Source organism: Ammospiza nelsoni, chromosome Z (assembly GCF_027579445.1).
Source record: "Ammospiza nelsoni isolate bAmmNel1 chromosome Z, bAmmNel1.pri, whole genome shotgun sequence".
NCBI lineage: Eukaryota > Metazoa > Chordata > Aves > Passeriformes > Passerellidae > Ammospiza > Ammospiza nelsoni.
The window spans coordinates 75424136-75548440 of record NC_080669.1 but is presented as its reverse complement, the minus strand read 5'-3'; the positions used below and the strand labels follow the sequence as shown (position 1 = coordinate 75548440).

At 39.1% G+C, this 124305-nt stretch overlaps 3 protein-coding genes across 10 annotated transcripts; all 3 read right to left on the bottom strand.

Moving 5' to 3' along the window:
• Window positions 1-10395: 10395 nt before the first annotated feature.
• FYB1 (FYN binding protein 1) lies at window positions 10396-69808 on the bottom strand. 3 transcript variants are annotated; one of them, XM_059492629.1, is made up of 19 exons: window positions 68953-69808; window positions 48189-49317; window positions 35733-35907; window positions 34044-34093; window positions 32880-32899; window positions 32028-32074; window positions 30575-30692; window positions 28177-28333; window positions 25204-25348; window positions 22869-22897; window positions 21628-21697; window positions 20975-21115; window positions 20267-20298; window positions 19176-19242; window positions 17756-17867; window positions 17276-17438; window positions 14183-14216; window positions 13013-13044; window positions 10396-12897 (listed from the first exon to the last, which is right to left on the bottom strand). In XM_059492629.1, the coding sequence occupies exons 1-19, from the start codon at window positions 68953-68955 to the stop codon at window positions 12857-12859; spliced, it is 2565 nt and encodes an 854-aa protein (XP_059348612.1). In that variant the 5' UTR covers window positions 68956-69808; the 3' UTR covers window positions 10396-12856. The 3 variants fall into 3 exon arrangements, with proteins under 3 accessions (XP_059348612.1, XP_059348613.1, XP_059348615.1); XM_059492630.1 differs by lacking the exon at window positions 68953-69808 and adding an exon at window positions 54820-54958; XM_059492632.1 differs by lacking the exon at window positions 20975-21115 and having other exon boundaries at window positions 68953-69807.
• A 2825-nt stretch (window positions 69809-72633) lies between these two features.
• Window positions 72634-96339, bottom strand: C9 (complement C9). The gene is made up of 12 exons (XM_059492510.1): window positions 96245-96339; window positions 90753-90870; window positions 89838-89985; window positions 88398-88545; window positions 86601-86739; window positions 84829-85047; window positions 81558-81798; window positions 80063-80191; window positions 76792-76970; window positions 76354-76582; window positions 75464-75643; window positions 72634-72805 (listed from the first exon to the last, which is right to left on the bottom strand). The coding sequence occupies exons 1-11, from the start codon at window positions 96328-96330 to the stop codon at window positions 75483-75485; spliced, it is 1797 nt and encodes a 598-aa protein (XP_059348493.1). The 5' UTR covers window positions 96331-96339; the 3' UTR covers window positions 72634-72805; window positions 75464-75482.
• Window positions 96340-98249: 1910 nt separating this feature from the next.
• Window positions 98250-123287, bottom strand: DAB2 (DAB adaptor protein 2). 6 transcript variants are annotated; one of them, XM_059491890.1, is made up of 15 exons: window positions 123080-123109; window positions 119172-119312; window positions 110651-110777; window positions 109308-109447; window positions 108578-108676; window positions 108133-108264; window positions 106203-106286; window positions 105630-105677; window positions 105377-105439; window positions 103963-104592; window positions 102981-103128; window positions 101881-102384; window positions 101339-101430; window positions 100424-100491; window positions 98250-99690 (listed from the first exon to the last, which is right to left on the bottom strand). In XM_059491890.1, exons 3-14 carry the CDS (start codon window positions 110742-110744, stop codon window positions 100429-100431), a joined length of 2097 nt encoding a protein of 698 aa, XP_059347873.1. In that variant the 5' UTR covers window positions 110745-110777; window positions 119172-119312; window positions 123080-123109; the 3' UTR covers window positions 98250-99690; window positions 100424-100428. The 6 variants fall into 6 exon arrangements, with proteins under 6 accessions (XP_059347873.1, XP_059347874.1, XP_059347872.1 ...); XM_059491891.1 differs by lacking the exons at window positions 119172-119312; window positions 123080-123109 and adding exons at window positions 114353-114430; window positions 115983-116043; XM_059491889.1 differs by lacking the exon at window positions 119172-119312 and having other exon boundaries at window positions 123080-123287.
• Between the last annotated feature and the right edge of the window lie 1018 nt (window positions 123288-124305).

The following is a 124305-nucleotide window of genomic DNA, read 5'->3' as shown; positions in this document are numbered from 1 at the left end:
CACTTTAGGCTCAAGTGCTGATCTGCTTACTGCTTTTACAGTTGTGAAACTTAGTTAATAAAATAAATGCAATTAAAAAAATACAGAAAAACAAACAAAAAACCCCAGTGTGGTAAAGAAGTTCCATGGCCAGAAACCCTTCACTGACGGACTGGCTCCTCTTCAGGGAGAAGTTTAAATTAGCTAATAGCACCCCACATCACGCCGTTATGTTATGGACTGCCACGGACAAATCCTTGCACTCTGACATCCCAAATTCTCTAAACCAAATCCACCAAATAATTATAAAGTTGAAATGTGTTAATAGCCAGCTGTGTAAAACTACCTTCAGAAGCTTAGGTAACTTTTTTCCTGTTTTCTAGTCAATTATTTTCTACTCTGAATTTTCCCTCCTCTCTTGCGGTCTTTCAATTCAGATCCAGCATTACTTATAAAAATCTGGGGGTTTTGAGTGTTCATGAATGTTAAGTTTCATCCCAAAATTTGAACACTTACTGGTGCACTTCTAAAATAATACTGATTTAGGAGAGTAAAATAATTGTTTGCTAAGACAGAGTGAAAAAGCTTTTTGGCATATCAATTAATGCCAGACATAGAAGAATCTTGTTATAATATAATTATATCAAGTATACTTAATTTAAAATATGATTTTCAAAAACTTCTGCATGATGATTTTAAAATATGTTAAATATGAAACTAATGTTTTGGAGGAACCAAAGATTCTGAAAATTAGGAGCTCTAAACAGTAAAATCTCATCTGTTATAACACAGGAACAGGTCAAACCTCTTTGAGCAGGTTCATCAATGTGCCTCAGGGCTGTCCTTTAGGGTTTCATGTTCAGCTTGACCTCCTGAAAATGCCAAATTAACTGCTGCTGGTGGTAGTATTTACTACAAATTCTGCTGTTGTGTAATTATTTTCACATAACTTTGACTCATCACTAAATATTGGTCCAGTCTGTATTTGACTGGGACTTGTAATCTCTATCCCCCTGAGTGCTTTGGACACTCATGCTAAATGCTGCTGCCATTCACCACTTGCTTCTTTCCTAAGAGATACAGACTGGAAGACATGAGGTACTTCAAGAGAGCCCAAACATTATATTTCAACAAGGGAGAACAAGAAAGGAGTAGTTTTTAAATCCCAGAGTACTCTTTTGTGGATCTTTTCCAGCAGATAGCCTTTAATAATCAAAATATTACATTTATTTTGGGGGGCTTGAGTTTCCTGTGTCTTTTTCCCACTAATTATATTTGGATTCTGCAGGCAAAATTGAGGTTGTCTCTGATAATGACACATAAAAGAATGTTATAATGTCAGTTATAAGAGCTAATCCACAAGGCTGTGTTAAAAGAAATTTGAGGTAAAATTAATATTTGCCACAATTGTAAAAAAAAAAGGAAAAAGAACATTAGGGTTTTAATTTTTCATTATGGAGAAATGGAAAAGAGTGAGAATGCATTAACCTTAACTACCACTTAGATCCCCACAAAAATAACAAACAAACAAACAAAAAAACCCCAACAGCCCCATACATAACGCTGCAAGGAAAGTCAGGGCCTTAAAATGTTGTGGTCAGCAGTAGCATGAGGAGTTCTCACTCTACAAGAGCAGAGGACATTTTTGGATCTGTTTTGGAGCTTTTCCTAAGTTCTAGTCTTCACTCAACTGTGGGGAAAGAATCACAAAAGTTTATTTTAAATTATAAAGTTTCTTTACCTGTCAAATTGTCTACACACTTTCATCAGCGCTGTTGCTCCTGAGTGTGCAGAAGGGGAGAAATATGGAGGGGAAAAAAATCTCTTTGTCCCTTTTGGAGGGCGAAAATTAATACCAAGGAGAAAATTAACTTTTTCACTTGGCTTGTGTGTCACAAATTACAGCTGACCCAGTGTATGGCAGCCTCTTATGTTTATTTTTTTGTTGTTCATTTATTGTCTAAAACACAATACATCAAATCACTATAAATCAAATCAAAGAAAAGATATATTAGTGGCCAAATGGGGAATCAGAATGCTTCAATTTAATTCTTCCTTTATAACTTTATGTGAAAGTATGCAGTTTAGTTCTCTATGTAGTTCAGTAACTCTCCAAAAGGAGTCACAGGGACACACTGTGAATTTCCTGTGAGCTGCTGGTGTATTTCCTTTCCCAACTGCAAAGCATGACATATGAGACCATAACAATCCTCTAGTGTCACCTGGAGGTGCGCAGAGGCAGGTTGGTGTTGAAACCAGGTTAAAACATTTCTACATGTTCAAGGACTGGAAAGGGGCTTCTAAAACTTGAGTCTCATTTCTGTGCATGCATGCAAAGGACTCACAAAGAAACTGCTTTTTTCTTTCCTTTCCCAGTCACAAAATTTTTGCTTTTGCCCCCTTGTGTGGGGCAGCCTTTTTACACAATGAACAGGGATATGCCTTACAATGTAGAAGATACTACGATGTGAGCTATAGATCTTCAAGAATTAAAATCTAAAATAAAGATCAAAAAGGAAAGCTTTTGACTTGTTTGGGCACAATTAAAGAAAGCTAGTGCCAGAACCTTAACTGTCTTGAATAATTTAAACTCTATGGAAATGAATATGGATGTGCCATGTACACCAGCTCCAGCCTGTCCATTGTATAAATGTAGAATAAAATCCATAAACTTGAATCAAACTATGCAGACAAGAAGTTAACTTACTGAATTTAATTGAGCTTCTGTGATTTGTAGCTGAAGAGCATTTTATCTTATGAAAATGTACTTGCAATACTCTTCCTTAATTTGCAATATCATAAAATTAGCTATAAATAAATGATAAATACTGAATGACAATGGGACAAACAGAAAGAGAAGAAAATCTAGTGAGCAGGATCAAAAGGTTAAAACAATCATCCCTTTTTTGCTGTTTCTATACTGTTAGCAAGAGTTTTTGTAATCACTCTATTTGTTTAGTCTTACTCTTGACATGAAGCCCATCAAACTGCACAGGACTTGATGAAACATGAGCTCTGTTCTCTGCAGCTAAGAGTATGCAGGTATAAAAAAGAAAAGTATAAAGAAACCATCACTGAATGAAGTATCTCAGAAGCTTATCTGATATTGGTTTGTCCATATAATATTACAAAAATAATTTGACCTGATTTTTCTTATGTAGAATAAAAAAAAACAAAAACTCAGGCTGTGAAAATGTCTGTCTGAGCAGCAGCTCAGAATCAGGTCAAGACAGACACTGAGGTACTTGAGTGAGTCCAGAGAAGGGCAATGGGCTAGGGAAGGGTCTGGAGTCCTATGAGGAGCAGCTGAGGGAGCTGAGGATGTTAATTTGGAGAAAAGGAGGCTCAGGAGAGACTTTATAGGTCTCTACAGGTGCCTGACAGGGATTGTATATAGCAAGGTGGGGGTCAGTCTCTTCTCCCAAGCAATAGGACAAGAGGAAATGGCCTCAAGTTTCAGCAGGGGAAGTTTAGACTGGATAATAGGAAAGATTTTTTCACTGGAAAGTTGGTCAAGCATTATTTATTATTTATTATCAACAGGCTGCCCAGGGAATCACCATTCCTGGAGGTGTTTAAGAGCTGTATAGATGTGGTGTTTAGGGGCTGCTCTAGTGGTGGACTTGGCAATGCTGGGTTAACAGTTGGACTCAATGATCTTAGATGTCTTTTCCAACCTAAACAGTTCTGTCTAAGAATGGGTCCTGGTAGATTTTTGGTTTAGAAGTTCCACTGTTTCAGTCAAATCAAATCCAGCTCATCAGCACTTTTTTAGCAGCCGGACAAATGTACAGTATCAAATTAAATTATTGGCAGCTCTGAAGAACCAGTGGTCATTCTGAAGCGAAACACAGGTGCTGGAGCAGACCTGCACAATGCCCGACCCCTGGGCAGCCATGCACTGGAATTCTCAGACCTCCCTGTGCTTCACAGGTGGCATAAAGTGGTACAAGTGTGACAATGAATGACATCTCCAACCAGATACAGAGCAGTGTGTGGGAGGATGCACCTGCAGCTCTGGGCTTGTGTGCCTGTTGTGCAACAGAATGACGTGCTTGGGAGAGGACTGTGCTGCAAGATTGAAAAGGTATCCTCTTTAGAGGATGTGAGGAAGGAAACAAGGGGAAAAAGGTGACCCCATTAGCTGCAGCTTAATCTACATAAATCAAAGTCCTTTAATGTTCTATTCTTGAGAATTGGTTCTATGTCCCCGTAATACAGGAACAAGCAGAAACAGGGAAGGTCCTTTCTCCTGCATGTAAATTCACCTGATTCCTGGGAACAGAGTCTTTTTGCTGTGAGTTCTACTAGAGGATCTGAGAAAAATTCAGTGTGGCCAGAACTGGGTTGAAACCCTAGCAGAATCTGGGGTATTGGGAAGGGCAGAGGTCATTAAACAGAATTGCAATGTGAAAGCAGGGATGTTGCATTTTACATGCATCTGCTCCCTTGGGAATCCATCTTGCTCATGGGGTCACCTGGGGAGGGAAGTAGTGGCATGGATATCCTGAAAAGATGAGCTGGGAGTTCTTTGGACAGCCTTGCACTGGTCTTGAGCCAAAACTGTCTGATTCAGGCAATCTGACAGCAAAGGCCATCAAGGTCCAGGGCCCAGGGATGTTTCCTGGCAGAGTTTTGAATGATGTATGGGTGTAGTATGGATGCAGCTATGGGCTGCATCTGGTTACAGACAAGGTGTGGGTTGCCAAACTGCCCAGACTGGCACAGTGCAGAGAGTAAGTCAAGCCAGGAAGACCTTAGTGGTAAATACTGCATTTAAGTGGATGCGAATAACTTTTTTTGCTGAACTTTTGATCCATATGTTAGATGTTTTTGATTTGACCATTTTGGTCTCACGTTCGCCAAAAAGCTTGGAGAAAAATAAATAGGCAATTTGCAGTTGCTACTGGGCTTGCTTTTTGGGATGTGAGTGCTCTTCTGGCTTGCATGCTGTATTCTTAATATATTCCTATGCTAACCTTTTCAAATACAATTAACTAGGTGTTGTTCTACTTATATTGCTATGGAAAATGAGTTCTGTAGGCTCTATTTTTAGTACCAGTAATGTAGTTGGCAAAAGTAATGTGATTTGCTATAAACAGCCCTCCAATACCTGACAAATTTTTTAGCTCAGGAAATTTCTTTTTTTTTTTCTAAAATTGCTCTGATTTTGGAAACCATCATAATCTAAATTAATTCACAAAGATAGTGCCCTTGAATAAAGAAAGAAATAAAATCTATTAACAAAAATCAGAATTGATTGCAGTTGTTTCTAGTGTTAATATTTCCTCAGTACCCCATAATGGAAAATATTTAAAAAATGAATATACTGTGCATAGCAGAAAATTAAGAAAGAGCAGCAGTAAGTATTGTACTAAAGCAGTAACAATCAGTGGCAAAATAACAGAAGGTCAAGTGCTGCAACAAATCTTCCTGATTAACAGGGCAGGTTGCTAACTAGATTGTTAATTAGTACAGCCTTACACTTAGGCACCCGTTCATGTGAGATTTTTCCCAGCATTCCACAGTGTATAATCCTATTGAAGCTGTGAAAAGCAGCAGGTGTTTAGTTTGTGTATGGTTGGCATAATAATTACACCTGAGGAAAAAATTTAACAAAACACAGCTGCTGTTTCTGTCCAAATAAACTCCAGTAACAGTGCTGAAACTCAATGTAAGGATAATTTATCATCCATTGATACAAAATCTATGTGGCAGCAGAATCTATTTTTGTTACTCATAGTCTTTTCTTAAAAAGTGAAGAAGTCCATTAATATTTTCTTTGGGCGCTGGCTGACAAACACTGGCTAACCTTTCAACAGCAATGCTGACATACATCTTGGTATGAATACTAAAATATTTGGATATTGGAGATTCTCAGCAACCAGTGGCTGCCATTAGAGCATGCTTCAGTCTCTTACATGGCCAGTAGCAAGTATCTTAATATGAATACAGATGCAGAAAAAAAAAGATAGGAGAGAAAAGAATTTTTTTAAAGTTTAAGCTGTCAGCTGTAAGATTTAGTTATATATAGCATCCCAACTTGAGTACTAAAGAAAACTCACATAACTATTGAGGGCAGAGGAAGTTATGTTTGATCTGATTTTAAATGCTGGGATAAACAGCCTAGAACTCAAAATACAATAATTATAAGTCTCCTTAGTGCCTGTTGAGTCATTAAACCTCTACTGGTGTCACCCACAGAGTTAGGAATCTTGCACAAAAAAAAAAGGCATTTAAACAGAGCAGCTTTTAAAAATGGAATAAAAATGAAAGTGCCAGGGGCAGGAATGAAGAAGTAGGGGAACAGTTTATGAGGATGAAAAGAGAAAGGAACAAGGAAGCAGCAAAGCAAAGAACAGATTGCCATGGTCAGACGTTCAAGGAAAAGAGGAATAATTATGGGGAACAGGAAGTAATTGAGTAAAAAAATGTACAGAGAGCATGTCAGGCATTGAAAGGAGGTAATGAAAATCAAATATACATTTTCTTTGGATCAATACAAAAGAAGAAACTGGGCTTACCTGCGTGAGCTGGAAGGTGTGTGACAACATTGTCCAAGGCAGGAGAACATGGAAGAAGCTGAGACTCAGGAGAAGGGAAGGGAGCTTGGCAGTATGTCCCTTCTGTCAGCAGCAAAAATGGATGAGAGCCTCGTATTGTGTGTCTGTGTTTTGTGTACATTTTCCACCTGAAGCACACCCACACGTAAATGAAGGATCAGGCAGCTTTTTCTGTTAAGAACTTGAAAATCAGGAATCAGGCCAAAGGAAAAAAAGTTTTAAAAAGCAGGGAAAAAAGCCAATGCTAAATTTTCCTTTCTTTGCCTGTCTCATGATTCCTGAGCAGTAGGATTTTGTGCTATTACAGAAGTAATGCAAATCGTATAATATTTCTTAATACCCTTGGTATCCATCTAATTAGCATTTCATTCATGTTTGTGTTGACATTTTGCATACTTACTTTCTGCCTAGGAGTGAGTATTTTAAATTCAAGCAATATTTACAGGTCTGTGTGTTAAGGGAAAAGATACACAGTGTCCCATTTTCTTTATAGCAAGGCCCACAATATAAAAAGCCTCCAGCAATAAACTTTATACATTTATTAACATCTTAAATTTCTCTCTCAAAGTGCTTTCAAAGGAGGCAAATAAAAATGACTTACCAAATTCTATGTATCTTCAGGAGTCATGAATGTAGAATGAAAAACAGAGAAAGAAAACTGTGAGATCATTGTACTTTGCTGCACCCAGGGGACTAGGGACTACCACACTGCTGCTCAGCACAAGGTTAGAACGAGTTAGGGGATGTTCTGCAGGACCATGGCTAATCAGAGTGGCACTGAACTTGTTCCCAAGTGGTTGGGGTTCTGGAAATTCCTTAAGATGACCCTTCATCTGCACAACAGCCTTATTTCTTATCCAGGCTAGGCAGTCAAGGTGGAGGATTTGTAGGGTTGTGCTGCTATCCTGAGTGAGTTGCTTCTTATAGATAAGTTGGCTCTTTCAGAACTGGTTTAGATGTGTCAGCCTTGGGACCAGGCTATACCATATACACATAAAGGTTTAATTCTGGCGAGAGCCATAGACATCACTCAAAACCATACCAACAAACTGCCTGTCAACATGGGAGCTGCAAGATATCAACTGATATAAAGTGTAATAATGTGCCCCCCTAAATTATGCTATTCATCCTCACTTTTTATTAAGTTTCTCAATATTATTTACATTAAATTTTAATTACTATTCCAAATTTACTCACCTTTGTATTACTGTAAACAGTTCAAATCTGATTTTCTTTTATGACAAGGTAACTCACCTTGTTAATCAAGAGAAGCCAGTTGATATAATCTTTTTCAATTTCAGCAAAGCTTATGATCACAGGAGCCTTCTGGACAAAATTTACAGCCCACAGCTGCTGTGATGGGTGAGCAGCTGGCTCATGGGCGGGGCACAAAGGGTTACAGTAACTGGGGTGAAATCAGGTTACAGTGGCAGGTGAGATCAGACATGTCACTAGTGACATGGTGATCTGTCACGAGTGGGGTTCTACAGGGCTCCATCCTCAGCCCTGTGCTCTTCAACATCTTCAGAAATTACTTGGACACAGGACTGGGTGGATAGTAAGCAAGTCTGCAGACAATACAAAACTGGGAGGAGCTGTTGACTCCCTCTAAAGCAGAGAGGATTCTGTATCTGCGATGGGGCAACCCTGAATGTACGGACAAACTGGGAATGAGGTGCTGCAAAGCAGCACTGCAGAAAGGTGTCCTGGTCAGTGGGGAGCTGAACAGGAGCCAGCAGTGCCCTGGCAGCCAGGAGGGCCGGCCCTGCCCTGGGGGCATCAGGCACAGCATCACCAGCCGGGCAAGGGAGGGGATTGTCCTGCTCTGCTCTGAGCTGGGGCGGCCTCACCTCGGGTGCTGGGGCACCTTTGGGTGCCACAGAGTAAGAAAGACGTGAAACCATTAGAGAGTGTCCCAAGGAGGGCAGTGAGGGTGGTGAAGGGTCTGGAGGAGAAGCCATGTGAGAAGTTGCTGACGTCACTTGGTCTGTTCAGCCAGGACAAGAGGAGACTGAGGGGGCACCTCACTGCAGTTACAGTTTCCTCATGAATGGAAGCAAAGGGGCAGACACAGATCTCTTCTCTGTGGTGACCAGTGACAGAACCTGAGGGAACCTAAAGATGGGTCAGGGGAGATGTAAGTGTTAGGAAAAGGTTCTACACACAGAGATTGGTTGAGCACTGGAACAGGCTCCCCAGGGAAGTGGTCACAGCAGCAAGCCTGCCAGAATTCAAGAAGCTTTTGGAAAGTCTGTAATTCTGTAGTCTATTTACAGTATAAATTTTGCATGTTAATACTTTTTAAACAAAAGATGGCGTCTCTCTTATCTTTCTATTTAACCATAAGCAGAGGCAAAGAACAGGAAGATAAAATAGTGGGAATCCTAATCTAGAAAAGTACAAAAATTTAATTTATCTTCAGTGGTTTGGTTTTATATCAGGATTAATGGATATGTGCCACAAATTGTTCTCGGTTTGTGCCTTCCTTTAATACCTTAAAATGGGGATAAAATGTTTCCCTCTCTCATAAGATAAATCCATTCCTATTCAAGGGAACATGAGATATCATTGTGATGAATGCCATGAGAAACTAATAATTCTGGGTGCAGCATAAGCTTGGGAAGATTTGCACTAAATGAAGGAGTGGCCAGAAACTGAATGAGCAGGGCTGAACAACTGCCCTTTCTATTAGTTCGCATCCAGCCCATGCACTAAATGAGGTGGGGATCCTGTGGAAAAAAATACTGAGCCATCGTGTAATTACAGACTGGGCACAGAGTTAACGAGGCATCCACACGAGGAGTTGGAACAGAGGCTGTGCAAATACAAGCACATCTATTGACTCTCCTAGCTCTTCAGTTCTTTTCACTACATGCAAAAGCTTTTTGTGCAGGGTGGTCTGGGGCTGCTGTACAGAAATCATAAAGGTGCCCTTTCATAGGTCCATTAGTTTTCTCAGAATTTGCCTCAATATATGCATGAAGTATAATCACACAGGACAGATGCACGTGTTCCTATGCACACATGTGCTTACAGCAGTGTCTGCTGTAGAGTAATGTAGTGGTCAGGGGTGTTATAATTCACACAGAGACTCTACATTCCACCCCTGAATTTCCATGCTCTTACTAAGGTACTGATCTTTCCACTTGAGAATGGATTATGCAAAGGGATCACACATAGAAGAAATTCTGTTATGACTGTTGGAAGAGGAGCCAGGGGATCTGCAATTATGTGGATTGAGAGTATAAACCTCTTACACAGGAATGTGCAGGAGATCAGCTGCATTCCTTCAGTCGAGAGCCTGTGGTAACAGCAGAGAAATGTTATAAAGCTACTGAATTAGAGAAGTCTTTTTTGCCCTCCCAGTTTTGGTTTTGCTTAGCCTGTTTACTGGGACAGCACAGAGGTACAACACAGATGGAAACCAGCTCTGTTTACCCTAACTAGGATGTTCATGCTGAAACTTAATTTTTATGTCAATATTTTGATGTTTTCACTGCTGACTGTTTTAGCAGACACAGTCAAATACTGCAGGATTATAGACCGAATTCAGAGGTGGAAAAAAATCAAGTGAAGAGCTTTCCTTTTCTTTCTTTATGTCTTTTAAAAGATACTAGAATAAATTACAGGTGAGAATCCCTTAGAATATAGACTGCCTAAGTATAGATTTTCCTGTCTGGAATATTTTCTGCTTACATTTCACTTTCTGGGTAGCAATTACTACCAAATGCCACGTAAGCCTTTGCAACAATAATAAAGTTGATTTTCACTCTGTTAGCTGCTCAGTGATAATTTTCAGAAGTTACTGTTCAGCCACTGTTGCTCTATTTTGACAGAAGACAGTGTACCCATATTTCTAGTTAAGCAAATGTTTATTTAGAAGAAATACTTTTATTCAGAAGAAATACTTTTATTCAGAAGAAATACATTGCTAAATTTAAAAGATACAATGCCAGTAATTTTTCGATGAGTAATACTTTAAAAGTTCATTTTAACACCCTGCAGCAATCACATTATATTTGATTTGAACAAGCAATGAATAGAGTTTTAGCCATAAATATGTTTATTTCTTTTCATTATTTAATGTATCGTATGACCAATTTAGTCAGTCTTATTGATACAGAATTGCAGTGCCTATACAAATTAACACTAAGAACATGGAAGAACTATGTAGTTGTGTAGGTATCTGCATGCCCACTCAGTTCTCTGGCATATCACTAATTTAATGCAGACAGCCTCTTGAATGCCACTGAAAAATAAATAATCCATTAGCATTGACAGTCAAATAGTCACACATATTCATTGCACTTAATATGCATGGTCATGTTTTATATTTGGGTGCTGCAGCTGATGTTTACATATAAAATTGTTATTTGATGCCTGGATGCTGGTTGAATAGCAAATAGGTAAGAGAAATAGCAAATAGAAATAGCAAGCCAAGTTGCATATAGCTTTTCAGTATACTATCAGTGATTTTACATACAGTACAAAATAGCTTATAGCCAGTATCTCTTAATTTTATGTTTGATATCCCCATTGCATTATGCCTCCTTTGAGATTTACTGTATTTTGAAGGAGTAATAAAAGACACTTTTAGAAGACAGAATCTCAGCTTCACTGAAGGTGAGACCAAAAGTCACTGACTTAACAGAGACATTTTTTATGTTTATAAACTAAACTGGCTCTGTTGCACAATGTACCTGACTTCCCTTTAGCATTGTACAAGACTTGTTCATCAAAAGGAGCTGCTTCCACTGATCCAGCCACATTGGTCATTACAGGTTTTTGATTAATTTGCACTACAGCAAAAGCAATGGATGTTCTATTTTTTGCACACACTCACCCTCTTTATTGGGAGCTTGCTGTAAATGTCTTTTGATTTCCAGTGACTTCTGATACATAAGGGTAAAGTGATATTTATTGTTATGAGTTAACTGTTGACTTTGCTTTTATTTGCAACTTGGTCATTCAGACAACAGCATCAAAAATGAACTTTAGGAATAAAAGTTATTTCTACAATGGATAAGCATGGAAATACTTGAGTTCTGTACTCTTTCTTAGCCAAATCTAGTAGTAAACTACAATACTTTGAAAAAAAGGGCATTATCAAAATAGAGTGATAAATATACCTACATATTTAATCTAGAAGTAATTTCCAAACTGTTTATCATCAGTTTATAGCTTATAATATCTATACTACTATAGTGAAAATTTATCTTCAAACTAAACAGAAATTAAATCTTAACCTAAATGTTCTGAATATATTTTGAGCAACACTGCAGCATAAAGTAGAACACTACACTCTAAAGTAGACTTCAGATAAATCTTAGAGAATGATATTCTATCATTAGTACAACATGGAAAAATAGACTTTTGAAATAATGGAACGTGGCTGCATATGTCAGTGTGAAACCCTGGAAAAAGTTAAAGATAGAATCTAAAATGCTAGGCTTTGTGCTTTCCCAGATCAACTGCACCTGTGTAAGCATTATGATAAATTATATAATTGTTAGATGTGATGATTGTTTAGTAATTAAATGTAATTATTATATAACGATAAGAAGAATAGTGAGAAACTATGTTGGAAATTCAGAGAGGGGCTAAATTTATGTATACAATAGAACAATATAAGTTTAATAATTAACATGAAGGTTATGTAATGATAAAGTATAAAACATGATCATTTGGGATGTATGGTCGGAGTCAGATTTGGGTTGAATATACCCCGATTCCCAGAGCTCTTAATAAAAAGCACCGCATATAATCCCCTGTGATTATGTGTTTTTGAATGCTAACAAGTGTAGCTAACACTACAGCAGCTGGAACGGCAGGTCAGTGATGCATTGTCTTCTCTGATGCCCACTTTTCATTTCTTCTTTTCACAAGAGAATGTTGTCTGTCACCATTTTTTTTTCCAGAATATTGTTCTACCCAGAGTGGCTGTCTTTGGTGCTTAATAAGTAAAAGCCAGAGTAAAACCTGCTGCCAGGGACTGTTGTCCTCAAGACCCTTCACAGATGCGAACTGGCCTCTTTGGGAATAGATAATTAAAGATGTATTTCTGCATGGACTGTAAGAAATGTGGAAAGGAAGTGAAAAATTGTAACTCTAGCTTTTGCTTATATCCCCTCAATTTTAAATGCTCCGATAAATGGGAATAAAAAGCATTGAAGGACAAAAGACTGAAATCCCAAAAAATGTTAATTGTGCATTTAAAAGAGACACCAATTAACTTGCAATCAGCATTTGTGATTCTTCTTGCTTTCACAAGTGGGATTCCAAACTAGAGTTTGATCTTCAATGAAGTTTTCATTTCAAGAGAATGCAGCATCAGAGTCATTATCATAGATGCAATCTGAAATGGAAATAAAATGCAAAACTATTAATATTGTGTAGTACTTCAATACAAAGATAAAGTTATTTATTGTAATTGAATATAAATGAGGTATTGTTCCAAATGTTCAACATACCGTCACCAATGTCATCATAAATCTCTCCATCACTGTAAGTTAAAAAAGACAAATAGTGTATTTAAAAGTTGAGACATCAGAAATTAATGTATTAAAATTAATGTATTAAAAAATACAGTATGGTGCAGGCAATCTATCAAAAAATTAACTTGCTAATACAACCTTTGTGGTAACAGAACAATGGTGAGCAAGATGGTCAGGTCAAAATATTTTCAGGGAAGAGTAGACTTTGATACATTTCTTTCTAACATGAAAGGTTGCTTTATTAAAAGTTGGTTTTATTTATTGCATTTTTAGGTAGATATGCTCATAGAGTTATTTCCATAAAGAAATTAAATACTTAATTCTTCTTTAAAAAATGGTTACCAGAAAAATTGAACTAAAAAACCCAATCACTATGCCCTTAAAACTATTTTTGTTTCTTTACTCAGAAATTACATAATAGTTTTGGAGGTGCTACTTTTTAGGTAATGAATTTAGATAATATCTATTAAAAATACATGCTCCATGAATAGGAATTTTCAAATTTGTGACTTAGATACATGGACAGGCCCATGGAAGACAGCAAAACTGTTTATACATATAATTCAAATATGTGTGTGAGCATTAAATGCCTCTAAATTCTAAATGTGGCAATTCTAAAAATGACATCTGATTTGATATTTAAGGGTCTAATATGAAAAGCCTCTTGAAGGAAATGGAGAGGCTTTGTCTGACAGGAGTTTTGGATTGGAACCAAAATGCTGAGCTCCAAGCAATGACTTGGAGCAATACTGAGCCAAATCTCTATCCCACTAAGACTGAAGTACAAACAAACCTGAAGAAAATTTGGTCTATTTTAATTAAATATTTGAAAAAGGCATCAATACACCTAACCACATTAACTTGCTGTTCAGTAATAGAGTCTACTACCAATAATGCTTAATTTATGTGATTTTTTCATGGTTTAACTAGAGTTTATGGTAAAGCGATGAGGAATGAAGCTCTGGCAAATTTCCTGCATGTATGGATGTGATTAATTTTTGACAAACCCTAACTCCTTAAAAATAACTCAACTTTCAAGTTTAGGATGACAGACTAAAATAATTACATTTCACTTTTTTTACTAGACCATATAGAACAAAATTAAGTGTTACAACAAATTTTTCAAAACTATCACTTTATACTTACTTCTGAACTAAATTGCTTCTCAGAACGTAGCCATCTGTAAAAATGAAATATAGATGTATTTAAGTTAAATTGAAATACTCATTATTACCTATGTTGCTAGCAATAATGAAATGCAGTTTTTCTCTCTTTTATATACTTCAGACAGAAAGACATAATAGATGGAAAACAATGTACAATGGGCACCTAGTTGGTGAAGATTTTGCTAGGTGAAATATTTTGCTTATTCTTATTTGCCTACTTAAATAGTAATAGAGGGTATGCAAGATTAGGTTTTCATCTTCTCTTTCAGTTTCTTAGTTGCATGAGAGAGATGTGAAACAACAGTTATTAACAAAAAATATAGCACAAAAATCAGTATAGTAATAACAACATAATAATACTTGCAGTAATATTAAGAGTTTCATACAAGAAAAAAAATGTAATTCAGGATGTGTACTCCGATTAAATATCATTATGTGTAACTGTTTAAAATTTAAACTGTAACATTAATAATACCAATAATGGATATAATAATGGAAATACCTTAGCAAAGCTACTGACTACTATTCTATTAGTCTGGTGCATTACTAATGAAATCAGATTAAATTACACATACTCTTTTAATGTATATAATTTCTCTAAAAAAATTACTTCCAGTCTTTGGTGAAAGATATCTACTGAAATAATTTTGAATTGGTATAATGAATACAAAAAAAGAGAGAGCTATAACAGTAATTACATGTTTGTAGGTAAACACTAATAAGCTGGTATGAAATTAGGAGAGTTCTAAAGAATAAATGTGAGCTTCTTGTATTTAAAATTACTAAGCAAATTTCCTTCTTTTAATCATTAGCAGTGTCTGTTCAGGATATCTTAGCTCAGTTGTCTTTCCCCAGTGTTTATTTTCTGGAATAAAGACATAGAAATTGATTTTTTTTTTTAAGTCATTGTCTTTTCAAAATTCTTTATAGGACAGTCCAATATTTTCCACGACTCTTGAAGTTTCCAGAAAATAATTCAAAATCATTTGGCTAATCTAAGGTTCTCTGCTTGTTCATATAATTTTCTCAAGTGAAATACATGAAAGTAAAGTTTCTTTGCTCATAATCATGGCATACAAACACAGTGTTCTTGGGAGTCATGTGCATGTGACAGTGCTTCTACCACTGCAAAGCATTATCTAGGTTCTTCTGATGATTACTAGCCCTCAAATATGTGGGAGATGCAAGCTCTGGTGGTCTCACACTCTTTCAGATTTCCTAATCTAAATTACGTGTCCAAAGTTCCAGTTTCTAAATAATTTATTTTTTATGGTGCTTCCAAATAAGGAAGAAGCCAGCAGGTCAGCACACTCCATGTTGATTACTTAGTGAGCACTGAAAGCTATAACACATTGTGCCAGCTGCTCACTGACAATGTAAAGGGAGCTCAGAGAGGTCAAAAATCAAACTTTGGGCCACTGAAGTCTATTTATGTCCTAACGATTAGGCAAAATCTACAAAGCTGAATTGAAAGCTTTTGTGTACTTCAAAATGTGTGAGTTCAGACCAAGAAGGAATTTGAGATGTAGATGAAAATCAGTTCCTTGTTTCACTTCTGACATTTCAAATAATTTCATAACATTTAAAATAAGCCATAGCAGAGTATGTTCCTAAGATCATCAGCCCTTGCTTAAAGAGGTGAGAACACACTGAAATATAAATTGTGGTTTTGTTTAATTGTTGGCTTGAAACTATGGAAGTGCTTCATAAGTTAATGATTAGATCAAAGAATTCATGTGCAAGAAAATAACAAAACCATCTTTAGTTGTGGATTTTCAGTCTACCTGGCCTTCAGAAGGTAAAATCATAGCTTTAAGATATGAGGAACTGGAAAACTAGAGCAAATAAACAAAAATGTCATGCACTTAACTAAAGTAGGATTCAAACTTTGCTAACTAATGTGTAAATTGACTGGGATCTATTCAGAGGTTTTCAGGGAGGATATTTTTATTTGTTTTGCTCTTTTATGCATAGCAAAGCAGTAGCTCCTGTCATTATTTGAAAGGCTTTGAAGACTATGAGAGGAAAACAGCCAACATGAACTACTTTCTACTTTGTTATTAGCTTGATTCAAAAAATGTGGCTTTGAAAGCTGTTTTTTTTGGGAAGTGGTTCTACCAGTGCAATCCATATTTTGAAAAACATATGTGTTGTTATGCAAGAAATTCTTCCTCTCCCTGCAGGCCTGCCGGGAAGAAGGCTGTAATCCAGACTGTAACAGTTGAGTACAGGAGGGAAAAAATAAAAGGAAGGTGGCTGAATCCTCTTAAGAGGTTTATAGCACTGGACTGTCTTCTACATGGGTCAGAGGTAAAACGAAAGGTGAGCAGGAGGATGCTGCTACTTTGAAAGCAGGCTATTCCAGAACAAAGTGAATTTTCACTAGCAGATTTGGAAAGTGTTGTAACAGAAGCTCATTAAGAAATTGAAACCATCAGGAGATGGTTTCGGACTTCTCCAAAAATTCAAAAATTTCTGCCAGTGCAAACCCTGGCCAAGGATTTCAAAGAAACACTGAAAGGCCTCGTGCAGCTCCCAGAACAAGCAGACATGCCAGCAAGGACATATGCCTTGGATTAGCTGGGAGCTGGGGGGAAGACTCCAAAGCAACATTCCCCCCAGCCTGTTGAAAAGATTAAACTGCATCTCTTCCAAAGTAAGAATATTGTTATTGATTTTCTCTTGGCTGCAATCAATGGGTGAGTGCTATCCAGAGGTGCAGCAAGGATTTAACTTTTACTGGACTCAGTGGCCTATCATAGCTCCCCTCCTTTTGGCATAAGGGGAGAGATAGAAGCAAGAAAAACATCTGCTGATCCTAGCTGCAAAGGAAAACTTCACCACAAAAAACGGTCCTTTTTTTCTAATACTCACTATATATTGTCCATGAAAGTGGTTTGGATTTTTTTAAGTCAAGCCAGTGTTAAAATACAGTAATAAGATAACAACAATTTGCCTCTTGTCAACCACCAGGCAAGGTAAACCTCAGTAAACCAGGGAAGAGAGGTTTTACACATCCTACTCAGTCACTCTGATAATTTGATATGTACAACAGTTTTTAAACAAAACTTACATTTTCCTTCTTCATTCCTGCAGAGGACCTTGGTATCATCTGTACTTTCAATAATGTCAAGAGATTCCCCTGGTTTAATTTGCAAATCTTTATATCCCCGTCTTTTCTGTGATAAATCCTGGATGGTGGTTGTAGAGTAAAGAACTTTTATTTCACCATCAAACTGAAAAGGAGAAAAAACATCCCCAAAACATGGTTAAAACCCATTAGTGCTTTTCCATTAATATTCCCATTAATATTTATTTAGTAATAAATAAAATTCATTACGAAAGTTTTGGAAATTAACAAATATTTGTATATACTACAATATGTGTATGTGCCCATACTTGCCATTTAGACTTAGAGATACTCAGATCACTATTTATACATGTAGTAATACTTTCCCTTTCAAAGCAAGTTATGGCAAACAAAATAGAAGACACAATACAGATACTTTGTTTTTATATTTCATATAAAGAAAACACTTTGAACAAAACTTACTTTGAACTTTTTTCTGAACTCTTTCTCTTCTTTTTCCATCTTCTTGAGCTTTTGTGCATCTTTTTCATCTGACTTAGGTTTTCCAAAGCTTCCTGATTTTGATGAACTAAAGCTAGAGGTTACAGATAAAACAAAATTAGAAACACATCAGAGGCATTGGCATGCTTTCTGATAATTTTGATGAAAATGCATTTGCCTTCATGTGTCTTTATCACGTTTTTGTTGCTCCGAAAAACTAATAGTGAGAATACAATACAGACTTGACTTCAAACTAAGTAAAAGAATTGGGGCTGTCTTTCCTACTTCTCTCTGATATTTGTACAGCTATCATATAAGTGAATATCAAAAAAGAATTTTAAGATCCATCTCCTAGGACCCTTCAGAGTCTCTCAGTAAGGAGCAGTTTTTGTGAAGACTGTGCACCTTAGGGCAATAAGCTGAATGACATATCACACTCCGGCTGCAGAGGCAGCTGGAACGTCTTAGCTTTGTGTGTGCTAGCCCTATGTGCCTGCAGACTTTGCCACACCAGGGAATCTGCATGACATGGTCTGTTTCAAATTCTGTTGTTTTTTTGCACAGCCCTGATAGCACTGACTTTTGCCAAAGACCGTGGAAGGGTTTCATGCCCTAACTGCCCTTTCTGATGATGCACCTGGGAATGTAAAGTCTGACTCTACTTTTTGATCCTTGCTGATCTCGGCAGGATGACAGTTTCATTGATGATGAGTGTATGTGTGTGACCTACCCTAGATTAAGCTTAGAATGACCACATATTTTCCTTTGGATACACAGTCCAAAGAGATCTCTCTCTTTTTGTATCCCCAGACTACATTATTGTAGTGCACTGTCACTCCGCCTGAGTGGAGTAAGAGACAACAGGATGTGCCATGTCACAGCCATCCTCACAGATGCAACTGTGCCCATAGCACTGTGCTCCAGAGATGACCAAAATTTTCTGGTTCAGGATAAAAGATTTTCAAGCTGAACTTACATCTCCAAATATGTTTCATACTTTAAACAGGAGTTTAAAGTATGGGTCCTTTTCTCTTAAAATACTGCAGCAGCTGAGATAAAGTATCTATCCTAACAGTCCCCAGATTCTGATAGAAAAAGAATTTATACAATTTATAATTAAGTTCCTTTAGCCCATGCATCATTTTCTACCTCTTTTCCATGAGGGACTGACTATGTTGACATGCAAAACATGCTTCCTTTTTCTATAGTCTAATTATTATTTCAAACTGTAATGAAAGAAAGAGCATTTAACTGACATTGTCAGCAGTAGGTTTATGAGAACTAGAAAACCTGACAACACCAAATAAAGCAGATATTAATAGCACTCTGCCTGTAGTATATACTTTAAAAATATCTCTCTGTGTATTAGATTTCTAATCAGGGAAGTAATATTTTCACTTGCCTGGATTCCGGTGGCGGAGCAGGGAAGTCTGAAGAATCTACATCATCATAAACATTGTCTCCATAATCTGAAACAATAGTGTTCAAAAGAATGGAACATTATTATGTGAAAAATGAGAAGTGAATACATTGTGTTACAATGTAGTGAAATTGATAAGAAATTATGGCAAGTACTGTAGCCATTTACAGTCTATGGTAACTCTGGGTTCTGTTTTGCACAACCTGTGCAACACTACCCAACCTTTTCAGATTAAGATTCTTTATTCATAACAGATATTCACTGAAATTTTAATCTTCTGAAACTAAAGCAAGTTTTGGCACATGATATAGCCTTTAATTTTCATTTTAATTAATCAAATTCCCACTGTATTGCACTAAAATATATTTTCTGAGTTTGATTTTAATGCACATTCAATGACTTCTATAGCACTCTGGTCAATGCAACATTGCTTAGAAGTGGATATGAATCATGGGTATGTTAGTTTTTAGGCCGTCTTGCAATGCCAAAGCAGTGAAGAGAATTCTTAGCCCAGGAATACTTTTTCAATCATGTTCAGCATGTCTGTAGAGGGAAAGCAATTGTTTGACTCATCAAACCAATGGCTAGAGAAATCATCAGGATATAGAAGGTTTAGAACTCAGTTCTGGAAGCAGACTCAAAAATTTGAAGAACTTCCTTTTTATTCCATGACTGAGTTGATGCTTATATGCTCTTTTACAGAGGCACTGCAATTGATAAAAATAGAACAAATAATTTCTCCTAAATTTTGAGGAATTTCACTGAGTGTTTATTTCCAGGTGTATCTGTTCCTATTTAATGCCAAATAAAATGGACTAGAGCAAATGTCAGGTAGAAAAGTCACATTAAATACATTAAATTTTTTACCAGGGAGCTTGCCATGTATATGTATCTCCTTGTCTGCAGCTGGATCAGACAAAATATTTGAAATTTGTTTACTGGAACTGGGTAAGCAATAGGAAGTCCTGTTTCCTTCCTTGCATGTATTTTTGAGACTAGCACGATACAGAGCAATGTATACAGAAAAAGAATCAGGAATCAATATGGAGACTGAACAATAGACTATTAATTACCTTTTCCAGACTGCTTTGTTGAAGAAGGGGTGCTGGGGGGGAAAAAAAAGCTCATTAAGTATCTATATCACATTAATAGCCTTTTTTGTAACCTAAATAATTTTAAAAACTTGCAACAGAAGGGTTTAAAGTAATATCCAGACATTTTGAAGTGCCACTAACACCAGCAATACTTAGGGACTAAATAAATTTTTATCACTGATTTAAAGTAAACTGGTTCAGAACCAAATTAATGAAGAATGTGGCAGAAACACCACCTGCTGATTTATTCTATAGGTAAGATGGATAGAAGACAATCTTTGCATTTTTCTGTTTGACATATTATTCCTACAATTTTGATAATTGGGTCTAGATTTACCAGTTCATCTCAGCTGCATTGTACAGTTGAGAAAAGTAAATTTTAACTGAGTATGCAGCAAATTTACATGAACAGTGGCACAAAGATGATAGATTTTTCTGGTGCTTTTCACCAAAAAAAAAAAGAATTCAGCATATTTCGATTACCAGACTTTTGCAACAAATACAGCTTGTTAAGAGAATAATTATGCAGGTGAAAAGAAAGCTCAGTGTTTTTGCAGAAAAGTATCATCCTGAGCTGCAATTTGATGCATGATTCATTAGGCTGCTGTGAGGACATGTTAGTAGCATGTGATCAATGCTTTATTAGAATTAGTTAATGTGCACTTTGATTTCCTGGCAGACTCTTACAACAAATTTTCATTTTCTTCTGCCTCATTGACTTTGGCTGTTTTTTCTCGTACACTTTTCTTTTTGCCATCTTTGACCTTTAGTCTCTTCAAGATTCCCCAGGGCCAGATATCATTCTTATCTTCATCCTGTGATACAGACCTTTGGAGTATGCATGTGATTATCACAATGTAAAATGTAATGTTCTTCTCAAAAGGCCCAGTAAAATTCTCCATTGATGCACATAATTATCTTTAATCCTGAAGCGAAGCTACTTACCCAAATGCTAACATGCTAAACTGGAAATATTTATGTTAGGCCACTTGTAGCTACTGAGATATATTTGTAGTATAGATATTAATCTAGTGGCTTACTGTTTTCATGTTGTTACTCAGCAACCTAGGATTTTAGTCTGTTATTCTGATTTCAGACCTATTCTGTCTAGCTGGAAATTGGGAGATTTTCATGATTGCAAACTGCTTTTGCTGACATATCAAAATTACTTCTTCAAAAGACTGAAGAACCATTTTCTCTAGCTTCACATATCCATTTTGATGTATACCGACTTGCTGATCATCCTAATACATGCTAATTGTTATGCTTGATTCAAAACCACTAAAAACTGAAAACATTCTGTCAAAGAAGCAAATTATTTGAAATATATAAAAACATACCTAGCTATAGCATCTTCATCATCAATTCCATCATAAATGTCTTGATCAGAAGGAGGAGATGAGAACATGTCTTTAACAGATCAAATAGTGAGTTAGTGCAATTATTTTTCATGTTGCTGAATAAGCTATTCATTATAGGCTTCTTTACTGAATCAGATGTGTGTGCAGTTTAAACAATATCATTGAAAATTGAATCTTTCTGTAAACTGGCCCAGACCCTTTATTGATACAGAAATTTAGATTTATTCCAATTTAGAATGCCATCTGCAGCATTTAAATGTGGCACTGCCAATCACAAGAGCATGCACACTGAAAACAAATGCTTCTACAATGTAGTCAATGAAATTCTAAATGGCTGATTTTGGCCCAGATCTTATGATGAGTTTCAAGTTTTCATGTGTGACACAAGTGATGATCGAACATGTTGGACTAACACTCTCAGCAGCTGACATCTTGTTTTCATCCAAAGAAGTCAGAGACAAGAGCAATGTAAACTCCCCATTTTGGTCTCAGTTTTGACCTTTGTGGCCCCACCTCCTTTGGTGGAGGGTTACCTTGGTTTCCATGTCCAATTCTAGGCACTGGTCAGAGTAGGCACTGAAATCTGTACTTGGCTGGCAGATGCTTCCTTCAGCAGTACTTGCCAGGGGATGCTTCTGCCATGACCAGTATCTAAACTTCAAGCTGAGAAGATGAGCTGTGCTCTTGTGATTAACAGAGAATGCTACATAAATATATATGCTAACAAAGGGAAAAGTGGGTTTGAATATGTCAGCTTGACAGCGTGAAGCTGCTGCAGTTGGGCTTCCAGTGTGCTGCTGCAATTGAAGCTCCCTTTAACTCTGTCAGCAAAACGAAGCTTTAATTTATAATAGTGCTGGCTATTTCAGAACTGGATTTCTCCTGTACAAAACCTCTTCCTCATGTTAATATTTCTCCAGTTACATCTGTGCTGTTTTGTGGGATGATTTGCCTTCACACACAAGTAAAAAGTTAAAGTTTGATCATCTGGTATGCTGGTGATTCACAGTATCTGGAGACAAACATTCTGTCTCACTTAAGTTCCCATAGGTGGCAGGGAAGTTTAGTTGGTCACTATCCTTCCTAGTTTGTTGCCTGTTAGCTGACATTTAACTTGCTTATGGATAATTACTGCATTATGTGGAAGCTGCAGAAGTCAGAATATGAGGGTAAGAAATACACAGAAAAAAACTCCCCCCAAACACGTAAGTAGAACTTACTTCCACCTCCACCTTGGTCACCACTTTGACTGGAAAAGCAAACAAAAGACATTTTAGAGAAAAGCAGTCATCCTTCAGAAAAAGAAAACACCATGATCACCCATCACTTCTTCAATTATTAATTCTAAAGATTTAGGCCTTGGCAAAAAATATTTAGAATGTATTTTATATTTCTGTTGATATCTCAAAATTAAAGTACGAAATATGCCTTTCAATCATATGATAATGTGTGTTGGAGGGGATCTCAGGAGATCATGTAGTCAGACCTGATGGGAATAAAAATATAATCTGACTAAGCACTACAGAGCAGATCCAGACCCTTTAAATTCATTTCTTATGAGGTGATCTTCTTGAAATGAAATGGTAAACAAGTTAATTTATTGCTCAACTAGCTTTCACTGGGTATAAGTGTATGTTTCTAACAATGTGGAAGGAGTCCATATTAGCCCAACATTCTAACAGTAGTTGAAAAAAGCCTGAGAGGTTCATAGTAGCTGAGATTATTTCCCGGTCAAAACCTTACCTAAAATTATACATCAAAACAAGGTACTTGTTAAACTCTTGTGCCAAGAAATACTGAAATACAACACCCCTTTATTAATTTATTAATTTTGGAATATTAGCAATATTTATTTCATTTATTAATTTTGGAATATTAGCAATACTACTGATAATGAGATAATATTATTTGGTTAAGAGCTTTTTTTTGGAATGGCATTCTTCCAGTGGTTTCAAAACATATTGATATATGTCATATATATCTTGCTCATGAACTGAACTGAGAGTGCTATTAATCACTGGAGAAGAAAAAAATGTCAAAATACAGCTTAAAGGATTTAATGAATCTAAGCCAATCATTAATCCTTTGAAGCTCCTTGGAATACACTGTTATTTTAGTAAGCAAACAGTGCAATTGTTTGCTTTTGAATGCAATGCATTTTCTAAATTCCTTGCATTGAGGTGACTTATTGTAATGCTTGCCCTATTGAAAAGGAGTGGCCAAGGATACCTCAGCAATGAAGTAACTAATGCTGAGATTACCTGAAACCTAGAACAGCTAACATGGCTCTCATGGCTAGGTCACGATGCTAGGAGACCAATGTGCTGGGAGGAAAACTGATACCGAGCAACCTTGAAAAACATCACACACAAAGCTGCACTGGTTGCATGAAAAATGCCAGCCTGAAGGCAGACTTTTCCACGTGCTGCTGCTGGAGCTCATGGGGATGTTCTATGCCAGCCAGCTGCAGTCCTTTTATTCCAGGCAGGCCCCTAAGCTAAGGAGCCTCATGGGAAGCAGTAAGAGCAGGTGTAATGGCTGAGTGCTTCAAGATGGTTGTCCTACATATTGAAATCTTTACAGCCATGTGCAGATCTCTTATCTGAATCCAAGGCTCTGTTTCTGCACATCAGGACATTTAATGGAGAATAGGTTGTTAAATCACATGTAAGCAGCAAAATTTCCTGTGAGGTCTGGCAACATAATTACCACGGTCATGCTAGGCTGTGTGATAGCAATGAGTCTTGCGACAAGACCACTAGGGTATTTCCCTGCCAGCAAGTCTGCTCTGCTGCTGGATATGACACTTCTCTAGCTGCAGATCTATTTGACATGAAACAGATGACACATTGCAGTAGAGAATCTGCAGTGTAGCATTGCACTGCAAATGCATGGAGACTGTTCCATAGAGAAGAAGCTTCCAATGAAGTAAAAAAAAAAAAAAAAAAAGTATAGCTTATGCCCATCTCATGCAATTTGAGAGGCCTTGTTTTCAGGGTTAAATTCACAAGCTGCACTCTCTTCTGAAGGGTTACCCTAGACAGGATTTCAGAAGTCCCTTCTCATCAAAACGAAAGGGGTAGTAAGAGTTAAAGATGTGCTAAGGCTCATGAGGGCAACGAGGGTGATCAGGAGTTCCCTGGTGCAGTGAGTGCTCCCATTGCTTTTAGTCTTGCATCTTAGAAAAGGGAGCATGTGACTCCAAAAAGACAGAGCAAGTAAAGAGAGGGAGGGAAGAGAATTGACTTCCTGCAGATGATTTGTAATCCTCTATGGCTTGCACTTTTTTCTCCTTTGGATTTCCATGAAGTAGCTCCTATTTCAACAATGGGGTCCTCCTAAGTATGAGCGCTTACAGATGCTGGACTACAGAATTCATTTAAACTTCTCTGACCACATATGAGCTACTCTGTCTGAATAGCTACATATAATAGCTACAAACTTCTTATATAAGTGGCTGTTTTATGTCAAGAGCTCGGTTTGCTGGAAAAAAACTCCTGTCTAGACTGACCCAGGTGAATCACTTGTCTCATTTCATGCATTCCTTATACATACCTGCTAGTACTGTCCTGCTCTCCAACATCATCATATGTTTCTTGGTCACTCTCGGTATGTTTCACAGCAGCTTTTGTAGATGGTTTTTGCTTTCTTTTTAAAGAATCATAATCAATCTCCACCACGGTTGTTTTAATGTATCCATCTAAATAAATGAAAACACGCAGTTTAAGGGTCATGATAAAGGCATGATTTTAACAAGAGGTTCAGAATCAGTGCCTGAATTGTTTTGTACAATTTTTGAAAACTTTCAAAGAAATGTCTCATTCCAAGCAGCCTCATCTATCAACACAAATACAAATATCAAAATATCAGATCTATCTCAGATGCCTATGTTAAGCCCTCTTCAGCTGATGTTCAGTTCACTTGTTTCTCAGCTACAGCAGGAGAATTTTCTGTGCAGGAATCATGGGGCAGACTCCTTTTCTCAGCTGGCTTTGGGACCACTTGTGGCAGGACATCTACCTGCCCTGACCACCACAGAGAGCTGGTGCATGAAGAGAGATGACCTGGCCTGAAAGGCTCAGCAAGGGGGCATCTGGCACCAAAAGGGCTCAGGCCTCAGCTAAGAATCAACATCTTAGTCTGAAGATTTGATGTGGGAAGAGATAATAGAAATATTCTTGACTAAGAAACCCTGTTCTACAAACTATGAAAGACACACATGAGTTATCGCAGAGGCAGAAGCCCTCTACACACACACCCTGAAAGCGTGGAAGACCTTTTCCCGGAGCCTGGATACATGGTTACTTCCCTGGGGATCGAAGGAAAGGATCTCCATGTGTGCCCCACCAAAATGGCATGGTAAGATACATTGAATTCTAAATTATATTATTTCTTCACTAGCTGTAACATTAATAGGTACCTTTAACCTCATGCTGTATTTACCTACTAGAAGTCTTTTTTTGTCCTTATTCCTGTGTAGTATTAGTTTGGTTTAATTCTTATGTCTGTTAGCTTTGTCTCTCTTAAATAAATAAGCCATTCTATAATAGACCAAATCAGCCGTTTGATGGTGGGTTTTGGGGTGCTGGCCACCTCAGTAAAGTTACTGCTGAATGTCAGAGGCCTGGGCAAAAGGCAAGGATTTATCTAAATCCCCACATCCATTTGTAACACCACTGCAGTCCTGTGGCATATTTTAGGGCAGTCCATGGCATCAACGTCCTGACAGGTCATTAGGAGGATCATGTACATTGATTTTTCTTCAGGTTGGCAGACACACTGTAGCTGAATTGACCAGAGCAGTTGACCTGACACGAGGATCTCTGTCTCTCCTGAGGCTATTTTTTGACAGGTATAGTGCCTGTGCAGAAGAGTGCACAAATTGATTTCTCCAAGGTGAAAAATGCTCCTGCATTTTTTTTTGAAGATGGAAAATTCCCCACTCTCCTTCTTCTGAGTGAAGGAGAACACAGGTGAACACAGTTTTAAGTGTGTTTCCTCTGACAGAGGAAGGCATTGATCTTTCCTCTTACTTAAATGATAAGAACTGATTTTCTTCTTTTGTTTGGTCTTCACCAAACAAGACCTGGCCTGTGAACATGGAAGGCTGAAGCATTGGTGCAAAAAATTGGTCTGTATTATTGAAACTTTTCAATGAGAACCCTTGGACAGCTTCAAGTTTTGCTAATGCAAGAATTAATTAATGAAAAGTAAATTAAGTAATGGACTGCACATACACTAGAAAATATTCTTCTCCCAACCCTCACCCACAGTGTACAAAATGATTAATGTAATTGACTTATTTTCACAACTTGAAGGTTTGGTGGAAAAGCTGTTATTGGAACTTGCCTCTTGAGATCATCTTGACCAATCTCTCTAAACAAACATGATCCTCCATTGGAGCAAGTTGGCAAGGACTGTGTCCTGTCAGGTTTTGAAGATCTCCACAGATGGAGACTCCACCACCTCTCTGAGCAATATTTTCCCTTGCTTGGTCACTCCCACAGTAAAAAAAGTGTTTCCTGCTGTTCACACAGAACCCTTGTGTTTCAGTATGTGCCTGTTGCCTCTTGCAAAGTCACTAGGTAACTGGAAAGAGCCTGGCTCCATTTTCTTTACATCCTCCCACCAGGTATTTATGAACAATTATAAGATACCCCTTAATTTTCCTTTCAGCAGGCCCAGGTCTCTCAGATTCTCTTTGTATGAAAGACTCTCAGTTCCTTACTGTCTGTGTACACTGTATATATCAGTATATACAGACAGTATATATACTATATACTATACTGTATATATCTATCACTACAAGCTGCTCAGCTGTTATTATCTACAATTTTGTAGAACTCTTTTCAATGTGTGAACTATCTTACTAATTTGATTGGCATTTTACTTCCCCTAAAGATCAAGCAAATGCTTTTAATAATTCTGTTTGATTCTATGGATCAACCTTTTATAACCCAGGAGCCCGATCACCAACCTCTTTATTCTCAAAGATCCACTGATGGTACTTACACCTTAATAAGAGAAGCATTTAGGATTTCAGAGAAAACAAAACCTGGAAGTCAGTTAGAAACTTTCCATAGGAATAGGAACAAGAAAAATACTTAAAGCAGGTCCTTATATTCTCTAATTCTATTTTAAGAACACCCATGTTACGTTTAATGAAACCACACATGAAAAACCACAATTAAAAATTTAATACAAAGACATGAAGAACCACTTGTTACTTGCAGGGAGCAGAGTTCTGATGCTATTTGAAGGCTGCTGACAGGGAATTCACCCTCAGTATGTCAGTGAAGGTCCCAGCACACTGACCCTAACTTATTCCAGTGCCTCTGGGTGTTACATTATGTTGTGCAATAACTCCCTGCTATGAATTAGCTGAGGATGGAAGGGTGACTTGGGGTAATTATTTACTTTGGTGGCCAGTGACTCAGACATGTTAGGGCTAGTCCTTGGTGTAATGCTCACATGTTTGCTGTCATGTAGTGAAAATATTCAGGAGCACAGTGAAGAAAGAGAACTCACAGCATCCTTTAATCCTGCCCAGCCACTTTCCTTCTGGGTTGTCTGTGAGGCGAATGATTTCAATCTTGTCCCCCTGTTTGACAGTCAGTTCATTCCTCCCTCCCTTGTGGTCAATGCAAGCTCGTGCCTGATGAAGGACTTCAATGGGTCCTGTTAACTGAAGAAGAAACAGAAGGTATTACAGGTGGGGAAAAATTGAGTTCTTTCCCAGACATTCAGAAAAAGTAGTAAAAAGTAATGATAGTGATGGTTATTTGTTACATTGACATTTAAAATACTGCTGCCAAATAAACAGAAGGGCTTCCTCCTGCTTGAATTACATAGTTTAAATTAAAAATCAGAGATTAAAGGAGAGGGGAGAAGCATGGCAATAGAGCAATTGAAGAACTCACTGGCAAAATCACAGAAATACTAAGATTAAAATCAACAAATTAGCCTATGACACCTTTTATGAGTTCACAAAACAGATGCATTGAATTCCAATGAGTGTCTCCATTTATTTCCAACAGAACTACTAATAGAATCATACAATCTTTTAGCTTGGAAAAGACCTCTAAGGTCACTGAGCTCTACCATTAACCTAACACTGCCAAGTTCAACTAAACCATGTCCATAAGCACCACATCTACAGATGTTCTAAATACCTCTACGGAGAGTGATTCTACCACTTCACTGGGCACCTCTTCCAATCCTTTGCAACCCTTTTCATGAAGAAATTTTTCCTAATATTTAAACTAAACATTCCCTGTAACAACTTGAGGCCATTTCCTCTTTTCCTATCCCTTGTTACTTGGGAGAAGACACAGATGCCCACCTGGCTGCAACTCCCTGTCGGGCAGTTGTAGAGAGTGAGAAGCCCGCCCTGAGCCTCCTTTTCTCCAGCCTAAACACGCCCAGCTCCCTCAGCTGCTCCTCACAGGGCTCATGCTCCAGACCCTGGATCAGCTCTGTTGCCCCTCTCTGGACTCATTCCAGCATCTCAGTGTCTTTCTTGGAGTAAGGGGCCAAAACTGGACATGGGATTCGAGGTGCAGCCTCACCAGTGCCAAGTACAGGGGACAATCAGACAATCCCTGATCCTGCTAGCCACACTATTCCTAACACAAGTCGTATGAGTAAATATTCATTAACATTAATGCTAATGAATCTGCCACATAATGCTTTGTGTTTACTATTCTACTCTATAAATGATCTTGCAAGTACTCACAAGAGGTGTTTACTGATGTCCAGGATTCACTTTGTGAGGTCTTTACATTATGTTATGAAAAAGCCGTTTTATGATTTTGTATTTGTGACTTTAAGATATGTATTTTAGAGGCATAGTGCTCTTGTCAATTATAGACTAACTCTGGAATATCTATCCTGTATAAGTGGCCAATAAATGGGAAAGAAAATGTGCGTTAAAATATATTTGTTTAAGAATAATAAAATACCTTAATGGTTGCAGGAGTACCAGCTAAAAGCTTTCTGTGCACTAATGCCTACACTTCTTGTGACTGGTCTAAAAAATAGACTTGGTACCCAATAAACACCAGCTAACTCATTATTATTAACTATGTGTACCTTTAATATTTGCTCTCCACAGAGCTCCAGGCCCTCCACAGCAGGCCATGATGTGAATCACCATGGCTTTATGTGTACTGAGCATAACAGGAAGAAAAACAAAGCTGCCCACTGTGTACAGTGACACTGAAAGTAGCAGAAAGGAGAATTGTGAATGGGCATTAGTTAAGAAAAACTGACTGGCAGACTTGTAAACTGTGAGAGCGTGCTGACAACCAGCTATGCAAAAGTGATTTAAAACAGAAAGAATTGTCTCATCAATTTAGCCCCAGAGAATGACTGTAGCTCTCCTATACAAGTCTGATTTTCCTCCTCCTCATTTAGGTTGGAATTTACTGTAAGTCCCTTTCTACCAAGGCAAAGGTAATGTGTTGCAATACAATTTTGAAATCTTTAAAGGGCTAAATACTTCTGTATCTGATTACAGTGAAGCAAATAATACTATGTGTATGGGATTCAATTCTAACTTTTATTAAGTGCTTTTGATGCTATTCCAATGAAATTAGAAATAAGAAGTTCTAATAATAAATTATTAGAAACAGAAAAGTGAAAACAGATGATTTTAAGGCTTTCTTACATAGAAAAAAGGTGAGAAAGTAATTTAACGAAAATTGTAAGCAAACAGTCTTTGCCATCCATCAGTGCAGGGCTTGCATTCAAACATATGCCAAACAAAAAAGGTAGCTTAAACCCTTTTTCAGAATTTATGCAGGTGTTTGAACTACCCACCATAACAAATAGTTTCGTAGCCAGGTGAAAAGTCTATTATGAACTCTACAATGCTAAACAATGCTGCTCGCATATCTTCGTCCACATTACCAAATAAAAAGCTTACTTTGAACTTTTTCCTCAGTTCATGCTCTTTCTTTTCTTTTTCCTTTTGTTCTTTCTTCTCCTGGTCCATTCTTCTCTTATCTTCTTTGTCCCAGTTCTTCTCTTTTCCCCTTGATGATCTGAAAGGGGACAGGACAGAATGTGTGAAGAAAATCTTCCTCGGAGCTACCTTACCCAAGGCTGGCAAAGAACTGCTGGTGATGCAAAAAGACTTCTCCAAGTGAAATCAAAGGTACAGATTCTAAACCATAATGCAGCTGCAACAGATAGAGTAAGTAGCCCTTTACTACATTTGTAAGTTACAGTGTCTGCCCTCATGAGGGCAACACACTAGACAAGGTTATCTGCCTCCACATGTGTGTGTCCAGATGTCTTTGAGATATTTGTGTTGAGCAAGCCTGTGAACTGGCAGCAGTCTAGGTGCTGTACTGGATGTAGCTCTTAAATATTTACCCAGTCCACCAGTGGTTGATGGAGGCTGAACTGAAGCCTGAGATGCCACAGGACTGTGTTTTTAAAACTGATTGCAGCCTATTCCAGCAGTCTACACAATGAGTCAGTCTTCTGCACTCATTTTATCACACCAGGGTACACTACCTGCTGTGCCTTGTGTACTGGAGTTTGGGAACTTGGGATGGAATTAGGCCTACATCTCCAGCTCTGCCATTTGGCTGGAAGACCTGTTTTAGAAACCCTATGGAGTTGCTCGAGTGAAACTCCCCCCTTTTTTCCCCCAATACTTTTGCTAGACAGGTAGGCTCAAATGGCTAAAAAAATGTCTGAAATGAGGATCACTTGGGCTATAAATCAAAGGGGATTCAACAATAAATTTTTGCTGAAAATTGTTGTACATCTGAAATATTCTACATAAATTACTTATTCAGAGGGAATTAGAGTTTTTCTTTGGCTATTGTAACACCATAAATCCCATAGATTCAGACATTACCAGGGTAGAGAGAGTCATCAAAGGAAAGGTCTAAATGGAAGAAGAATCAGCAGAGCTTGTATTCTGTCTCTGTTGCTATACTAGTTGACTCAGGCAACAAAAATTGTCAATCCAGCCTCTCATAAGAGTTCTAAGAATATTTATCTGAAAAGCAATTAAAAAAACCCCACTACAAAAGACCTGTCTGGGACCATAAACCTTGGGGCTGAGCTTATTTTTCCTCCTAGGCTGTAATTCCAACCAGTCGTTGAGACATACTCCTTAGATCAGAAATCAGAGTTCTGTTACCTTGATCACAGTGACTGCATTATTTAATTGCAGGAGTTCTGCCACGCCAGAGCATGGCAGGCCTAACAGGGAAAGAGCCTGTGAAGAGACAGACTTTCTCCAGGGAAAATGAATGAAGACAGGGCCTGCAGCAGAATGGCTCTTTTATTTCAGGTGAAATACACCTATTAGAAAAGATAGTAATAAAGGTACAATAGGTCATGAAGTTTAGAATTACGACCTGATGTCATTAATGTCTTCATACATCTCTCCATCACTTTCTTGACCCTATAAAAAAGAATCAATTTTCAATGGTCTAAGTACAGTCGAATAGACATGAAGAAACTTGCTCTGCTATATAAGCTTCAGACAAACTATGTAAGAATCATTTATAGCAAAATGCAAATACCTTTATGCTTCCCCAGACAAGTTATTCCATTATTTAAACACACTATTCTTTTATTTCTGCTATTTTTTACGATATCATACCTATCAAGCCTTGGATTGTTAAAACCACCCAGGCAGATTGCTTAATCCGAAGTGGATGTTTTAATTGCAAAGTGTGTCCTGTAAAGTCTTTATCATTGCTGATGACTGGACTTCCATGATGAAGGTGTCAGGGTTAGCCCTTTTTCAACTGGAATGCTAAGGATCTACATGGTATTCAGATTAAGTTCTAAGAGATTGTCTTAGTCCTTATATAGCCAGGTATATATATACATGATAAAATATGTGATTAGCTGAAATATTAACTGAAATATTCTATTATCAGAATGGACCAGGACCATTCTTTCTATTATTTCTGGAAAATTCCAGTGAAATGAAAGGTCAATGATAATAGAAGACGTAGTTTTCCATTTTCTTTTCTTTTAATCAATTTTTGGTGTCTAGCCAGCTTTGATAATTTGTTCCAGTTTACTCTGCTTCTCTCTGATTCTATTTCTATCCTTCACAACAAATAATTGCTTCTACAGCTTACTGCGGATATACTGGATTAAATCTGCAAGTAATTGTCTAATGTGTTGAAGAGGTTTCACTAAACTTTTAAGTTTTTGCAAAAAAAGATAGGTTTATGTTGCTGGATAGTACTTACCCTCTGTGTATTTCCATGACCTAAAGGAACAAAATAAAACAAGGATATTTATTTTTTTTCTTGTGCAGAAAACAATTCATTCTAGCATTAACTATTTAAAACTGCCTATAACGTCAGTGATATTAACTAGAATCTTCTATTTTGCAGGATCTTGTTTTTAGATGAAGGTATGAATGCAAAATTCAGTTTTTTTAGATTGCTTTCATAGAACATTGCAAACTAAAAATATTTACAAACAGCATATTTCACATGTATTTTAAAATTGGAAAATTTGTTTTAAAAAATCTTTAACTATGTTAGTGAATTTACCTATGTTATTTTTTTACAAAATCACTACTTTTATGATTATCAAAAACCTAATAAATCCAAAGAGACCTCAAAGAAATTGCTTGCACCAGCCCAACAGCTGAACAAGTATGGCAAAAGCTCTTTTCCTAATCCAGCCTCTGCTCTGGGCAGCAGGAAAAGATATTCTGTGAATCTCCTGATTCCTCCTTACTCTGCAGGCAGGTAAGGAAAGCTGTGCTCCAGCTGCACGGCCTTCAGTGCTGTGAGTCTGGATGGCCAACACACAAAATGATGCACAGCGTGCCTGGCACAGCCCAAGTGCCACCAAGCAGGGGTCAGAAGGCAGATGGGCATTCTTTGTGTCACAATCTGCTTGTCTGCTGCCCCTGGTACAACTCACTGCCTCTCATACTCTCAGACCCACAAAGTGACAGTAAAAGTACAGTCAACCCATCCTTTTTTTTTTTTTTTTTTAATCAAGTATAGAACAGTGCCTCCTTCACTAGACCACACAACTCTGAAAGAGCAGCATTCATTTTCGGTCAGGTTTGAAGATCTGGTGATTTATAGTTCCAGCATATTTCTAACCAAACAAAAACAAAAAGAAAGATAAAAAGAAGAAAAAATACAAAAAGAGGATAAGGGGGTGGGAAGAAAGAAATTTAGTGCAGTTTCTGAGAGTCTATCATATTAATCACAGAACAGTAGATCCATTAGTGTTATGAGACAACCATCTCCATAAAGTGGCAGAACCAGTATAATTAGTAAACAAATCACTCTTGAATACAACAAGCTTTCCTTATCTTATAAATACAACATGCTCACAGCTTCTCACAGTAGCCATTAATTAAAATGTATAAAATGTATGCATCTTACCCTGCGAAACAAATTCAACGTCATCATAATTTTCTTCATTTTCTAGGTTTCTGTAAATATGAAAAGGTAAACATGTGAAACCTATGAAGATGGTTTTATGATTACATTTTCATTAACCATTTTTCTGGTGCTTTTTATTATCTATTTTATACAAAAGCAGAACAGTCTATTGAGCCCTCTATCCTACTTAAGTACACACAAGATTTTCTAACGTGTTCTCTCTGACTGTGACTAAGTGTTTCAGGTGGGGCTATCTTGATTTAGAGTAAAAAATATCAAAGTGAGCCAAAGGCACTCAGAGAGAGTGTGGTATGAAAAATATCATAAGCAGATGGGCTGACTGAATGGAAAGAATCTGTTGGGCTTTTTAACCATTTTTGCAGGTGCAGTCTTCTTACAGTGCAAAAGTACAATTTCAGACTTTTTTCTCAATGCTAAATATAGCTCTGAGACTTTGACTTGTTGGGCTTAAAGTCTAAACAAGGGACAAGAGAAAGGGTGTAAAGGTTAGGCCAGGTAAAATGTCACCAGAGCTCTTAGATTTAAAATGTTGTTCAAACGAGAAAAATGGGAAATTGACTTGAGAATATACCTAATAATATCAGAGACCTTTAACTTCATAATGCTTTTTAACAGCAGAAAGAAAACAAGGGCTGACAGTTATCATCAAAGAAGTGTAATCAAAAGAAGGACTTGAAAGCAGAACGGGATGTTCTAAAACAGGCTTGATGGGGAAAGCATGGAGACAGGCAAAAGCAAAGGTGTCAGCATCCAGGCACAAATTTTCAGCAGAGAGTAGAATTTACAGGGCACACAGGAATGAGAGAGCAGACAGGGCGTCGGGAGGTACATTTAAAAAGTGTCTGATATCAAACTCGGCTCCTATGCCTGGTTAAAGAGGAGGATACCCAGCCTGGCCGCTGCAGGTACTGCGGCTGTGAGGCAGGACTGATGCTGTCACACAGCGCTGAGCTGGACATGCCTCCCTCCCTGCTCCTGCCTGCTGGGTGATGCTCTTTGCAGTGCCTGCTGGCCAGGAAGGAGCTCATTATTCAGGCTCAGCTTGACTCTGGTCAGTTTTGATGCTGGACTCAAGCACTTACAACTCTGTCAGCAGAACTCCCACTTCTGTACACAGCTCTTCAAAGAAGGATAAAGAAAGGAGCCCCATAACAACAGAGGCTTCTCAGGGTTATCACACAAGGCCATGTCATGGCCTCAGTGCAGTTTCACAACCAGTGCTGAGCTCAGTTCTTCCAGCTTGCAAAGCTGCTTCCTGGGGTATTGGCTCATAGACCTGACCCTCCTTGCCCTCTTTGCCCAGAAAAATTCAGGGGAAACCTTAAGCTATTGAGGCAACTGATTTTCTATCAGTGTTTAAAGTTTTTGGATTGTTCTGGAGTCAAAAACCAGTGTGCTCCCCTCCCCTTACCCTCTCCAACAGAGGACAAAAACAAATTGTTATACACAAGACAATTCAGGGAAACAACTGAATAGATGGAGGGTACAAACTAATACAAAAAGCTAATTCTAAACAGGCCAGGTACAGGGTGGGATTAGGAAAGTAGTGTGAGACACTCCTCTCTCAGAAACCTGGAGCACATGCAGCCTTTGCCTGCTGCACCAGGAGGAAAGTGGTAGGCAGAGAAAGGCGAGAAAATAGAGATGTTGTGGCTTTTGTTCACTCACATTGTTTCAGAGCTGGGCTTGATGTTTCTGGGAGGCAGGCTGGGAGCTGCTGGCCCCTGCAGGGATGGGTGAAAGGCCGGTGGAGGAGGTGGCCCAGCGGTGTGTGATGGAGGTATTGGTGGGGCAAGTGCTGCTGAGGAAAGTGTCTTCTGTTTCAAACCTTCATTTTTACGACCTGAAATATAGCAGAACAGACTGAATTTATCAAGCAAACATCTGAGGAAGGAACTTTGCTGTGTTTGATGAAGTTTTCGGGTAAGATATCAGTACTGCAAACACCCTAGACAAAGTATATTTTGCTGAACCTGCTCTAGATATTTTTGTTGCATTATCTTATCACACTAGACAGGAGGAGACTGCATTCAAAAACGTTCTCCCTGTACAAGGACACAAAAATGTCTTTGCCAAGACATGAACTAGACACAAAAACAGCACAGTTCACCCAATACATTAATACCTGTGTTTCAAAACTAAATTATAGTTCCACAATTCTCTTAAAAGACCAGCTGCAAGGTTTCATATGAGCGCTGACATAGTAAAACATAGTAAAACATAGTAAAAAAAAACTGCTGAGTTTTTTTGCTCAAAGCGTTTTAAGGGAAGGGATAAGAGACAAAAACATATTTTGGCCTTTAGAGAGAGAGGTACAGGTCTCTGAACATCTTCAAATACATTTTTAATATAAGTTGTAGAAAGTCTGGACTTTTCTAGCAAGCTCAGATTAGAAAAGTGGCAAAGCTGCACAGAAAGCTACACCCTCAGCAGACAGGTGTAGCCCCAAAAACTGATGGTGCTCCACGCTAGGCACAGAAGCCACAATTACATGAGTGAGCTGGTATGCATGTGTGCTGTACTGAATTCATGCTCCCTGCAAAAACCACAACCAAACCATAGCAACCACTGCTTTGAGGGTTGATTTTGAGAGAAATCATTCTACACAAGCAAATTAAGTCAGAGTTTTGATGCTATGATGTTTTTGAAGTATGATTTTATTTTTCTGGAATTATTATTAGTGAATTAAAATCTAGCCAAAAAGAACTGTCCCCAGCTGCATGGAGACAAATCCAGAAAAATCCAAGGAAAAGGAGAACAGCGGGAAAAAACAAATTCAGAGTTCTGTTAAAATCAATTACAACTGAGAAGAAACTCCTTTGTCTTCTGGAGAATTTATTTAAATTCACACCTGTGACAGATTAGAATCTTGTCAAGTAAAGGAAATGGTAACCTCACTGAAAAAAAGTGGTTCAAAACACAGAGCAACAACAAATATTTACTAAAGTTTAATAGTAAAGACTGAAAATTGCAAGAATCTATTGGAAGAGCATTTTTACCTTATTGGGTGTCTGGAATTCTGTCCTTGTGATAGACAGGAAAAGGGGAGTTAGTAACTTCAGGATGGACTTTTCCTTATCTCACATGAAAATCAAAGTGAAATTATCAAACCTTGACAGTTTTTCTCTGTACTACCATACAACTCAGAAAATTATGGATAAATATTTCTTCATGGATGCTTAGACCAACTTGTCAACATATATATGAACAGTGGTGCATTTTAAACCTGTTAAGTTCCTCCATTACTTAAACGGAAAAATACTGATAGTCCCAAAACGGATGATTACACAAGTGAATTCTTTTGTGGTTTGTGCATTAAGGAACATGCATATTACAAAAGAAGATCCTTACCATTTAAGATATGTCAAGATTAAATTTGCTCCACTTATGTTTTTAGCATTTTATTCAAAAAGTATAGCCCAAAAGTTAAGTGAAATAATCCTTTCTCTTAGTATTGAGGAGGCTGCAGCAGGGCCAATGTGTGTCAGCTGGAGAGTACCCAAAGGAGAATAGTGAGAATGAGGTCTAGAAAACATAAATTCCTGAATATATTGAACAAATGGTGGTGGTTTAGGGAAATGTGCTAAGACTGGGGTAGAACAAAATTAATACCTAAGTCACTGGTAGCGAAGAAAGGGATAATTTATATTTCCCCTCCTTTTTTTCCATAGTGAAGAGGCAGTGAGTAACATGCTTAAAAGCAAGCAACATTTGTTAGAAGGCACTTTCTAACAGTGAAAGTAGAATTTTCATGCTTTGAGGTCCATGTTGAAGAAGTAGGATAAGTTTATGGCATGAGTAAGTTCTAGCTCTTACCCTGTACATTGGGATGGATATCAAAATAGTGACAAACAACTTCTTTATATCCCTTCCAATTCGATGCTGACATCCTTTTATTGCTGTCCTGTCTGTTACATCACATTTGAAATATTGAGATCAACAGCTGGAGCTATACTAAAGTAACATTTTGGCTAAAATATGTCTTTCAGTAGTTTGAGAGGTGTTGACAAGACAAAGAATACTATAGAGTTTTTGTAGTGGTACTTTAAGTTTGCTTTTTATAAAAACCTGCATCTTACTGTTTTCTAAGTTCCTCAGGCTTCAGGTTCGTTCATTTTTACCTTTGCACACAAGGTCAAAAGCATTTTATCACCACTGTTTTATACCCAAAAGGTAATGACAGCCCTGGAATTATTACATAACTCAGATGTTTTTCAGTGACTTTAAAAGACTCGGCCTTTTAAATCTCAATCAAGGGTGCTCTTTTTTTTTCTTTTTCTTCCTCGTGTTTCCCAATTATTTCATAGCTATTTCTGTTATCTCTCCAACTTTTCCAACACTGTAGAAAATCTGGCACTGGAATTCTACAGAGCATGCACTTGTCTGCCACGTGTAGTGATGAAAATTGCAAGTCATTCTTCATCTGGCCAAATCTCCACTGATTTCATCTGGGGGTTTCAGTATTTTCTCCAATTGTCATCTCTCCTCCTGTTTTGGAAGAGCAGACTCCTGACTATTAAACTAATGTCCAGGAGCAAAAATCTTTTATTCAAAAACTTTGTAACTATATAAAAATTCTTTAAGGGTAAAACTCCAAGAATCTAGAGTACAAGCTGATAACCCTTAAGCATTATGATCTTGTGTCTCATTTTAGTCCTCACCCAATTGCAGAGCTGCTTATAACTTTATTTTTTTCCTCCAAATCATTACACCACTTTGTTTCACGGGTATGGTTTAACATTTCTTCATTATATGTACAATTGTACATTATATGTACAATATATATGTACAATTGCATTTGAATAAAAGCAAACTTTGCTTAAATGAGCCAAGGTTACACCTCACTGGGCTCTTGTTGTATCTGAATACTTGCAGATTATATTTTAGCATTTAATTCTTCACAGTCTTTATTCATCCACAGACTACAATTCCTCATTGCCCTAAAACTTCTTATAAATATGAACCTATCTCCAGAATGAATATGAATGTATCTCCAGATGAATTCTAGAGTTTAATCAAATGAAACAACCAGAAAGGAGTCTGCTTTTTAGTTTGGTTGTTCTGCTTTATTATTTGTTGTTGTTGTTGTTGTTTTGTTTTGTTTTCCTGAAAGCCATGTTAATTGGTATTAATAATACTCTCAAAAATTTATTTTTGTGTTTTAATAGGGAATCCTACATCAGTTTTTCAGTGGTTGTATCCACGTTGTCCTAACAGAGTGTTGTGTATGTGCTCAACATGCATATGAACCTTTTGTCTTCACATTGTATTACTTCTTGTTATAAGTCCTTTGTAGGACTAAGGTAAAAATTCTTCCCAAGTCTCTGTGCATAATACTTCTTTCATCTGATGTCTCTTGAGAGCCAAATTCAGGCAATAGGAAAGTGAGCCAGGAAAGGATACCACATGCATTTTAGATTAAGAGCTTATTTTTAAGTATAAAGGCTGAACAACCTGTCCTTTTTAATTTTTGTAGTTTTTTATCATCCAACAGTAACATCATATTAATAGAAATACTGCTTTTTAAATTTCTAACTATTGTAACTGACTCTTCTCTGCCTTTAGAGTTTTAATTAGCTTAATTAATTACACTTATGACCAAGACTGATGCAGGTGTAAAGTACTTTAATTCTAATACTAGAAATAATGGAATGATTTAGGTAGGAAAGTGACATGCTGAAAAGTGAAAAGCTGTTTGGAAAAAAAGGTGTAACAATCAGGCCTGATGAGCCAAAGCTATGATAACATTCAATAGTAGATTTTTTTTTGCTGTTTTAATGGAGCAGGTTTTTTTTTTTGTTTGTTTGTTTGCTTGTTTTTAATCTGGGACACTTGGTACTATAAAAACATGGAAAAGCTCCATGAAGGTAGTGGAACAGCAGTCAGCAGCAGACATTCAGATCAAGAAATTAAACTGAAACTACATCCTGGCTTCACATGCACCTGAAGCACTCTCATCACAGTAGACAGTGTTAAGGGTGGTCACTGTGGGGCAGCTTTGACAGCTAACACCTCGGTTTCCAAATAGCCTCTCCTCTCAGGACTCTCAGCTTTCTCACAAGTAGTGCTGCACTGAATAAACAGAGGCAGAAACGTAAGCTCTTCAAATAGAAACAAAAGAACAGAAGAAAAGGCACTGCAGCTGTATAGAGAAAACTGCTATAAAAAATGTCCACAGAATGTCCCATTATACTGCTGCTTGTGGCATTAAACTTCTTTAATCATGCTCAGATCCTCAGCACTTACAGGACAGCTATGCACAGAACACGGCAAAAATCTATCTTGTGTTCTTGGAGAACCTTCTCAAGCAGCTTTCATATGGGCACTGGCCAAAAGTTCACTTACATTCTTGGGAATGTTTGTTTATCAGGAAGTGAAGGACACTGCAGTTGTCTTGATGCAATACTTGTGAATTTGACCCTTGCCATTCTTGGCTTGTGAAAGGGAAACACTGATACATCTTTGGTATGACATCTAGAGAAAGATCCCATCTCCCTTCATGTCCAGATATTCTGTGTTCAACAGCAGAAGAAATCAACCTGCATAAAAAAGCATGATTTCTATGCCTTTCCCATGGGAACTCAAAAGAGAAATTAGAAGTCCAGTTTTTTTGGAACTTGTGAATTCTATCCTGAAGCATTCAGGACAGAATGAGAATGAGAAAAAGCAATTCTCACCCTATTAAAACCTTCAGTGCTGTCCTGAGATACTTCATCACTCTGTCCTGAGATGCTCATTCCATAAATATGTGGCAAAATGAAGGGAAGTCCAAGCACTGCATGAAGTCTGTAATGTACTACACCCAGAACATGTATTGGTGGGATGGGAATCTTGAGGGAACTGGTCCTTTGGTCACAGATGGTTCTTTGTTTTTCAAAATGGTAAAATGAATTGGACTCATGTGCAAGGGTGATTTTGGCTCCAGTATTAATAAAACTTAACATGTCTCTATTTATTGCCTCCCTAAATACCAGGGTATCTCAGTGTTTGGGTGAGAGATTGGCACACAGAAGATGGTAAACATCCAATTACCAACCTGAGCAGAATAGAAGCTGTCAAAGAGGAAAAAAGTTCACATATTTTTTAGCACTCATACCCGCAGTTCTACATCCATCAGCTGAAGATACAAACCTGTTTGTTCAATCAAATCAGTATTGCAATAGAACATGTTTATTTGGCACAAAGCTTTTAATTGGCAACAATGAAAAATAGTAATTTTGATAATCTCCCTTGAAAGAGGCAAATATCCTGTTCTAGCAGAGGGTGGTCTGGCTTCAACTATTCATATTTTTCTCACACTTGGCAGGACTGCAGCAGCAATGTATACCTGCTCCCAAAGCCAGCAGCACTTTAGAAATCCCAGTTAGCTCAAAACAGCTGTGTTGATCTTATCTGCAATACACTCTCTAGCAAATGCATTAGTCTGGCCTCTAGTCTCCAAATAATCCAGACTTAACCACAAAGATTGAACTGTTAATGATATTTAAGGTATCAGGCTGTAGCATCCTGCCTATCCACTGCCTCAATCCAGAAATTTCTGCTCCATGCCTGCATCCTAAATAAAACTGGAACTGAACAGCAATGCATAGCACTGTGTACATTCCATTTTCAGTGGTCTGATCATACCTGCTTCACTATAAATAGACAGTATAAATACATATACATATGTAAGTAAGAAAATCCCTTCTATAACAATGCAGTCTCTTGCAACATGCAGGGCAAAAATGGATTATTGACTTCGCATTCTAAAAAAAACCCACCTTCTTTCTTTGGCCTAGAGTACGGCATTTGGTGAGATCTTATTGACTCCACCTTTTAGTAATGTTAAAAAAACCCTGACAGTGAGCAGGTGCTACAAGGAAACTTCAAATAAAATTATTAGTGAATTTTTAGAGTTTTCATCATAAAATGACTTCAGGATTTTTTAAGCAGTTACACATCAGAAAGTCTTTAAAATAATATTTTTATAAAGCAAAATGTTTTTGAGCTACTCTGCAAACCCAACATGCTTTTCAGTTTTACTGCAAAGCACCTCACCACTTCTACATGCAAGATCTGGGTAGCTTTCTGGGTTTTACAGAGGGCTTACTAAGAACCTGCAACAACATCTGCAGCAGCTGATCAGCCACTTCCTACTTCATCTGTAATGTGCAGAGAGCTGTGCTCTGCTCTGCTTCCCTAACCACATTTTCGTTTAGATACAAGCCATGGTTTCAGATTTCACTATTATGCTGCTTTGGAGCTGCTCAGAGTGAGCAGGTAAACTTACAAAAGAGTCAAAGCTCAGGGCTTTTGATTATGCTGTGGTGACACATACTGTAGCAACAAATTTCAGTTGTGATACTGCTCACACCTTGAAAACAAAGAGCATGGAAAGTTTCTGATTGTTACTCTCCTCAAGTCCCGACCTTACTTTTAAAAATGCCTAGATACAATATTTTACGAGTTTTCTTTTCTTTTACTCTTCTCACCTCTCCTGATTTTCCTCCCAGTTAGGGGATTAAGCTTTTTTTTTCTCCTCTGTGCAAACAAAATTACGTCCCAAAATGGTGGAATTTCAGACAAAGAGAAAAAGGGGGAAAATTAAGACCGAGGTCTTCATCCTTTTTCAGATCATTTTGCTCATAGTTGCTCATAACATCACGAAAAAGATGATCAAAGCGGGTAGAGAGTCTGTCCGTTTTAAAGCAAAACTTCTCATTGGTCTCAATTAAAAAATCTTTCCGCAGCAGATGCACAGACTACCTTAAGGATGTTTCATATAAGGTTTAACACTTATTCTAACACTTACACTCTCAAAAATATCATACAGTTGACATATTAAGAGTTGACATAATTCTAGGTCCATAAAAGGTTGGGGATTTTTCACCTTCCATATATATAGAGACAAACAGATGAACAATTTAGAGCACATGAAAGTCAGCATCTAAATTTACATTTAAGGTTGAGGGCTGAAAAATATTAAGCCTGTCCATAGTCTTACTCCAAAAAGAAGGCTCACAGTTACACCCAAGGTACTTCAGTATGTAAAAGTTTGCAGGACTGAGCCTTGTGGTGACTAAATATGAGGTTAGGTATTTCTAACCTCATATTTAGGGGTCCAGCACACTTCTGCTGGGCAGTGCTGACTGGCATGAGAAAAGTGATTTCCAACTGCAGATGTGTTGGAAGTTATCATAGAGAGAAGACTGTACTTATCTAAAGAGGAACACAAAATTAAATCCAAACTGAACTCCAGTTGAAACTTTCCATTTGTCTGATAAAAAGCCTTAATGACTACTTCTGGTTCTACTAAAAATATAAACCTGAGTCCATTGATTTTATGTTGTATGGTATAATTTCTTTTGCAAGAAAAAAGAATAAAAATTGAAAAATTCAGAGATGGAGGACATATAAGACAGTAATAGTTTAAAAATAGTTTTTTGTAATTAGTTTGTATTTGAAAGAGAAGGCAAAAGAAGATGCGTGCAATGATGCAAAGGCAACTTTGTAAAGAAAATGTACTGAATAATTTTCTTAAAATGTGACTATTTCCCAGGCTAAAAAAATGATGAGGGGTTTTAAAATTTTTCAATGTGAAAAATAATTACATCATACATACCATGGTATATTAAAAATCATTTTCATAAAAAAAATCCCATGCAGCAAAGTCTTGCATTTGGATAGTGGAAGTGTGCAGATTTTCTCTTCAGAATTTGCAAACAAGGAACACCATTGTTCAAAATGCACATATCTGAGAAGGGTTCAATTTCAAGAGGAAACCAATGACCTCAAGAATGTTCTTTACTAAAAGGAACCTTTTAGGATTAAAAAAAAATGTTAAGATACAATTTCAAAATCTTCCTAACAGCTTTACTATAAAAGGCATGGGGTTTTTTTGTGTCTATTAATACTGAATATTTATTGCAGCATTTAATATCAAAACTTTCAAGAATGACTGGAAGTTTACCATATATGAACTATAATGAACTATGATTTTAATATAATTTCTATAATGAAATATATTAGTTTGTGCTGTATTATTACCCATGTAAGGCCACCAAATGATGGAGATTGATTCAGAACATTTCTCCCTGTGAACCAAAACAGGTCTAGAAAATAAAAAGGTGAAAATACTTGCACCAGTAGGGCACAGATTGTTTCAAATTCAAACATTACGCATGCTGCATAGGTTTTATCTCTGTAAGCTGGTAAGGAAATATTTAAAGAGTACAGAGAAATTAGAACTTTCAGCTCAGAGAGAAATTTCAGTACATACCAAACTTCAAATACAAGAAGTATATGCTAATCATTCCTGTAATTACAAGTAAACAGACTGCAAAGCTTTATATTTTTTTGGAGCTAGACAACTTTTGGGTTCAAGATGTATTCTAAAGTAATGGTACCAGCAACATGTCCAGAACTCCATCACCACAGTGCTTCTGTGTATCAGGGAAAACAAGATATTTTCCAACTTGACCATAAAGCTGTCTGTAAAATAGTGTGATAAGCTAGATGCACTCTCTTGCTAAAAAAAGTTGTAAAGTAGGCTTTAAGCTAAATATGTGTCAACTTAAAGAATGAGAAATTTCAGCAAGTTCTTATAACTTTTTCAATCTATAAATTAAATTTAGTTATAAGCTCTGTGTTCACATTCTTTTCTGCAGTCTGAACAGATTTCAGAGCACTTGAGGTGTTGGTACAGCAGAGATGCTTTTATATTGTGACCCATATAATGCAACCACATGATGAAGGTGCATAAATAGGTGTTTCTTCTTGTGAATCAAAACAGGTGAACAAAAGAACAAGATTTCAGAAATTAAGTTAAGGGAATTTTACTAAGCAGAAGTAATTACTCAGTTCCATCAGTTCTACTTTTTTCTTTCCAGCAGCTTCCTTTCTGTCACCTTCCATGAGAAACTCACGGCTGTCGTTTTCTGCATCCATATGAACTTTCCTTTCTAACTACTCCTCTTAGCACTTTTTCTCAAAAGCTGCTCTCATACATAGTGCAATCCTCAAGGCACTATGTTAAATCCATCCAGCACTGACCCTGCTGGAAGGTGGGCAATGGTTTCAAGTAGAGCATGATACCTCATGTGCTTCATTCAGTCCTTTGCAGAGGTCCAGACCTATTGAGTGAATGTGTTATGCATATACTTTGATTCAAAACAGAAGGGGCCTCAAAGCTGTTCAAACTACATGTCAAATCTCTGACCAAAATTAACAGGTGCACTTGCATGGCTTCTCTTGCATGGCTTCTCTTCTGAGTCCTAAATTCTGCATCTTAGTTTCTCCATTCAGGAGCGGTTTTAGCTGACTCAATGGGATTTAGGGCAGTCAGCTGCAGAAACAACTGCAGAATTCATGTGCAGACTATAACAAGTGCAAACATGAGAAAAATAGTTTTCTGTGCCTCCATCCTGTGATAAAAACAACCCACATCTTACTGTTAATTTTCGAGAATCAGATAATCTCGAAGAGAACAATTGTGGCACATAAGCCATAACAAACAAAAATGTAGACACTTAGGAGAAGATCTGCCAGTTGCAGAAGCTTGCACAATTCACAATGGAGACATGTCTCCTGATGTTAAATGGATACAATTTATTCTTTTAAAAATAAAAATATACTCTAAGACATTTGGAGAATGTTGCAGAATGTTGTAGCTAAGGCAATAATCAAGCATAATGAGTTTAAATATTAATTTTCAGTGGGTTTTGTGTACTTTTCCTTCCTTATACACAACTGCAGCAAGTCGCACGCTGAGCAATTACCCACAAGGAAATACTCAATGTTGGTTTATCTGTTTTCTTAGGCAGATTGACTAACTAACTAACTAACTAACTAACTAACTGACTTAGATGTAGTGGTCTCACTCGTATTTCTCTAAGGATAGTCAAATTAATTTTTAAATTGCAGTGATTAATTTTTTTTCAATGCTCTTAACCATACTGGCAGTTTAATTTACAGTTTTGTCCACATGTTTTAGCAGAATTATGTGACAAACTCATGATCTTTTAAGGTAATGCCTCAAAAAATCCAGACTGGTAGGGTTTCCTCCACAGCCTTAATATTCTTTGTTGTGGAGGCTCTTAAAAATTCTGAGGAATTTTCTCCCTGACTGAAGCAGACTGACAGCATGTGCCCACTTTTTATTCACTGAATAAAACTGAAGCCCCGGTGTTTGTTGCTCAGGAGTCGTGCAGAGGTGTGAAGAGCACTGGGGGCTCAGCCTCTGGCTGGCTTTGTGTGTTGGCCACCTGTACCTGTATGATCCCACTGCGCTGAGTGGGGTTCTCATAAGCAACATTACAGTTGTGGCCTCACATGGAAAGCTGTCCGCAAAATGACTTTGTTTCTCTTCTTTTTTCTAAGACCTTGGGTGTTTATTGTAAAACAATGTAGTTGTTATTGTTTTCTGAGCACAGAAGGCACATGGACCTCATTAATTCTTAGCTGAGGTAAATATGATCCATCATGGAAAATTGCTGCAATGGGACATAACACAGGAATTTACTATTCTGCCATGTATTTGCAGGCCCAGACAGGAATTTCGTAAAGCCTGCCTTCACTGGAAAATAGTAGCATGTCAATAGTGAGACTTTCTTGAAAAAGACATTTGTATCTACAGAAGTTTTATCATGAAAAGTTTTCAGGACTAGATGAAAATTTCTAATCCACAGCAAGGCCAACATCAAACTAACATCCCTTAGTATTCATGCACGCATGGTGGATGATTAAAATCCTTCCCCCACCTTAACTAAGACTGTTCTGTCAAAGCTAAGTCCTTCAGCCTCTAACATTTAATGTAGTTTCATGCCCAGTGAATACTTATTTTCAAAAACCAGTAAAACAGGTTTCATGGGGAAGGACAACAACCAAAGAAAAAGGGGTGAATTGATACTTCTAAGAAAGCAGGATTCAAACTCATGTTTTAAGTCAGGCGACACAAGGTTTTCTATAGTGCAGGCACATTCCCCTAACACAAGTGTAAAAACCACTAGGTGTGGAGGTTTTCTCCCCTCAAAGAACAATGCAAAGCCTAACTTTTGCCCTATTACAGACCAAAAGCTCCAAAGGTCAGATCTCAGAAAGCTTTGTTGAATGGAAAAATTATTTTCATTTGCTTAGGCTTCTTTGTTTTCAGCACCTGAATCACAGCAGCAAATTAAGCAACTAGGGAAAGCGTCTGTTCACCAGGACACAGTAATGAACAGGAAGAATTTGTGGTGTGAGGGGTGGCGTCTTCCTGACATGACTTTGATTCTTGGAATGACAGTTAAGAAAAAAAACACAGTTCAGTTTTCTTGTTTCAAGAAACCCATTAACAATGAATAACTGTTGAGCTGAAAAGGAGTTTGTTCAGGATTCACTCTAGAACAACTTGCCTGTCCACCAGAACTGTTCTGTGTAGACTTCTGGCCACAATGAAATGGGCTGCATTAATTAAAGCCAAACAGAATATCAACGTCTACATGCTTGCTCTCTGAGTGAAGACTGAAGTTCAGGGACACTATGGACAGCTTCTCACAGATGTGGTTTCTAAATTTTTCACTCTTGACCTGCCCCTATGACTGTGAGATAGAAAAGATCATGTCTGATCCTTAATTTCTACTTAGTTGTGTATGGGTTTTGCAACATAATTGGAAACCACCTGGGCCACCATGCCGGGCAGCTCCATACTTAGCTCATGTTCCCATGACTGTCAGGGTGGTGGCTACTCTTACCCCTGCTTAGTGACAACTGGACACCCTCCTTCTAACAAAAATTCTGATATTCTTACAGCTCTGCCCACAGTGCCAATTTAAAATGCACAGGCTAAATATTTCTCATGCTCAGTTTTAAAAAGATAATGAAAATGAGAAAATACTCCCTGACGCAAGTTATAGCTGCATCTGAGTAGTTTTAAGAAACAGGTGAACCCAATACAGCAAACATTCTTTCTGAACTTTACCACTGAAATACAGAGAATATAATTTTAATTTCTGTACAGAAGAGACAGAAGACCAAGTTACAGCTTTAAAGGGTTTTCTGATGCACAAGTTATTTCTGAAGAGAAGAGGAGATTCCATCTGAAATTAACTTGGTTCTAAATGCATCAAAAAGCTAATACCCAAGGAAGCAAGAAACGAGTGGACTTACTGAATTTTTGGTGGCTCTTCAGGAACTTTTCCAGATTCACAGAGGGGGGTCTGCTGGGCTTTTTGGGGGGCTGGCCCAGATTGGCCACTGAAGGCAGGATTTTCCGCTTGGGCATTCTAGAACTCCTGTTCTCATCCTCTTGTGATTCACCTGATGGTCTTCCTGCAGCAAGCGCCGTATTCATCTTATGGAATTTACAAGAAGAACCTGATTCTTCCTCAGAGATTTTCTTGAGGAAGATGTTCTTGGCAGCACTCATTCCCTTTTCTTCAGTGTTTTCTGCCTCAGTTTTGGGGGTTCCTTTTGATAAGCTGGACCTGACGCCAGTGCGCTTCAGAGCTATTTTAGGAAAAGGACTGCCTAGAGCTTCTGCAGCAGAGTTATTATTTTCACCCATTTCCTTTGCTTCTTGGCCTGCATGTATATTTGTTCTAGGTCCAGACTGTCTTTGCAGAGAATTACTTTTATTAGAAGTGTCTTCCTTCTGAGATACCTCATTGTTTAGAGAAGGTTTCTGTGCAAGAGGTGGTTTAGAAACAGGAGGCTTGGGCTCATTTTCTTGTGTTGCAGACCTTAATTTTTCCTTAACTGCAGCTACTTTTGAGAATTCCGGTTTTGCCTCATTCTCCTGTGATGCAAAATTTAAATTAGGCTTTGATCCTAGAGGATTTTTTTCTTTATCAGGAGGAGTAAGGTGCTTGTTCCATGCAGGTTTTGGGTTCAAAGGCTTTGGGTCCTCTTTTGACGGGTCACTGGTTTTGATAGAGAGTTTACTGCATCCAGCTTTTTCATCATTTCCTCTGTTAGTGGGCTGAAGCTGAACACCAAACCTTTGTGCCACTGGGTTTAAATGTGGTGGGTTTGGATCTTTCTCTGGTTTATCATCACTTGAAGGCTTGACTGCCCGAGGAGGCTTAGGCTGAGCAGGTTTGTGAAGAGTACTGGGTCCTGGAGAAAATGCAGTACATCCTTTATTTGTAAATTTCTCAAGTGCTGCTTTCCTTGTCTGTAATCCTTTAGGGGCATCTTGTCTTGGGATTTTGAGGGGTCGACTGTTTGAAGGATCCTCTGTGCCTCTGTTAGATCTCTCAAATCTCTCCATGAGTAACTTCACCCGTGGCTTATGATTCTAAAAACATAAAGAAGAGAAAAACAAAGGGCAGAAATGGGAAAGTACTCTTGCAATGTTCACAAATACTGTACTTTAAAGAGTTTCCTGGTCTGAGGCTTTACTACTGCTGATTGGCTGAGGAGCTGCTGTAGCTCATCTTCCTGTAGAGTTAACAGAAGCTGAGCGTTTTGTTGTATCCTTGCAGCATTTATACGATATTTTGAAATTTTCATTCAGGTGTTGCCTTTCAGGTACTGCAGGTCCTTATGGGCATATTATAACTTCTTTTACTTTTGGAATTGTGAACTGAACACATAATAAATGTAAGAAATCACATATGATTTTAAAATCAACCTACCTAAAAATATTATTTTCCTGTGATAAGAAGCTCCTGTACTGGAACCTAGAGGAATCTACCAGATTCATGTTATTCCTACTAACTCTTTAGAGAACTGCAAGCTCCTTTGTGAAAACAAATTCTTCTGGTTGATGTATGTGTGTGTCAATTTTTCTTTCCTTTCTCAGCAATTTTTTTACTTTCTGCTCCCCACACCCTCACTTTGTCCTTATTTCTCTTTTCCATTTTGAATATCTGAATAAAATTGTGCATGTGTGGGCAGTAAATGAAAATATGTGAAGTAAAAATAAAATAAATGAGAATTTATTGTCAAAGTCAGATATCGTCAAAGGTACTAAATTTCTTATTAAAAAAAGGAATTTAAGTAGTTACAAGAGAATAAAATCCAGCTTCATTCAAAAATAGATGTTTTAATTTATCACCCCAATTCATAAGTTTCAGGACCTGTCTTAACTATGAACAGAACCCAAGAGTTCAATACATTTGAATTCAGGAAAAATAAAACACATCACAGTGCAGGATGGGAGCAAAAGGCAGTGAGCTGGTCCCACTGCACTGGGGAGGGGCCACCTTTGGGCTCCAGGAGCCTTCTTCCCATTTTACAGTGGCAGCAAGGGTGCAGCTATGGCAGATACATTGATACATACAATTCACAAGTAGGACCTGGATTTCCTGTGTGAGTTAAAATGTAAAGCTTATGGTACAAACTAGATAGGGTTCTGAATCATCTGTCTGTAAACAAAGAACTATTGCTACAAAACATAACAAATAAGTGTTGGAAAAAAAAATTAGAGGTTTAAGAATGAACTGTGTCTTAATATGGTTCAGCAAGTGCTCAGTGTTTTTTTGTTTTTTTTTTTTACTTCAATAATAAAAGCCCCTTAATTGGGCTTTTGCTCCTTTTGCCTTCTGTTTGATTGTATCTCATTACATAAATAGCCTGTTAAGTTGGAGTAGTTATATATATATATAGAGAGAGAGAGAGACTTTGCAACTTAAAGGTAACTATCCCAGTCTTTTGGCATTGCCAAGAAGTTAAATCTTTCCAAACTGATTTTGTTGAGCCACAAATTATTTACATTAAATGCAGCCAAAACAAGATAGACATAATGAAACCTATACCCAGCAACCACATTGTTGGGTATTTTTGTACATATAAAGAAGGGAGGAAGTACACATTTACTATGGAGATTATCAGGGTTAAGCCATATACTGCTGTTTGATGCATACACACTCACACACACACATACACACACAGACAATTACATTGCAGAGGTGTGTATATGCGTCACTAATCATTCAAGATTTGTCCCACAATACCTCACAAGGCCCTGATTTTACCCAGGTTAGACAATTCAGTGCCAGAGAGAATAATAAAGCCTTTTGTCTCTGATTTCTTTTGACTTTGTACTAATTAATGATTTTTTTTCCTAAGGTCTGTAAGAAAATCTAGACCACCAGAGATACTGTAATTATAGCTTATGTCTGAAGTCTTCACACCTTCTAAGTTAGGATTTGATCACCTGCTTGGCCAGCTCAGCTACTCATTTCTTTTGAAAGTCATAGCAATAAACTAATTTCTACTTCTTCTATTTGAAATATAAGAAAATTGCAATAGCAAGATTACACTAATTACATGAATTACATTCATACATGCTTTCAAATGCACTGAACCATTCATTCCTGCCATGCTAGGAGTGTCAGTGAATTTTTAGAAATAAATTTCTTCCCAACACTGTGAACAAACCTTGCCCTAGTCATGCATATTTACAGGCTCAGCAAGAGGAAAAGGTTCCTGGACATGGGGAAGAGTTTACAATTAACAATAAAGCCTCTTTCATTTACTTGGTAAAGGATATAGTAAGAATCAAAACAGTGAGAAACTTGGTGAAAACTTTCTGCTTCTCTTTAATGTACATCACCAGCTTCTGCCATCAAAAGCTGTGTTACAAGCCATGCAGATTTTAATGCAGAGCCGGACTGGTCAGGCAGAGGGGAACTGGAGAAAAAAGAAAATTTTTGTTTGTGGCCCTGATCATAGAGTAATCACCACAATTTCTGTGCTTCCCCTCCCAGTAGTGACAACAGTTACCTACATCATTATCACATACAGTAGGTTGTAAATCATGAAATGGGAACTTGAAAAGATTCTGAAGAGAGATGAAGTTCCCTCTACCCTTCCCCTCTAGAGTGCAAAGAGTCCGTGCAAAAGAGGACTCTCATGCGAAAGTTACTTGGATTATTTTCTGAACTTTGATCTCTATTGGAAACTCTGCAAAATATTTTGGCTTTTCAACTTTTGATTGGAACTGCAAGCAACACATAAGGAGTACAGTAAGATTTCCTTTATTACAAGATGGTTGCATTATTCAGATGTGTTTGCTCAAATCTGGATCAATACCTATGTGTTAGCTCTCATGCCATAGATACATTTTTATACACAGAGCTTTCAGAGTCTCCCACTGCCTTCAGCAGAGACTCACAGAGGTATCAAGTTAAACTTGTTCAGAATTGTTACACTACACCTTAGTTACACCTCAGTGTTAACGAATGCAATTCTCCATAATTTACAATATGGCTGCACATTTCTGTGCAGAAGTACACTAATGAGAACATAAAAGCACATAAAAAATTCAGCTGTATTCTTCCTGAGTTTAGTATGGATATTCCAGTCTCAACTGGAAGCCTAAAAAAAAAAGTTGGTTTTCTCTTTTGCCTTGGCATATATATAATTTTATTATTTACTTTCCTGTCTTGGTGAAGCCAAAATATTATTTCAGTTCAACTTCCCCTTGAGGCCAAGTTTCTTTAAAAAGCAACACAGGATCAGTGAACAGAATAGCAGATGTGTGTGCATACAATCATTAATTAGGAAAATGAAAAATATATAACTTCTGACTGTACAAAGAATTAATTCAAAATACATGCAGATTTGATTTATAAAGGATAAAATTCCCATATTTTCTCAACTGTAACTTTTACACTTCGATTCCAAATTGATGGGGTCTAAATATACCCTTTAAAACTTAAAATTAGATCTTGGTGAGTTTGTTAGAGAGTAATAAAGATTATAAAACTATCCCTTTAAGAAGAAAACGATGCTTAATTATGAATTCTTTGATAATGAAATAACCAGTGAAGTTAATAACCACTAAGGGAATTGAGCTCCAACCTATGTGCAGGATATAAGGAATAAGAAAATGGACAAAAATGGCAAGAAATTACACAGAGAACTATAGAAACTATAGAAAAATACAGATGTGAAAATTATTTTGCAACTTCATATAAGTCTGATACAACTTCTACTGAAGTTGGTCGATTTGAGGCAGTCTAGCTTTTTGTTTATGTGGCAGTGCCATTCTGAAATTGTGATAAATTATTGCTTGACTACTTTCTTTTCCAGTCACCTCAGAATTATCATTATGCAAATTTGTTGTTTCCAGAAGAGATTTCCAAACTGCTTTTCTTCCCTTCGAGTCTATCTGTAATTACTAGTTCAAGAGTCCGTCTAAGAGTAAGTGCAGCATTTGGAAAGTGAAGTTGAGAAGTTGCAATGCTCCGCACCTACAAACGTGTGTAGTAGAAGCATGAAAAGAAGACAAAGAGACACAGTTTGCTTATAAAAGATTTGCTAATAGAATGGTTGGTATGAAAGAGAAATGAGCCCTCATCAGATAATACTTAAGATGAGGAGACAGGCTATTCTTCTCTCTGGGGTGTCCTCTAGGATGGAGAAGATGGAGAGAAATCTAAGGGATTCCCCAGTGAGAGGCTGACAGCCCCTGAGTTATGGTAAGAGCATCATTTCAAATATCCCTCTAACACCAGCAAGAAAAAACCAGCACACACATGAGGACATATGGTTGTCAAAATTTGACAAGGCAATATTCCAGCCTGGTCACTGTGTAGTCTGTATCTTTTTAATTGTGCATTCCTCTACACCCTTCTTATCTCTCTTTTGCCACTTTTTCTCCCTTCTATTGAATCATAAGACGATCTATTCGTACTACAGAAAAATAAAAGGCCAGTTCCAGATGAGTTTGAGGCCAGGATGAGGGAGGGCATAGGGCTTGACCAGAACAGCCAGATTACATCCCATCTTGTTCCCAAACTGTTTCTGTCAAAGACAATGCATGAAGTCAAAGTATCAATGGAGGCACGATCATCTCTTCATTCTAGGTCCTAACAGGCTCACGACAAAGTTTCTCTCTGCATGGCTTTTTTTGGTACGTGTTTAAGTGAAAATAAGAACTATCAACCACTGGCAACTTGGTTTTCAACAACAGAAGCCTGGCTTCAATTTTTCCAGCAAGAATTTGTATCTGATATAAACAGAATACTTCATATCCCTTTCTGTAAAATGATTGCATTTTTGTAACATGCTTTTTACATAAACACAAAATTTCATTATACTGAATAATTTTTTTTGAAAAATTATTTTTCTCGTGTGCCTTCTAATACCCTGTATCAATTATTTATTTTGGATTATTGTAAGTTTTCTCATGATCTGCCCAGAAATGAAACAGATTCCTTTTCTCTCAGAACCCTATGTACGTATAGTGTATACAGTAACTGTCTTATGAATGTCTTACTTGTCTGGTTATCCCACTAAAGTGAATGCTCCAAGTCTCAAGGAAGCAAAATTTGAATTCCTGTCACTGCAAAGTTTCTACCATTATTTTGAGAATTTCAGGATCCCATATGATTTTAAAGGAAATTTTGTTTAATTTAAAGACATTGAGTAGCATTTTGACTTATACCTGGAAAAGAAAATACTTTCCATGATGAACTACTAACAAAATGCATACACTGACATCTCAATCCAGAGTACAGTATTTTATACCCTACCCATAATTCAACAAACAACAAACAAAGCAAAGGGAATAACTAAAAAACAATTGCCTTTGAGTGATACCACTTCTGCTATCATTCAAAATGCAAAGGCCACTTAAATTAGGACTACTTTTAGTAAAATTCTGGAGAACTAACTACAAAGCTCTGAGAGAGAAAACTCCATTTTGTCAACTTAGCATCTTTTCAACTCCTAAATGCAGTAAAACCTACAACTAGTTAATTAAGCTATATTCAACACCTTGTACTGATTCTATTTCTTCTGGAACTTTCCATGCTTATTTTTAAGATGAACATGTGCAACAGTTTACCTGGGTATCCCAAAGCTCTCCAGTATTTTGAAACAAGCAGTAAAACTGGCTCCCTCAATGCGGCAATCCTCGGGTGTAACAAATTAACAGCCTGGTCTATTTGCTAAAGAGGAGTTCTGCTTCTCACAGAGGAGTTCTTGCTTCTCGCAAGATACACTTGTGGGTTTCATTATCATGAACAGTAACTGCTCTCCACAGGATATTAGGCAAGAAGTGCTGGAGGAAAAGGGAACTAAAGTGTGTTCAGACTGGTTGGCTGCTTCCATCAGCAGTAAGCACCATGTGATATCCAAAAGTATTGCATTTACCCCCTGTTGCATAGCCCTGTGAGGCGTACTCGGTGCACACAAGCCTGAGCCTTTACAGAATAGCTGCTAAACAAATGTGTGAGGCAATTACAGGCATATAGGGCGGACTGGCCACAGGTCCAGAGCCCTGCTACCACTGAGAACCCTGCACACACGTCAGCTAGCATGTTCCTCGCTGCCTCACATTCACCAGTGGGATCTTGAGATTCTGCTGGCCAGTTTTTAAAAACTTCTGTTATGTGGCGATATTAAAAATAAAACAAAACTGATCATACATTTCTTCTGTCCTCCCTCCTGTGTGTTTGAGTTTGAAGGATGATATAGGATAGAAAAGTCAATACTGAGTAAATAAGCTTCACAAGAAATTCTAAATGTGTGCTTGTGCTGAAGGTAAATCAAAACCACAAAGACTGAACCTCTTACAAAATACAGCTCAGTGAATTTGCTGGAGCAGTGCCTGGGGAGGAAACTGCAGAAGAAAAGCTGTATGTCTTTGAGTTTAATTAGAAGTTAACTGAATCTTCCTCATCATCTACTACTCTCCTTCTGCACAAGCTTCTTAGTATTTTTTAAAATATTTTGAAGTGTTAAAGTAAAGCATTGAAAGTGCTTGATATTTCTAGCTTAATTTTACAAAAACTTGTAGCTTAGCTACTTCAGAAGTTTATTAGGGTGCTGGATGGAGCTTATTTGAGTTAGAAACACTGCTGCATGCCAATGACTACTGATGTTTTCCTAATATAACATAATATTTTTTTGTAGTGGGAGAAACATCGTTCTTTATACTATTCATTCAGCCAAACACTGCATTTTATTTACAAAATAGTATTTATTTGTGAATATAAACAATTATCATAGATGATAATGCATTTATTATTAAAACTACGTCTAAGTATTAGAATTTGTGACTTGCTGGTGTATCTGGCAGCCTTCACAATTGTTTTAAGATGGTAACTGTAGCAATAAAGTCATTTTATGTGGGTAAACACCACTGCAAGGGTTTGCTCACAGTATCAGCTCTAGACAAATCATTCAATGATCAAAGAACTAGCTTATCTTCACAGCTCTGAATGCTAGACAGTTCCTGTTGTCTTCTCTTTCATCCAATACACAAAAATAAATATATGCCTAACTGACAGAATGCTCATGAGAATGCAAATTGCAACAAACACAATGAAAATAAGTTTAAGCTGTGAATTTCTGTGAAACTTGCCTATCTGCAATATCCACGATGTGCCTCATTTTACATTTGCAGGTGCAACAGCTTCCTGAAATCTCTGTTTTTTTCCCACTTATTTCAGTAAAGGTTATTTGTGAATGATATAGGGAAATTAGCTATTTTGAGGTGAAGAAAGAATCTGAATAAATTAGTATTTTAAGTAACAGGACCTGAAAGCAGTGCAAAGTTATTTTGCCTTTTTCAGTTTTCACAAAAACAACAGCAGCAGCAACAACAAAATCACTAGTTCATATTCAAGGAAAACAAGAATGCTAATAATGCTAATGCTTTCTCATGTATACACAAGCCATCACGTTCTCTGTATAGATCAAACCTAGCATCTAAATTCCAGCACACCAGCGGTGTCTTACTGCTCTTATGTGGAAATGTTATGACTGCAACTTTATTTTTTTTTAATCAGAACATTTATTTGGATGTTTCCATGTAACTTTGGGAAAAGTGGCTATGTAGGAAATAAGTTTGTCAAAAATTAAGAAAAAAGAAAGGGAAGAAAAAGTATCAGAACCTTGGCCATTCAGGAAGAGTGTAGCCAGCAATCCTCCCCCTCTACTTGGCTCTGCTGAGGCCACATCTGGAATGCTGCATCCATTTCTGGGCTATTCAGTACGTGAAAGAAAACAAAATACTGGAGAGGCTTCAGCAAAGATCAGAAAGATGATTTAGGATGTGAAGCATCACACTTGTGAGAAGAGACTGTGAGAGCTGGGTATGTTCAGTTTGGAGAAGAGAAGACTAAGAGGGGATCTTATTAATGAATAAAAATATCTCAGAGGTGGGTGCCCAGAGGATGGAGTTAGTTTTTTTTTCAGCAGTACCCAGAGACAGGACAAGGAGCAGTGTCCATAAACTAAAACACAAGAAGTTCCACCTCAATGTGAGTAGGAGCTTCTTTCAGTTGAGGGTGGCAGCTCACTGGAACACCTACCCAGGGCAGTCATGGAGTCTCTCTCTCTGGAGATACTCAAAACCCACCTGGACATGTTCCTGTGTAACCTCATCAGGAGGGCTGGATTGGAATCTACAGAGTTCCCTTCCAGCCCTAATGATTCTGTGAGACACTGCTGTAAAAGTTAGTTCATCTTTTTAAGACATATTTCTTTAACCTACTGATGTTCTTAGCTCCAAAATGGTTTGAAAACTCAAGCACTTCCATCTGAATGCCTCCTGCTTTCCAATTCAATGGTCACAAAGAATATCATAGTCAGGATATTGTTACCTCCACAGCTGTGTCAATATGATTGTTCAAGTTGGTGTAAACTAAAGGGAGACAATACAAAAATTTTTCTTTATCTTTTGACATTGTTTTTAGCCTGCTTCATTTCACTAACTGTAAGTGTATTATATGATTCCAAATAAGGAGAGACTGTGTAACAGTTAATTGTGGGGGCGGGTGGGAGAAGAAAAAGGCAAAGATGACTGGTCGGGGCAGCTAATCTTTAAACATGCGTATATAGTGGGAGCAGGACTGGGGGACAGTATGTGGACAGCTGCATTAATATCATTAAAGCAGTTTGAAAAACTCTTTCCTAAGTCAGAATAGTGTTGCTCTGTAATATACAACACATGCAAATATGTGGAGCACAGAGCAAGAGAAAGTCAACATTAGCAGGGTTTTTCACTGAAACTTTGCTTCCTGCCTTCTACTCCTCTTGCTCACAGGGCTTTTGCCTCCTAGTTGTTACTGAACAGGTTATATTTCTGTAAAAAGCAGTCTATGCAGCAGTCAGGGAAGAAGTTGGAAAATTCTTTTAACTTTAGCACATTAGTGTATGGTCCCCATATTCATGGTGAATGCTTAGTTTTGTACCATACAGTGCTTAGTGCAAATACCAGAGATTAATTCGGCTTTGTGTTAACTCCCTACATCTGTGACTAATAAGTCTTGTGCCAGCTAATGCTTCCTTGTTTACTTCTATCAGTGATTAATATGTACTAGCTGATATCTTAGTTTTGAGAACAAGGATTGTGTGTCAGAGCTAAGAATGATAAGAGAAGTACGTTATGACCTGACAGTCTCAAGGAGAAAAGTTTCTCACAAGATCCACAACCATATCAAAATATTGAATTGTAATAATTGCTATATATATATGTATTCAGGAAATGTGATGAATGTGAATTAGTTTCACAAATATAATCTGGTCTGTTATGTAATCCAACACATACGTTTTAAGGATAATTCCCCATGCATCAAGTGTTACTAATAAAGTAATGCTGTTTTTCTTAACTAACAAGTTTGTTGGAGATTTTATTTCCCAGTTTTTGATGACAGGGGGACAGACTTGGCACAGAAGAAATAACATATTTATCAATAATCTTTGTACATACTTGTACTGAAAGCTTCAGACTACCTGGTTTTGTGCCGCTTCTGGGGTAACATTTTGAGTACATGAACCTCATCAAGGGCCAAAGCAAAGCAGTCCTGCTTCACAATGCTGTGCCACTCCCCAGTGTCAGAGTTCTGGGGTGAAGTGCCATCTTGCCATGGCAGTGATCCTGTTACAGCATCATTTTGGAAATTACCTGATTTTCAGAATAAACCTGAATTACTGAATACTGGCAGGAGCTTCTGCTTGCATTTGCTGCAGCGTGCTATGAGAACCAACATTTTTGGTAGGGTAAGTTTGTGTTATCTTTGTGTCTGCAGACAGAGCTAGACTTCCTCAAAAATGTGCTGCTGCATTTCCATCGCTTTCTCAATTGAAGGCAGTTTTAGTATTTCTGACAGAAGTTTGGTCATAAGCAAATTAACAGCATTTTCTTGTGTCTACATGCAATGTCATGCTTATGAGAACAATCTGGCTTTCTAGATGCTGTTTGGGGAATACTGACATGCAGAATTCCCTGGAAGTTTCTCATCTCAGTGCTGAGGCTCTTTTAAATTCTTACTATTCAATATTATAATCTTATAACCATTCCCTATTATTAATATATTTATACTTGCCTGAACAGAGAGTGCAGAAATCTTTTTCCACTATTTATCTTTTTTTATACTAGAGACAGGCAGGATTGACAAATTCAAGAAAGGACACTGCCAGTGTCCTTGCCCTGACTGTGCCTTGTGAGGGGCACGTTTCTCTCATGAAGGGAACCCCAGTGCACTCCAGGGCATCACAATCAAGTGTGTGTTAAGTTCTTGGTTTTCTTCTGGAGTTTATGTATGGTAATAAATCACAGTCCTTCCTCAGGACAGCTGAAGCTGAGGCAAAGCACTTGCTGTACAAAAAAAATCTTTTATGCAAAAAAGCCCAAAGTTGCTTCTTTTTGTGACTTGAGGAGAGCTCAAATCCCAAGGAATTTTTATTTCAATACAAAGCTCATATTCAGGCATTAGCTATCATGTTCGACCAAGGGATTCACCTGCACTGCCCTGCACTGCCTTCCATGCCTGTCCCTGACCCCCAGTGCCCACTGGCGTGTCACAGGCTCCTCTCTGCCCCTTTGGGCGCCGAGCTCACCCACACGGGGGGCTCAGGTGAGGTGGCTTTTGAATGAGGCTTTTTGCCCTGCAAGCAGTGTGGGTTCTGCTCACAGCAGCACTCCTGTGTTCTGTCTGCCTGGGTTCAGCAGCAGGAGCTCAGGGGGAATTGAAAGCAGTGCCACAGCAGAAAACACACCAAATGGGAACACCAGGCTTTTGCTAAACCTCCCACAGGGAAACCCCCTGGAAGGCACAGAGTTCGCTATGGCATGAAGAGCCCCCATGAATGTAGGCACAGAACTCACTATAGCATGAAGAGCCCCTAAGAATGCAAGTACAGACCTCACTATAGCATGAAGAGCCCCATAAATGCAGGCACAGAGCTCTCTATGGCATGAACCCGAAGAATGCAGGCACAGAACTCACTATGACATGAAGAGCCCCATAAATGCAGGCACAGAGCTCTCTATGGCATGAACCCGAAGAATGCAGGCACAGAACTCACTATAGCATGAAGAGCCCCATAAATGCAGGCACAGCCCCGTGAAACAGGAGCTGAGGGAGCTCAGAGAGTGTGACACAGCACCACTGTCACACACACCCCACAACTCTATCTCACTGAGGGCCACCACTGCTCACCAGGGGTAGCTTGGTTACATGATTCAATGAGCTGAATTGCCGGTGATGTGAGTGTAGCTGCGATGGCTGAGTTTGCAGTAACCAAAGCCTCCTAGTCTGAGGCAAGGGGGAGGTGGTGGCCATCTCGGTAAGGCAAGCTAGCCACTCAGACACTGGCTGGCTGGGAAGTTGCTAAAAGCTGTGTATGAGAGGAAATCAGAAGAAATTGGGGTGAGAGGGAGGATGGAGGAGCAGGGCAGGGCTGGGAGCTGCGCACGAGCAGTTTGTGTGGGGAGAGGGCCTCTGGCAGCTGGGGAGTGTTTGTCCCGGTGAAGTTTTGCTCCCTCAGTCCCCCTCCTCCGTGCCCCTCAGAAATGGCTGTGCCTGTGCCCCGCCTTCCGGCACCATCCGCTCAGCGAGCCCCGGCTCTGTGCCTCCCTCCCGGGCTCAGGCTGTCCCGGGGGGACGCGGGGCTGGATGGGCCCGGTGCAGGCCCGAGAGCGCGGGGGCGGCGATGGCAGCAGCTGCGCCGGGGAGGGGAGAAGGGAGCGAGCCCGAGCTGCGCGGGAAGTGCACGCTGGGACGTCAGACGGGAAGGGAAACTTTCTCAAGGAAGAAGTTGCTTCAGTTTCCACCCTGTATACCCTCATGTGAATGGCTAAGCAGGGGTTTATCAGCTGGTCTGGCTTCCCCTTCAGCATACTCCCCCCCCCCCCCCCCCCCCCCCGCCGGCAGCTACTGAAACCAGGGGGAAGTGGGAAAGCAACAGGGAGAGCTTTAGCAAAACACTCCTGACTTCCCTTCCTCTTCAACATGTCCCTCCCTGCCTCCGCCTGGAGGCAAAAAAGGTGTGCAAAGTACCCATGCAAATACCTCACCAGGAGTTGTGTAAACCTTGTGAGAAGGAGACAGGGGCACCCCACACTTTCATACACAAATTTAACAACCTCCTTTCCTGCCCTCTCATATATTAAACATGCATCAGCTCTTCAAGTCTCACCTGCTATTAGTGCAGAGGAGCAAAACAGAAACTCGTATTTCCTAAAAAGCATCCAAGCTGCAGGCAAGGTGATGTTCTGAGCTGTTTGGCCTTCTGCACCACCTCAATGGGGCAGAAAAACCTTGGAGCTGACTTCTGTGCCTCCTCAAGTGTCACCTAGTTCAGGTATCTCAGGCTTTCTTTGCGAAGTGGGTAATGAAGGGCCTTCACCCTTTAAGGTATCCTCCTTAAACCTCTGAGTGAAAGGTTTCAGATGAGAGCAGTTTAGTCTCTATTAATATCTGGTGATTTAACAACAGCTCTTCAATCTTTTCATTTTAAAAAGTAGAAGATCAGACCTACATTTGTTAGCTATTTCCCAATTCATATTAGAGAGGTCATGCTGCTTTTGCTTTTATAAGATATTTGCTTAAAAACTCCCAAACAAACAAAATCTTCTAGATTTTTGTGGTCAATCTCAATTAGTCAAACAAACTCTGGTAAAGTTTAGAAAAAAGTGAGTCTTGATGAATGCAGATTTACATCTTTCTGTACTTTATATGTTCTCAAGAAGTTACCTGGCACAAATGAGGCTAAATTTGAACCCATCTGAAACAGAAAGCTGAAGTTAAATTCTCAGCTGCCAGGAACCTTTCACCACTCTGCCTCTGCATCTTTTCCCAGCGCTTCTGTGATAATTAGTCTTATTTATTAGAACTACATCTAAAACTTGTAGAGTCTTCTCTCCTGGGCTGAAATTTAGATTTTTTAGTTACCATGTATGCTATATTGCAATTATTTTGATATTCTAAAGCAAGAAGGTGGAAAGGGAAAGCTTAAAAAAAGAAGACAATGATGTGGCCTAAATAAAAACAACAAAGAGAATGCTCCCACATCATAAACATTTCAAAACACAAAGTAACTTCAGAAAGAGTTTTAATCAAAGACAATCAAGTTTAAAAATGAAAATATAGTTTAATCCAAACATCTTTAAGAAGAATGCTTCTGGAAAAATTTCCTAAATCCTTCTGCTTAATATTTGCTTAATGCCTGACATCCTTTCTATGTCCCTATCCTTCAGGCTTTTAAAAACCTTTGGCTATCCCAGATCCCTTATCTCAGCAGGTGGTGGCAGGTTGGGCACAAAGCCTTCTGGATTTAAAGTAACTGGTTAGCCTGTGATATAAATCCATAAACAAAAGAAAGGAAAAGTTAGTTTAAGTGTGAATGCATTCACCTGTGCCACTGGCAATCCCAGCAGAAAACCAGGATCAATTTTCCGTCTGCTAAGAGTCCTTTTGGTCAAGTCAGCTTAGACAGAGGGTGTACACAAACCCCATATTCTGAAGCATTGCTGGTATAGTAAGAGTTTCTTTCAAAAGGAACATTTCTTCTTTCCTGTCCCACTCTCCTGTCATTTTCCAAGACTTTCCTCTCTGTGAAATGAGAGTAGGCGGGCTGTGTGTCTCCTTCTGCACCATAAACCTGCCCTGCGGTCAGACGGGTCTCACGTTTCAGACATGCACGGAAGGAGGGAGCCCTTCCATGCTGCGCTCCCTCGGTGCAAATATCAGGTGCCTGTTTTTAACGCGGGGCTGTTTATCCCGGGTGCTGGCACAACACTGACCTCTAATGGAGGAGCCTCTCCTGTGACAAATCCTAACCTAACAGCATCATTTAGGTTGGGAGGGAGCGAGCGTGGAAAATCTGCTGACCCTCTAAATTGTACCAGCATTTGATTTCCACCACTGTTAAAAGAAAAATAAAAGAAAAACAAACAAACAAACAAACAAAAAAAAAACAAACCCATACAAACCCCCAACAACAACTAAACCAAACCAATGAGAAAAGGAAACTAATTGGGATTTTTTTTCTGTGTTGTTTCCAGTGCCTTTTTTGCCTCTCACTCTGTCCGTGTGTGTCTCTGAAATGAGTATGTCACACTTCCATTAGGCATTTGAAAACAGCAATAAAGCCTCTGCTTTGCCTACTTCTCTTAGCTTCTTGTTTGTCATGTGTCCTAGCTCCCTGATCACCTACTGTGAGCACAGGGAATTGAGGTGCTGCTGTTTTGTTTGCTCAGTGCCTGCTTGCAGCCTTGCCTAAGAGGCAGAGTGATGCCTTGTGAAGGCTGATCTAGAACAGAGACAAGATGGAACCAAAGAATATTTATTAGAAGGCCATAATGCGTCCACCTTGGGCAGTACAAGAGCCCAGCCAGGGCTACACCCAAGATGAACCAAAATGGTCACAAAATGCATGACCAGTCATGGGGTCTCACACTTTTATAAGTTCTGGTCCATTTGCATATTGGAGTTAATTGTCCAGTTATAGCTTTAACTTATGAAGTCCCATCCGTCCTGTTTTTCTCTCTTCAGTACATGTTTGGTTATGCTCATGGGCCTGAAATTTGGATCATTTGTCCTCGATCTAGAGAAAGAATTGTTTTGTCTCCCTACTCTGTGAAGAGAGCTTACTATCCCCTGATATGAAGCTCAGAAGTACCCTTAAAAGCAGTACAGAATCTGAAAAATATAAAAGCTAAAACCTGAGGCATCAAGAGAAGCTATGGCTGCTTTCTTAACTTCAGTCATGCAAAGTTAGTTACTTACCAAGTCTGTTATTTGCACTGTTACAGGCACTTGAATCTGCTGTTTTTACAAATTGTGTGAATGAGAAGGGGAAATTCAGCAGTGTCTCTTTCAGTTTTGCTGCTGCCTCAGAGAAGTTACAGGCCATGAAAAATGAGGCAGCATACAGCAGCTTTTTTGCTGTAGATGCTAAATTGTATGGAGAGAAAACAATCCATTTTTCTGTTATGTAAGATCACACTGCCAACCTTTTACTGAGAACGGGCTAGACTGAAATGTAAGGTGAGTCTGCTGAGTATTCATCAAAGATTGGGCCATTGGGTAGATCATTAATTCAACAGAACATTTTTATTGTGGAGTATAGGACAGCTGCTGACTGTCATGAGGAGAAGAGCAGCAGAAAGCAAAAATGCAGCAGTGGTGAGCTTGGGGAAGACCATACTGTTCGTTCTGTTTGAGCTATTGCATAAATTTGAGCTGGAACAGCTTCTCTTATGGGATGATGAAAAGTGATTTGATAAAAAACACGTCATGTAAGGAAAATACTCAAATCCCTGGAAGTTTAGGTGCGGAATAATACATTAAAGACTGAGATCCATAAGAGAATAAGACAAGACCACGGAAATCATAGAAACAGGACCACTGGGGAATAAGTACCTGAAGATATACAAGGGATTAACAAAAGGATTTGGAAAACAAAGTTTAAAAATTACTAAGAGATGGAGAAGATCAATGGCTGTACATAAACTGATGTTTTGAGAGCCTTTTTAGAAGATAAGTGAGAGCCTGGAGACATGATTTCTGGAAGTTTTTCTTCTCCAAAGACATAAGAAAGCAGGTCTCCCTATGACTCACTTTCAGAATCAAAATGCAGATGCCCTCAGGGGTTTAGAGAAGAATCATGGTGTTATAGAGGTTGTGACACTTCTCTAAAACTTAGCTAAACAAGTGTCTAATGGGAAAAAAAGCTATTGGAGATGCGTCAGCAGAAGTGAAAGGAACACCCGGCTGTAGCTGCAAATATAAGATGCACAAGATCCTCTGATCCCCATTTTATTCTATGAAAATATAAACTCCCTAAGATTATTAAATAATTTTGTTTATAATTATGTTTTGAATTTGGCAAATTTCTTACATGTCCTATTTGTAAAGATGTAATAAATAATTTTCATTACTTTTCAGTATCTTCCAGTGAGGATATTGCAAGTTAGAGAGACCTTTGTTCACAATTTCAGTGCTGGAACATAGGTGGGACTTTGTTTTTATACATTTCTGTGTAATTTTTCCATTCTTAATTTTCTCTGTACTTCACCTTTTACATAGAGGGTTGTCCCTGAAGGCAGGTGCTCTTTTTATTAATTTCATATTTTTCCTGTAAAGACTCCTGAAGTCTACTGAAAAACTATTTTTATTTTTCAATTTTTTTTTCTTAACTATGAAAAAAACCAGTATGAATGGTTTGTAAGAAAAAATATCTAAAAAGATGACTTTCTGTTGAAATGAACCCACAAATCCTGGCAGGTTCTTAATCCTAGAATGTTGATTCAGGTGTAGATGATTTACTGATAAACACTAAAACTGCTCCTGTCACAAAAAGAGTAAAAGTGCTCCTTTAAATATTCTTGTGTTATTGGCATTTTGCTATCTGGAGATCTTAACAAAGTCACTTGATATGTTCTGTGTCAGCTTCATATTTACATTTGTTTATGCGTATGATTTATCTTTGCCTAATTTACATACCTAACACATTTTCCTATATTAGCTTTCCTTCCTCCTCCCTCCCCCCCCATTCCCCACAAATATGAAAAACTTTAACAAATAAAGGTGATATGAAGGGTATTGTTCTGCATCCTAAGCATGTCTGCAAATGTGTTTTTTGTCCAAGTTGCAAAGTACAGGGATGGGGAAGGTTTCAATTCATTCAGCATCTCTTAAACAGGCTGAAATATTGCTTGATTTTAGTGTGAATGGTCTGGTGGATGTAGTAGTAGTCCTGGCTTGCCAATGGTTTTCCTTAGCACTATGGTGAGGCTGTGAAGCTGGCAGGACACCGGAGAATACCGAGGATGCTGGTGTGGCTGAGGCTCTGAGTGCAGCGTGTCCCTCTGTGCCATCAGAGGGCATTCTGCGCACACACCGGAGCTGTCCTCCTGCTCCTTGTCTGGCTTTACCCTCACTGTGCTTTTCCCACTGCTTCAAACAGCGAGTAAAAAAAGTGGTTTTGGATTTAATTGGGGCAGATGTTAGTTTACAGAATTTTTGAAAGTAGCATAAATATCAGGGAAAAAATGTATCTCTCAGTGTTTCTCTACTTCTCATGGGTCCAGTTCGGCTTGACAGACAGAAAACCCATTGCATGTTTAACAAAAACAGTGATATGCTGAGCAATTTATTGTTTTTAGCCCTGAGAGCTGTATTTTGCACGAATCAGTTTCAAAAGTCTGATGAGTTCCCAGTTATGCAAGATCTGCTGGTCTTCTGTGGCCATCAGAAGTCCAGTAATCTCAGTGATTTTTGCAAACAGCTAGAAGTCCCTTCACACAGTGTTCCTTAAGACATGGTTCCTTCTGAATGTGGTTAGACATTCAGCATTTTATAAACAACATATAATTATATATAATATAATGTATTTCTGTACAGAATCTGTAGGACTTATTTTTTATTTAAACAAAGAGTAAATCCAAATAGATCAATCAAGTTCCTTGGCTAGCCTTATTTCCATCAGAAGATTTATTACTGAATTCACAAATCTTGAAAGTTATTTCCTTCTTAGAGAATATCTGAGAATTAGATGTATCACTGCAAAAAGACAGACATGTTTAGCAGTATTTCTCAAGGTCAGGAGTCAATGCAGCCTGTCTTGGCTTGAAATCTAAGGAAAATGCAGCTTTTTTTCTTTGAGAAATAATGAAGCTTAATAAGCTTCCATCTCACCTGTCTGAAGCTATTATTGTAGTTCTGCTATTTTTTCATCTCACTTTATATCCAAACTTTCCTCTGTGGTGATGATCAGAAATGAAATAATAAATTCTATGTTTTGGGTGTCATTTGGATTTCAGGCTTCTGCAGGCCTAACTTTCTTCTCTATATCTCTTCCTGTATGTACTAAAACCAGATTATACAAAATTTCATGTTCAAAATGTTCATTGACTATTTTCTCTTCTTTTTTTGTAAGAATATATATTTTTTCACAAGTTTGTTTTCTGGTGTAATACTGCCACAAATCAAACTTCCCTTAAGTGCTCCTCATTCCATTTTATTTTGTTACTTGTTTTGCTCGCCTCCTAATTTTTTTCTTCTGTCTTCTTGTTTTGCTGTAATATAAATTTCTACCTGTGCAGTGTCAAAGCTAAGACCAAAAAATGTTGTCATTTCCTTCCTTGGTGAAGCAAAGGGTTGCCTGTGATGCAAAGATAAAAGAATTTCCTTCCCCATAGTTCTATATAGCATTGTCAAGAAAATAGACTAAAGGAATAAATTCATGGTTTGCATTACTTTGAATTGTCATTCATATTTGGAATCAGGGAAAACAACCTGGAAGTTTGAAAAGCTTTGATCCAGATAGTGAAACTGTATAGAAGTTCAGTGAACAACATATCCACATGCATATTGTTTCTAAACAAACCTGTTTGTAAAAGTAGCTAGACACTTGATTCATGCCAGAAGAGTAACTGTGCACTTCCTGCGCAGTTTGTGACGTAGGATTTTGCAAATATAAATATTCCATATATATTTGGTGTCCTCTAGTACAAGTTAAAATATCCCTGTGGCAGCTAGAAATCAGCAGGCAACAGCACAGCAAGATGCTGTTTAGGTAGTCCTTGTTCAGATCCTGTTTATCTATATGGAAATCTAGAGTAAGTCAAGTGACTTGAATTATTGGTGTAAACAAATGTGGTATTTTTATCTTTAGTACTTGATTCTACACAGTGGGATTACAAGAGAAATAAAAAAGTAAAAATACCTGGTTTATATTTTAAAACAAAATTTAAAATTTTTACAATTGTCCCTTATGTAAACTTTCCTTAGGATTCAGGAAGAATTCAATCATAGTGTAAAGCAGAAAAACATTTAACCAGAAAACTCAGAATTTTGTGAAGTATTATTGAGAAGCACTTTCTTTATTCAATCTATTTCACTGTTCTTCAAGTAGCACTTGCAATAGGCTACCTTTTTCACCTCTAAGTATCACAAGGCACTTTTTCTTTTGAAACAGGATTAACAGCTTCAAGTCAACCTCTTTAGTAATACTGCATCCAGGGAAGGTGATTGTTTGGACATAGGTACCATGATAAATTGTAAAGACAAGCTACTTCAGAAGTTCTAAATTATTTCCAGAGCAAAGATGGCCTGAAAAGTTATGCAGATTTCTTGCTTTGCAACATTTATCTGTAAAAACACTAATCTTGAAATTATCAGTTTGGTTTAATAATAAAGTACTTACAGAAAGATACATATATGAAGAGTTTAAAGAAACTGAATTTCTAAGGAAATAAATTCAATTGGTTTGCTAAACACAAAACACCACACCACACCACACTTGCCATCCACCTATACTGAAGATATACAGATAAATTCCCTTATCTTTTTAGTTACAAATCCTGCTGAAGCAGAATAAGATAGTAGATTTTTTTTAAAAATCTAGTTAGAAGGTTGATCCCTTCCCATTTCTTGGTTAGTGTCACATTGACACTTGACTGCAGAATTCCTCTGGATACACAAATTAATTTGTCAGTTTAGCCTTGAAAGAAGTTGTTTTCCTTAATTTTGAATGCCAAAGTCAGTAAATCGAATAGAAACCAATTCAGGTGATGAAGGACCTAAAAAAACCAAAAAAGTTTCCTCATGCCCTTAAAAGAAGAAAGCCAGATTCAAGGATTTGAAAAGTGTTAGAAATAAATTTAAAGTTTTATAGTCTCATCCACAGCAGTTTTAGTGCTAATGCATTCATGTAGTAAAAAGTAAATTAATTTACTTACCATAATTTCAGGTTTTTGTCTCTGCTGGGCAGTATGGACTGTACTAGAGGGAGTAAAAGTTCTTTGTCCCTCACTGTGAATGTTTCTTTAGAGAGTTTATATGGTCTATCCAGCCTTCACATGAAAAGATATCAGCAATATTCTTGTTTTGCACCATATCAGAGACCTAGCCGAATTGTAAACAGTATTTGTTTGGGTTACATTGCACGTCCGTGAAGGATGAATTGGTGTTATTCATTCATTTAATTACTTCCAAGATTTTCATGAGAACCAGGTCCATGCTGATAATAAAATTATATAGTAATTCTTTTCAGTAAACTTTGACTGAATTAAAAAGGCAAATGTATTTTGGTTTTGTTTTTCATACTCAAGGTTCCTGAATTTACATATATTTAGGCTTCACTGTAAATGCCATACATGTTTTCTTCTGACCCAGACTTTTCATGATGTTCAATGCCTGAAGGAATTTTCTATCTCTAATAAGCTGAACTATATCTCTATCAATTAGCCTTTAATTATTGAGTTCATCATAGATGATACTATCAGAAAAATAGGATTGTCCTGGTCTGACAGGGTATTACAGTTCTATAGTGCTGCAGACTTCATGTGCACAAAAATTAAAGGAAGAAGGGCATATGACCATAAAGTTCAGTGAACTAGATCTAGGAAAAAAACAAAAACTGAAACAAAGTGCTTAATGAAAAGGGGTGAAAGAAGGAAAAAAGGGAGTGAAGTCCTGGCTAATACAGGAAAGAGGTAGTGGTATATGTTGATGATGCCTAACTTCTAAATAAAAATCAGTTGAGTTTTCAGTAAGCAATCTTCTCAGTATGAATTAATGGGGATAAATAAATATTATAGTAAAATAACAGAGAGTACTGTATCTGTGTCAGAAGCAAGGTTTAAACTGCATTCTGTGGGGAAATCAGGATTTCCCTAAAATCTCAGTGCTATGTCACTGAAAAGATTACTGTATTGCTGTAAGTCCCAAACAATTTGCTTTCTATTAAACTTTCAATGGAATATATAAATACAACCTAGTATATAGATAATAGCAAATACAACTACAGATACTTATAAGGACAATTAGCAAACACACTACCTATTTTCCTAAAATCAGGAAATCACCAGGGCAGCTACATGCTTATTTTCTTGAGCACAAGAACAATTTTGAAAAAACTATTTGAATGAGAAACATCAGCTATATGTAGCTACATCTAATGTAGGTTTCGCTAATGAAGGATTATGTCTGAATAAATTAATACCTGTTTTGCAAAGTTTAGCTGGCATTTAAGGCAAATATAATACAATTTACTTTATTTGTCTAGATTTCAGCAGAGTATTTCAGATGATATCCATTGTTGAATTTTAAGTGACAGGAACTGGGGGAAGATGTGACCTGTCAGAAAGAGTGTAAGGAAAACTAGGAGATGGTTAAAGCTGCATCACTTTAGCTGAAAAGGAATTACTGAGTTTAATTGGGATTACTCACAGTGTTCTGCAGGCATCAGTCATGGCACTGATCCTGTCTGATCCATTACTTGGGTCTGGTTCAAGAGAAGGTTCTTGAATTAGGAATCTTGTTCAAGGGCCTATACTGATGTTATCTGAAGGTGTTCTAAACTAAGCAGTTCTCATCCTGGGGGGAATCAAGTGGTTATACAGGAAAGAGAGGAAGAGTTTTTGTATTGGAGTGATAGAGCTCAACCAAATTTTAATTACAAAGTCATGTACTTAAGGCTAGAAAGAAATTTTTTTTGCTTTGTTCCAGGGACAAAATGAGTCACTAACATGACATGCACATGTGGAAAGTACATGTAATTTGAGTGCAGATTATCATTGAGGCAAATGATTTTTGGGAGAGGCAGGAAAAGAATTTGTGCAGAGAACTGATAAGGGCTTGTTTAGAGTCTTGTGTGCAGCTCTGGTTGGCTATGTTGAGTGAACAAGTGGAGGCTTACAGTGTGAGTAGGACTTCCTGGCTTCTGAAAAGACACTGGAAGAAGGAGTATTTATACCAAAAAATATGGAATTGAAATAAGGTGTGTCTAAATAAGTTGCAACTACATTTAGAGTGGGAATTATATTATAATTTATATCCATTCACGTTCAGAAATGCTCTTCCAAAGAGCATAGAGGAGGAAGGAGATCAGTAAGGCTTGCTTGTGCTACATCAGCAATTTAGGAAAGACAATTAATAACAGGACAGGGAGAATTCTGCTGGGAAAAAAAAATTCTCATCACAGACAGATTGCTAACTATACTGGAAAGATGCTTGGTCACCATGTCTGCTCACACTGTGTGTTAAATCTTAGATTATGGTAGGTTACTGTAAGCCTATTCTCTTAGTATTTTTTTTAAAGTAGGAATGTTTTCATGACCAGGTCTTTAGGATTTGCTCTGTCTATTAAAAGTTTCCTGATATCTGATAACTGCTCTTGATGGAGAGTTCTTCTGCTCCCACTGTGAGTCAGTAACACCAGATCTTCACCAAGAGGTGCTTTATTACAGGTGCACAGTACAGTAAAAAGCCTGTCCGGTTTGAGGCTTTCTGGAATGTCCCAGGAAGACTGAAGGAATGCTGGGTGCACATGTGGACATAAATTAGCAGAAACCTGTTGCCTGTCCTATGGTCTGAAGGGACTATTCATGATGGCAGGACCAGTGAAAGGTCTTTTTTTCTATCTAACTTTTGTAGCACAGCTGATTTTGTGGTTCATTGTTTTCTCTCCTGCTTTCTTTTGTGATGTTTAATCTTGGGTACTCAGAGTCTTTAGAGTCACTCATGGTGGGCAGGAGGAAGGTAAAAAATGTTCCAGGGGACTCTTTCAGATCTGGACTGCCACTATGCAAGGGACTAATCTCATTGATTTGATCTAATCTATTTCTGTATTTCCAAACCACTCAGCCCTCATATATTTTTGTTATTAACTGTTTCCTTATATCTTGCTTCCAAGGGGATCTTCTGATGTCTAGTAGTATAGCTAAGTTAACATGGTTACCTTTTCCTCAAAGAGGACACTGATTTCTTTTTGTTTTCCCAAGTTAGCTGCCTTTTAAAATGATACCTCTTTGAGAACTATCTTTCCTCCTCATTCCAAACCAATTTTCCAGTAACTGTCTGCTGGGTTCAAAAGTTACTGAGGAAGACAGACAGGTAGGTTCAGTGACAACACAATTTCATCAGCCTTGTTTCCTTGTTGTAGAATTTCTGCTAAAATCTGGATGGTAATAGGACAATTCTTCTATCCCTTTGTGATGTGCCTCTGATTTCTCATAAAATATTGAACTCATTGACATGGTCAAGACACAGTGATGAACTATTCTGCAAGTATTAGGGAGAGCAAGCATAATAGCTCTAGTGAGGTTGCATGTCTTCATAAACATCCTGGTGATCCGTGCCATGAATTAGCGGTAAAACATAGGGCTGAAATAAATCTCCAAGGGCATTTTGCTGAAGATAATGACTCTTCAAAGTTCTCCTCTAACAATATACGGTCAAGCAAATGATGCTATATACATTATTCTTATAATTGTGCTGGATTTGAGTTCTTGAAAATCAGTTTGAAAACATGCTAGAAATAATTACAAAAAATCATAAATAGACACTCCATTGACTAACAAAGATGGCATATTCATATTCTAATGATAGCAACAGACAAATAAAAGGTTGACCACAGCTACTGTATCAGCACATCTCTGTTAATATGTTTATAGTTTATTACTTTGTTTTGATTACAGATCGTTTAAGCTTCAGGTACTTTTAAATCATGCCATTACAGTGTCCTGGTGTAGCTAGCTGGTCAGCAGAAACTGTGATTTGTGGAACTGGTTTAGAATCCATTAATGTTTTCTGAAAAAAAGATGAAAAATAGTGAAGATGTGATACAAGATGGTAGCTACAGCATATCTATTTGGTCAAAATTTAAAGGAAGTTTTACTCTCATAGTTCACTAAGGTCATGATTTGATTGTGTCCCAAATATGACAGTATTGTAAAAGAATTGTAGTGAAGAACCATCTGGACATAACTGTGTGCCATGTGCTCTGGGATGAGCAGGGAGATTGGACCAGATGACCCACTGTGGTCCCTTCCAACCTGATCCATTCTGAGACTCTGTATGATTCTGTGAAGAAGCCTGTAAATTTTCATGTTTTTCTTCGCCTGATTTATGAACAGAGATAGCTCAGGGATGACATTTGCTCGGTTTCTCTGCTGTTTTGGCTTGTAAGGTTTTCTGTGAGCTGTTTAGGTGGCCTGGAAAGGCCCAGAGATGGCCTTGAAGAGCCGACGCTTCAAAGGACGAGGAGAGACTTCTGATCTTGTCTCGGTCTCGGTGTTTATTAATTGTTTATCTAAAAGATTTTCTTTCAGCCCGACAGAGGTCTGCACAGCAAGTCAGCCATGGGCACACTGCGAGCCCCCTGGGCGGTCACTTATCTTTATACCCTAAGTTACGTGTACAATATTTATCATTTCTCCCCAATACCTTCTACCCTTATTAACCGGTGCACTTTTAGTAATAACCAATCCCAAAGTGCCACCACCACCACAGAAGATGGAGGCCAAGAAGAAGAAGAAGAAGGACAGGACACGCCCCAATTCCTCCATCTTACTTCTTTAGACCCCCCTGTACCAAAATCCTAAACTCTGTGTTTTACACTTTAACTAACTTATCCCTTCACCATTCACCCAGTGGAATCCTCCCAGTCCTCATAGAGGTCTCATCTCCTGTGTAGGATCCAGCCACCAGACACTTCTGGCAACATTCCAGGATTCCCGAGCCCCCCAAGGGTGGTCTCGGCCTCTCTGCACCTCCATCCTGAGGTGCTGAGATCCCACAGAAGCCAAATTAATAAGGGTAATATTTTTTCCTATGCCATAGCAGAGGAAACTTTGGTGAAATGTGCGTGTTGTGAATAATCATTGTGGTGTTTGCTCTCATGGCTGAAGAAGTAAATGTTGATGATACGGTGCAGGAATAAAATAAAGCTGCTTATGAGGTTTGTTTTTATTTTAATAACACCAGCTTCATTGAATCAAGCAAAGGTGAACTTCATACCCCAAATTTAATAAGAGGGCAATAACACTGACCTAGGAGTAGGGAAACACATAGTCATATGTTCCCAGAATCACAGAATCACAATGTTGGAAGAGACCTTCAAGATCATCGAGTCCAACCCATGCCCTAACACCTCAAGTAAACCATGGCACTGAGTGCTACATCCAATCTTCTTCTAAACACATCCAGGGATGCTGACTCCACCATCTCCCCAGGCAAACCATTCCAGTACTTTATCACTCTTTCCATAAAAAACTTTTTCCTAATATCCAACCTACATTTCCCTTGGTGCAGCACAAGACTGTGTCCTCTGATTCTGCCAGTGCTGCCTGGAGAAAGAGACCAAACCCCCACCTGACCACAGCCACCTTTCAGGGAGTGGTAGATGGTGATAAGGTCACCTCTGAGTCTCCTCTTCTCCAGGCTGAACACCCCCAGCTCCCTCAGTGGTTCCTCACAGGGTTTGTGTTCCCAGCCCCTCACCAGCCTCGCTGCCTTCTCTGGACACACTCAAGAGTCTCAACGTCCTTCCCAAACTGAGGGCCCAGAACTGGACACAGCACTCAGGGTGTGGCCTCGCCAGTGCCAAGTACAGGGGGAGAGTGACCTCCCTGCTCCTGCTGGCCACACTGTTCCTGACACAGGCCAGGAGCCATTGGCCTTCCTGGCCACCAGGGCACACTGCTGGCTCGTGTCCAGGTGGCTGTTAACCAGCACCTCCAGTCCCTTTCCTCCTGGCACTGGCCAGCCACAATAGTTTCCAATCCTGCAAAAATTGATTCTTGAGAGACTTCCTGAGTGAGACTGATTATCTACCTTTAATAACCTTCTATTTTTTGTGTTGAGGTTTTAAAATGCATACTTACTTTTGATATGCCCATTGTGTGAAGGATAGGTCTGCAGTCTGTTTAAAATCTATCTCTTGCTGGTTTATTTAATTTGTACTACTTATATCTGTCCTTCCAGATATGTACATATTCTTTCAATGAAAGTTTCAAATCTGCTTTGAAAATCCAACACTAGCTTTGTTGGATTTCAGCATTCTGTTTATCAAGTAAGAGACTTCAGTCTTCTAAACTGTCTTAATATTTTCTTTCCTGGAAAGTCGCTTCCCTCTCCTTAAGACATAAGCTTTTTGATGGGTAGTCTGACTGGAGATGAAATCTGGTTTCTTTGAGAACTGTATTTTTAGTCTATTCTTATCCAGAATTCTATTCTAATCCTGAGTGCTGTAATATAACATTACTTGTCAAAACATTCAAATACAAATCTAACCATTCATAAATCCAATACACAGTGGTTGATCAAAGGTAGTTTCAAATCACAGATTTTAGTGAAATGTGTGAGTGAACTTACCCATCACTTAGTCAACTGCATTTCTGAAATGCCCCAAATATTGGCTGAGCATTTATTCTAAACTGCAGTAACATATTTAAAGAGGCTGCTTACCTGGTTTTGAGGAGCATAACTATTTCCCTTCTTCACAGGGCCGTTTTTCAATGCTTTCTCCCTGGCATGGCCTGCCATCAGGTCCTGGTGCAGGATTGTTACACTGGCGGGTTCGAGTGCTCTCTCCGTTGATGCAGGTGGACCAGGCGCTCCAACAGCTCCAGCCTCCATCAGTCACAACTGGAATGAAGACATCATACAGGATTAGGCCATCCACCTCTTTCAAGGTAGACCATGACTCAACTCAGTTTTGGTGATTCTGCACATCATTGCAGCCTCCTGAGCACAACCCATCACAAAGATTTGACATTTAAAAATGCATTTGTCTGTGGCAGTGCTTAAGAACCCTGGGCTTTCAACATTTTTTGTCATGCTAGGAAACAAGCTCTGAAGTCCATTTTGGGCACCTGTGCATTAAAAACCTGGCCCCAGAGAATGAATTTACTGCACAGTAAATTTTTTACGTTGTCAGTTGTGGAACTGCATTCTTTTCCCTTTCCCCCGACCTAATATTAAACTAGCACAGTAATTGTGAAACATGATCATGTGCTAGCACACACTGAGTTTTTGCAGAAAACTGAAGACAAAATAATTTAAGACTTGGTGAGATTGCTTTTGCCTGAAATTGGTTTACCAGTACTGCACCAGGCTTCAATACTCTGTACTTAAATGAATTTTGTGTCACTCCCAGACACAGTAATATATGTGGGACAATGAACTTTAATTAGAGTGCCCCCTTTATGGAAAGAACCCAGCAACTTACCTTACCTTCCACATGTATTTGACAGCAGCAGGCATAAAGGAGTGCTGTGTTCTTACGAGGGCTCATTTTGTCAGCATATTGTTAAAACAGATATGTTCATTTTAGTTTAATTTGAGTATTTACTCACCTTTCACTAATGTAGATTTGGGAATTTGACAAGCAATTCCCTTAAAATAACTTGAACACAGGCATGTACAGATTCCATCTACCAGTACAAGGGTGCCTCCATTTTTACAGGGCTCACATTTGCACACACTGTATTCAGTAATGTAGTCTTCAATTGCCCTTTCCAGATTTTGTTTCTTTAAATATGCATCTCTCATCTTAACTGGAACAAGTGTATATATTGGAGAAGGCTGTAGAAGGAAAAAAGCCCATGCATAACACAGAACTTCCAAAGTTCTGAATCCTTTTGATATAACCATCACTGGAATAAAAATCTGAAGAAACAGTTAAGATAAAGGCAATGTGTGAAAGTTGATTATAAACTTGGAATCTCCCCTCGATCATAGAACAAAAGCTTTCAAACTGTAAAAAGCCACAGCTTTGAAGAACCTGTACTTACTCGTTGCTGTATCACTACTGGAGCATCAACCAAAGATTTAGCCCACTCCATGTAATCCTCTACATCAACTGCTTTGGCTCCTCGCAGTAACATTTCTTTGATTTTAACTGAAAAGTCAATCTTCCCTCCCTCAACTAAGGAAAGGACATCGTCAATGACAGCATTATCATTCATTTCTGCTGCAGAAAAGAAAAAAAAAAGAGGGTGAAGCAGGTTGTTTAATGTCCATGCATCTGGAAGAACAGCTAGTGCAGCCTGTTCCTCTTTGTAAAATGATTATAGAGAGAACTCTTGGTTGTATCAGAATTCAATATCTCTTTGCTTATACCTCTTATGTGGGAGGAAATCTTTAATTTTGCAATTAAATTAGAAAACTCTAGAAGGAAAAGAAAGGATAGGACAAACTGAGACACATTATGGAGATCACAGTCCTTTGATGTCGAGCAGAAGATAATGAGTAATTCTACTGTATCCCCTGAGCTCAACCAAAAAAGGGCAGGAATTAGAATAGTAGGAGCTTTTGCTTCATAATTAAAATACAAGAGCAGAGCACTGAAAATAGTTCCCTCTTATGCACTAGTAGTAAATATCCTTCCCTTTTGCAATTTTTATCCCACGTGAAACAAAGCCCATCTCCAGGCACTTATGAGGAGCTGAGGGCAACAATGACAGGCAGGGGAACACAAACAAGGTAACCAGAGAAAGGGAACCCCTGCTTCGACTCCTCCCAGGCCTGTTCCAGCAGAGCCATTAGCCCCGTAGGATGGGGCTGAGGATGAATCAGCAGCAAGATCAGTCAATGGAAGGGCTCTCTGGATGCAAAGAATGGCATTTTGTGATTGCATGAACTTAAATTCTTTGCATATATTTACAGGAGTGCCATTGAAAAGATAAGGGGAGTTCAAGGTGGCTTTGGGAGGAGCAAACCTGAGAAAATAAAGGGAGAAAGGCAAAGAAAAGGAGACTGATTGCATATAGACAAATGACTGATCTGTGAGCTGCTGTGCTGTGTATTGTCCTTCATCTTTGCAGTCTGTCGTGGCCTACCATTAAATTCCATTCGAACTCTTTCCTAGGGTGAAGGGACTCTACTCTGTGTGCATGCATGTGTATAGAGCCCTGTGTGCCAGCAGCTAGAGCTGGACAAGGGCTGATAAGCAACTGGTGTTTGTGGTGGCAGGCCCTAGAGCAAGTGACAATACATCTGCCAGGGTGTCAAGCCAGACTAGCAGGTGAATATAGCGTAAGTGGCATGGGAGCCATGCCACTTACCAGAGCAGCTGCTGCTGCGGCCTAGATGTGGTAGCTTTCCATGATGCAGTGACAGCAGCAGTCAGCAAGGGACGACCAGCAGATGTCATCTATCTGGCCTTCTGTGAGACCTTTGATACAGTTCCACATGACTGCCTTATCTCCCAGCTGGAGACATATGTACCTGAGGGGTGGACTTATTGGTGGGCAAGCAACTGGCTGGATGGGCACAGTCAGAGGTTTGTGGTCATGGCTCTACGTCCAGGTGGAGGCTGGTGATGGGTGGTGTCCCTCAGGGCTCTATTTGGGACCGATTCTCATCAGTATCTTCATCAGCGATAGAGTGGGGTCAGGTGCACTCTCAGAAAGTTTCCAGATGACACAAAGCTGAGCCATTAACACAACAGAAGGATTGGATTCCATCCTGAGACACCCAGAGAAAATTGAGAGGTGAGCCCACGAAAACCTTATGAAGTTCAGCAGGTCCAAGTGCAAGGTGCTACACCTGGGTCAAGCAACAGCAGGCCTGAGCACAGAGTGGGAGAAGAGCCTGTGTTGACCAGCCCTGTCCAGAAGGGCTTGGGGGTGCTGTGGGTGAGAGGCTGCACATGGCCCAGCCATGGCACTCCCAGCACAGAGAGCCAAACGTGTCCTGGGCTGCACCCAGAGCCCCGTGGGCAGCAGGGCAGGGAGGGGATTCTGCCCCTCTGCTCTCCTTTCAGGGGTCTCTAACACAAGGAAGATGTGGACCCTGTGGAGAAAGTCCAGAGGAGGCCACAGAAATGGATGGAATGCTGGAAGATGTTTCCTATGAGGGACAAGCTGAGAGAGACGGGGTTTTTCAGCCTGGAAAAGAGAAGGCTCTGGGGAGACCTCATTGCAGTCTTCAAGTACTTGAAGGGGACTTATAAAGAGAGAGGAGGGCAATATTTTCACTTGGTTAGATACGGACAGAACAAGGAAGAGTGATTATAAACTAAAAGAGAGGAGATTTAGATTAGATGATAGAAGGAATTTCTTTACTCAGAGAGCAGGGAAGCAGTGGAACAGATTACCCAGAGAAACTGTGCCTTGTCCTGTAAATGTTCAAGGCCAGGTTGGGTGGGGCTCTGGACAGCCTGATCTATTGTGTTGAACCCCTTTCCAAAATGATGGGCTGGAACTAGATCATCTCTAAGGTCCTTTCCAACCCAAACCATTCTATGCTTTTATGTCTCCAGAGTGAGACAAGTGGAGGAGCTGGGTACTGGGTTTCTAGGCCAAATACTGGAGAGACCTCACAGTTCTGGGTTTGACTGAGATCTTTTCTCATATGAGTGCACTTCTGTCTAAGGCAACTGGAGGTAAGATGGTCCAAGGGCCAATTGCTGGATCGACTGAGCCCCTAAGGCCAGTCCCTGGAGACATCCTCAGTCTGTGTGTGTGTCTTGGTATGCATCAGAGAGTCTGCACCAGCAATGGAACTGTGGGCCTGGTGTTATGTATCTCTGTTGCTAACAGGAGAGGCTAACAATGCAGTTGTTGGTTCGGCTGGATATTTAAGGTTATCTGAAGTTATCTGTACTGGTCATATATAAATATTGTGGGGGGACTGAAGGCGTGTGTTCCCTTGGACAAGGTGGCCTCCAGAGGACCCTCCCAATCCTCAACTTTCCTGTGATTCTGTGATATTGCCCACTGAAAGACTTCCCCCTGATTAAATGGAGAGGAGAAAAAGATGAAACCATTTGTGCCGTTTGTGTTTACCTGAGCACTGTCTGTATTTTGCCTGTATTTATTTGTGGCCAGTGATCTGTGTATGTTTGTATGCATCATGCTGGTGTTCATGTGTGTGCAGGCTGGGAACACAGTCTCAGGCCTTCTTGACTTGGGAGCATGGAAAAATGTGAACCTCCCCTGTAGTGCTCTACTGGATTTGTCTTTCCCCTGACAGTAATAACTATATTGATTATTCAGGGGAAGCAGCTGGTGCTATTTTTTCTTAAGCAAAAGATGTAATGTAAATCAAGAATATACTTACATTTGTCCTTCCTATGAATATTTTCACATTTACCACCATCAACATTAATATTGGCTTGTATGTTTTCATATGCAATATTGGCATCTAAGTGATAGCCAAGGCATTTTTTTACATCTTCTACAGTGATTCCTGGGAATAGAAATAGGTAATTAGATGGATTGAATAAGCAAAAATAACAAGATATTATTATTCTTACAGAATACATTTCAGGCCTGTTGGAAATGTTTGTGGCTTTCTTCTTACCATTTATCTTTTACTTTTTCTTTGTCTATCTAATGAATATGAGGATGACTGTAATTGAAATGCCTGACCAGATGCAGGTAAGATCTGTAGTGACTAGGAAAATACAAAAAATGGATTTCTGCTTTTCTTTATCTAGTTGAAAGCAGGTTCAAGAAAATGGTTCCTTTAGGAACAATTTTTTTCCTTTTATAATATTGAAATTTTGTCTTTTGCAGTTGCTCAATATTTACTAATTTTATATGCTAAATTACTGAATTTTCTCAGTCTCTCTCTTCTAACCTCAACTATGTTTCTCCACTCCTTTTCCCCATAAAATTAATCAAGGCCACTGATGTCTTAAAAGTATGCTTTTTCCATTAGTTCTAATCTACCTCTACCCACTACTGTTTCCAATATCTCCTTTCTCTTTATTGAACCCAAACCCAATATCATCTGCCACTTCAGCACTGTATTCAGAAAGAATTTTGCTTAAAACTGGGACTTAAAAAGTCCAGAACTACAATCTCAAGGTGATGAACAGACTAATAGTGGGAAATGAAATTGACATATTTGTCCCGTGTCCCTTTTCATTGCCTGAATATTTTATAGTAATATTGATATTGCTGGTGCAAGCATCAGGTACTGATTTTCTGATCTCCAAAATCAACGTGAGAATTGTCTTTTCTCATTTCATTCCCATGTGATCACTTTAATCCAGCACAAACTCACATATATCTGAACTGCCCATGAGGGAAGATTAAATTTCCACATTCCTATTTTAATGAGGGCATGGAATATTCCGGTGAGAATGTTGACAGCTATGAAATTAATTTCAACACAGTCACATGCTCCATGTGGTTTCTAGAAAGCACTTCCATTTATTCCTTGCTGTTTGTCACCACTATACTCATAGAGTGACTGTACCACAAAAAGTTACCAAACAGGATTTAGGGTTTAGGCAGGTTTTCTTATCTTTGGACAAGATCTCTTGTGAACGATGCAGTTATTGCTAGTGTGTTCATGAGGTTTGTTTAAGGCTTCTTTGGCCCCCTCAGTCACAGACTTAAAACAGAGATTTCAAATAGTTTTGTAAATTATGAAGTTGACTCTTTTCTCTGTAATCTCTCATAATTCTGTAATCTCACTGGTGTGCCACAAGCAGCACGCACTAATCTGCACTTTCTCAGTATTTTTCTACAAACACAGATCTACCATCACATGTCTCTTTGAAAGTGTGGGAACTTGGTTGTAGCAAGGCCAACAGAAAGCATACCTAGTCGAGACATAACATAATTATCCAGCACGTAAACAAGTTCGTATTTTCCTCCTACAGTTCCAGAGACTGCATAGTGAGTTCCATAGTCTTCTAGGAATTTGAAATACTCCCCCTTGTCATATTCAGCGGGCAGAAATTTTAAATCATCAAGGAAACTGTCTGTGAGACGAACATCACGACTCCGAATTTGGAACCTTCCCAGCTGAATCTGTCCTTTTACGTGCAGAAAGGTTTGGTTCTGAATGCAGGGAGAAAAAAGGAGAAGAGAGTGCCATTCTGGTATGCAGCACAGCACAAAAATCTATTCTGTTTTACTTGTAAAGAAGCTGCAGCACTTTTCAACATGGCATTCAATCTAGCAGTGTGGAAACAGGACAAATTTGTTTTATAACAATTAGAAAGCTCTCTGATCTAAACTGAGGAGCCAGCAAGAGAGTTATTTTAGTTCTTCCAATTTAGAACTCTTCCCTTATTTCAGCAAGCCCTTTGTGATCTATTTGACAACAGGTGTCTTGAAGCCCGATACCTACTGAAAAGTGGCTTTCTGACTTTTGTAACATTGAAAAGTAGTTCTGCATGGCTTGCTAAATAGCAGAAGCTGCCCACTCAGGTCAGATGGAGTTTCCTCTTTGTTTATAGTCACAGCAGACCTAAGTTCTCTCTCTTTTTGGACCACTTCCCTGTTATTCTCAGATTGTCAGAAGGAAGGGCACAGCTCCAACTAAAAACAAAACCCTCCTCACTGTTAGAAAGAAGAGCACAGTTCCAATTAAAAGCAAAAAACTCCAAACCAACATCATAAAAGGAAAATTAATGAGGGAAAAAACCTCCATATTATGTATTTGAGCCATACATACATTGTAAATCTAGAACTAACAACTGATATTTTTGTAAATTTCACTCCCGGTGATTTTATATCATATTCTAAGTTAGGACCTAGCTACTGCCCATAACTTGGGAAATAAAATCTCTTGAAATAGTTGTACTTAAGAGTCTAAGGGAGCACATGCCTTCTAAACCCCATTATTATTTGCAGTATTAATGTGACTCCCTTAATAGTAGTGCCCAATAGGAGGTATGAAAAAGGGACCTTGCTCCTGACCATTATGTTTTCCAGCACCATTAAAAGGATCTTAAACTGCTGACTCAGATGCTGCTTAAGACTGGCAGAAATCTTCAGGTACCTAAATCACTGTGAGGAAATGTTCGTAGGTGCAGTACTCCTGCCAACCAGCATACACAGTTTCTCGCCAGGTGCCTCCAGACACCTCCAGGATTATGGAGGATTTAACTTTCAGGTGGGCCCTGGAGGGTTCTCATGCAGGGACTTTCACTCCACTACCCTGGAGCCCTGTGATTTTGCAGTGATAGAACTCTTCTTGTGAAAGGTTGTGACTCATTCTCTGAACTGATCTCTCAGCAAGGATTTGAGTCCAAAGCTCCTATCACAAACCACTAGACTATAAGCAGACATTAAAACCCCCTGAGCTATAGAGCTTGATCTTTTATGTCTGTGAAGATTCATGATTTGAGGTTTAAATGGTTTGTTTCCATAGCAGGAAAACTCATACCGGTACAAAGGCAATGTTGGGTTCAGCTTATCTTTATTGTGCAGATCTTTGTCTTCAGCATTATTTCAATTAATCAGTGATAAAACTTAGTTTAGCTTTCCCTTATATCTGTTCAACCTCCAGAGCTCTGAATAGGCCCTAGGCAACAAGACTGACAAACCTGATAACATTAATTAGTTGAGGCAAATCTAGTATTCCTTGTACATGGTGTACTTCAGCTCTATGGAGTTGATATGCCTTGTATATGGTGGCATATTGTAGTCACAGACCTTGGCAAAAAGTGTGGAAAATTGTAACCTGATCAGTTAATTCCATTAGCACACAGCTGCTGGATTAGGCCATAATGTGTTCTGCTCATTTTGGCTGAGGAAAAGGTTAATTTTCTTCACAGTGGCTAGCATGAGACTATGTTTGGGTTTTTTGCTGAACACAGGTTTGATAATGCAGAGATGTTTTTGTTACTGCTGGACATTGCTTACACACAGCCAAGACTTTTTCTTCTTTTTGTACTGCTGTGCTGGCAAGGAGGTTGGGGCTGCTTGGGAGGGTGGGGGGCAGGTGACTCAAATTGATCCAAAGGGTTTTTCCACACCTTATGACATTGGGCTCTGTAGATAAAGCAGGTTAAAGAAGGAAGAAAGGGGGGGATGTTTTGGAGTGATGGCATTTGTTTTCCCAAGTCCAATTTACGTGATAGAGCCCTGTTTATCTGGAGGTGCCTGAACACCTGCCTGCCTGTGGGAAGCAGTGACACAATCCATGTTTTGCTTTGTTTGTGTGCATGGGTTTTGTTTTCCTGTTAAACTTTATCTCAACCCAGGAGTTCTCTTGTTTTTACCCTTCCCATTATCTCCTCAAGACTGCTGGTGGGGGAGTGAAGCAGCAGCTGCCTGGGGCTTATCTGCTGCCTGGGATTCAACAACAGCATGTCTAACATCACTTTTTGTGAGCTATTTCATTTTGACCTCACTAAATGCTAAGGCTACTTTGCTATCAAATAAAATGGGGTAGGGTCATCTCACTGTTTCAAAGGGCAGGTAGAGGTATGGCTTATGCACAATCCCAAAATGGGCTTTCTTTTCTCCAGATTGTCTGCAACAACATTCCCTTCGAACATGCTGTGGGGAAGTGCAGGATGGGCATTGCTTATGAGAACTAGCACTCACTTAAGTTGTGCCAGCAAGCTAGTAAGCTGTGGATTATCTTTGTACCAGTGCTAGTGCCTGTTCCCTATAGCCCTGGCTAGTGTATTAGTACACAGGTACCCACATATCTGAGATTTGACCTTTTGATCATTATTCCTAAAATTTATTTTGTGTTTATGTAGTATAGGCCTACTCAGTGGCAATTTTTCATCGTAGGACTTGATCTAATTTGCCCACATTGCACTAGCTCAGAGCTGCTCTTTAATCAGGATGAGACCAGACATCTTGATCCTTTCTAACACCAAAGCCCTGATGAAGATAAGGGTGCTTGCTAGTCAAATATAAACAGTGGGAAAAAGCAGATACTTTGAGTTGCCATTTGGCTGTGTCTGAAATCTTAACCCTATTGTCACCAGTATTTAATTAAGAAAATTTTTAAAAAAGCAGCAGCTGCCTAGAATACTTAGATTATTATTGCCTAATTCTAACACTGTATAAACTGTACCATTTGTAAAATAGCTACATGGAAACATTTAGAAGAATTAATCTCACCCTTTCTGTGTAGCTTTGCAGGATGGACTTAAAAGTATAATTTTTTCTGTAGTCATATTTGAAATTTCCTTCTGAATAATTTTTGTTGCTCCCATCAGTAGGTGTGTACTTCAGAGAGGCGTCAACACTAAAATGTTTCTGTTTTTCTATGTAAACCTCTCGTAACATTTTCACACGATCATGGTAGTACACAGATGAGAAAGTTTTGTCTGCTTTTGTCTGAGAAAAGATAGAGAAAAGGTTGTATGAGAAAACAACAGGCAGTAGTTGAAAAATCTTTGTCTGCTTTTGTCTGAGAAAAGATAGAGAAAAGGTTGTATGAGAAAACAACAGGCAGTAGTTGAAAAATCTATGTAGCATGTTAAAGCTTTACTTTTTACAGAACATATCAATGCATTTTCTTACAGCTCCTTTTTCTTTTAAACCAAAACAAATGGAAATAGCACTCCCTCCGCAAACTACCTCATTGGGATCAGCTCAGTGGTTCAAAAGTGAACAGAAAGCTGCAGTGACAATAATTTAGTGACTATTAAATTTCAGCATGTAACACTGTGAAAGTAATTTATGTGTGTCAACAGTCCCTTTGTAGTGTCTACAGCTTCCTTGTGAGGGAAGAGGAGAGGCAGACACTGATCTCTGCTCCCTGGGGACAGTGACAGGACCCGAGGGAATGGCCTGAAGTTGTGCCACGGGAAGTTTAGTTTGGATATTAAAGAAGTTTCTTCACCCACAGGGTGGTTGGGCACTGGAACAGTTCCCCAGGGAAGTGGTCACAGCACCAGCCTGGCAGAGCTCAAAGAAGCATTTGGAAAATGCTCTCAGGTGTGACCCTTGCAGTATCCTGTGCAAAGCCAGGGGTTAGAATGAATGATCCTTTTGGGTTCCTTCCAGCTCAGGAGATTCTATGACTCTGTGTGAGGAATAATAGTCTCTCCTTCCTAAAATAGAGTTAAAATTTGCTAAAAGCTCCTGACTTCTGAGATAAGTCAGAATTATGATTCAGCCTTCTTTTATTACAGCAAATAATAACTAATCCAGTTATTTTATTATAGTTTAGCAGAACATCACATTTTAGCAACAGAAAATTGTTATACATCATAACCAAACATAACCAGAGATCTTTGGGTCAGATTTACTCATTTCAGGAAGGATCTGGTTAAAATTGTATTTGTTGTGTCAAGTTCCTACTTAGAGTAATTTAGAAGGCAAAATTGTGCTCTGATTTCTGAAAAGTGTCTAACAATTTTTTCAGCAATCATCAACATTTTTGGTGTTCAAACCTCACTGAAAGTCATAGTCTGAAGTTTAAAAGAAAAAAACATTTTTTTTCCCCAATGGGACAGAGAAAATTATCACTAGTTGGAAAAAAAACAAGTAGGACCAGAATATTGTATTATTATGTCTGCCTTTTTATCAGAGTCTTTTACATGTCCTTGAAAATGTAGCTTATTTTTGTCTTCTACCTAGTAAAAGTTGGGTATTGTAATCCTTTCTGTACATCTTCTGTTCGTTTCTTCTGCTCATGTTTCAAACATTCCAGAAAAATAGTTCCATTCATTGTGCAAAGGTGCAGCACAAAGACGTGGGAATTTGTCTGGCATAACTGAGCTTGACTGCCAAAGTAAATGATAACATAAACTCTTTTCCTTTAGCACAAGCTTGAGCCTGAAAAGCTGCTGTCTGGCTCAAGAGATGTCCTGAGCCTTCCAAGAGTATTCCAGGAGCTGGCATTCAATAAGGCACATGACATCTTGCAAAGGATTCACACTTACATCGTAAGTGAGGGCAGCCACGTTCCACGGCTTGCGGTAGTACGTCCGTGTGTTCCCATCGCGCACCCGCTCACAAAGACCATTGAAAAAGTCATTGTCAAATGGGCTGGCCATTGGCTGCATCCCTAAAACATTGATTCTACAAGAGAAACACAAGGCAAGTTATACTCAAAAGAGAGTGTGTCAGCACACATGATCTGTAGACTGGCAAAGCTGTATTCTGTCAGGATGGAAACTAGAGCTGTGGAACTGGATCCTGCTCCATCCAAGGAACTTGTCTCATCTCTTGTGTCTTCTCATCTGTGTACTGGAGTTAGTTACATATTTGGTAAAGTTCTTGAAGGATCATATATGAGAAATAAACAAATAAACAACATAAAACCTTCAACATGGTGAAAACCTTAGGCATAAAAGGAGGTAAAAACCAGTTTTCCTTATCAACATATTTGTGCGAAAAAACATTTTTTCTTGACAAGTGCATCTGTGAGAAAGCATTCCTTGTAGACTTAAAATGTACATCTCAACAGCCATATGTATTTTTAATAACTCATATTACTTTATTTGCTGGTAGGGGCTTGTTTATCAAGCCTGTACAACATCCATCAAATGTTTAGAAGGAATATACAGCTACTCCTAGCATTGACTCTTCTTGCAGGGTGTGACCTGGTGGAATAACAGCATTTCCTGGAGTATAAGAGAGGAAATCTAAACCATTACAAAACCAGGGAGGCAGGCACATCAGCTGTATGCCTCTAAGCATCTATATACTGATGTACAAGAAATACTTCCAAAAATAACTCCTTGGAGGATTCTGTATAGTTTATTTGCCCTTTTGTGCATGATTCATACATTTCAATCTTTTCAGCATTTCCAATATTTACATCTGGCAAATGTATGTGCACCTTTCTGAGTGTAGAAAGTGGTAAGCAAGCCATCAAAGTTGCCAGATTATGTCATTACTGAATCTCTATAGAACACTTTTTCATGCAAGAGTTTAGTAAGATTGTAATAGAAGCTTCTAAAATTGCATTTATGCTTGGTTTACTTCCCCATGCTAAAACCCCAGCATTTTTGCTCTTGCAGAGTAAGAAATTAAATGAAAAGGATGTATAATTTTCATTAAACACACTCTGGTGCAGTAATATACTTTTATCTTCTGTTCAGTTTGGATTGCTGCCTTCTAACTCTATTTGTAGGTAAACAATATGTCACGTTTTCTTTTTGTTAGAGATGAAAGAAATCCAGCAGGGTCTGAGAACAGAAAGATTAATTTTCAACTTAGATCAATGATGAACGCTCCTGTAAACAACAAGTATCAGGAAGTGGACAATGAAATACTGGAATTGAACTGTGCATAAAGTGTTGTGCAGTAAGGTATCCCATTATATAAATAGTCAAGAGATATTTTCTCCCTTTAAGACACGCATTTGAGCAAAGTAATTGACAATTATTGATTGGTTGTGAAGAAATATTATTAGAAACAAATCTATGTACCTATAAAATTTACATTTAAATAAAATGTAAGTTTATTCATGTGGCATGTATGTATGATTCTGTTTACTAACACTATGATCCATTTACACTGTCTGTAGTGCATATTACACTGCATGTTTTATCCTCACAAGTATACAAAATAAAATGGTAGTTAAGTGTTCTTGCAAAGGCTGCTTAGCATTTCTGGATACAAATGCTACCATGAATTCATATTCCACTTTTGGGAATGTCACTGTGACCCAGTTTTTTCAGCTGGCTTTGGAGACAATCCCAGACTCTTCACTGGGCCCTTTTACTACATACCCTTGTCCTGCAGTCCTGCCAACTTCAGACACATCGATGTCGTGGTTGCGGCATGGTGACCGTGGGTCAGACTCACAGTCATCTTCATCAGAAAAGTCTCCACAGTCATTATCCACATTGCACACAAGTCTTCGCTTTATACATCGGCCTGGTCAAGGAATAAAACATTGCCTGAATGCACTTCTGTAGAGATGGACTTTAAATGGCACCCTCAGCTACTCTTTATGAAGATCTTCCTCTGTGGATATTTCTACTGTTGTCCTGAAGGATTAAAATCCTATGCTTTCCCACTTTCAAATGAAAAAAACCTGCATACTCCTGTTATTTGTAAGTTAGTGGGATGACTGAGAAAAGTAAATTGCAGGAGAACTGCTGTCATCTGAAGAAAATCATTGCAATCTAGACTGTTCTATAATAAAATTCAAATGTTTGGTCTGTTGGGGTTTGTTATTTGTGTTAAGAGAATACAGGGAAATATCAATTCAACATCAACAAAAAAATCTTTCAAAATAAATTAAATTGTTGCTGTTTGGCCTATATTATTTGAATAATATGGACATGTGGTGTCCAAAACTATAGTGATTTGTGCTCTAAAGCAGCAGGGAAGTAGTAACTTTCCCGAGTTTACATATGATGTAGTTTTACAAAGATGGTTGTTTTTTCCCTACAGGATTTAAAGACTTTAGTAAATTAGCTGTAGCACAATAAATCAACATTTTGATATCATCACCTCCACCTGTAAATGCCACACAATCTCTGTGAACTAGCAGTTAAATGTTTACTTTCTAATTTTTAATTGCTTTATTTGCACTTTTCAGTGTTTGAGTTAAAAGCAATACAAAAATTGGCTTGGAACTTCAAATTCATTTACCATCATTGTGTTTTTCTTTCACTAGTTTTTACTACTATTAACTTTTCCTACTTTATTTTGATTTCTGCTGAATCTTGAGCACTACATTTGTATGCCTTTGTATCACTTTACAAATTTATATCTTATTTTGCATCTGGGTGCATGCTGGTCTCCAGCTAGCATCTGTCATGCCAGTGAGATTGGTAAATATCCGCATCCATTCTGTTGAGATTCCTTCAGTCCTAGTTTGTTTTTTTCCTGGTGATTTTTTGTAAAACCTAGTGATCCAGTAGCAAGTTAAGGTAGAAGAAGGGATATGGTCAGTATGGTGCTTCTAACCATGGAGTAGAAGCTACAGAAGAATTTAAATTAGGTGCAAATTAAAATGGAAGATGAGAGGAATGTACCCCTTATTAAGGGGTTTTATATAAGGGGTTTTGCTGCTGTGGTTTTGGCATTGTGGTTTTGTTCCCACCTGTCCATGGACTGTTTTTGAGTGCTAGCATGAGGCTGATGTAACTTATTCACAGAACTAAAATGTGGTTTCTGAGTTACTGCTTTACTTGCTATGGCATGAAAGCAAAACCTACCTGAACTGCACTGAAAGTCAGCACCACAGTTTGGCTCTGGGTCTTCAGGACAGGCTTTGCTGGTTTTGCAGGTTTGTGTGTCTCCTAGGGCCTCCAGGCATGCTTTTCCACCAAACTGCCCGAATCTTTCAATACGTCTGGAGCGAAACTTGAAAGAGAAATAACATTATTAATGTTGCTCAGAGAGAAAAGAGAACTGTACCGAAACTTATGGGTTTCCAGCTGAACTTAGAGCTTTTTCAAAACTAAACACCTTTGGTGAAGTTTTTGTTGAAAATCCACAGGCAAAATTAATGAATAAAATAACATTGAAATAATAATTATGATTAATAACACTTAGATAGTATGTAAAGATGCTAATTTTCATTATATAGTTTACTAAATAGTGTGGAAATGAATCATTTATATTTTCATATACGTTTTCATATATGTTTTCATATATGTTTTCCAATTTTTGATGTTTTAAAGCCCTGAAAGAAACTCCCCTAAGAAAATAACAATTTTCTGTGGAAAAGAAATTGTGGTGGGGTTTTTTGTTTTTTTTTTTTGGTTTTTTTTTTTTTTGGTTTTTTTTTTTTTGTTTGTTTGTGGAGTTTTTTGTTTGTTTTTTTTTTTATTTAAAAGGGAAGGATGTTTTGAAAAATAAAGTTTTAAGCATCGATAATTTCTATGAAAGTTTTTCATAGATACTTTCTATGAAAAAACCTTTGTAAATGAGAACACTTGAGCAGTATTTCACAACTGGTTGTAGTATTCTCTTAGTCTATGGCTTCAAATCTGACATTATTATGGGTTTCATCAAATCATGAACATACATTATTAAGAGCTGAAATCTGACACTTTCTGATAACCAGCAGGCAGACAGATATCCCTTTGGTTGTGACTTTGGAACAAAGACTTGCAAGTTCAGCTTACCCTTTGATTGGTGCACGGGTCGCAGGGCCCCCACGCGCTCCAGCTGCTCAGTTTGCAATCTATTGGAGATGGAGCATTCAATTCCCTTGTTCCCCTGTGGAAGGCTTTTTCTGAAGAGCTGTCAAAGAAAACATTCCAGTGCAGTCCTGGGCAGTATACTAAAATCACATGTAAGTTTGTATTTAAACCATAGACTAATATTTTGGAAGCACCTTCAAGCTGATTTCTGTTTCACTTTCATAGCAGTACTCAGATTTATCAACAGCTGCCTAATCTTAAATTCTTTGGTGGTTTAAAATTACATTAAAAACAACTTCGAAGACTTAATAAGCCAGGTCTTTCCTCCTTGTTTAGATCTTTGTGCATACAAATGCTTTTCTGGTGGGTCATGTTATTGAAGAGAAAGAAGCGATAACACACAGAAAATATCTGTGCTTTCCTATTCAGAGAGTGGTTGTGGTCCCCAGTATGTGAAGCTAAAGACTCACACACAGCAGCACATCTCAAATGGATGTAGCACTTCAATACATGTTAGTGATTTTAGCTAATTGACTTTTATGGTGTTGCTATTAACCCTGCATAAAAGCATAAATGCCTTCCAGAATTGAAAGAAATCTCATAAACAAAGGTATTACTTGGTAATGGGATAACTCACATTGCTAGAAAACACAGACATGTTTAGCTTCCTTACTACTGTTCAGCTTGCCAAGTTGAATACTCCTGCAGTTAGGCCTATTTTTTTGAGAGTGACTTGTCATCTTGGTGCTCAGTTTTTAATACAATCAAACTTCCAGTTCTCAGTACATGTAAGGCCATTACTTAATATAAATCAAGTTTCTTTAAAGCACCCACTGGTAGATATTAAAAACTGATGCATTATAGCATAAACTTGATTTATATCAAGTTTAAAAGCCAAGGCTATTAGTGGTGATCTTATCTTCAGTGGTAAATAGCAAAGGAATAAAGGAGCATTGAAGTATGAATTGCCTTTTTTATTCTCAGTAACTTATTCCATTTTGGCTTTACATGATGATTATTCATTCTCTGTGAAGCAATTCTCTCTGCCTCTCTCCAAGTTAAGGCCCTTGCCTCTGCTCTACAATGGGACCTTCCTTGCTGAGCCCAGTTGGTTGGCAGATCCTGCAGTGTGAGGTGCCAATGGGTTTCACTGTAGGCAGGGCTTTGCCCTCTGCTCTTTGACCTCCTTACATCATACAAATATCACAGGAGTCCAAACAAACGAAACCTGATTCCATAAGATTAAGAAATTTGCAGTTTGGACAACAAAGACATAGCAGTAGATCCAACTTTCTGTTGCCATTTATTCTATTTTAAGTTTACATACGTACTAAATTGTTATTCAGAAAATAAATCTACCTCTTTTCAGCTATACAGCCTTAACCAGCTTGGGGATCACAGACTTGCCCAAAATTTTGCCGTGACAGCTATTAAACATAGAAATAGGCTACCCAGGGAAATGGTACAATGCCCTTCCTTGGAAATATGCAACACTATTGTCAGGACTCCTGGATAAGTTAATCAAAAGCCCTGCTTTGAACAGGAGATCTCCAGAAGTTCCTTTCAGCATAGACTTTTCAATGTATTCAGCCATTCTGTGAAATTCTGGAAAGCTGGGTTTTATTTGTAATTTGATGTAACTCCCTAGCCTCTTCAAAACCAACTGTTCCATCCATAAATAGGTCATCTTACAGGTACCTCATACTAAGCAAGTAATTCCTAAAAAGTTCCTGTAATAATTTTCCATTATTTCCCACCACTCAGCATGACAGTAACATCAACAGTGAGAAAAAAATGAGAATCTACTGCCCTGGTAAGTGGATGAGAATCAGCTTGTTCCTTACTGTATCTCCAGGATGCCTTTCCATCTTCTTACTGATGGAGGACTGAAAACCTCTGAGTAACAATTCTATTCTGGCATCTTGGGTTGGAGACTGACAGGTTGTCCTTAAAGACAGTAGGAGTGAGAAACCTTAGATGCTAGACCTATAGGATACATTGACACATCTGATGGGATGTCTGGAAGCAGATAGTTATCTTATTCCTAGCAATTACCAAGTATTCTGATGTTGGACAAATTTACATTGAAATATATTTCTGAACTGTTACATTATTGCTGTAAAAATAGAGCCAAAACCCTTACAGGCAATAAGGATTAACCATGGAAAGCAGCCATGTGCCTAAAAATACAATCAAACTCAAGCTACTTCACATCCTAAAGATTTCCCCAGAGGTTGTTGTAAGGCATTATTTAGAGTCTAAAGTAGAAATCACAGGCAGAAAAGACTGACTTGAACTCTCCAATGCAAATGGAAGCCTTGTCATCAACTATCTGCAAACTAAAACTGATGGTAATCTCTGAGTGACTTTCAGGTAGCAGTATTTTTTCACATAATGAAAGATCCTTTTCCAATCTAAGTGATACTATCATTTTATAGTCCTAATTAGCAATTAATAATAATCACAATTTAGCAACTTTACCAAGAATATTCATTGAATGATGTACACACATGCATGGGCCCTTCCAGCAGATTGTATGAGGTTCACATGATTTGCTGCAGATTTAGCTTTAGGGTTTTGAATTTACTTGAGGTTAGATAAACAAATCTAAAAAATAATTGGAAAAATCCCATTGCAAATGATTCTTAAACTCTGAAACACCACTAATGCATCCACATTTTTATTAAGATTATCTGGGAAATCAAAGGGACATATATTCAACAACATTGTTTACAAGAATCAAGATACTGCAAAAATTTGCAAACTTGTCACCTCCACATTAAATTTGAAGAAAAAGTGTTACTGGAGAACCACATTGAAATAGATGCTAAGTCACACAATTTAAATAGGAGAGGAGGTAAAAATATTTCAGCTACTGAAGAACACCACTGAGGGTGACAGTGGAGAGCACGAACTTCAGGGGTGGGCATGGAAATCAAAATACCTTCTCTGCTATTCTTTATTGAGAGGTTTGAGGGACAGAAGAGTACTCTTTGGAAAGCAAAAGCCATTTCACAATCAGTACACAGAACAGTTTGCACCTTGTCTTGGATTGCACAGTACTGTCTAAACACCCGCAGGCCACACTGCTCTGGTGGTTTGTTGTTGAGTCATAACTTCAAAAGAGACTTCACTGCTGACTTCATCAGTTACAAAAGGGATGACTCAAAAAAGAGTCTTGATTTGATAATTATCACTCACCAAGAAATAAGGTACATCTCTCTTGAATTTGAAGACATGATAGCATCACATGATAGCATAACTTTGCCAACAGTAATTGCTAGCACCATCCTAAGCTCCACAGCCTTGGGTATGCTGGGGGGCCAAGCTGATGGCCAATGTTGCCTGCTGTGGATTCTCCCTAATAATCAAATCTTCTGTCTGGACCATTTCTAACTGAGCATGCTAAACCTGTACTTTACTTAGATCTGAATGTTAAAATAAAAATAACCATCAAAACATAAGAAGCAAGTGCTTGCCCAATCTAGTGGCCTTCTATGGTGGAATGTCTCCATCAGTGGACAAGAGAAGGGCTGTGGATGTCTTTTTGTGAACCTCTGTACAGCCTTTGACATGGTCCCTCACAACATCCTTCTCTCCGAATTGGAGAGAGATGGATCCAATTCCATACTGATAGATGGGTAAGAAAGTGGTTTTATGGTAACATCCAGAGGTTAGTGGTCAATGGCTTGGAGTCCCAGGGACATCTGTGACAAGTGGTGTCCCTTGGATCCATATGATGATGAGTGTTATTTGATATCTTTAATAATGACACAGATAAAGGAATCGAGTGCACCCTCAGCAAATTAGCAGATGACACCAAGCTGAGTGGTGCTGGTGACACTTGTGAGGGATGGGATGCCATCCAGAGGCACCTGGATGAGCTTGAGAGGTGGCCCTTGGGAATGTGATGAGGTTTAACAAGGCCAAGTGCTGGCGCTGCACCTGGGCTGGGACAGCCCCTGGGGCCAGCCCAGGCTGGGCATGAGCAGCCCCAGAGCAGCCGTGCCCAGAAGGGCTTGGGGGTGCTGTGGGTGAGAGGCTGCACATGGCCCAGCCATGGCACTCCCAGCCCAGAGAGCCAAACGTGTCCTGGGCTGCACCCAGAGCCCCGTGGGCAGCAGGGCAGAGAGGGGATTCTGCCCCTCTGCTCTGCTCTGCTGAGACCCACCTGGAGCACTGCATCCAGAGCTGGGCTCCCAGCACAGGAGGGACAGGCACCTGTCAGAGAGTCCAGGGGAAGCCACTGAGATGATCAGAGCATGGAGCACCTCTCCTGTGAGGAAAGGGTGAGAGAACGGGGATTGTTCAACCCGGAAGAGGCAGCATAGGAATGACCTCACTGCAGCCATCCCATATCTGGAGGGAGTGTACAAGAAAGATACAGAAGGCCTTTATACAAGAGCATGGACTGACTGGATAAGGGGGAACAGATTAAAAGAGAGTAGGTTTAGATTAGATGTTAAGAGGAAGTTTTCTGTAGTGAGGTGTTGGCACAATTTTCCCAGAGGAGTTGTGGATGCCCCATCCGTGGAAGCATTTAAAGCCAGACTGGGTGGAGCTCTGAGCAACCCTGTCTCATGAAAGGTGTCCCTGTGCTCAGCTTGCGAATGACAAATTTCTGATAGAGCAGCTCTTTAGTTTTTTTTCACATGACTATTTGATAGGGACCAGGCCTTCCTTCTCTGTGACAGCAGCTCTCTGCCCACAGAGGGCAACAGACTACTTGCCCAGGTGTTTTCCTGGGGAAGGCTGTGAGAAGATCAGAGGAAAGAATGAGTAACAATTCTTATCACCACTTGCTGCACCTGTTGTGCATATGTGGAATGTGTTATGGAGATTTGTTTACCAAAGGGTGATTTCCTAACTGGACACTGGAGAGTGTTTTGAGGGATTGACCAATTAGGTCAAAGCTGTGTTGGAGAGTCTGTAAGGGCTACGAGCTTCTTAACAAGTATAATATAATATAGTAGAATAAAGCAATTGATCAGCCTTCTGCAATCACGCAGTCAATGCTAATTATTACCCAGCTCTGGGCCTGGGGCAACAGTTCTCCTCCTAGAGATACTTGCAGTGAAAACACAAAAGTTGTATTTCCAAAGATTAGAAATAGGCAGTCTAGGAGATTTTAAATATTAAGAGGAGTACTTTCAGCACAAAATTGTTCAGCTTTAGGAAGAAATAGATTGAGATTAGGTATTTTCACACAGCATGCAACAGAAAAAAGGTACCTGAGCTTTACCTGCCTGCAAAAATATGCCTTTAGCTGCTTCAACAGGCACCTTTACTGTGTCACACATATCCAAAATAAAGAGATAAATCGTTATTTGACTCTTCAAAATACAGCAAGAAGTAGGGTTTTTTCATAGAATATCTGAGCAAGGTACCATTAGAAATATCCACACTGGATGTTTATGCTCTGTGTCAGAGAAACGAAACGGTGGAGACAGCTGCAGAAGAAAAGGAACACTTACCTTCTGCTTTCCTGCCAAACTGAGGCAACTGTCTCCACATTGCATAGTGTGGCTATAAGCTGCAGAATAACATGCATGGTTCTCATTTTGTAGGTGAGCAGGCTGGAATTATTGTGACTGAATTTGTTGTTTATTTATTTGGTCCTTTAGTTATTTATTACCAAGAGAACAAACAAAAAGCAGTGTGTACTGAAGAATGCCAGTAACTGCCCAAAACTGCCTTACTGTAAGTGCTCTAAAGTCCACTTTTCAGAAAATTCCACTTTTTCCCTGAATGGGAAATACTGTGAAGCACTTTCAAGGTTAAAAATAAACCAATTTTGTTTAACAGTACCTTTTGAATATAGGAAAGACGTTATGTAAAGGAGCCATTAACTGCCTAGTGAAAAAGCTGTAACTGTGACTGATGTAAAGAACAAATAGTTCCTAAAGCAGAGCTGTTTACAAGAGCAAGTTCAGTGCATAACATCTTTGGAATCCTCATTTGGAGTACTGCAGGACTGAAGTCCCAAGATTCTTCTTTTATTCCTCCCCCAGCCAATATAAAAGGACACATTATTTTTGTGGACTTAAATGATACTAAAACTCTTAGCTTTCACTCTGTCAAAAAATCCAAACCACAAGCCAGCTCTTTAGAAGAGCATTCCTTTTTAGTGGTTTGCTGTAATCCAGATTTAAGGCATCATGTGTTGGACACAGTCACAAGTCACTCATAAATAACCTTCTGTTTAGCTGTTAAGAATTACATATTTGGATACAATCTTAAAATAATAATCCAAGGTAAAGATTTTCCAAATTACTATGGGTAATTGAAAAATACAATAGAAGCAGTTTTATTTTTCTCTATTCCCTGTTTTTTTTGTGGCAGGGTGAGGGAAGTAGGGCAGGCAAATTTTCCCCCTTGATTTGGATTATTTCACTTAAGGAAATCTTCATCTGCTGCAGCCTCAGTCCAGTTTGATGAGTCCAGTTACAATAAACTAATTTGTTAGGCAAGAATGCAAGACACAGACACTTGTAATATTGTATTGTTTTATCAAAACTGCTGTCACAGTTCATGGTTCTTTAAGACAGACTCAGTAAGCAGCTATTCAAAGTTAGCTAGCAGACCAGCAAGCATTTTTGGCCAGCTTGTCGGAGGTCCTGGTGAGCCGGATGCACAACATCCTGATGGCCATTTCAAAATATGAACAGCAGTGATTTAAATCCCTAACTCAAATGCTGGTAAACATATTCCTTCATATTGGCATTAAGGCAGTCAACTGTCCTTTTATTTTTAATACTAAGTTATATATTGCCATGCAGTCAAGAAGATAAAAAAGCAAAAAACAACAAACAAAACCACAAACTGAAAAAAGCCAACCAACCAAAACCCCCCAAAACGAAATCAAAACACACCCAAAAAAAGCCCCATTGAGATTCTGTAAACCCTCTTAAGACCTATATTTCAAGCTGGACAACAAATCCCTTGCAATGAGTTGTTTTTAACCCCTTAACCATCAAACAATATTAGAAATAAGAAGAAAAGTCTAAACCAGCAGCTTGCTAATGGATTTATTATTTTTTTAATCTATCTCTGTTAAAGGAGTATATAATTTCTTCTGAACACAAGATGTTCTAACTGAGATTTTCCAGCACCAGTTTAGATCTGCAAACCTGGAATATACAAGCTGAATTATTGAAACTTCTGAGTGCAATGCAATCTAAGTACTTAGCTCCCACAGTCCTGCAGAAAGAAGCAAGAAAGCATCTTTAGCAGCAACAAGCTCAGGCTGAGCAGCCAAAGTTCTAGTGATGGTTTTCACTAAATCAGTTTGAGATTTTTATATTGTAATATGGCACAGCGTTCATTGAACAGGTCCTATGCAAGAAGTTACAGAAAGCCCCTTTGACATCAGACAGCTACAGAACCCTGTGAGGAATGATTCTCAGCAGACTTTAAACTTCTAATGTCAACTAGACCCCAAGACACTTACAGAGGACAAAATTAACAGTCACACTGATGTTCATTTGATATGAAGAGTTGCTTCTTTTTAATGCCATTAAGTAACAGGTACTACAGTTTTGTATAACAGTGTAACATCAATAAGTTTCTACATTTCCAGTTTGAGACAAATACTTAAATTCATGATTTTTTTTTAATTTTTAAAACATTTTTGCATTACAGAAAGTGCAAGAGAAGTTTGTATACAAGACTAATTGCATGACTGGCTGAATTGGGTACTAAGGCGGTATTCAAGTTGACTTTCTTAGCTCTCCAGTTTAGCAATGGCTTAGGCATTTGATTTAACAATAACATTTCAAGTTTATACTTAACATTAACAGAAAAACTTCTGACACATCAGTCATCACCACTGGCCAAGAATGTAGCTGTCACAGGCAGTTGTATCTGGTTCCAAAACCTCTTAGTAAAGAGGCTCTTGAGAAAAGGCAAGCTTTCCAATAGATGATTTTTTTACCTCACATTAATGGCACAGAGGTAGTGCATCTGTTCACCAGGAGCCTAGGCATGGAGTGAAGCCTTTTGGTGTTTTTGTTTTCTAGCATGCTGGAAACATCCCTCAGTACACCAAGTGACAAATCAAACTGGGCACATCAGGGACTCACAGAGATATAAGCAAGAACCCTACCTGCTTGTTTCATTTATTTGCCAAGCCACCTTAACAGAAAAGTAATCCTAGTAGTTTTCCCTCCCTGAAAACCGCCATATTAGCACCAAGACAACAGTTAGTGTCCACAGCTACCTAAATATTCTGCAAGAAGTTTTTCAGCTTACAGTGTAGGCCTCTAGTACTCAGGGCTTCAGCAGTGCTGTTACAGACTCCGCAGTCCCTTAATGACACATTTATGGTGGAATGATGCCTTTACTTTTAGTTAAATAGACCAGTATTATTTTCCTCTACATATAGTTATATTTTTGGGACTAAGAGACCAAGTAATCTGTGCAGTCACTAATTGGAACTCCATAGCATCCCCTTAACTTTACAACTGGCTGCTGCTGTCATCATGGGCAGCTGACCTAGTTGTTTATGTTGTGGAGTTTCAGCTACTAATTCTAGACCCTTATGCAAAGGCAACATCTCTCCCCTAGGAACATTAAGCTCCTCTATTTTGGGACAGTAAGTGCTATGTAAAGGGAAATGGTACAAGACACATTACTCAGTGCTGCCAACCTCTCTGTAAAGGAGTGCAAAGAACCAAAGTAAAGGTGACATCCACCAACTTGAATTTGGGTTTTCAGCGTGAGTCAATATCCCCATTTGCTTTGCCCTGAATGGTCTTCACAGCATGTTCTTTGAAGGTCCATGCTTCAATCCACCTGGATAGAGTTTAGACTGCAGACATCATGAAACATCAGCAAGAATAGCAGACAGCAAAGTGAAACACATAGAAAAATCACGTTGAGAAGAGGTCCAGTTATTCCATTTGTCCTTTTCTGGTTATACCTAGTATGATGGAAAGGAATTAGTGTTAGGATGGTTGAGTTGTGCTTTATTGCTTAAACAGAGCCACTGAGAACAAAACTAAAGCAATAAATATCAACACTTGTTCTTCTATCAGAAGCTAAACAGTATTTCAGGGGAAGACTGAAAGGTATGGCAGAAGATTTGCTGGATCAGTAGATCATGCTCTTCAGTCAATGGTATGAAACTTCAAATTACATTATTTTCTAGCAACAAAAGTGCTTGTAACAGCTTTTGATTAAAAATCAGAATAAGAGTCTAGTAGCCTTACTCTAGTTTTATTCCAATTTACTCAGAGTGCAAAACAGCCATTGCTGAGGTGATTAAATTTCAGAAAGCTGTATGCTGTATAAAGGGCACTCTATGCTAACATTCCCCACAGATATCTGAAAGTATTAAAGTCAGCTCCTCTGAGATCTGCAGCATGTATATAGTCATTAATTTTCCTCCAGGAAAGGAAATCTAGATCTACTGTGGGCTTGGGATTTAAATCTGCGGAAGAATAAAGTCTTTATTTCTAACAAAGTGAAGCTGGCTAGGCTTAGACAGACTACAGCTATGTGCAAATCTGATAGAGGTACTTTAGCAGAAGTTCCTCCAAGCACTGTTTGCCATGTTTCAGAGAGCATCAGTGTGAAGCTACTGCAGTTTTTGGATATCTCTTTGCCAAACATTTCCTCAATAAATTTCAGAGGATGAAGTAGGTTGGACTCACCTGATCTATGCAAATGGGTTGCCAAATTGATCACCAAAAGGACCAGAAGGTGGATTCTGAGATTCCTTCTACAGAACAAGAGATAAGCTGTTAGTGGATTTCCAGTTTTCACCAGATTTACACTGCATGGCTCTATGAGCTATTTCCTGTTCAAACACCTGAAAAGAATACTTCATAGCTCCAGCTAAACACACATTTAATGTACTGCATCAGCAAAAGAAGGGGGCTCTAAGCCATGTTAGCTTTTGTGCTAGTCCAAGGCAAGGACTTTTCTTCAGAAAACTGTTTGCTACTGAACACTCCTTTGGAGCCAGTGAAGTCATGAGATATCTTTTAGTCAAATGCTAGAAGTCTTAAATCAGCACTCTGGTATTGGTCCAGAATTTTCACTGAGGGCTTTAAGTGCCCTGTCTCAATTAGAGTGATCTGGTGAAGCCACTTTCTCCCTAAAGAGCCCTGAACATGGAACCTCTTATTTGTTCAGCTAGAGAGCTTCACAATCCATGTGGCTTAGTCTGCTCTAAAGAGGGTTATATATAACCAAAGTGGAGTATTTCTGCAGCTACATTGTGATACTCTTTTGTAGAGTGTCCCAATACTACAGAACTTTGCACCATGGGCAACTGGTTGTGGTGCCAAGCCAAGTGGAATAATGCTTTGTTAACCTTCTTACAACAGATACCCTCTGCTAGATCACATATTAGCCTCAAAGATGCAAGTTTTTTGTTGTATGGCCTCTAAAGCCAGAACTAAACTAGTGCTCAAACATAGACAACGCAGTTATTAAGGAGAGAAAAAAAGGGTTTTGATTGCTTTTTTGTGGTGGTGATGTCATTTGGGCATTTTGGTGTTAAGGTGTTTGTTTGTAGTTTGTTTTGGTTTTTGTTTCTTTTGTTGGGTTTTTTTACTACTTACAGATGAGGCACCGAAAGGATCTGTTTTATCTTGACTTTCAAACAGGCCTTCAGCTGGCAACACACTTTGTCGAGGAACAGGCTTTGGTGGTTCTAAAAAAGAGAGACATACTGCTATAATTGACAGATTTAGCAACCACTCAGGTCTGCTTGTATAGCAACACCACAGCTCATCTAATTAGAAACACAAAAAAATTAACTGGAATTTTCTTAGAGTGACTCTGAGTCACAATATTAACTCCTGCTTGTCCCTGACTAAGCTTAAAACAGATGGAAATTCTATCAATGTACAGAATTAGGCTTACTCGGGTCTAGTCAAATAATTTAGGCACTAGGTGTCAGTGTTCAGCCATGCTGCTGCTAAGTCTTCGATTTTTCTAGTTGAGCTAGCCCTTCAACCCTCGATTTCAGTAACCATTAACTCCAAAATGTAACCAGTCATTTTGGCAGACAGCTTGCTAGCTGCCATTTCATCATGATCGGTACTATCTTTAGAAATGCCTACTTTACTACTACAGTAACTGCTGAGAACTCCAGGAGCACCTGAAAGGCTTTGCTGTTCTCCTCTCCTTGCTGGTACTGCAGGCGGCTTTGTCAGCTGGAAGTCTTTGAACATTTCCTTGACATCCTTCATTTCTTTATCCCCAAGTGGATCCAGAGCAATGAACGCATCACTCTCTTTCTTAGACAGCTCCTTCTGCAGTGTAGTTCTGGGTGGTGGCTGGGGTGGGCTAGCTGCTGTTGACATGGAGGGCAGTGCTGAGGCTGTCTGGGCTGGGAGCGTTGGACATGTGAACATGCTGCTCTGGAACTGTGCCCAGGAACTGGGTGCAACTTGTGCTGGCTGTGACCAGAGACCAGAAGACTGAGTGGGTGTAGCACCAAAAGATGAAGACTGGTTCCAGCCTGACACTGCCTGAGTACCTAAGGCAAGTGGCTGAGTAAGTCTTGGAGACTGAGCAGCCATTGACACATGAAAGATTGATGCGGCCTGAGTGAAGGAAACTGTCGGTGGGTTCCATGGTGTTGAAGTTAATGGCAAGCCACCTGGAGGGAGATTGTTGTTACACAGCACTTCAGTCATCTGAAGATCACAAGCAGGAGTGTATCAATTCCATAAACGGTACTAGCAAAAGATTTTCATGTACTGTCTGCAAAAATCTCTTGATTTGCACTTACAAATCAAATCATTTGGGAGAAAGGCAGTGGGAGAAAGGGTTTAAATTTTTACTTTGCTGCATTTCAGTGCTGCAAGGACATAATTGAAGTTGTTTTAAGGGAAGGATGAACACAGTTCTAGCACAGAAGTGACAGGTGGATTTGCCATACAGCTGCTTCTGTTTAAATGATTATTAACATACTGTGCAGCAAAGTTACCCTGACCTCTCAAGTTGTGCTTGGCTCACTTGAGCCTTGTGTACTTGAAGCAGGAATCTGCTGTCAAAGTTAAAGCAGTTAACTGCTTTAATCCTGATTCAGTTGAGGATGCAGAGTTTAGCATTTGCAGAACTTAATAGTTTAGGGCAAACAGCACATGGGTTAAAGAGTATAGCACTACACAAGAAGTAAAGGAAGATTAGAATCCATGTTTGGTGCTAGCAGATATCTTGGAGTAGAACAAAACATTTACTTTCTGAACTAACCTAGAGCACCCATTGGAGATGCTGTGGTAGAGCTGTTTCTGAAGAGGTCCAGTGGGTTAGCTGGCAAAGCTGCTGGCTGTGCCCCTGAGCTCAGGCTCTCTGTAGATGGCACAAAGAAGTCTGAGCTGAACAAGTCATCCGATGCAGCCTAGAAAGAAAAAGAAAGTGAGATGCCATGGCAGAACACATGCTAGCACAACCAGGGCTCCCTAGTCCAGAGTCCAAAGGAGACTTTTTTCATCTAAAGAAGAGGAGGGAGTTTTGATGTAGCATTTAGAGTATAGGAGCTTCAAACATCACCCTTTTGTTCACACCTAAAATAGGTAAAATATGTAGTAGTCACAAGCCAACAGCTGAACAGCAGGACTTAAAATGGGTGAATTATTTGCTACAAGTGAGCTTCCCTCTGCACCCTACCCGTTTAAACTCTACTACTTAGTCTGCAGAAACCCCTGTGGTTGTGGCAAGGCCAGGAGTTTTGCATAATTTGAGTACAAGACAAATGAAGGTGATCCAGGGGCCACACTCTGCCTAATCAGGCAAGTTAATTTCCTTCAGTAGCCAAATACTGAGAAACCACATGGGCTTTGGTAAGCTAGTACTAATATCTTATTGTCATGAGACCCTAGGTTGATGGGCATACTGCTATCATAAAAGGTTATACTGCTATCATAACAGATTCTGGCATGGTATCAAGTGTTAATATGCATAGCAGCTTACTTACCAGACCTCTACAGGAGTATGGCAGCATTAAAGAAGAGAATATAGAATTTAGTGACCATAGCTACTATGAAGCATTCATTCATAGATATTAGAAGGTACTTTGGCTGCAGAGAGGTTAGTGTGAGCAGGGCAGGCAGAAGCAGACAGGTTGTGAAGCTAGGTAGCCAGTTATACAGTAATAAGAAAGAAAGGCTGCCTTCACCCAGCTTCTCCAAATAAAATCATGCATATCACCATAAATTACTTGAACACTGTTCACCTTGACGGATCTCCTTCCTCTTCCTGGTTTGGTACTCTGTGGTGGTGGACTAATTGTTATAGGCTCATGTGGCATGAGTTGGATATTGTTTTCAGAATCCAGTTTTGCTCCATTCTGCAGAGATGTTCCTTTGGAAGCACCTTCCAGAAACAGGGTTGTTGGGGCTTCAGGAAAGCCATTCCTTTCTCTCTCTGGTATCACATTGGGAATTCTTGCTGCAGGTGACTTACTCACAAGTGGCCACTGGCATGTTAGTGCTTCTCGTTTGCCAGTTCTATTAGAAATCTGGTCAAACTGTTTATCAAAGTAGTCAACATCACCATTTGGATCACCATTACCCCCTGATGTCAAGGTAGTTGGACTTTTCTTCTGATCAGATTTTAGAGAATCAAATGAAGGTGGTGCAGATTGGGCTGGCTGTGTGAAAGGATCATCACTGAAAGGGTCTGGATTAGGTGCAGGAAAGAAGCTGAGATTGGTAGAGAAAGAACTCTCAGGCAAGAAGGGTGTCTGTGCCTTTGGTTGTGGAAGAGAGGCTGTGATGCCATTCAAGAAGAGATCCTCTTTTGCAAAGGTTTGTTTGGTCTCAATTTCAGAATTAAAATCCACTAACAGAATCTCTTTAGCTTCCTATTTTTTCAGAGAGAAAAATGAAATTAGTTATATATAGATTTTGCTGCACAGTGAAAAAAATCAAGGAAAATAGCTGCAAAAGAAGAGATCCTAGTATCCAAAACATTATACAGGTAAATATTCAAAATCACACAGGAAAGCACTGGTGTTTATAGTCAAATTACAGCTATTTGGTCCCTGAAACCTAGTACTGAAACATCTGTTTTCAGATCCCCTAGTTAAATATCAGATACTTATTCTTCAACCTAGTGACTGTAGAGTGAGTAGCAATTACACCTAGGCTTTCACTTGAGCCACAGACCTCTGCTTGAGTTCCAATCCTTCGTTCTGACAAGTTGTGAAATCACACTGCCTTGGTTTGACTTCAAATTGCAGTCTCAGCTTCAGAATAACACTGTAGAACTAGTGGAAGGTAACATGCTAATTCTCCACCAAGCATGCAGAAGAAGGGTGAGACTTGGTCACTGGCTGGGTTGACAGCACCAACTGCATCCTGCTGATGGTGGCTTACAGTGCCAGGTTTAACATGATGGTTTTTTGGAGTCTCTGAGCTATGGTAAGTCTTATGCACTCTTTTGTGCAATTAGGCCAGATTTTGAGCTAGAACGATGTTAGTAGAATTAAGTACTAGAATGACATCTAGTGGCTAAGTGGATACTTTTATGGCCCTACCCCACTAACACAGTGATGATTGCTAGGCAGATGTCTCAGTAAAACCAGTACTAGGACTAAATTTGCTTTCAAAGAAAAAGCCAAGGTAAGTAAGCTAGACTCTACTTACTGTGGGACTGCTCATATCAGGTGGTGTGGACATATCCCCAAACAAATCCATCTGGTCAACTCCCTTGAAACCAGAAATATTGAAAGAATTGGCATCTGTTAGAGCTCTCACAAGAAAAACAATGAAGCATAATGTAGATATACTGTAAAATCTGCAGTAAACACTATAAACACTGCATTTCCTACACAATATGGGGACAGTCAGTTTTGAAATCTTTAATGCCATCAACAAAAAGTTTTGAAATTTAACCTACCGGTTTCATTTTGTCAGCTTGATCAGCAGGCAGTTCTTCACCATCATTCTGTAATAGATGTATAAAAGTGTCAGAAATAATTGGAATTTCAAAATTTGCCTTAAGCAAGGAACTTGTGGGCTTTAAAAAGAAAGTGACAGGGAAGGGAAGCATGAAAGAGATTACTACTCAGTATTAGATCCACAGATCCCTTTCACTTCCATTTCAATGTAATTTGGCGACTGACATTGCCTTCATAATGATGGCAGCATAGAGAAAGTAAAAGTTAGATGTGGTGCAGCAGCATACCTAATCAACAGAGGCTGAGTGGAAGTGACCTACCTCAGTCTTACATCACTCTAAAGAAAAAAGACTTTTAATACCTAAACATCATGTAGAATATCAAAAGTCTCTCACTTTGGAGAAGCTCACCTGACCTAGGTAGTCAGACACCTGGCACAACTGCCAACCAATAGCTTCCAGTGTTTCTGGATTTAGGCACAGCTTAGTATCAAGACTTACAAGAGCCCAAAATTCAGCCAAAATTGAAACAAGCTTTATGCAGACTCATGCAGTTTCTAGATTTTTACTCACCTTTTTCTTTTCTTCTTCTTCCTTCTTCTTCATATTATAAATTAGTTGGAAGAGGTCCTTAAGATCAGAAACCAGAGGCTCGGCCTGGAAAAGAATGTAGATTTTAGGCCATGTATTACTTTTACCTGGACTTCTACTGCTGCAATCAGTGCAACAAGCCAAACTTCCCTAAATGGTGCAAGACTTGAGGTAACAGGAAAATCAGGAGTTTAAAGACCTGTTTAGTCTTCATACAAGATTCTGCTTATGTATAATCCCAGAGGAATGGAACACAAACAGTGTAGAACTGTTGTTAACTCTACAAAAGTGGCTGTACATGAATTTGTGCTAACCTGCTATGTTTTTGCTAAAAAGCTGATAGTAGTACTTCTTAAGTGCATGGCAAGTCCTAGAATTGCAAAATTTATCCAAGCCTTCTGGTCATCTCCAGAGAGGAAGAATATTTTGCATTTGTCTATTTGCTACCAACTGAATGTGGAGAAAACTTCTATATATAGTACTACTTTTATTTTAAACAGTGTAAAAATAGGAAAGGAACAAGGCAAGCATAAAGTAAGATTATCATCACCTCAAATGTGTAAAGCTTTAGAGACCAGCTTTAAATGGGATCTGTGACATGATGAGAGTTTAATATGAATTAGAAAGGCACGGCATGCCCTGCACATCCATTAACAAGAATGTTGTTGTTGAGATGGTGGTGAGTTTAGCTGCACTGCTTTGGAACACTTGTCAGTGCCTGGACTAGGACACCTTCCCATCTTCAGCCACTACCATTGGCACAAGCAGAGAATCCTTTGTACAGATCTCACTGCTTTCACCTGAGCACCATCCTCTCCTAATCAAGGAGTATAAGACACACAGCTGTGGGAAGAGCCATTGCAAGAATCTTCAGCTTTAACAAGGAGTAACAGCTGCAGCAGGCTAGAGCTGCATAAGCCCTTACTTACAAACAAATTACTTACTTCCTTACTTACAAGTTTATGACAAAAACACACAGCAGCAAGTCAAGAGCTGTCTAAGGCCTGGCTGGGCTTAGAGGCTGGCAAGCAGCACCCCATGGTGAAATGAAGGAACAGACTTCAGAGTGCATACAAAAGGCTTATGCGCTTAACCTACAATTCCACTGAAATCAATACAATTATTGGTCAGAATGCTGACAAATTAATAAAAAAGACTTAAAAGAAGGCCTTATAGCTGTTACTGAAGTACTAACATGCTCCAACAAGGAGCTCCTCAGTGGAGGACTTGTAGTGGGTCTAAAGCTGCCAGCAGGTTCTCCAGGAGGGCAGGTAGGAATGGGTAAAAAAATCTAGCTTTGAAGTCTGGGCTCATCAAGTCATTATTGAGATTCCCCTCAGAGATACTAACCTTGCACACAGGATTTCTGCATGTGAGGAACTTGTCACAGAAGGATCAGAATTCCTCCCAAGTTCAGGTTAGGAGGTCCTAGGAGGACCAGATCTGTCATTTACAGGCCCCAGAATCATTATTGCAATTGAGTAAGTGATTTCCTTGCTGCACAAGGCAAAGCATCATGTGAATAGACTAACTAGTTCTATATTTCTGTTAGTTCAGAATGAAGCTCTGGCTATTTTACTTAAGAATTAGTACTTTCACAGTGGGAAGCCTGTGCTAATGGCTCTGTTCATCTCACTAATGACTTTCACAGACAAGTTAAGCATTGTTGATCATAATAACCAAGACTACTTGAGGGATTTTATTCTGGACTACAAAGAAACTGTACAAGACATAAGCCAGTGGTGACACAGTCAATTCCTATTGTCTTTCTTTCAATAAAATCTGTCCATGCATGCTGGTATTCTCCTGAGGAATTCTGTAGTATTACCACAAAACTCTAGACCTTTATCACATGTTAAATATTTACACAACAACATTATCCATAGCACATGAAAAAGTGTCTGATTCATACCTGTTGGGCTGTTTTTATGGCAAAAAATTGGTGCTGGCCTTCTCCTCCACATATATAGCCAAAGGCACGATTGTCTGTTACATCCCGAGCAATAAAGGAGATTTTGTTTACTGGATGCTCATGTTCTATGACCTGGAATTGGGAAAAAAGCAAAAAAATATTGGTTTAAATTTCTGGAAATATAATAGTTGCCATTCTCTGTAGTGAGAATGATTGTAAAAAAATCTTCAGTCCAAACCTCAGACTCATCAACCTTTGATTAATCACAATAGGACACAGCTGTCTTTCTGACAGGACTCTTCAGCATTACAAACATTTCACAAGCCAATTTTTATATGTGGAAGTGAGGTATAGTGTCCAAATAAGAATCTAGTTCATATTGGTCTAACTTCCAGGTGCCTCACTAGCTTTAAGAATCACATTAAGAAAATAAGTTTTATCTTACCCCAATTTTTTCATCTATTATCTTGATACCAGAGAGGGAGATGTTTACCGAGATCTTCTGTTTGTGTTGGCCCTGGGAACGGGCTGCTGCTGCCATTCCCTGAAAAAATGAATACCAAAGTATCCATGAGACTTCTGTTGGATTGAGCTTTAACTTGTTTGTAATATATGACTGCTTAGGTGTAAAGTGATACCACAGATCTAGATGGTTTCCTCTGTAAATGTTTTAGAGCCTTAAAACAGATTTTAGTTCACAAAATTGCTGCAGTAGCAGCATCTTTACCTGCTTTTCCAGTCTAATTGAAGGTATGTGAGTGTTCTGTACTACAGAAGCAATGGTCTTTGTTGCTGCAGGGATTAATTTATTTTTTAATTTTTCTGTATCTCTCAGTGTCATCATTGACACAGGATGCCAACTTGTGCTTTGAGGTCAGTGTTCAATTTCACAGCAATCCCCCCTTCCCCTCCAAAACTCAAGCTCATAATTTGTAATGAAATTCATACTGCCATCATTCATACTGGATGCCTACAGACCAAAAGGAATGTTCCCAGACTTTCAGAGAAATGTCCTTTGAGCCAGAGGTTAGAGTACAGGAAGCAACATCCATCTAGATGGTGCTGTTAGTAACTACATTACCATTAAGCTGTATCTGAAGTTTTGCCAAAGTGACTGATCTGCTTTTTGAAGGCTAACCAGAGATTGTTCCTTACGTGACAGATCAAGCCCTTACCTTCAGTTTCATCATTGAATCCTGACTCATTTTGTCTCCTCTTGCCTCAGGAACATCATCTATGCCAATCAGTTTAGCCTTGTATTTTACACCATCACCTTTGAATCTAGCCAAGAGAGATTCATCTGTTTTTTCTGGCCCTGGAGAAAGAGAAAAGGTTTGGTGGGTCTGTTTGGTTTTTTGAGGTTATTTTTACATTTGGGTGGATTGGGGTTTTTTGTTTTGGTTGGTTTTGTTGTTTGTTTTTTTTTTTTTTTTTTTTTAATGATAGAAACAGCTATGTTGAGATTCATGATCTTAAAAAAATATACACCATATAAGTATTCACCAAATACAGGTTAGAACTGTCTCTTGAGTACAGCTGACTAACAATCTGTGTGCAGTGCAAGACAGGTACTCCTTTAAGGTCACAGTACTCTTGCAGAATGGGGCTTCGGTTCAAAGAGTGGAGCCCAGTGCTAATGTCTGGGGGCTTCAGAACAATTGTTCACCACATAAAAGAATAAAATGTGGAAAAGCAACAGTCAAGTAGATATAGGTGCTAAGAATTAATGACACCATGCAGAAATGGTACTTCCCATGGCCATACAGGATGTTCAGTAAGGCCTTTAGGTGTTATCCCCATGCTCTGATGTAGGTAGATCTCTTCTTGCTGTGCAAAAAGAATCTCCCAGTTCGCATTTAAGAACCTGATATCAGCACCATCATACAATGAGGCCTGGTACTTTTGTTCTAAGCATTTGGGATTTTAGCTAATTTGTTTTTTCTGCTGTTCCTGCTACTAGGAACTGCTTGCTTTTCTTCTCTGCATGCTCAACATTGCCTAAGTATGTACCTAGGTATGTATTTTTATATGAGATAATTATATTTACATGATCTAACCTATCAAAAAATCTATTACCTGATATACAATAATTCTCATGGAATGAGTTTTCTAGCTTCTCTGGACTAGAATTTGTATTCAGCACAAATCTCCTTTCTGGAGGCTCAGGAGGAGTCAGGTTAAAGTTCAGACTAACAGTTATCACAGTGCTCCAGTGTCTGGTCACCTCCTCAGAAGAATCTCTCTTCTCCAGGCTCTTGCTTATTTGTCAGGCTCAGCAAATCACTCACTTAACAGTGGAACAGAGAGCTTTAGAACTTCAGGCTAGAAAAAAGCTTTTAAAATGAAAAACCTACCTTCTGGTTAAGTTTATTATACTGGCATATTTACACACTCTTCTGGTCAGGTGGTAAACTCAGAGTTATTTCAGCAGTAGTGGGAGGGTGATATTAGTATTGGCAAATGAAAAAGATTAAGGACACAGAATAGAGGAGGTCTTCATGTGGTAAGCATTTCTTACCTTTCTTTTTTTCCTTCTTTGAAGATTGTGCCTTTGGTGGAGCCTGTTGTTCAGGCTGGCTGTTGGTAGCAGTAGTTTCAGCTTCAGTAGACATGATGGGACTGTGGCCAGTTATGTTCACTGTAGGCTTAAAAACCCAAATAACAGTTAGTAGACAGAAATAATATTTTACCTTGAGGAAGAAATACTTTTATTAGAGCTTTTAGTCCACCTGAAGTTCTGCTGCACACTGATGCCTGACAAAGCCTGAAAGCATAAGAAGTGATCATAGGGCAGGTCTGACTCTGATCACACAGAGCATGAAGTCACTGCCAGGAGGTGATGAACTCTCACCTCAGTAACACCCAAGCAGTAGGGCACACTGATCTACACCAATGGGCTATACTTGCACCAACATGTTTTAATCTGTCAATCTTTAGCTTTTTTTACCTTTTAAGGCTATTTATAGAACCTCAGGTGTTTTGGTTTATTCTTCTTCAGCACTGCCAGCTGCATCTCTAAAGTAGCGTAGGAGAGAACGCAAGAAATATTTGCTCGGAATCTGTTCCAAAGTATTATGAGGATGACACCAAAACACCCAAAAGATACCAGTAGATATTGTTCATGTTTTTATAACCAGCAAAGTCAGAGGTTATAACACCCAACAGGTAAAACTAAATAATTTCCTCAGGCTGCAGACAGACTGTTCCAGTAAAAACACAACAGAACCTCAAGCCAAACCCCCCACATCCTTGTCTTTGCAGTAATCAAGCAGCCTTCAGATTTTCAAAAACCCTGCAAATTGACAAGAAACTATGGACTTTTAGAACTTACCTCTATGCCATGTGACCCTTTTGCCTCTGAGACACAAATTAAAAAAATAAGTTAGTCACCATGTTTTGTTCCAACACGGCTGAAGCACTCACTCTCACCATACAGAAGTACTCAGAGCAGCTTTATGGAGTTATGAAGATCTAAACCAAGCCAGAAAGAATATCCACATCTGCTACCATTCTATCAATCTTCTGTCTGGGATATTGCAATGGCTGCAGTTAGTCCCTTGAATTTTAGGATAACAAATGAAGTAAAAAAATTGTTTATATGAGAACTAATAATATTTAAATAATTGGGATCCTTTTAAATGCACCTCACATCCAGGCAAGCTGCTATAAATCAAGCCATCCCTTTTATCTAGCATTTGAGACACAATTTGTATGTAGATACAAGTACTGAAGCATTGCATAGCCCCTTGCATTAGAAGTTTGTTAGTCTCAATAGTCAATTCCTCATTTGTCTTAGTAATATTTGATGCTTTAACCCATTACTTGAAATGTACTTTCAGGGTTTTGCTCTCACTCCTGCCTTCCCTTCCTCCAATTTACTGCTAACTAGACTGACTCAACCAGCTTGCCACTAACTGAATAATGGCTATAAATTCTTAATTGACTCCTAACCCAGGAAGAACACAAATTCCTAGGTCCTAAAGAGAATTTCACTCTGAAAGCCTCCATTTTCATTTAACCAGGAGGAAGGCCTTTAGGGAACTAGCTAATCTAAGCAAAATTAGACCTAGCTTCTCACCAGATGGCTTGTGAATTGCATTTAGCATTGGTCAAGTAAATCAACAGAGATAAGAGTGCTCAAATGGGAAAGAACTGTCAGCTATACCTGTTCTCCTCTGTAAGCAACTTATCTGGCCACAGTCAGGGAACATTTGATGCAAGGGAACAAAGGTGTTGCTGTGAAAGTTTCAAGTGGTTCTGAGTAGAAATTCATGTTAGAGGAGGAGTTCTGTTTAGCAAGCCATGGTTATTTAAGAAGTGTTATCACTGAAAGAGTGGCTTGAGTGTCCATTCTGACAAAGGGTCAAGGGGACAACTATTAAGCCCACAGGGATTTTGCAGAATACTTGCAACAATGCTGAAACAGATTTGCCTATTGAAATCCACATTTTAATCAGATAAAATGAAGTCAACTGAATTCTTCTTTCAGAGTAACTAAGCTACTTAGTTACTGTGAAAGAAGAGTTTCTATCAGGTACTTTGCCTGATAGTATAGTTTTGGGTAGAGCTATCTTTTAGACATAAGCATAAGGAATCCCTCCCTAGATTTATCAGGTCCTTCAGAAATAAAGAAAGGAAGAGAGTTAAGGTAGGATCATTAATTAAACATCCACTCCTGTGTGGAAGATTACTGTTGAGAGAATAGAAGGAAAAGGCCCAGAAGAGAGAAATAAGATGTGTTCTCAAGAAGCTGAGTCATAACTTTAGGACATTCTGCCTAGGTCCATTCTGGAAAGAAGAAATAAGAACCTCAAGGCACTGAATCCTGCCTACCAGTGATCCTTCTTCCTCTAATTAGCAGAGCTACACCCAGCTGTGTTGGAATACAACTTGCATCACATGTTGAAGTAAAATTAAGAGGCAATAAAAAAGAAATAACTTAGGAAGGAGAAAATATGCACAAGCAAGACCTCACTTTGACAATGGTAAACTGGTCTATGTCTACATGTGCAGCTGCCACCTTTGAATTCCAGGCATCTCTGATCATCACTGCCATCTGCCTCCATGATTTCCTTTGTGTGGAAATCAGACCACAAATTTTTATAGAACCAGACAGTAAAAAAACCCACAGTGAAGGAAGACAGGAAGGAAGATACACACAAGTGTGGCTGAGTCTTTGCAAATACCCTATCTTACTATGGGAAAGCTCATTTTTAGTGTTGGCAATGCAATTTTAGATTAGTGACGGCCTTCTGGCTACTTTACAGAACCTACTCTCATGTCTGAGATCTGCCAAAACTCATGTTTCCTAGTGAGATTTTGCAGTACATGATGGCCATTTAGCATACCTTTGGAGAACTTGGTGTCTTTGAAAATCACCTCAGAAACCACAGAATTAGTGAAACTAAAAACACAATGATAGACAAAGGCAAGCTTAATACATGTTCACATTTTAAATAACTAATTCTTGATACCTGAGTTAAGCCACATGTCCAGTACTAAATTGTCTCTGTCTTCACCTTAAAATTTCCCTGGGGGGTTGGGGAACACGTAGCTTGAGCTAGCAGTAATCTATTCTGCTCACTATAAAAAAGCCTCAACCACAAGTAAATACTGTTTCTGCGCTTTACACTCAAGATAAAACTAACCAAGGTCTTCATCACACTTAAGTTTGTGTTATCTTAGTGGAAAGTGCTGGTGTGCTTAACATGCAAATAACTAAAATTAAGTCAAAATCTTCCATTTGTTTCTTGGGGGCTTCCTTTCACAGTGCTCAGCCTCTTGGTAGATTTTCCTTGCTCCAGCTGCAGGTGGAAGGCAACAAGAGTGGAATTGTTTTCTTACATGTTAATTTTGAAGCCATCTCAAAAGAGTCAGCCAGCAAATGTGGCAAGGTTAGAGATGCATGTGCTTGTATGCAAGAGTGAAAGGACAGCTGAGCCTTCAGACATGCTGGCATAGTAAAGAATAAGGTCATTGCCCCAACAACTATATCAGCACTTACTTTAAAGCAGTTTGGATCTCATCCATGTCGACGAGTGCATTGGTATCACCACACCTTAATTACTCACTAATCAGTTGTATGGCCCATCTTCATTGCTATGCTAAATGTGCGGTTTCAAAATTCCAAAGAGTACAGATTTACAAATGTTGCCACCTTGGGAGAAGTGCACCAAACTTGCCCATATCACCACATTCATATCATACACATTCTTCTCACCCACTTTTCAATTTACTCCAGACAGGGCTTGCAAAGACACCACTAGCAGTATCTTCCTCCTCTCCTTCAGGGACTGTCCTGTGGACAGCAGATAGATACTGATGACTCCTCAGACAAACTCCATGTCAGGCCCTCAACACACAGTGCTTGATGTACGACCTGCTACCTGCTGAATTGAATCAGACTACTCTCCCTTCAAGACTTGTACTTCATTTCTACACAGTTACCTTAGGAAAGTCAGTCTCATAACTTCTGGTATACTGCACTTTTGGTGTCTTTGAACTTTGCAGAGAGGGCTGTAAGTAATGACAAGTCATCCCTGAAATACCTGTTTTTTAGCAAGACTTGGGAGAACATGCCGAACAATTTTTGGTGAGAAACATTTAGCTTCCCTTAGAGATGCTTTTACAGATATCTTTTATTTGAGAAAGGGGTGGAGACACAATAGATACCTTTAATGATTATGTTTTTGTCCTGTGGACAAGTGAATTGAGTGTCTTCATTATGGCTGTAGTTTGTCATAGAATTAAGGACTGAAGAGAATCCTCACCAACAGACAGGTTTTTCCCCTCTCAGCAGACAAATATAAACATCTCAAAGTTGATGAGACATTATCTAAGAGGTTAGGGACATCTAAAAAGTCAGAGGTAGATAAGCTAAACATCTGCTCAGCAGCCCAATACTTTGTCCTCTTCAAGCCTGTGCTCCTTCTTTGTCCCTACAAGTACATGATTCAGCTTAAAGAGTAATTGCACTTAAATATTAACTTCAAATTAGAATTTATAAGGCCGGGAGAGGACAAGAGAAGCTTTTACTGCTGAGTGAAATACTGTTAGGATGAACTAGTAACAGGAAGTACAGCAACAGCTCAACTGCTGGACATGCTTCTGGGGCAGGTTGTTTCCTCCCCCACCATTCTTGAAGGGTTACTCAGGTTCTTCTGGTTAGAAGGCTGTGATAGTGAATTCAAGATTTTAGTTTTCAAGCTAAGAAAGGCTAAAGGCTGAACAGCAATTCACACAGTGACTGGGAAGAGTCAAAGTTGTAAAGCCAGACAGTCAGTTTTCAGTAAATCATCTTGACTGGCAGCCTTCTGCTCACATCAGGAGTATAACAGCAGATTTGGGTGAGCCCCTGTAGGGCTGACTGACATTTACATCTAACAACTCCCCATCTGATCATCCCATTTTCTGCTTAGTTCCCGTCCTGCTTCAATGGTAGTAGCCTTGAGAAGCCCTAGGCATGCATTAATAAATCAAAACCATAAAAGTACTAATCAGACTTTTGCTTTTTAAACAGGATCACTCATGCTGAGGAGTCAAATGAAATATAATCTTTAATGTTTTCTTTCATTGCTAGAACACCCATTGCTCTGGTATCTCACAGTTCCTAAAGAGTTCAAGTTGAATAAACCTTCTGTAACATGACACACGAGATTACAATGATTTAGATGGAACATTCTAGATGCTTGTTCTGATTCAAGCATTAATATTAACCTGTTTTCTCTATTAAAACAATGAAACTATTCTGTTATGAACTGACATATCCAGCAACTAATATCCATGAGAAGTAACTGTCTTACCTACAGGTAGTTATATCTGATGTGTGCACACTTACACATGACTAATACCTGCATGAAGACAAGTAGTAGAAGAAAGTTCACAGATGGCTTGGGAACTATTCACCTGCAGTTTTAGCAATGTCTGGAATGCAAGAGCAGTATTACTTGTCAGAAAGATGACTGAATACATACTTTTATACAGCAGAGCATAACCAAAGGTCCCATGGTTTGTCTTGTAACAGAGAGGGAAAAAAAGGATATTAAACAACACTGCCTGGCAAGTGCAGCTAATTGTCACTCCCACAATTCAGTAAGGCTTACATTAGCAATGCACCCATCATTCAGTTCAAAAATCCTGTTGAACTGTCCTGCTTAGGCTGTAGATAGGTAGAAATGTGATTTTTGTTCAAGAGATCATTTGTTTGATATTGTGACTTTAGTTAAACCAGGCACTTACCTGTTGGATCAAGTATTTCTAGAAAAACAGGATTTTACTTTAGGGAACTTCCAGCGTGCAACTTGCTTTTCAAGCCCTCTTTGATGTTTTGTCTTCTTACCCAAGAGGTGGACTGGTACTTTGTTGAGGTATTAAAGGCAGACTTAAGCCAATGGCTTCCTTTGTCAACACCAATTCCAGTTTGGAATAAACTGCAACAGCACTTAACATATTGCAGAATGTGGAATATAGTCCAGCTGTGTTCATCATATACAATCAGTAATGAGAAACAGGGAAGGGTGACCTTCATCTGCTTAGTAGGATAGAAGTGCAGCATTAAACACATCAGGGAATCCCTCCCTCGTGCTGCTCCCTTCCCCAGTACCAGCTACAAAGCAGATAAAGATCTCAGTGCACTAATTAGCCATGTCAGCTACAGATGTTGGCATGTAAAATGGCTGGTGCAGGATCACGCCTGTGAAACCACACAGAGAGCTCACCGCTCAGCCAACTTGCCAGCTGCTATTTCATCACTTGAACAGAACAGTCTGTTCTCATCACATCAGCCTCCTCTGAACCTCTGGGTTTTTAGCAAGAACATAGAAATTCAAGTTCCTGAAAGTGTTTCATACACACTTGAATCATGGCCAAGAGAATATCACTAAGCTAGCAGCTGAGACTGAACAGGTCATACTGTTCAAGTGGTGCAATTCAATTGGTACATTTTTATCATTCTACTATGCTTTCAAGCACATGATTTCTGAACAGATAATAAGTCACTTGTCAACCCAGCTACAGCAGTGGCTCTACTTCAGATTTTTCTTCCACTTGTCATGGAAATAAATATATCTTTTGCAGGAAGATTAAAGCAGTGGGCTCAAGAGCAGTAATGACCAGTTTAAATAAGCTGTACCTGATGAACACATGGAACAACACCTATTCACAAGTGAAAAGCATTTAATGAGCTCATTTTATCTGGTTCCCTGAAGAATTAATCACAAGATGAAGTAAACTAGCACTGTCATAGTGTTTGATAGAATTATTTTTCAGCCAGGAACTTCAGTATCTAAAGGTAGTGCCCAAATATCTAGCTAGTCCACCTTAAATTATTAGTTGTTCCAGGAATAATGCTGCAACAAGGCTTGATAGCAGCCTTTCCTGCTCTGTTCATTAGCTATGGTGACCTAATCATTAATTTATTAAGAAATTATTTTAGTACCAGCAATACCAACATCTGAACTCCAAACTCTTCCCTTAGAAAGAAATTGGAAGGGCATACTGGGATACCTTTCTTGATAGAGAGCTATTACTTTGGAAACAGAGACTAATTAGATTATATATTTAAATTATCCACAAGAATTTTCTTCCTTTCAGCCTTCAAGAAGACAACATATTTTACAACCTGCCAAAGGAGCACTCCTCTGTAACTCTCTTTAGTTTCCAGTTGTGAAGCCTCACAAATTAGTGGCACCTGAGCCAGAGCTCAGCTGCCTGCTGTAGTTATTGCTAAGGAAAGCATCATCTGCCCAAGGGATGAGGAATCTCAAGCAATGTGGCTGCTGCTCAACCTTTTGCCAGTATTCCTTCTTGAGACTCACTGGCTATACCAAACAACATAGAAGCAAAGCAGTTGTTATTCAAGGCAGCTAGTGTTTACCCAGATGCCACTGAGTTTGAACTGAACAACAAATCAAACACTTCATTTCCAGCTGTACTCCTAAAGCTCTCCTGCCTAGAAGGCCTGTTTCTGATATTCTTGCTTGCTAGTATAGTGAAGGACTCTTACCAATAACCATGCTTTTCACCCCTCCTTCTCAGAGCAGGAACTTGACACATATTGAAGCTGTTATCATAGGTTATGTCAGCTGCATACAGTTAACTGTCTGCTGCTGGCACTGCTATCCTTCTTTGCAGTTTGGGTATATGCAAGCTGTACTGAGAGAAATTGCATATGTTTTGCACAGCTTACTCTTGTGCTCTCTACTGGTTCACAAATTTATCTGTATGATAAATAGGATTTTCCTGTACTATTCTTGCATTCACACAGCCTAAACCCGTGCAATCCTGGCCACGTTGTTGGGTACTGCAGTTTGCTTACCCAGCCCTGTTGTCCCAGGAGCAGCCAAAAGCCTATCATTAAACATTCATCCCAGCAGTAACTGAAGAGCACTCCACCTACCCCCCAGATACTGTGCCTCTCAATACACAAATTGTTGTAGCAGTTACTGCCACAGGAGTCACTCCACACTGCCTCTTGTAAGAGATGCAAATTATGCTCATTATGTATTCTGAGAAGACTGATGAAAATTCTGCTTGCAGAGACTACTTGTTGTACGCTCTTCTACAGCAGTTCCAGTCTTGTTAAGTATTATGAGGCATATTGCTTAATATAAGGGTTACATTTGCCTTCAAGATTAGTTATTACCAAGGCCCCCAGCTCTCCCTTGTATCTGTAGCAAGAAAGGCAATGAATAACTACACAAGACTCAAATCTAAAAAGGTGGTATGGAAGGATCTGTACCAGAGGTAAGAAAGGATTAACCAGGAATTTGAGAGTTCCATTACAGTTCTTACAGTAGGTATCCCATTGAACAGCTAATAGAGTTTCATAGATGACTGTTCTACAGTAAGTTTCCCTAGCAGTAATTACAATTACACATACTAGAGGAAGTTTACACTACAATTCATGAATCCAGACTATAAAGCAATCTTGACCAGAGTCTCTCTAATTTTCCATCTCTGTGACAGTCTTGGCAGCACGTTATTGGGATGCCCCCATCCCTCAGAAGCATACAAGGAGAAGCATGAGATCTAGAGTTTACCTTCCATCAACCAGGGCAGCCATTGTTTCCAGACAGATCTGTGATTTGAGCTACTAGAAAACTAGTCCTTACACACACAGTGACCTTTGTCCCTTGCCTCAAGGCACAAATGACCACATTCTGACACGGCAAAGAAGAGATCTGAAAGGTAGAAAAACAGGTTGTAATATTAAAACAGCATCCTTAGTGCTCCCAATTTCTTTTGCCCCCTCCTAAGACGAAGGTTTCATCCATAGGCATTTTAGCCATGGGGCTAAAATGATTAGGTGTGCGGCACATCAGCATTAGGATTTGAATAGACTTTGCTGGAGGCACAACTTCCTAACTGACGTTGTCATGAAGCCTCCTGACTGTCGAGGTGAAGGTCCATTATCCTGTCTCTTAGACCTACTTTTTCTGCTGAAGAGATAATCCTCATCTTACTGCTTAAGATGACCATGCAACATGAACTGACAGAACAGCAGGAAATTCAGCTCCAAGGCCAATAATTTGTCCTTATCTGGCCCTGTAATGTCTGAGCTTTTGGATTTAAGGGGACATGCACCAGCTATGAAGCTATATTAAAAACTTTTAAAATTAATTTTAAAATCACATCGATAATTAGGGGCAGATATCTACAGGGCATTTCAGCTGAGACACTTCATCCTCAAGCACTCCAGAGCATATGCAAGGCATAATCTTTCAGACAAGGAGAGACTAGAATGGTCTATGTCTCCATCAGCCAGGGCTGAGAAGACCTGGATGGGAGAAGATGCTTTGTTCAGCACTCAACTGCCCAGCTGGTATAAACAAGATAATCCTGTTGAAACTGGTACCTCCTGTTTATTGACTAGGCCTGACACTGTGCTTCATCCAGCTTCTTTATAACCCTGAGACCCTTGAACCCAAGCACAGCCTCAGAATCAGGTTTCTAATGCCAGTTTTTCTTCTCCGTTACAATCCTCAGACACCTTATTTGATTTGATCTCTTTAACATAACCTCAAGTTGTACTTCTGTGGAGTCCATGCTGAGGCAGCGAGTAGTGGCTTATCCCTGTTTGTGTTTCACAGCAGAAGCTCATTAAGACCTCTTGGAAATCCCTGATCCCAGTGGTATCATCTTGATTCTACTAACAATCCATTTGTCTGCATGCAAAATCTGAAGTTTTTCTCCAAAATCCTTGCAGGTTACAAAGTTACCTTCATGCTGCTTCAACATTTGTTTTGAAAGAATCTAGCCAGCAAGCAGAATTTGCATCAGCCCTGTTTCCAGATCAAGCTAGCTTTCTTTAGATGAGGAATTTATTGCTTTGTACAGGCAAATTCATGCTTCTGTAGTGGTCACATATTGCTATCCTTGCTGAATAAATTCCATGAGCATTCCCAGGGTTAACCCAGCTGTCACACAAATTTCCTAAAAGTGTGAGGTTTACTAGGAAAGCAGAGCACCAATAAGGCAGAAAAAATCAGCAGGTTTGGGAACAATACCCAACAGCTATGGAATATTGGTGCACTTTTACATCTAATCTCCAACTATGGCTTTTCTACTTTGATTTCTGAGCAGCCACGTTGGAGTCACCCTTCCTTGACATTAAGTACATTTATTTGCTTTCCCACAGAGACAAAAACCTACCCTTTCCATACATCATAATCACCTGATTAAAGTGTTTCTTCTCATATCTGCTTGAGAAATAGAGGCCTTGAGCCTCTAAGGAGAAGTACATCTATAGCAGCTACTGGTCTGCATGAGGTTTAACAAGTAATGCTCTTCTCAATGAGAAAATAGATTGTGTAGAGACGCTTAGCAGCATTGTAGAAGGCATACAGCAGATTAGACATCACCTTTACCTTCACAAAAATTCACTCAATTTTACACTGAGCTTTCCTATGTTCCAAACCATGGTGTTTGCTAGTTAAGCCTCTGTTCTGGTGACTCACCTGACATTGATTCAGCACTCTCATCCTCCTTACCTTTGCTACCATTTGGTTGTCCTTCTTCCAAAACAAGCCTACTATTAATAAAAATTTCTGCTTCAGATGTGACCACATCCTCACACCATCCAGGAAACTTTGAAAAGCTGATTGTGGCTCAAGAAACATTCTGCTGGATGCAACTGCAGTGATTCTTTGAACAGATGTGGTGGGCACCCTTAGAGAATGCTCAGCTGGAATGATCTTCTGAGGATTCTGAGGATTACAATTCATATCTCCAGCCTCACCTACCTCCAGGAAGGTCCTAATAGAAGCTGACACAAAGACCTGCTAGCATTATAATTGCCTAGTAGGTCACTATCAGACACAATGTCATCCTTTCAGTTTAATGCTGCCTGTCAAGTCTTCACAGCAAACTACAACACATACCTTCACAATTAATTTTTTTCTCTGTTTGAATCTGCATCTTTAACTTCGTCTATTTATAGAGACATTGCCTTCCTATAGCATATCTATGGCCATTTTTTAGCATACAGTGTACCTCCATGCTCTCAGATTTGGTTACTTTTGGGCAGCCTTGTTTACGAAAGTTACAAAAGACTTGTGAAGAAACAAGTGCTCCCTTTTAAGGCAAATTTAGCTTAATTAGGAGAAGACTTAAAAATTTCCAACTCTCAAAATAATAAAATCACCAGCATTACCAGTGAATTTATAGAAAGCATTTGAGTAACCAACATTTCTGAGGGGTAAAACCTCTTTACAAAGAAGTCCACCTGAGGAGATCTGTCTATGTTGGCAACACCTGCATTTGTCTTATGGCTCACTGCACTGGCATTGTCAAGTGTCACCATATAATGGACATTGGACTTTATATATCATCATCTGAGAAGTCAGTTTCTCTGTCACAGTAGAAGACTAATTCCAGAAAATCATCAACATCTACAGCTATCCCAGTTTACCCCAGACTGAAGTAGCATGCAGAAATTCACTGGCAGACAGAGGAGTGTTCCATGAAAAACAGTAAGGGCACTCCATCCAAAACCAGAACAAAACCCTACTCCTGCTTCACAGCATCCTAACCTGCACTCCCATTATCTCTGCTGTTAGAGAGCTTCTTTCATATTAGTTATTTATTATAACAATTGGCTATAAAACCCAGGAAATTCACAGTTTATATAGTTAACCTATTTAATTATTTCAACCCCATCCTCCCCACACACAGAACTGAAAAGGCGCGTTTATATTGCTTTACTCTCACGCTTCCCCGGCCAGCCGCCCCGCCGGAGCAGGATGCGGGCGGCTTCTCCCGCAGCTCGGCCAGGACAGGCAGCCTGGAGCCGAGACCGGGCAGCGCCGAGAGCCCCGCGGGACGGGACGGGGCCGCCACGGCGCCCCCGCCCCCGCCACAGCGCGGCCCCTCAGCGCGGCTGGGCAGTCAGCGCCCCTCAGCGCGGCTGCGGAGTCGAGACCGGCCGGGCGGGAGGGCACCCACCGCCCCTCAGCGCGGCTGCGGAGCCCAGCCCGGCCGGGCGGGCGGGCACTCAGCGCCCCTCAGGGCGGCTGCGGAGCCGAGACCGGCCGGGCGGGCGGGCACTCAGCGCCCCTCAGCGCGGCTGCGGAGCCGAGACCGGCCGGGCGGGCGGGCACTCAGCGCCCCTCAGCGCGGCTGCGGAGCCGAGACCGGCCGGGCGGGCGGGCACTCAGCGCCCCTCAGCGCGGCTGCGGAGCCGAGACCGGCCGGGCGGGCGGGCGGGCACTCAGCGCCCCTCAGGGCGGCTGCGGAGCCCGGCCCGGCCGGGCGGGTACTCATCGCCCCTCTGCGGCACCAGCCGTGCCAGCGCCCACCCCACACGTACCCCGCGCCCCACTGCCGGCACACAATGTCGCGTCGTCGCAAAAAATAAAAATAAAAAAAAAAATCGTTTTCCCCCGTTCACAGCTCCTTCACCCCCTCCCCGGCCGTGCGAGAGCCCAGCCCGGCGCGCAAAGCTCCTTACGGGCTATATCCGTGCCTCTCCCTGCATGATCCGACGAGCTCAGCCGGTAGCCTGGCTGGGACCGGGGCCCCGGTTAAATATTCGGTTGCACTCTCGCCTTCAGATTAGTTAGCCACTCACAGCGAGCGATATGGTTTTAATCAGATGCTGGCAGCTGACGACTACCCAGGAATGCGCTGTGATGTTTTTGCTGCTTGGTCTTGGCTACTCCCCCTCAACGTGTCGGTGCTCACAAGTTTAACCCCTAGCGAGCTGCCGCTGCGGGGCCGGGAGGGCTCCCACGGGGGGACGGAGCCCCATGGGGACAGGCGGGACGTGGGGACAGGCAGGTGGGACCCTGCCGGGACAGGGATCGAGTGGCATCCACAGGCTTTAGCACCCTCCCGACCCTCCATGTCCTCTAATTTGTGACCTGCAGAACCAAAATATTGGGTCAGTGCAATTCAGTTTCTGGGTCACATCGAGACCTGACCTTTGTACTTCCCACTCATCTTTATTCAAACATCTATCATGGGGTTTTTTCCCCCAGAGCAGTGCAGCTGTTTTCCAACTTGTATGAAAGAATCTCTGATAAAAAAATGATATTTTTCTCCTTGTAGCAGAATGGTGGTTTTTCTTTTTCCTTTTCAAGGTTGTTAACCTATTTTTTTTATAAATTCTGTTCAAAATTGTGCATTTGGGTCTGCACCAATACTCAATTAAAAATAAAAAAAAAAAAAGAAAAGAAAAAAGAGAGCAATACTTTTTCTTTTCCCCCCTGCTGAATAAATACATTTGATAGATATTTCGAAGTTTTCAAAAGATGGAAATATTTAACACAAACTTATTTTACCACCAGGAAGGTCAAGGCTCAAAACTGGCATTTGGCAAACATCCTCATCCAAAGCTACTAAAGGATACCATGCTTTTCTAGATATGGCATTGTATTCTTATTTTTCATGAATAGCTAGACCATGCTATTCCTCCCTGTGCCTGAGGTGAATACGAGCTGATAGTCGTGTCTCACTTGCCTGTATCAGCCTTTCATCTGAGAAGTGCTAAATTTAACTAAAAAGGACACGAGAAACGTCTTTTTATACTCTAGCCTAACGTTCACAGAAGGAAGTGCATACCGCAGAAGTAGGGAGGATTTTGCTACAATTAGCAGGTTGCTGGCTGCACACACGTCGGTATTGGCAGGATTAGATCTGAATTCTTTGGGACACAGTTAAATTCATGTTTAACAA

Coding starts and splice junctions, on each gene's coding strand:
- FYB1 (XM_059492629.1), bottom strand. Junction 30,693..32,027: donor GAAGACATTAATGACATCAG/GTCGTAATTCTA, acceptor GTCCCCTTTCAG/ATCATCAAGGGGAAAAGAGA. Junction 25,349..28,176: donor GGGCAGGATTAAAGGATGCT/GTGAGTTCTCTT, acceptor TCATTTATTTAG/ATGGATACATTAAAACAACC.
- C9 (XM_059492510.1), bottom strand. CDS start 96,330: ATGAGAACCATGCATGTTATTCTGCAGCTTATAGCCACACTATGCAAT. Junction 90,871..96,244: donor GTTTGGCAGGAAAGCAGAAG/GTAAGTGTTCCT, acceptor TTTCTTTGACAG/CTCTTCAGAAAAAGCCTTCC. Junction 86,740..88,397: donor GGCAGGACTGCAGGACAAGG/GTATGTAGTAAA, acceptor TTTCTCTTGTAG/AATCAATGTTTTAGGGATGC.
- DAB2 (XM_059491888.1), bottom strand. Junction 108,265..108,577: donor TAATAGATGAAAAAATTGGG/GTAAGATAAAAC, acceptor TCCCAATTCCAG/GTCATAGAACATGAGCATCC. Junction 105,678..106,202: donor AAGAAGAAGAAAAGAAAAAG/GTGAGTAAAAAT, acceptor CATCTATTACAG/AATGATGGTGAAGAACTGCC.